Source organism: Pantherophis guttatus, chromosome 3, assembly GCF_059756535.1.
Source record: "Pantherophis guttatus breed Tessera chromosome 3, ASM5975653v1, whole genome shotgun sequence".
Classification (NCBI taxonomy): domain Eukaryota; kingdom Metazoa; phylum Chordata; class Lepidosauria; order Squamata; family Colubridae; genus Pantherophis; species Pantherophis guttatus.
Genome location: NC_142065.1, coordinates 113,288,687 through 113,432,865, shown reverse-complemented (window position 1 = coordinate 113,432,865; position 144,179 = coordinate 113,288,687). Strand labels below are relative to the sequence as shown.

Genomic DNA, 144,179 nt, shown 5'->3' with positions numbered 1-144,179 from the left:
TCCCTCAGTAGAGTGAAGATTGCTTCTCTGGGCTGACCGTTTTGCAGATTATCCTTTCTGTAAGGATCGCCTCTCTTCCAACTTAAGAAAGCACGAACTCTTGAAACGTAGTTGTTCAAAAGGATTCTTTTATTAAGCAGAAGTGAAAGCCATCCAGCTAAAGCACAATCTGAATACCCTTAGGCAAAGCAGTAGGATTAAAGTGGTAGAGACCCCTCCCTTTAAGTCAGAATGCAGATTTTAGCCAATACACAAGTGTGAAGATGTTTTCTTTACTATTTCCTTTGAGAACCCGAACAAACATGCATTCCCACCACTACCCTTTAAAGTGAGACAACCCACATGGCTATCCTATAAATTCCTGCAGGTAAAAGGAATCTCAGGCTTCCTTGGCGCCAGGATATAGGTTGTAAAATATCTGATGACACAGGCCATGCTAGTAAATCAAATCCAAGTCCCCCCCCCTTCCTCCACTTGAATGGCAGTATCACTTTTAGGGATCTGACACATTTGTTGGTTGAGATTTGGAGTTGCCAATTGTTTGACCATTCTGACACAAAGTCAAGGTCTTTTTGAAGGGTAGCAGCATTGTCAGTTGTATTAAATATTTTTACATCATCAGCGAAGAGAATTTGCTTTTTCTGGATTTGGTGGTAATTAGTGGTACATATAGTTTAATAACTCTATTGATTTCGAGCAAGAAAATGTTATAATGGTCTTCGGCAGTGTTACATCCAGAGAATAGAATTTGCCAATCAAGAGATGAGAGGTCGGTGTCTATCAGATCATAGTTGGCTTTTTTGAAATTGTAGTTGGGTATTCCATTATTTTGGTGATTTTTGTAAGGGCGTATATTGAGACAAAAGTCAATCATGCTGTGGTCACTGTTGGAAAAGGGTTCTTATATTTGTAGTCCATAAATTGAATTTAAGCTGTTGCAGAAGATGAGGTCGAGGCAGTTGTTGAGTCTAGTGTTGTTAGTTACTAGTTGATATACAGAGTGTGTACAAGATATGCAATGAGAAACAATCTACCTAGAAAAATTCATGTGCGATTTATCAAGAAAACATTGAGAGCAGAGATACTGCAGTTGATGAGAAATACAACCATAAAGCACAAAGGTAGATAGTGGTTTTGAAGCAAATTCCAAGAAGAGTCAGAGACCTGAGAAGAGAATATCAATTTCTTACGAAATATTTGATCAAAAGAGGAGTGAATTTTAGATGGTTGGTACCATAGGCAAAGCAGAAAGATTTTATGAACAGTACATAGGATTTCAAGAGAAAGAGAGATTGAGTGAAGAAAGAGGGGATGGACGACAGGAGGGAAAAAAAACAACAACCAAAAGAGACAGCCAAAGAATAAGAAGAGTGATAAGAGGAGCAAGAGCAAAAGAAGTTAAAGAGCAAAGGGAGATAAGAATGACTAGATCTACAAAATGAGGAAATAAATAAGAAATCGAAGAAGAAATCAAAATAATATCAATGAATATAAATTGATTAAATTTGGCAATAAAAAGAAGAATATTTAATAAATTCGAGAAGTTAAAACTAGAAATTATATGCTTACAAGAAGTTCACATTAGAAAGCAACATAAAAATCTTTTGGAGCAAACAAAATTGGGAACATTATATACAACGTTGGCCTGCCAAAATAAAAGAGGAGTAGCATTTTATATTAAAAAAACAATTCAGTCTAAACAAATATTTGAAGATGAGGAAGGAAGTATTAATGGTAGAAATAGTAATGAACCACAAAAAATATTATTAGTGGGGATATATGTTCCAAATGAAAATCAAGAGGAATTTTATGCAAAATTACACAGGAAAATATTAGAATATGAATATGAAGATATTTGTATAACAGGAGATTTCTTTTTTTTTTTTCACGTGATAATGAGAGTTTAATAGTCTATAAACTAGAAGATGCTTAATAGACTTCACAGTTAGCTATACTGACAGCTTCTTCAATTAGTTATTAAGGAGTTGAACAATCCGACAATGATCCATGAAAGTTTATGAATTTATTTAACGTGCCAAAGAAGAATTTGAATGCACATGGCAGAATCATAGTCTGCTCTAATAATTTCTCATTGATTGCATACAAAGAAAGCCTAGAGGGGAAATAAGACTCAGTAGCCATACATTAGTCAATGCTCAGTTCTCAAATCTTGCTACTCTTTGTAGCACATAGACAGCAAACTATGATCTTGCAGATGTAGAATAGCAGGCAGAACTGGGGAGATGCATCTTTAGCTTAGAGTTGTTATGTTTCCACAAATGGTCCAACTTCTGCTGAATTCTGTTGATCCTTATCTGGCACCAATTTAATGTTGAACTTTAATTGACTAGATTCTTTCTATAGGCTTCAATAAATCTCCTGTGCTGCAATTTAACGGATGAGCCTGTTCCTTTGCACCTGACAGTATGGATTATTTCTACCCAAACTGTTTCTTTCAAGATGCCCACTTTTTAAATTACAAAATCTTTTTATTTTTATTTTTTGCTTGCAGATGTATTTGCTTTCTTGTCTATATATTTACATATTCTGATATTATTTTTCACAATTAAAAATAAATATAAATAGCACTATAAAATAAACACTAAGTAAGATTTCAGCAAATATTTTTCAGTGCTTTTTATAAATTAATTACAACTAATATGGCATTCCAAAAAAAAAAAAAACCCTATGAAAAGGGATAACTTGAATGTATCTGCCCCCTCCCTAGGGAATATGTGATGATAATATTACTTCTCCCACTCCCTTAATTATTAATTCCTGCTTTAATTGAAAATACAAAGAATCATAAAAATAGTATGCTTCATAAGGCAGACAAAATTTTCTTATTATCCCATAGGTTGACATTGCACTTAATAAACATTTATTTCAGTTTTGGTTTTTCCTACATAATAGGAGGTATATATGGTCCAATCATGATAAAGGTCATGATTACAGCAGTTTTTTAAACAGGAGAAATCTACCAAAAACCACCACCTTTTACAGAGCATTGAAGCATGCACGTTGGTGTGATTTCATCCTAAAACTGAGTTCTTTTTCATTGTTGACATTCAGAAAACATCTTCAGAAATAACTTGCAAGATACATTTGTCTTTTTTTTATTTAAAAAAAACAAACTTTATTAAATTTAAAAATATTTAAAAAAAAGAAAATACACAAATTTTCTCAATCATAAAATTACATTTTCAATCCACAATTACACTAACAAACTAAATACATGTGATTATATAAACACATATATACAAACAGTGACTTCTTTACCTATTCTATCTATCTGACGGTGCAATTTCTATTGTTTGAATTTCCCCTAATTCTTATCTTTACCCTTTTTTCCTTTGGTTTATCCACTTATACCATCTATTCCATACTATAAAATATTTTGAGTCTTCCTTGTCTTTTAATTCTAGAGTTAATTTATCCATTTCTGCGCATGTATAAATTTTTTGAATTACTTCCTGATCTGTTGGCATATGATCTGTTTTCCACAATTGTGCTAATGCCAGACTGGCCACCATAATTATATGTAATATTTAAATATTTTATGTCTTTTCTAATATTCCTTTTTATCATGCCTAATAAGAAAACTTCTGATTCTAATTCAATTTCTTGATCTATTATTTCTACTATCCATGTTTTTATTTTTTTCCAATATTTCTTTATTTCTGGGCAAAGCCACCAAACATGGAAGAAAGTACCCTGAGCTTGTTTACATTTCCAACAAACAGGATCTACATTCGGGTACATTTTCGCTAGCCTCGAGAGAGCTAGATACCATCTGTACCACATCTTTTTTTTTATTTAAAAAGTTTTAACAATCATTACATCAATTTTTCCCCCTCCCACCCCCTCATCCCCCTCTCCCTCCAACCCCCCTCCCCCCTGACACCCACCCCCCGGACTTCCCAGAGCAAAAACAGGGTATAGCATAACAAACATAAGCTAAAATAAGCTAACTTTCTGTGGTCTCCAAACTCCCCCTTGCTCTTTAACTCCCCTTTCAACTAACTAAACATATTCAAAAAGGAATATAGATTTCATTCATAAGCTATTTGAAACTTTTTAGTCCGATATTTGTTTTGAATATAGTCAATCCATCTTCTCCATTCCAATATATATCTTTCATTTGAATGGTCCTTCAAGTATGCTTAAATTTTAGCCATCTCTGCTAAATTCACTACTTTTAGTGTCCATTCTTCAATAGTAGGCAAGTCTTCCTTCTTCCAGTACTGGGCCACCAAGAGTCTGGCTGCTGTTATTAAATTTAAAATCAACTTAGTCTCTATAACAGAACAATCTGTAATTATGCCTAACAAAAAGAACTGTGGAGTAAATTTTATCTTCTTTTTGAGAATATTTTGAATAATCCACCATATTTTTATCCAAAATGCCTTAATTTTTTTACATGTCCACCATATATGATAATACGTGGCATCATCACATTCACATCCCCAACACTTAGGTTGCACACTTGGATACATACAAGCTAGCTTTTTAGGAGCCAGATGCCATCTATAAAACATTTTATAAAAATTCTCTCTTAAGTTTTGGGCTTGCGTGAACTTCACATTTCTAACCCATATTTTTTCCCATGTTTCCATCATTATTGGTTCTTCAATATTTTGTGCCCACTTTATCATACAGTCCTTAACTAACTCCGCATATGTACCACATCTTATAATGGTTCTCCTTATATGCTACTGATTTTGTCATACTATAATTGTTTTCCCATACCCTCTCCCATTCTTCTAACTGTATGTTATGCCCAATGTTCTTTGCCCATGCTATTATCTGTCCTTTAACCAGTTCTTCTGCCAAATCGAATTCTAATAAGTATTTGTAAATTTTTGAAATTAGTTTTCCTTCTTTGGATTCTAATAATTTATCTAATCTGTTTGGTTTTGGGTCTATTCCTCCCTCCTCTTGGTCTTTTCTGTATCTTATTTTTGTTTGTGAATAGGGCCACCAGTCTATTAATATTCCTTGTTCATTAAGTTCTTCCCTTGTTTTCAATATTCCTTGTGAATCTAATATTTCTCTGTATTTTAACAGTTTTTGTTTTACTAATAAATTGGGATGAGTTATTCTTTCTGTCGTTGATAACCAGCCGGGAACTTTCATATAATGTTTGCTTTTTATCTCTTGCCATACCTTGCCATTGCAGGATTTACCTGCAATCCTGAATCTTTTGCTAATTTCTCTACATGTTTTGCTGTTATATTTTTTGTTAGCATTTTAGTCTTTTCCTTATTAATTTTTAGACCGGCTACATTTCCAAATTCCTCAATTTCTTTTACTAATTTGGGTGTTATTTTTATTGGATCTTCTATGAAGAAGACAAGATCGTCCGCAAAGGCTTGGACCTTGAATTCTTCTTTTTTTACTTTTAATCCTTTTATTTCTTTATTTGACCTAATTCTGATTAGCAAGTTTTCCAGAATCATAATAAAAAGTAAGGGCGACAATGGGCAGCCCTGCCTTACTCCTTTATTTATTCCAAAGAATTTTGTTGGGTCCCCATTTACTAATACACTAGCCTTTTGATTCTTATATATTGACGATATCATTCTTGTAAATTTCTCTCCGAATTTCATATTTTTAATTTGGTGTGTCATAAACTGCCAATTAACTTGGTCAAATACTTTTTGTGCATCCAGAAATATCAGTGCTACCTGTCTTTCTGGATGCATCTCATAGTATTCTAAAACATTTATTACCATTCTTATATTATTTTTTATTTGTCTTGTAGGCAAGAAACCATTTTGATCCTGATGTATTCTATTATTTTCAATTTTATTTATTGATTAGCCCTTTGGGCCATATCAAGTGCAGAATTACAAAGACAAATCATTACAAAGGTTTGGTAAAACAAATTAAGTAAGATTAGAATAACTCACAATTAAAATACAATTAGAATAAAATACGATCTAAAATAAAATCAGGATAAAATACAATAATTTAAAGTACCATTTAAATATAATATAATATAATATAATTAAAATTATATTATAATGTCGCCCCTGGGTCTACCCAATCAGTGTTAACTGCTATTAAAATTACATTGTTAGATCAAGTGATCATTCTTACAATCTACCGCATTTTGCTGCACCAACTTTGTCCTCCTTCCATCAACTTTACCACAAATTTAGCAATCCATTTTACCAACTGCAAGTTGGAACCTAACAAACAATATCGCAAAAAGTGCTCTTTAGACTTAGGGGTGCTGGTATTAAAGATCCTGCCCAGTTGATGTTCCCTCAGGTCTGAATATAGGGGGCAATCAAAAATTATGTGGGACGTTGTTTCGACTTCCCCCGTCCCACATAGACAGACCCTTTCCCTTACAGGAATACCCTTATATCTACCCCAGAGCATATTTGTTCCAAGTTGGTCCAACCTCAATTTTGTAAAAAATCTTCTCAGGACAGGAAACAAAGGCACAGCTAAATATTTTTCTATTTTGAAAATTTGTTTATTGGCTGATAACCAGGGGCAAACTTTTACTGCTGTCACCTGTGCAATATCCAATTGGGCACTTATGTCCTTAAATCTCTGTGCAATCCAATTTCGGATCTGCCTATAGTCGTACTGCTGCCAATTTAAAGGGATACCAGAGCTAGATACCTGCTTCAGAACTCTTGATAACCAGTTATTTTTATTACTTGAGATAATCTGCTCCATTAGCGCTAATTTTGGTAACCTCCCTTCCTCCATCTCGATTATTCTCAACCAATAATAAAGTCTTCAACAAGGCCCTAGTGCCAGTCTCATGGACTCCTGTTTCTGCCCTTACTACACATGCTGGGGTTCCGGGGGACACTGCCAAAATTCTCCTCAGGAACTTATTTTGAGGGGTTTCCAGCCCAGGCAGCTTAACTGACCCCCATATTTCTGCCCCATAGGTAAGTACTGGTTCGATTTTCGCCTGGAAGACCTTTAGCACTGGGATTAATGAAGATGGAGTTTTCTCTAAAATAAGTTTGTTTAATTGAGCCATCCGAGCCATGGCCTTCCGAGCTCCAGCTTTTACCTGCTTATTCCATTTGCCATTTGTCTGAAATACTAGCCCTAAATAGGTAAATGACTGAACTTGTTCTATTCTTATGTCATTTAAAACCCATCTCCTTATATTTTGTTGCCTGCTAAATATCATTACCTTTGATTTCTCTATATTAATTGTCAGGTGATTTTTTATACAATATGCTGCCAACCTCCCAAATGACCTTCGTAGCCCCACCTGTGAGGCCGACAACAAAATTATATCATCGGCATATAACAAGCAATTTTTTTTATTTTTTTTAATTTATTTTCAATTTATATACCAATTTATAATTTCAATTTATAATTGACCTGTCTTGTTCCTATACTAGGCCCATGGAGTGATGTATCTTCCAGACGTTTTGGGATGTCATTTAAATATAAATTAAAAAGTGTTGGGGCTAAAGTGCAACCTTGTCTGATGCCCTTTTTTAATGGGATTGCATTTGTTACCGATCCTGATCTATTCACTCGAACTCTTACTTGGGTTTCCGTGTATAACAGTCAAATTAAATATAACAATTTCTTTTCTATTCCCATAGCCTCTAATTTATCCCATAAAATTTTTCTATCAATTGTATCAAAGGCTGCCTTCAAATCTATGAATGCCACATACAGAGGTTTTTTCCAAGACTTAAACTTTGTTATTAGATGGTCCAGCACAAAACAATTATCCATAGTAGATCTTCCGCTCCTGAAACCTGACTGCTCTTCAGCTAAAATGTTATTTCTCATTATCCAATCCTCTAATTTATGAAGCAAGTGCTTAGCATAAATTTTCGCTGAAATATCGATTAGACTAATTAATCGAAAATTATCTGGGTTATCTCTAGAGCCTTTTTTATGTAAGGGGATAATTATTGATGAATGCCAACTAGCAAGAATTTGCCCTGTTCTATTGATAAAAGTAAAGAGACCCGCCAGGACAGGCGCCCACCAGGCTATGTTGTCTTTAAATAATGAAGCCGGGAGCGCATCCTGTCCTGGAGCTTTGTTTGTCTTCAGGGAGGAGATTAAACTCCTCACCTCTGTGATTGACACTTCTTCCCACTGCGGTAGGGCTTCATATTCCTGTATCAAGCTCGGAGAGGATATAAGCTCATCGGAGCTATCTGCTGCTGCTGGCATGGCCAAATGCTTTCCCCATCTTTCTGCACTAATGTTTGGGTCACTTATTAGTTTTCTATCTCTAATAATTTTTGAAACCTCCAACCAGAATAGTGTGGGTGAGGCCAGCTTTGCTGCCTGTTCTAGACCAGCCCATAAACTGTTGATATAGGAGGCCTTTTTTCTCTTCAGTAGCTGCTTATATTTCTTCCTTATGGTAATATACTCCTTCTGTAGTTCCATGTTTGGGCTGCTTAAGTATCTCCTAAGTGATTTCCTAAGCTGTTTTTTCTTTTCCTTACAGTCATTGTCAAACCATGTTGAGTTACTAGAATCAGACTGGCCCATTGGCTTGGTAGTCATGGAAAAATGCTTCAATTTATAGCATATTTCCGCAAAACAAACTATAGGCTCTTGTTCACCCGTACTGTTTGCGCATATATGCGCTAAGGCTTCCATACATGGTGAAATCATGAATTCAGTCACTGCTTTGCTATCAACCCTCTTCCATGTTAATCTTCTTTCTTGGGCTATTTCTAAGTTGAGGCCTATTTGTTGGATTGTTTGATTCCTTTTCCTTAAATCGGAAGGGACTGCCAGGGACGTCACAATCGGAAGGTGATCACTTTCTGGCCTTAGTAACGTCAAGACCGAAGTTGCCCCTGCTACTAGGCTGTGAGCGACACAAAAATAATCAATAGAACTACATGCCTTGGGGCCAAAAAAAGTTATGGGGTACCTTCTGAGCTCCGAGTACTGGCCTACAATTTGGAGGTTACAGTTGTATACCATTGTTAGAAATTTCCCCCCATCTTTGTTCTTTTTCCTGTCTTGGGAGACCCATGATTGTTGGTTATGTAAAAATCCATCTGGAATTGTACCGTTTTCAATAAAAGGTTCCAACGAGGGACCCACACGCACATTAAAGTCTCCTGCCAAAATTAGAAGTGTTTTTGTGAATTTTTTCCGTATATCTAATATTTTTACCTCTAGAGCCTCCCACAAATCCCCCATTGTTGGGTTGACATACACATTTGCAAATATCATTGACTTCCCTTCATATGCCAAATGGATTGCTTGAAAAAATAGAGGGCCATCCTCCAAGCATATCTCATTTCCCTTCCATCCTAGTTTGGCTTTTACCAAGATGCCCAATCCTCCAGAGGCTCTTCCTTTTTTAGCTACTCTCTTTGCTGGCAATTGCCAAATATTAAACCTGGGGAGCTCAATTGGGGTCTCATCGCTGCTAACCCATGTCTCCTGCAAGGCAATTACATGGTACCTGTTTAAAAATTTAATACAGTCATCTGTGCACCAACGTCCTCTCCATCCTGCCACATTCCAAGAGAGGAAGTGCACTCTTGAAGGACGTGGTTGCTCGCTATTTCCTAGTCAGGCTTCTTGGATAATCTCTCCTACCCCTCCTCCCTCATTTACACACACACACCCATTTAATCGCCTGAGTTCAATAGAAGTCTGTTTGGGTGTCATTGCACTGCCTGTTACTTTCGGACTTGCAGGTCCATGGGCTCTATTAATCTCTGCCTCCACGGTAAATGATTTTGCATGAGGCACCGCGTTTGTGTCGTTTCTTGGTATCATCTTTGCCACTAAGGGGGATTGGGGGATTCCTTCCTGGGTGCCTTTCATCTCCGATGTTTGTCCCACAACACTTTGTGTTATCAAATCTACTGTCTCTGGTACCTTGTGCTGTATAGACGTGGGCATCAGGCTTCCTGGGTTTATAGGCTCTCCGGAGCTGCATCATGCCTTGAAGGGGGTAGAGCTATCGACGCTAAAGGAGCGGCAGAGGAAATAGTCTGCTTCAGCAGCTTCCTCGTCTCTTTAAATTTTTTAAGTACTTCTTGCTGCTCCATTTGTGAAAGTGAGGAAAAAGTTTCCAAACAGGCAGAATCGAATGTCTCATCTTGTACCAAGCCAATTGAAGGAAGTTTCACTTCAGCTGGGTCCAAAACCCTAACCAACATTTCCTCTATAACGCTAAATCTCCTCCCTACCTCGGCCAGCCTGCTTTCCCTATTCAGTCCACTTTCCCAAATAGCTGTCCCATGCACTGCCACATTCTCCCTAGGGGCTCTCTGAATTAGCGGGATGACCTCACCACTAGAAAAAACTCGGGTAGGTAAAATTTGATAATAAGCCAAGAATCCTCTCATTCGCATAAGCAGGCTTGGGAAGAGCTGTTGTTTGAACTTAAAAAGAATTCTGAAATAATTATCACATTGTGGAAGATGTTCATATGCTGCCAAATCTACTGCCCCCTTGTCACACCGAGTAAGCTGTGACAAAGAGGTCACTATCTGTCTTTTTGAAGACCATCTACCCGCATTTATCTCAGAATTATATATATTCAATACAATCTGCTCCTTCAATAATCGCCTGTCCCCCCCCCACTCCTGTACCGTGGGATTTCAGGTCCAACCAGCTCACCATCTCTTGCTTTTTTTCCATGCTTACAGTCAATATATTGTCCGCTTGTTCTTTCCCTCGGTTGCACCATCTGGCCAGGTCATTCTGTCTGACAGCCAGTTGAACATACCTGCGGCTTTTTCGTCTGTGCTGCAGCAATAAAATTGATCACAGAGTCCAACTTTAAACGCACCTCTGCAAATTGGTCAAAAATGGCCAAGACTGTCTGAGAAGTGAGCATACTGTGTCGGCTAATGAAATCCCTTGTACTAACATTTAGCTGGTTTTCAAGTCCTAAAGCTCATTCACTATGGTTGTAAAACTCCGACTCTAAGCCCTTGTCCCAGCCTGGAGCCGATTCACCCAAAGTTGCTGAGTCATTTGTCATCAAATTACGCAGAGGGGTTCGCAAGCTTCCCAGCTGACTTCCTGATTGATTCTCCTCTGCCTGCAATTCCCACTCCAGGGGGGAATCCCCAAACAATGCCAAAACATCACGGCTAACTGGCAGGGAAAGGGGGGAGGATGCACGACCCACTGTTGAGTGCAAAGGCTGGCAAAATCCGTCAATCTTCTGTTGCTTTTGAGGATTGGTTCCACCTTCCTTACTGTTTGGAGAGCAATATGCTGTCTTTCTTTTCTTCCCCTTGGGAGAGGCCATCCGGACTCCAGTCAAACACAGCTGCAAAGGTTCTTCCCTGGGGCAAATCAGTTGCTATATGAATAAGCCACAGTCAGGATCTTAGGTTGTCTGAGCATTGGATGGCTGCCATGGATAGCTGGTTTGCTTAGTAGGGAAGACTTACTTCCTCTCATTCACTAAATGCTTCACCAGCTGGAGTAAAAGCTGAGGTAAAAAGCCGGGATAAAAAGTGAACCTTTCAAATAGTAAAATTGATAGCTAAAAGTTAAAAAGTTAAAAATTAAAATTAAAATTGAGAATTAAAAATTAAAAATAAAAATAGAGAATAAAAAGTAAAAAGGGGAAATAAAGGTTAAAATTGATTTAAAAGTTAAAAGAGTATTTTAAAAGGATTTAAAAGGGATAAAAATAGAGAGTAAAAAGGAGAGCAGGCACAAAGCTGCTACTCACTCCCCAACTCCGATGTATTCTATTATTTAGTATTTTTTTCATCCTATTTGCAATTATGCCCATAAAAATTTTATAATCAGTATTTAGTAAGGAGATCGGTCTATAATTTTTTATTAATGTTGTATCTGCTCCCTCTTTCAATATCAGGGAAATATATGCTTCCCTCCACATATTTGGTAACTTTGCCTCCGTCAATGCCTCATTATATATTTCTAATAATATCTCATTTAGTGAGTCCCCTAAACTTTTATAAAACTCCATTGGTAGGCCATCGGTCCCCGGAGTTTTGTTATTTTTTTGTCTCTTCAATGCTTCTTTTAACTCCCCCATAGTAATTTCCTTGTCTAATAATTCTTTTTCTTCCTCTGTTAATATTGACATCCCTTCCCCACTTAAGTATTGTTCTATTTCCTCTGTTGTTACTTCATCTTTCTCATAAAGCTCTTGATAGTATTGAATTATTATCTCCTTTTTCTTCTCTAAACTCTGTTGGATTATACCCTTTTTGTCCTGTAATTTCTGAATTGTTCTTTTTTCCCTCTCTTTCCTCAACCTATACGCCAGCCACCTCCCCGGCTTGTTTGCTTGCTCAAAGTAATTCTGTCTTATGTATTTCAATGCCATTGCATATTTCCCCTGTTCTAATATGTTCAAATTGTGTTTCGCTGCCATCCAATTAACCCTAATTTGTTCATCTCCCGGATTCTCTTGTAATTTTCTTTCCCATTTTTGAATTTCTTCTAGCGCTTTATTGTAATCTTTTTCCCTCTCTTTTTTCCATTTTGCATTATAGGCTATCGTCAAGCCTCTTACAGATGCCTTAGTTGTGTCCCATAAATTTTGTAGGGAGGTGTGCTGTTTTGCGTTTTCCTTATAGAACAATTCTAATTCCTTCTCCATGTACTCCTTATATTCCTTTTCTTTCAAAAGCTGTGTATTCATTGTCCATCTACTTTTTTTTCTCCACCATCCCTTCCATGTTAACATTATTGGGTTATGATCCGCCCATTTATTAGACAATATTTCTACGGATTCTATTTCTGGCATCAACGTATTAGTAACCCATGCCATGTCTAACCTGGACCAGGACCTATGTGGGTTCGAATAGTATGTAAAATTTTTAATTTCTGGGTTATAAAATCTCCAACTGTCTACCATATTTAACTCTTCTACCAAGTCTTTAAATGTTCTGGACAATACATTTTTCTTACTTTTATTTTTCTGTCCACTTTTATAATCTTTTCTTACGTCCATAATCGCATTAAAATCACCAATCAAACATACGTTTTCCATTTTCTGTTCTATTATTTTCTCATGCACATTTTTATAAAATTCTAATTGTCGGCTGTTTGGAGCATATATAACCACCAATAAAATGTTTTTACCGTTGACCTTCAACTCTATCATCACTGTTCTCCTTATCATGTCAACATATTTTAAATTGCTATCTATTCCTTCTTTCACATATACTACAACCCCTCTTTTTTTCTCCTCCGCCAATGCTGCATATGCTTTGCCTAGTTTCTTATATTGTACATACTTTTCATCTTGTTTTCTTATGTGTACCTCCTGGAGGCACACAATATCTATTTTTTGTTTCACAATTTTTCTTAAAATTTTGTGTCTTTTAGATGGTGAATTGAGACCGTTTACATTCAAAGATAGAATTTTTAGATCTTGTTCCATTTCTTAGTGGTTTTACTGTTGTTTCTTTTTTGTTTCTTCCTGTTCCTTTTTTTCCCCTTGTTTGTACTCCTTCTTCCTCTTGAATCTTTCCTTCCTCCTCTTTTTCTCCTTCCTTTGACACTCTTTCACACTCTCATCTCTGTTTTCCTCTGGTGTTCCATCCCAACTCCTCTTTACTATTATTTGTTGTTTCATTACCCATCACTTGATCATGTAATTCCCTTGTTTTGCTTTGTGTGTCCACCCTTATTTTCTTTCCCTGCCACATTACCAGCATCCCTTCTGGTGTTATCCATCTAAAAGGTATGTATCTCTTGTTTAGTAACGTGGCTAAGAACCAATAATCTTTCCACATCTCTCTTATTCTTTTAGGGATTTGTTTCAGGGTAATTATTTCTTTATTCCTGTAAAACATGGGATTCATCCTTTGTTATTTTATATACAATGTCTCTGACTTTCCTTCTCACAAATCGTATATGTACCTCCTGGGGTAATTTGTTTTGTCGAGCGTAATTTGTATGGACTCTGTATACTTCATCCAATTCGTTTATTATTTCGTCCTTCTCTCTTTGGAGGGCATCTGCTATCATCTCCGCCATTATTAACGTTAGATCCTCCTCTCTGTCTTCAGCCACATTTTGGAAACGTAAATAGAATGCAGCTTTTTCCATCTCTAATTGCACCACAGTATTTTCTAATTCTTTATTTAGTCCCATCATTTTTAAGTCTAAAGATTCCAATTTGTCTTCAGTCAGTTCTGTTTTCTTTTCTATGGCTATTATCCTTTGGTCGTTTTTTGTTATAATTTCCTGTATCAAATCCATCTTTTCATCTATCTTCTGGATATCACTCTTTACCTCTCTCTTAACCTCGTCCATATCCTTCCTGGTTTCTTCCTGGTTCCTAGTCATGCACTCCTGCATTTTAACCATAGTCTCTTGTATTGTCATGAGTATGGCCTGCATTGTTGGCATACTTAATAAAGTCGGCTGCTTCTCTGATGAAAACATTCCCTCTAAGGTCCTCTGTGTCACTGGGGAGGCCGATGGTCCAGCTAGTATTGATGTGGTTTTCTTCCCTGATTTCAGCGTCGTTGTGGTGGTACTAGTCATCTCCTTAAGTATTCTGTATTGTTCCACCAATATCTTATCTACCTTCTCCCAAATCACCATCCAAATTCTATAAAGCTTCTTTCTTTCCCTACTTCCTTCCTTTTTTTTTTTTTTTGACCTCCAACTATATTGGGCTGCTTCACTCCTAATTTATTTTCATATATTCAATTCATTAATACTTTTACAATTTCTCCAAAATCAACACTCCTACCTATTAATCGATCAATTAATCAGTCAATCTATCTATTGTTCAGTCAATCAATTGAATAGTAAATACTTAATTACTACTATATAAATACTAAACTTGAAATGACAAAATAAGCACTTAAATAAAATCTAATACTTCAATAATTAATCAATACTTAATTATAAAACAGTTAGTAATAATTGCTATAAATAATTATATATATGAAATTTTGCAGTTATAAATAATTCTAAAAGATATTCTAAAGGATATTTATAGGTTATTTATAAGTTCTATATAGAATATGTACTGTTGATATTTCTATATTTCAATTAATTTACTACAAAGTCAATAAGAATAAATATGAAAGGACTAACAGGTTACTGTAGATGTATGATTATATCCAGAGGAAGAGGGAAAAAAGGAATAATAATATATTATCAAGAGTTCTATATGTCCAAATTGTTGTATATTTTTAGAAAAGTTCCTGATATATCTTCACTGTAGCCTTTTTTTTCCGTTTCTCATTTCCTTTCCGGCTTAGAATGTTTCAATATGGCGATCTGCAATCTGCACAGTCACACGTAAGTATTTCTTACTTTGCCAAACAACCTCTTTCTTTCCTAAAAAGCGGATTAATATAGTGTCCAATTCCTTTCTCAATCCAGCTATTCAAACAAGCCTCTCTCCACGTTCTATTTTTTCATATATTAGCGTTTCAGTCTTTTAATTTTTGCGTCTGGTTAAAGTTCGCCCTCTTCCTTTTAACTCTCCTCATCGTTTGCCACCCATTTAAATTCTGAGTTTTCTCTTGTCCGCTGCCCCTCCGAAAATCACCTCCTCCTCTTCGGTCTCCCACAGAATAAAAGTATTTAAATTATTCTCAGTCTGCTCACACCGCCGGTCTTTGCACCCTACTCACTGTTCTGCTTCCCGTTGCTCTCTCTCGGGGCGTCGGGCCTCTGAGTCAGCCGCACCGGCCAGCTTCTTCTAAGTTCAGAATGAGAGTCCTTCTTGGTGTGGCGTGAGACGCACCTCTCCTCGCCTCCTCCGAAGATTCCCCTCCTTACTGCCGATCCCTCCAGGACTGATCTTTGCCCAAAAGGGCTCAAAAAACTTAGAAATTCGGCACTGGGAACAGAGCGCTTCTTTTCCCATGCCACCATGACCCTACATCACTGCCAGAACAGGAGATTTCAATGCGATTGTTAACAATGAGTTAGATTATAAATCGACAAAAGTGAATAAAAAATTAAGACGCTCCCTAAAACATTTCATATAATGATACAGGAATTAAGTTTACAAGATGCATGCAGAAAAAGAAATCTAAAGGAGAAGCAGTATACATTCTACTCAAATAGGTACATGTCGTGGTCAAGAATAGATATGATGTGGATGTCAACAGATTTAATATCTAAGATAGACAAGATTGATATAGAAACAAATACATGAGCAGACTACAGCCCAATAACATTGACATGGAAGGGGCAGAGAAAAAGAATGAGATGGAGATTAAATCAAAATTTATTAAATGAAAAGGATTTTTTACAATATATGGAAAAAGAACTTACCTTTTTCTTTAAAGAAAACAGAAAAGAAGATACATCACTGGGATACCAGTAAGGCATACATAAGAGGATTGGCAATGACACACATAGGAAAAAGGAACAAACAGAATAGACAAACTCAAAAGAAGTTGGAGGAGGAGTATAAGAAATTAGAGAAAGATCTACAAAAAAACCCACAAGACAAAAAAATTAAAAATGTGATGGACTTGCAAAAACACTTTCACTGCCAATTAAAATAAAATCAACAAAGCAAAACTTCTTTGAAAATGCGAATAAGCCAGGAAGATGGCTGTCATACAAAATGAAGAACGAAAAAGAAAAAAAACTGATAAGCCAATTATTAGATCAAGATGGAAAGATATGTTATCAAAATGAGGAAAAGAAAAAAATAATTGAGAAATATTATAAGAGTTTATATCAACAAGAAAAGGAAAATAGAACAATACTTAGAAAAAGCAATGATCCCTAAAATTCCAGAAAAATTTAAAAAGGCATTAGAAGAAATAATATTGATGATGGAATTGATGGACGGAATTAAAAAACAGAAGAATGGCAAAACCCCAGGACCAGATGGATTACCAGCAGAACTATATAAAAGGTTGCAAGATGTATTAAGTAATACAATGTTACAAGTATTTAATGACTTATTAATAGAAGCTAAGGTCCCGAACTCATGGATGGAAGCATATATAACCCTTATACCAAAAGAAGAATCAGATTTGCAACATATAAAGAATTATAGACCAATTTCATTATTAAATGCAGACTATAAAATATTTGCATCTATGGCGGAAATATTGAAAAGATTGTTAAATGAGTTTATACATTCAGATCAGAATGGTTTACTGAAAAGACAGATTAGAGATAATATACGAATCATATTGGATACATTGGAATATTATGAAGCACATTCAGAGAAACAAATGACATTGTTAGATGCACAGAAAGTGTTTGATAATGTGAATTGGCAATTTATGACCATACAACTACAAAAGATGGACTTTGGGGATGAGTTTATTAATATGGTTAAAACCAGTGGTGGGATTCAGCCAGTTCGCACCACTTCAGGAGAACCGGTTGTTAACTTTCTGAGCAGTTTGGTGAACTGGTTGTTGGGAGAAATCATTAGGGCAGAGAACTGGCTGTTAAATTATTTGAATCCCACCACTGGTTAAAACTATATATAAAGATCAATCGGCAAAGGTAATGGTAAATGGTGAAATGACAGAAAAAGTGGACATTAGAAAAGGAACCAGACAAGGATGTCTGCTATCTCCATTATTATTTATTTTGACTCTAGAAATATTAAACAGAAAAATAAGACAATATAAAAAAATAAAAGGAATGAAAATCAAAAAAGAAGAATATAAATTACAAACATTTGCGGGTGATTTAATATTCATTATGGAAGAATCAACAGAAATGGGTCCAAAGTTAATTGAACAAATAGAGGAATATGGAGAAGTAGTGGGACTGAAAATCAATAAAGATAAGACAAAAATTATAGTTAAAAACATGAAAGAAAAATAAAAGAAGCAACTAATGGAGAAGTTAGATATTCAAAGTGAAAAAAGTGAAATATTTGGGCATCCAATTAACTTCAAGATGTATTACGGTGAAGGAAGATAATTACTATAAACTGAGAAATCAAATTGAGATAGATTTGGAAAAATGGAAAAAATTGCAATTATCACTAATGGGAAGAATAGCGTTAATTAAAATGAATATATTACCAAGAATTTTGCTTCTCTTTCAAATGATTCTGATAAAGTTGGAGAAAAAATATTTTGAAAATTTGAATAAAATGATGTGGAAATACATAAGGAAAAAAAGCAAGAATTAATCTTAAACTGCTCCAAGATTCTAGAACTAGAGGAGGGTTCGGCTTACTAAACTGGGAACTCTACTATCAAGCGGCGATGTTAACTTGGGTGAAAGAATGGATTTTATTAAGAAATGTAAGATTATTGACTTTGGAAGGACATGATTTGCAATTAGGTTAGCACGCTTTTCTATGGTACGGGAAAAACAGGGAGAAGGAGAGAAAGGAACAGAAGGAAGGGAAAAGGAGAGGAAGAAAGGGAGGGGGAAAAGAGTTGGAGAGGTTAGAAAGGGGGGGAGAAGGGAGAAGGGGGAAAGGAAGGGGAAGTAGAGAAGAGAAAGGAGAGGAGGAAAGAAGAAAGTAGAAAAGGTTAGAAGAAGGCAGGGAAGGGAAAGAGAGAAGAAGGAGAAGAAGGATTGTTGTAAAATAAGGGAAAAGAAAGAATAAAAGAGCAACCCTGAATATAATTTTAAAAAATGTTTTTTCTTTAGAAAATTTATGTATATGTGGGATTAATTATGGATAAGAGAATGTACATTTACAATATATTTATAAGAAATAAAATATAAAACTTTTTTTCAAAAAAAAAAAAGAATTAACACCAAAAAAATGATGTCCTTATCATCATGGGGGATTGGAATGCTAAAGTAGGAAGTTAAAAGATAACCGGAAAAATAGGCAAGTTTGGCCTTGGAGTACAAAATGAAGCTGATAGAATTTTGTCAAGAGAATACAATGGTCATAGCAAACACTCTTTTCAAACAACCCAAGAGATGACTCTATACATGGACATCACCAGACGGTCAACACAGAAATCCGACTGACTATGTGCTCTGCAGTCAAAGATAGAGAAGCTCTATATAGTCAGTTAAAACAAGATCAGGAGCTGACTGTGGCTCAGATCATGAGCTTTTCATTACATAATTTAGACTTAAATTGAAGAAAGTAGGGAAAAGCACTAGGCCACTCAGGTATGAGCTAAATCATATCCCTGATGAATATACAGTAGAGGTGACAAATAGATTTAAGGAATTAGATCTGATAGACAGAGTGCCTGAAGAACTATGGAAATCCTTAGGGCCTTAGGAAATCCGAGCAACAACAAAGCTAGTGGAGGAGACAGTATTCCAGCTGAGCTATTCAAAATCTTAAAAGACGATGCAATAAAAGTGCTACACTCAATCTGCCAGCGAATTTGGAAAACTCAACAGTGGCCACAGGATTGGAAAAGGTCAGTTTACATTCCAATTCCAAAGAAAGGCAATGTCAAAGAATGTTCAAACTATCACACCATTGCACTCATTTCAAATGCTAGTAAGGTTATGCTTAAAATCCTACAAGCTAGGTTCCAGCAGTATGTGGATCAAGAACTACCAGAAGTACAGGCAGGATTTTGAAGAGGCAGGAGAACTAGAGATCAAATTGCCAGCATACACTGGATCATGGAGAAAGCTAGGGAGTTCCAGAAAAACATCTAGTTCTGCTTCATTGACTATGCTAAAGCCTTTGATTGTGTGGATCACAACAAACTGTCGCAAGTTCTTAAAGAGATGGGAGTACCTGACCATCTTATTTGTCTCTTAAGAAACCTATATGTGAGTCAAGAAGCAACAGTGAGAACTAGACACGGAACCACTGATTGGTTCAAAATTGAGAAAGGAGTTTGGCAAGGCTGTATACTGTCACCCTGCCTATTTAACTTATATACAGAGCACATCATGAGAAAGGCGGGGCTAGATGAATCAAAAGCTGGAAATAAGATTGCCGGGAAAAATATCAACAACCTCAGATATGCAGATGATACCACTCTAATGGCAGAAAGCGAAGAGGAACTAAAGTGCCTCTTGATGCGGGTGAAGAAGGAGAGTGCAAAAGTTGGCTTGAAACTCAACATTAAAAAAACTAAGATCATGGCATCTGGCCCTCTTAATTCCTGGCAAATAGATGGGGAAGAAATGGAGGTAGTGACAGATTTTATTTTCCTGGGCTCCAAGATCACCGCAGATGGGGACTGCAGCCAAGAAATTAAAAGGCACTTGCTCTTGGGGAGGAAAGCTATGGCAAATATAGACAGCATACTAAAAAGCAGAGACATTACCCTGCCAACAAAAGGGTGTATAGTCAAGGCTATGGTTTTCCAGTTGCAATGTATGGCTGTGAAAGTTGGACCATTAGAAAGGCTGAGCGCCAAAGAATTGAGACCTTTGAACTATGGTGCTAGAGAAGACTCCTGCAAGTTCCTTGGACTGCAAGGCTGGTCAGTCCTAGAGGGGATCAACCCTGACTGCTCTTTAGAAGACCAGGTCCTGAAGATGAAACTCAAGTACTTTGGCCACCTAATGAGAAGGAAGGACTCACTAGAGAAGTGCCTAATGCTGGGAAAGATTGAGGGCAAAAGAAGAATGGGATGACAGAGACTGAGGCGGCTGGATGGAGTCATTGAAGCAGTAGGCATGAGTTTAAATGGACTCCAGAGGATGGTAGAGGACAGGAAAGCCTGGAGGAACGTTGTCCATGGGGTCGCGATGGGTCAGACATGACTTTGCAACTAACAACAACAATGCCCAGTCAAGGTTAACCATCCCGGAATACCAAGTGGACGAAAACACCTGAAGATGTTGCCCACATGACACCAATTGGGATGGGGATTGGTCATTTACCCTAGGTCTTTCGGGGAGGGATTTGGGGATATTTTCAATATGTAACTTTCATGCCTTTTGCTTCAGATCTTGCTTTTCTTTCGTTCAAACACCACTCCTGCTCAAAAAATTTAGTCCGGTTGCCCCAGCTTCAAAGCGGTCATTTTTCAATGGCCACCACCCCCGCTGCCGGTTCAAAAAGCAGCCTCCGACCTTTCGAGGAACATGCCTGTTTCTCTTGGTCGTCTGAGGCACCTCTCCTTCTTCACTGTCCCTACAGTTCTGGTCCAAAGACCCCCCGATAGTGGTTTGTCCAGCTGGATTTTCACAGGGCTCGTTATTTTTCCAGGCGGTCTCGCAGCAATGCTTCTGGTTTCTCCCATTTTCTTGTCGATTCTTAATCTGTCTTTTACAGTTCTGCTTTTGGTACTTGGGGAATTTTTTTCCTTTTCCATAAAGACAGATGTAAAGAATGAATTAAGGAGCTCTGCTTTCTCCCTGCTGCTCATCACTTCCTTGCCATCTACTCCCATTAGTGGCCCAATTGTTTCCTTGAGTTTTTTTGGGTTTTTTACTTGTTGAAATAATTTTTTAAATTTATTTTTGACATTTATTGCACATCTTACTTCATTCTGAGACTTAGCTTTCCTGACTTTTGTCAAGAATGACTCGCACTTTCACCTACATTTCCACTTCACCTGCAGGTTGACAATAAATGGGAGGGGGGTGGTTAGAATGCAAAGGAAGGAGAATGGTATTCAAGCATCCGTCAGCACAATGAGACGTTGCAGATGTCCCGATGTTGCACTATTTCTCATAACAAAATGAGCATGTATGATTGGTGGACGTTTTGGATTGTAGGTGGCCCATAGGAAAAAGGGGGAATTAACTACACTTGCTTTTACACGGGAAACACAGAGCTGGTTTCGCTTCTTCTGTGCCAATGTGGTTTATTCAGTAAAGTTTTATACTCTTGGTAAAACAATGTCCCAGGAATTTCTTGTTCTAGAAACTGGACAGTTTCGCTAACTGGACAGTTGATATCTTTGCAGATTCAGCCTCTATGCTGGCTTTGTGCCTTAGTTATGTGTCTTTTCTTTCCAGTTTTTATACTTCTCTTTTGTTTCAATTTATCAGAGAGTTCTTTATACAACTGTGCTGGCTTCTACTTGGATCTCTTAATTTTCTTTTTCAGTGGTATTGTGCTGGATTGGACTTTCATAATTGCATTTTTCAGAGTTTCCGAAGCTTCTTACATTGTTTTTCACTTTAAGATTTTCATCCATGGAATCCTGAGCTCTTAGTTTAAGTTAGCTCTTTTAGAAACTAAGCCACTAGTCTGATTTTTCTTGTGTCTGCATTGTATTGAGAATTCCAGTATGACACCTCACTTTCCCCCAAGGTTCCTGCAACTTCAAACCCCTCTATTATTTCATCTCTGTTAGTAAGAATTAAGTCCAGTATAGCTGACCCTCTGGTTCCCTCCTCTACCTTTTGGATGAGAGAAAGTCTTTCAGAAGGTCCAACTTTCTGAAAGAAATTTTAATAGATCTTTTTGCATTTTATTATTAAGGACTTTTCATCATGAATCTCTATCTTCTCTCTCTGCCACAGATCCTGATACAATCCCTTTGTATTTGGCACAGCTTTGGCCAGGACTAGCTGAGAACAGGTACTACATTTTGGACTGACAGATGAATGGGCACTTCCATATTTCTAGCTGTGAAATCCCTATGCATTCTGCATGTGCCTCCAAAATGGCAGAATAGAACCTGCTTCTCTCAGGCTTTTTTCTTATCCAACTTGCAATACTTAAATGAGATTCCACTGCCAATTCCATTTGTTTCAATATGTAACAGTGAGAAAAGCAATGTTTACTGCTTTGTCTTAGGCAGCAAAAGGTTTTGGAGCAGCATGATACACTGGATATAAGATCAATCAAGCAAACAAACAAGCTCAACAAGTAATCGATTGGCGTTGTAATTAGGAGCAAAATACTACTGAACTCTTTCAGCTTCTGTTTAACCAAATATGCCTTTGATTCAACAGCAGCATGTCTCCGACTTCACAACTATATTAAAACCACAGAATATGGTTTTCAATGGAAACTACTGTAAATTTTAGCCTAGGGACTTGTCAGCTTAGAAACTAAATTAGTAATTGAATCAGAAATCTCATTACCTTTATTTTAACTTTATTCTTTATTTTAACTTCTTTATTTTAAATACGTATGCCCTGGCGTCAACCTCGACTTTTCTCAACTACACCGTGCTTTATCAATGTATAGAAGTGTTTTTCGACTTCCCCGGAAAATCGGCTACAAACTGCAAAACAATTTCAAGGGTTTTATTAAGAGCCTAAGTGAACGAAGCTGTTCAGACCCAGCGGTAGGAGAGAATACAAAACGAGAGGAGAGGGCATGGTCTGAAAATGGAACACTCTATGTTGTTATTTTCCCCCCATCTGCTACCATCGATCATATCCTGCTTATGAGTGAAAAACAGACGCCGAAGGAGAAAAGTCCAACTTCAGAGTACCAAATGACAACTCTACCGTTTAGATCTACCAGCTTTCAGAGAAACTACGCGTCCCTACATTCCTCATTAAATAAAAGCCATCCCGAGATGCCTTGCGCGCGGAAGTGAACGTGAGGTCGGAGCGCGCTTCTGGGATATCGGGTCGGTGATGGACACGGCAGGGTTACTGAAGGGGGCCACAGCCATGGGATCGCGAGCTCGGCGGAAACTTCTTACGGCGGAAGAAGCGGAACTATTTGAACTTGCGCAGGCTGCGGGGAGCGGCGTTGATCCGGAAGTGTTTAAGTGAGTGGTCGGAGGCTGAGGACTTGGAAGCTTGTGGACATTACTTTATTAGGAATTATAGGAGCATTATTTCACCCGCTTTTCTTCCCCTCCAGAAGGAGGTAGATGGAAGATAGCAACGGGAGATCTTTTCATCCAATTAAATTGTAGTTGCTAAAGTATTTAATTTGTGGTGTTCTCGATAGATAACATTGAATCCTCAAGAGGTGTGACAACCGTTCAGTCTGAACATTTAAGTTTTGCCTGCAATTATAACCCTAGCCTGTATAATAAAATGCCTTGGAGTTCCTATTTCTTAGACTACAATTTAATATATAGTTTGGAGATAATAAAAACTGATAAGAGTTGTATAGGGCCCAGCTAGTAATATTATGGTGTTATCAGTGAACTGAAGGTGAGGATCAGGTTAACAGAATAACAGAGTTAGAAGAGACCTTGGAGGTCTTCTAGTCCAACCTGCTCAAATAGGAGACCCTATAGTATAGGGCAGTGATGGCGAACCTTTTCGGCATCGAGTGTCAAAAAGGTTGTGCAGAAACATTGTGCGGGTATATGCACGCTCATCAAGGCCGTGTTCCTGAAAAGCCAAACTTCCTTGTTCTGGTGTGCAATGGCACCTGACAATCAGCTGGCTGGTGCACATGTGCACACCGCTTTTCGCCACTGCCACACACATGGACAGCTGATCATCGTGTGCACATGCACGCCAAAAACCCGGAAGGCAAACCAGCAAGGCTGTGTGTGCTGGGCGACATGGCTTCGTGTGCCACTTTGGGCACATGTGCCATAGAGTCACCATCACGGGTATAGGGTCTGTACCATTGCAAACAAATGGTTGTCCTGTCTCTGATGGAGCACCTACAACTTCTGAAGGCAAGCCATTCCATTTGTTGATTGCTCTCACTGTTAGGAAATTTCTCCTTTGTTCTAGGTTGCTTTTCTCCTTGGTTAGTTTCTGATAAGTGTGCACCAATATGATGAATCTTCAAAGACAGTCAAATCTACTGTGCAGTGGAAACTTACTGAGTAGAAAATCAAACCTGCCAAAGAATCTACAATGTATATGAGCAAGAAATGGTAGTATAAAAGGCAGGATATAAGATAGGCAAAAATTAGCTGGGTCTTTAGAATGGAAAAAGGAAGAATACAAGCTGTAAAAATAGCTGCAATAGAAAATGGCTAGCCAGAGAAAATTAACTGAACGGGATAACAGGAAAGATAACTGAATTGGAAAACAGGAAAGGCAAAGCTAAAACTGAAAAACAGGAAAATCTATTGTTCTAAGAATCTATTAAAAAAAGGCCCCGAACTCAAAACAGGCAACTGAGCATGTCTAATTAGCTGATGAATATTATTTGACACACAATGCATAAATTATCTCCTAATTTTAATGGGCATGTGATGTATGATTTAGAATGTAGCAGGTAATATATAGGAGGTGATCGGGAAAAGTATAACCTTATAGTACCTCAGCCAATGGGGAGCGAGGAGGGATGTGGTGACCGGGACAGGGTTGTATAAAGAAGGAAGTATTTTGTGTTGAAACTTTGGGGAGAACCAGGCTTTGATAAGCTTCTCTCCCTATTTCATGCAATAAATGAAACAAAAGCCAACTGTGTCTTGGCTCTGGTTATTGGTCAGGCAACCTTGCCTCTGATTACAAAGGAGAGTAGCCAGAAGTACATAACAGCTTCTATTCAGTACTTCTTGTCTTGCCTTCACGTGCTTTGGAAAATAGGTTGAGTCTCTCTTCTTTGTGGCAGTCCCTCAAATATTGGAACACTGCTATCATGTCACCCCTTAGTTCTTCTTTTCAATGGACTGGATTGGACTAGACTGGATTTGACTTGACTTCTTTCTTGGCCAAGTGTGATTGGACACAAGGAATTTGTCTTTGGTGCATAAGCTCTCAGTGTACATGAAAAATACCTTCATCAAGAATCATAAGATACAAGACTTAGTGATAGTCATAGGATACTAAATAAGCAATCAAATCATACTAGGAAACTAAATAAAACAATATAAATCGTAAAGATACAAGCAACAAGGTTATAGTCATAAGTAGGAGGAGATAGGTAATGGGAAGGATGAGAAAAATAATAGTAATACAGTCTTAGTAAATAGTTTGACAGTATTGTGGGAATTAGTTGTTTAATTAGTTGAATGGCATGCGGGGAAAAACTGTCCTTGTGTCTAGTTGTTCAATGCTCTATAATGTTATTTTGAGGATAGAAGTTGAAACAATTTATTTCCAAGATGTGTAGATATTTTCACAGCTCACTTTTTGACTTGTGCAGTATATAGATCCTCAATGGAAGGCAGGTTGGTAGCAATTCTTTTTTCTGCAGTTCTAATTATCCATTGAAGTCAGTTACAGAGGTGCAGATGACAGGCTCAATAATTCCTCTGTAGAACTCAATCAGCAGCTCTTTAGACAACCTGAACTTTCTGAGTTGGCACAGAAAGAACATTATTTGTTGTGCTTTTTTGATGAAGTTTTTGATGTTAGGTGTCCATTTTAAGTCTTGAGATATGATAGAACCTAGAAACTTGAAGGTCTCTACCGTTGATACTGTGTTGTCTAGTATTGTAAGAGGTGGTAGTATAGGAGGGTTTCTCCTAAAATCTACCACCATTTCTATGGTTTTGAGTGTCTTTAGTTCAAGATTGTTCTGGTCGCACCACAAGGCTAGTTGTTCAACCTCCCGTCTGTATGCAGATTCATCATTGTCTCAAATGAGACCAATCAATGTTGTATCATCTGCAAATTTCATTACTTTAACAGTCTTTTAATACTTTTAACAATCTTTTGAGATGCAGTCATTGGTGTATAGAGAGAAGAGGAGTGGAGAGAGCACACAGCCCGGGGGGGGAGGGGGGCTCTGTGCTGATTGTATAGGTATCTGATGTGATTTTGCCTAGCTTCCCTAGAGTAGACTAGATATACCAAATTCCTGCAACTGTTCTTCATATGTTTTAGCCTCCAGTCCCCGAATCATCTTTGTTGCTCTTTTCTGCACTCTTTCCAGAGTCTCAACATCTTTTTTATATTGTGGGTTGGTTTCTCTCGCCTAAGTGTAAAATCTTATTTTTTTTCATCACTGAATTTCATTTTGTTTGATTGGACCCAGTGTTCTAGTCTGTCAAGATCCTTCTGGATATTCACCCTATCTTCTGCTTGGTGTTCTCCACAAATTTGATGAGTTCCCCTTCTATCTCCTCATCTACATTGTTTATAAAGATATTACAGAGTACTGGGCCTAAGACAGGTACCTTGAGGTACCCCACTGCATAATTACGTCCATGTAGGTATAGTTCCATTGAGGACTACATGTTGAGTGCAGTCAACTAATTGCAAATCCATCTGGTGGTGATGATGTCTAACCCATATTTTTCTATCTTATGAAGTAGTAGGTTGTTGTCTATTCTCTTTATTTTCCAATCTTTTTATAAAGAATCTGCCTGAAAATGTATATATAAATTGTAGAATGAAAAAATAATGGATACAATATATCACCTTGACACAAATACTGTGTTTCCTCAAAAATATGACCTCTCCTGAAAATAAGCTCCAGCCTGTTTTTTACGTGTACGCCTAAGATAAGCCATACCCAAAAAATAAACCCTAGTATAGAGTGGGCATGGCCAGCATAGGCGGCAAGTGTGTGGGGGCCGATGGCATCTGGCAGCTGCCCGCGTAGCACAGGTGAGTTTTATCTGTGCAAGCAGCAGGTGGAAACAGAGAAGGGGGAGAGGCAGGAGATCTGGATGTGCTGCACAGGCTGCGGGAAAGCCAAGCAGAGGTGGGCTGGAACAATAGGCAGCTGTGGGAGGCTCATATTTGCACAGCGATATCGGCAGCAGACAGAGCGGGGTGGAGGCATGCGATCCGGACATGCCGCAAGGGCTGCAGGAAAGCCAAACTATGGTGGGCTGGAGTGGCGGCCAGTTGTGGGATGCTCATTGCATCTCTCGGCTTGCCTGCAGCCCGCATGGCATGTTGGGATTGCCTGCCTTCCACTCCATGCCTTCTGCTGTGCGCAGCCCTAGAGTGCACCAACCAAGGGATTGGCAGACTGCAGCTGCTGCCAGATACTGTTGTTCCCCGGCTCATGTGTGTGCTGGGGGGGGAGCGCCCAGCCGGGCTGATCACCCTGAAATCATGTTTCCCCAAAAATAAGCCCAATTGCTTATTTTGGGGCCCAAAAGAACATGGTTGTCAGCCCTGGAGTCATCTTTACTTGGAGATTTCAGGACTGCCACAGTGGTGGATGGGCAAGCTGTGGGAAAGGGAAGGAGGGATGGAGACAGTGTGGGGTATATAGCCATAACAACATATTTTCCCTTGGGAGTCAAGGACATTCAGCCTGCACCTGGAGAGGCGTGACTGGGAGTCAATTACAATTGGGACAGCGACCTGATTGGACCATGTAATGCCCATGTGGATGCAGGGGAAGGAACTTTGACTTTACTTTGGGTGGAGAAAACCTGGGGGCTTCAGATTTGGGTTTTTCCAGATATGCCAATATGACATTTCTAATAAATTCAAGCTTTGAGGAAAATGCCAGCCTTGGAGTTTTGATTTTGTTGGGGGTGTTACTTGGAACCCTGCTATTAACCCGAATCTCTTCTTAAAACCTACCAAACAGCTCCCACGCCACGGGTTTGATGTCCAGAGCCCTGAGCCCTGAGTGCCTTCACGGTCTACCAGGTAGCGCAAAGACTCAGGGAAGATGGAAGAGAAAACAATGACCACGGAGGGAGCAAATGGGAGTAGCTTGGAGATCGTCTGTGGGACCATCTGCTACCCATCGGCAGCTGTGGTAGCTGAAGCGGAGGCTGTAGAGGCCGAGCATTGGCAGGGCGCTTGGCCCAAAGAGCTGGCACCCTGGCAGATCACACAGATGGATCCTTCCAAGTGGGGTGAAGCTACAGGACTCCCACCACCGCAGGAGTCGGTTGGCGTGCCGGCCTCCAAGAGCCCCAGATCGAATCGGGACAAGCCGAGCATATATCAGTCTTTGAGTGGAGAGCAACAAGACCCCATGAGCTTAGTGAGTCCAGAGAGTGGGGTCAGCAGCCACCATCTTGAAGCCAGTCACTAGTTGGGCTCCAGGAGAGGTTTGGTCAGCTCAGTGTGGGCAGCATCGCCCAACTCCCTCCAAGCAGCCAGCCTGGTTGGGGACTGACTCAGCCCACGTTCACCTTCCCAGGACAAGGTGGCATGACTATCCAGACTGGATCATCTACCTCGTTCCACTCAGCGCAAAGCGGACCATGTCAGAATTTTCCCCGCTGGACCTGCTCTACTGGGATGACACCTCCAACGGAACTGTAACAGTAACAGGCCCCTGGGTCAATCAAGCCCAGGATTGTGGAGGGAAACACCACTCCCGAGACTGGCTACTCCTCCAGCCACCCGCCCGACTGCCCCCAGACCAAATCCCCCTGGGTGGGGCTTCTACCCTGGCCAGGGATGGGTGCGGTACCAGTGGATGCCAGCCCCGGTCTTGCTGCCTGCCCTGGCTCTGCAGCCGCTCCTCCTCCGTGGTTCAGAGCGACTTTCGATGGGACCCCAGGAAACCTGGCTTATTTCTTGAATGGGATTTGGTCCTATCTTGACTGCTATGGGGATCAATACCAAACAGATCAGGACATAGTGTCAGCAATTGCTGACAATATGATGGAAGGAGAAGCAGCGGAATGGATAGCCCAATTGCACGACGAAGGAGCCCCGGAACTACAGGATGCAGATGAATTTGTGCAACTACTTCAGGTCCGATTTGAAGATACGGCCCACATGGAAGGAGCAGAGGCAGAAATCTAGAGCCTGAAGCAAAGGGGCAGACCCCCAAAGGAATTTGGGAATTCCGAAGATTGGGCGGAAAGTTGAGAGACTGGCCAGAACGTCTCTTCATTCACTACTTCGCCTCTTTGTTCACCACTTTAAAGAGATTCTAGATCAGGACCTCAGGCAAACTTGTGCCTTCCGAGGGGTTCCTGATTGGTATACAAGACTGGTATTGGATGGCAGTGGCCATGGACCTGGAGATCTATCCTAACTGGAAGCCCACCCCAGAAAAACCTACTAAGAGAGCCCCTGGGCCGCCGAGCCCCTGCAAAACTGGCTGACGAGCCAAAGCCGGCACCCACAGTCATAATCAAGTGCTTCAGCTGTAGCCAGCAAGGCCACCGAGCTTCTAAGTGCTTTGCACCAGCTCCCGTCCGTCAACTCCATATGCCAGCGGCCCCCAGGATGAAGAAAACCGTGCGGAGACCGCCAGAAAAAGGGAAGCTTGCCCAGCAAGCTGTTGAGGTTCCCTCCCAACCACTAAGCTGGGGAGAAACTCCAGCTCCGGAACCCTTTCCAGGCATCGGCAGTGAGAGTAGTGATGCCAGTGAAGAGAATCCGATGGTAAGTGAAGCCATCTTCCCCTTCTCCATTAAGTCCCGAATAGTGGTGCCCAGGACTGGGGCCCAAGGGGACATAGATGCATCATAGACACCGGCTGCACCCGGTGCCTAATCAGCCTCCCAGCCATCCCCCTCAAGCCGAAACTCAGCAAGTTCTGCCCCCTAGCAAGCCTGGCAGGGGAGAGGGCACCGCCACCACCATGGACGGCTTGTTGGGATGCTCCCAGGTGCCCAGAGATTATAGAGATTTGGCAGATGCTTTCAGCGAGCACAAATGTAACTTTCACCCCCCATACACCCCCACCAACTGGGCAATAGAATTCGTGCTGGGAGCCAAGCTGCCAAAGCTCAAGATGTATTCCATGACCCCTAAAAGAGATGGACAAATTGAGGAAGTACATCAATGCCAATTTGGCAAGAGGCTTCATCCAGCCCACCAAATCCAAAGTAGTGGCCCCGGTGCTATTCAATGAAAAGAAAGATGGGGGGATGAGGCTTTGCATGGATTTCTGTGGAATTAATGCTGTGTGTATTGAGAACACCTACCCCTACCCCTAATGAAAGACATGCTAAACCACCTTGCCAAGGGTAAAGTATTCACCAAACTAGACCTAAGAGAAGCATATTACTGGGTATGGATCAAAGAGGGAGATGAATGGAAGACCGCATTTAACTGCCTGTTAAGCAGCTTCCAGTTTAAAGTCATGCCGTTCGGGCTGCAGGGAGCCCCTGCTATGTTCATGCAGCTAATCAATGAAGTGCTACATGAGCACCTGTACAAGGGTGTCCTAGTTTACCTGGATGATATTCTTATATTTAGCAAGACACTAGAAGAACACATTAAACTAGTGCAGCAGATCCTGAAAAAACTCCTAGCCGGGAAGCTCTATGTGAAGCTGTCCAAATGTGAATTCAATAAGACTTCCCTAGACTACCTGGACTATGGAGTGTCAAATGAGGGAATTGAGATGGATCCGGGGAAAGTGAAAGCAGTGCTGGACTGGCAAGCTCCATGCACCCGCAAGCAACTCCAAAGCCTCCTGGGATTTGCAAACTTCTATAGAGAGCTCATCCCAGCATTTGCGGAAGTAGCCCTGCCCCTGACAGAACTGCTGAAAACAGGGCCCCCTGTTATGACCACTGGCCTGGTCCCTGGACTGTCAAAGTGCATTTGAGAAATTAAACTTTTTGCCAAAGAACCCATTCTTCAGCACCCCAACCCTGAACAGCAGTTTGTCATCCAAACCGACACTGTAGCAGTGATGTTCTTACAGAAAAAAACCCCAGGGTCAGCGCCAACCTGCCCCCTATGTGTCCAAAAAACTCACCAACATGGAAAGATGGCAATATGGGAAAAGGAAGCCTATGCAGTCCACTGGGGTCTCCTTTCTTAGAAGGGAGTAAAGTGTCTTTCTAGGTCTGTGCTGATCACAAAAACTTCGAAGGCCTTAAGACCTCCCCCAAGCAGGTCCGCTAGGCGCAATACTTCAAATGGTTCAATTTTGAACTCAAATACATCCCAGGGGGAAAGAACTTGCTAGTGGATGCCTTGTCAAGAAAGCCACAATTTAAGTCAGAGGGAGGAGGTCATCCAAGCAATCATTCCCCCTTCCCAACAGGCAGCTCAAGTCACCACAAAAGGCCTAGCCAAACGTCAGATCGACCCTAAGGGGGGGAATCAAATGACAGTTGCACTGAAGTCTGCATTCCCGGCTGACCAGTGGTTTGAAGAAAATCGAGAAACCCTGACCCTAGGAGAGGGGCTAGCTTGGAAAAGATCCAAGCTGTATATCCCTGCCAGTTTGAGGCTTCCAATCCTACAGCGCAGCCACAACTCCCGATTAGCTGGCCATTTCAGATTCCTAAAAACTCTCCACCTAGCCAGGAGGCAATTCTGGTGGCCCTAGGTGAAAGCAAATATGGAGGATTATGTCAGGAGCTGCGCTACATGTGCAACTATGAAACTGAGGCCAGGGAAACCCCCTGGTCTTCTCCAGCAAGTGGCTGACCATTGCCAGCCCTGGGAGAAGATTGCTATGGACTTTATAGTCGAACTCCCAGAAAGTGGAAGAAATACTGTCATTTGGACAGTGATTGACTTATTTTCAAAACAAGCCCACTTCACCACCTGCCCAGGATTTTCCTCTGCCAGAAAGTTGGCCAAGATGTTCATCAAGTAGATCTACCAGCTACATGGAGTGCCCCGGAGGGTCATCTCTGACAGGGGGGTCCAGTTCACTGCTAAATTTTGGAGGGAGTTTTTAAGGTCCATTAGATTGACCCAAGGACTTAGCTCGGCTTTTCATCCGAGTACTAACAGGGCCATGGAACAGACAAATACCATGGTGGAGGACTACCTGCGATACTATGTGGACTATCATCAAGAAAGCTGGGCCAATTTGCTGCCTTTTGCAGAGGTGGCTTACAACAACGCAGTACACAGTAGTACTTTCAGATCACTAGTGGCATGGACCATGACCCTGGCCGAATGGATACACTTGCTGAAGCAGGGTTGGGAGAACACAAAGAAATCACTAGCGGAGGCAGCAAAGGCATACAAGAAACAGGCGGACAAACGGCGATCTCTCCAGTCCCCCTTCCAGGTGGGAGATTGTGACATCTTGGACATCATTATTGCATACTCTTATGAAAGTTTGCTGTACTGCACTCCTTTACAGCTTTAACATACAATATACAATATTTTAAGGGCTCCTCATATGAAATAACAATCTTGCCCAACACCATGCCTTGTATGAAAAGCTTCCTCCAATTGGCATCTACAATGCTCTTGTTACTTTATGTGTTGCATTTTTTTCTTCTTTTTCATTCATCATACTATCATCTGATAAGATTTCTTTCTTTAATTTCTTATTTAGTGGGTTAGTTGTTCAATCTATCAATTTCTAGGTGGCAGCAAAGGGTTATCATTTTGTACATATGCAGAACAGGCACTGAGCCCATGGATTGCATTAAAGGGAGCAGACCCACAACAAATTGCCAAAACAATTGACGCTGAACTTTGTTATTTTCATTACTGTTAATAATTTGTATTTATTTTTATACAGTTGCCCATCAAATTACTATTTTATCCTGCCCTTTATATATTTTGGTCAACTAAGGCAGCAAACATATATAATACTCCTGCCTTCTATTTTCCCTATAACAACAACTCTGTAGGAAAGATTTTAGACTGAAAGCAATCCAGCCCAAACCATCCAGCTGGATTTCAAACCTAAGGGAGGGCTAGAATTCCCAGTCTCCTAGTTTCTTGGCCAGCATCTTAACAAGGACACAAAAGTGGCATCAAACATATCCATGCCCACAACATACCTCAGCCCCTGATCCTGTCACTTCAAGCTTCCTCCTCCATGTACTATGTCTGCAAGGAAGCTCTTGAGAGGAATAAGAGTAAAGCACCATTTCCGAAAAAGAGCATTTAAAATCATACTTGGATTGATAACAGAAAGCAAATACTGGCAAGATGATATATACTCTGGAAATGTTAGTGTGGGTAAGGAGACTATGTGGATGTGGTCTAAGAAATACAAACCTTCATATTCTCTATATCTATTCCTTGGCAAATTACTGTGTTTCCCCCCAAAATAAGACCCTGTCTTATATTTTTTTGCCACCAAAGAAGGCACCAGGTCTTATTTTCGGGGGGTATGTCATCCACTGACTCACCTCATTTCCACGCATCACCCCCGGCCTCTTTTTCGCTATCAGAGGCGTTCAGGAACTTCTTCGATCCAGAGCTCTGTTATCGACTACAGAGGCCTTCAGGAAAGCCTTGCCGGCTACAGAAGAAATGGGCTGAGGTGTGCGAGGCCTGGCTGCAACTGTCCAAAGGTAAGTAGTGGGGCAGTTCCACCCCTCATCCCCACCCTAGCTTAATTTTTACCTGTGCACCCTGGAATGGGCAAGGTCTTAATTAGGGCTTATTTTGGGAGTAGGGCTTATATTGGGCGCAAAATCAAGCTAGGACTTACTTTCTGAGTAGGTCGTATTTTCAGGGAAACACGGTACCACTGAGCAAGTTTTATAACAGTAGCAAAAATAATCAGTTCTGTGATGGTTAGGTTTTGTCAGGAACAGGTATGATTTATGTTTTAAGAACTGTTTCAGAATGAACTCTGGTATGCCTAAATCTAGATTTTTATGCCATAGAACCAACAGGAATAATCAGATTTGTTGGTCATTCCAGTCAGATAAAAGGTGTGGTTTTATAGCGATTTCAGATAAATCAGATCTAAATATTGAAATGATTTTTTAATGTAATTTTTTATTTTCTTATAATACAAACATTCCAACTTGCGTTAAACAGTGTGTCATCTGAGTATAAAATTCTTTGTGTTTTAACAATTAAACTTACCGTATATTCATTTCTTACATTCATTCTTATATTAATACTAAATAATAATAATAATACTGATAAAATAACATAAACCTAACATTTCTCTTCTTTACTTATCTATTTTTACAATACATTGCTTTCATATTTATTCTCTAACCATTGATAAAATAACTCCCATATATTATAATCTGATTCTTCTTTTTCTTGAATTGCAAGTGTTAATCTATTCATTTCTGCACATTCTAATATTTTCTTAAATCACTTTTTCATCTATAGGATCTCTTCGCTTTTCCAATTTTGTGCAGATACAATTCTAGCTGTGGTTATTACATGAATAATCAAATATACAGTTTCTTTACTATAAATTCCCGGTAAAATCCTCAACAGGAACAATTCCGGTTTTAAATCAATATGTTGTTGGGTCATCTTCTCCAGCCACATACGAATTTTTGCCCAGTATCTTTTTGCTTCCCCACATGTCCACCACATATGATAATATGACCCCGGTGTCTGTTGGCATTTCCAACATTTAGTTGCTTTATCTTTAAACATTTTTGCCAGTCTTTCTGGTGCTAAGTGCCATCTGTAAAACATCTTATATAGGTTTTCTTTGTATGCAGTTGACAATGTTAATTTGTAATTCCTATCCCATAGTTGCTGCCATTTATCTAGCTCTATCGTGTGACCAAAGTTTTTCACCCATGCTATCATTGTTTCTTTGACTTGTTGTTCTTCTAATTTAACGCTCAATAAGTAACTGTACAATTTTAAAAAATCATTCTCTCTTCTATTCCTGTCAATATCTTATCTAATTCTGTCACTTCCATATAAAAACAAGAAGTTTAGCATCCTTTTCATATCTAGATTGTATTTGCAACTGTGTGTACCAATCCATATCAATCCCCTGCTTTTCCAATTCGCGTTTCATTTTAAGTTCCTCCTTATCTGACAAAATATCTTTGTATCTAACAATATTTCCCATATTAATAATATTTGGATGTATAAGTGCTTCCATTGTCGAAAGTCAGACTGGTATCTTCAAGTAGTGTTGATCTTTAATTTTTTCCCATACTAATAACAAAGCATTTCTTATATAGTGTCTTTAGAAGTAACCATGTATCTTATTTTTCCCATACCATACAAAAACATGCCAATCTAATTGCAGGTCATGTCCCTCCAATGTCAATAATCTTGTATTTCTCGGACTTCCGGTTTGGTCTTCGTCGTCGCCACACGGTCTTTTTTTAGACCACCAGCCTGGTCATCTGTAAAGAGCCGCTTCGAGAAAGAAGAAGCGGCTTGGAAAACTCCAAATCCGAAAGGAATTGCGAGGAGAGCCGGCGAGATTAAGTTGAGCCCCTGAGAAGCCCCCAGATTGCTTTTTTTGCTTCTGGGGGAGGATACAGGCGAGGCTCCCTCTCCAGCTCACCGAAGCTCCAGACTTCAGGGACGATTCTACTTAGTAGAACAAGACGGCGTGACCATCCTTACAAGCAAAAATAAAGAGAATCTCCTAATCGAGCAGGGTGAAATTGGGACTTGAACCTCAAAACTGCAAGTATTTCTGCTGCGCTGAGCTAGCCCTGCGACTAAACTTAAGTGGGAGATTGAAAGCTCTTTGAAAATGGCGCCCGGCTTCAGCGCTAGGGAAAGCTGAAAGAGAAAGTGGATTTGCATAGTTATTCTAACATGCTACAAAGTATCACTGCTTGTAACAAGTGAAGAGAAAAGGGAAATTCTTTTAAAGTAAGCTGATTCTGACTTAATTTTATCTCTAATCTGACTAAACCTGGGGGAATTTTTTAGAGGATTCTGTGGAGGAAGAAAGGGAAAAAAGACCTCCTTTCTTGAAAAAGTTAGACTATGTGGCAGAATGGCTTCTAAGCAGCCTAAGCAAGATACGAAGGCAGCAGGGGGGGGGATCCCCCACGCATAAGCCGCAACAACAGCCTTCTAGCCAGCAGAGCCAGAGAAAGGAGATTGATCTTGAAAGCTTGAAAGAGTTTATTGCTCAGGCTTTGATGAGGCAAGAAGAAAATATAGATGAGAAGTTTAAAAAATCTCAACAGGAAATTAAGCAGGAGATCAAAAAAATCAAAGAGGTGGTTCAAGAAAAATATGACAAGGTGACTAAAAAGTTAATGACTGTGGTGACTGGTCTCTCAGCTGCAGTTGTGCAAACTGATAAAAAGGTGGAGGAATATAAATCTGAAGTGGATGCTAAAATGAAGGAGGCTGATCATAAAATCTTTAATGTTGATAATAAAATGCAAAGGATTGAAAATGAGGTGACAATGATGCAATTCAGAACTATGGAATTTACTATAAGACTTAGAGGTATAAGAGAGAATACTAGAGAAGACCTGAGAAGGATCTGTGCTTATTATATCCCCCTTATACTATACATTTCAAAGCAACATTCAGCTGTAAAATTATATAATAAATCCTAATTTGGCAATTTCAACTCATAATCTGTCCATTTCCTCCTCCCCCATACATATATCTCTTAATTCAAATCTTTTACGTATATTAATATAACATAACATCCCTTTTCCTAAACTAAACAATCAGTAAGCTAGCCTATCTCCACCCACTTTCCTGCAGGTCTACCATACATAATATTTTCAATATCTTTGTTCTTCTGCCCACACCACTAAAAATTATTTCCATATATAGATAAAATCCTCAAATGACTTTAAGCTTGTAATCCATATGGTATCTTCTGTAATGCCTTTCAACTGGATTGTTAATTCCATCACCCATGTTAGGTAACATCAAATTCTAGTTCCAACAGTATATTCAGTATCTTCAATTACCATCTGCCCCCATCAATAATAAATGTTTTCGTATATAAAAAACCACCCGAGTGACTTTATATTTATATTCCATATAGTGTCTTCTGTAATGTCTTTCATCTAGATTATTAATTCCAACCACCGTATTAGGGTAACAACCAGATCTTCTGCATGCCCCAGTCCCATAGTTCTCTTGCCTTATAGCTCAGCATAAACGTAATCCATTTGTCAAAGAGTCCAAAATAGAAAGTTCCAATCCACTCAATTAAAGGCCATCTTCCACATCCCAAAAGCACAGCACTGCAGAGATCTGTCACTCTCCTCAAAATAGTAAAAACCAATACTTTGCCTCAGCTATATTTTCGTGTTTTTAATAGTCTCTTAAGTAACTGGCATTACACTGTTGTTTAATCTAAATTTTTTTATTTTTGTAGGACCTGCTTCTTCTTTTCTTAACTTTTTGTGGCTTAGATCTCCATCCTGGTTGCCTTTCTAGGAGTTGTATATCAACTGATTGATTTCCATGTTGGTCTGTAACTTGATAAGTCATCACATTAGAATCCAAAGCCGCCTCTCTTGTATTTATAGGTAATCCAACTATAACCTCTGAAGGAGAATCCATAAGCGGCTCGTCCACAAAAGCCTCTGTAACTTGTTGTTTTTCCATTTTCAACAGTATTTAGTTGATATCTTTCTCCTTGATATCTCAATATTATTCCAACTGGAGCATCCCACCTAAATGGGATGTTTTGTTTCTTTAGCTCAGTCACCAAAAAACCAAAATCCTTTCTATCTTTTAACATCTTGGGCGGCAGCTCTTTAAATATCCAAATCTTCCTTCCATACATTTCAAGAGTGGAGTTAAAAGATTTTTGTACAATATCATTTCTTATTCCTTTATCGATAAAGTAAATCACCACATCTCTAGGCAACTGCCTTTGCTTTGCCACCCAAGAATTTGCTCTGTAGGCCTTATCAATCTTACAGGATACCTCTTCAGGACTAACCTTTAAAATCCCAGCCAGAACTTCAGCAGACATCTTTCTTAAATCTTCTCTTTTATCTTCCTGTATTCCCCTAATTCTGACCACAAATTCCATAAATCTGAATTGCATCATTATAACTTCATTTTCAATCCTTTGTTTTATATTATCTGCGTTGTAAGTCTTGTAGTCAGCTTCCTTTATTTTTGACTCTACTTCTGAGCTATTTTCTTGAATCATTGTTAAATCATTTTCAATTCTTTGTATTTTATTATCCAAATTATGGATCTTATAATCAACTTCCTTCATATTAGACTCTATTTCTGAATTAAACTTTTCATCCATCTTTATCATTGCGTCTAAGAAACTTATCATATGTTGCTTGAATTTATCATACTTTTGTTGAACCAACTCTTTAATTTCCTAAATTTCCTAAATTTTTCAAGGTTCTGGTTCACAATTTCATCATGTCTTGCCATCTCCTCCAATACAAATTGTGTTAGATCTTTAAAGCCATTCCTCTGCAAACTCAAAACTTGTTCATGTGGTTTATAAATGGGGGAGCCCCCCCCCACACAGCTTGGTTGTCTGGCTTTGTGAGTTTTAATGCCATCCTGCCACACAAGCAGATTTTTTTCCCCTTTAAAGAAGAAAACTTCTCTCCAAACAATATCAATATCAAGTCTCTAAGAAGGAAGAAGCATGAAATAAGAATTTTTCTCTTCACTTCTAGCCAGCGCTGTTATCTCAGTTACTTTGTAACATATTAAACTAGTCAAACGGAAGGACTTTCGCTTTCAGCTCTTCTCAAGCCTCAGCCAGTCGCCATTTTAAACTTTCTTTTTTCCCCCCTTCCACTCTTCTTTACTTTTAAAGTCAGTCTTAGGGTTGTTAGAAGTACTTGCAATTTAGGGTCCCAGATCCGGATTTCATCCTACTTATTCAGAAAGTCTGTTAGTTTTCTTTAGTTGGTCTGGTCCCGTCGCCTGGCTCTGCAAAGCGCAGAGTTCTCCTGAAGCCCGGAGCAGTGGCGAGGAAAATAGGGAGCCTCATCCTGCTTCCTCCCCAGAGGTAAAAAAGAACTCTAGGGACTTCGCAGAGGGCTCTACCTGCCCTCGCCGGCTCTGTCTCACGTTTCCTTACGGAAACGGAGTTTTTCGAGCCGCCTTACAGCTGTAAAGGCGGCTCTTTACGGGCGACGGGGCTGGCGGTCTCAAAGGACCGTCTGGCGGCAACGGAAGCCAAACCGGAAGCCCCCAGCCCTGTCTTGTTGAATACAATACGGGACTCAAACTCATTATATGGCATAGCTATTAGGCATGAGGATTATAGGACCAGGGCATTTGCAGATGATCTGGTTGTTACCCTAACACAGCCGATGGAATCAATAATTCAGATGAAAGACATTATAAAAGAATATGGTATGATATCAGGATTTAGACTGAACCAGAAAAAGACTATTGATGATTGTTAAAAACATGACACAAGATCGTAAGCAGGAACTTGAAAGCAAGGCAGGCTTTGAAATTGTATCAAAAGTTAAATATTTAGGAGTTCAAGTTGCAGACTCAAATATAAAATTATATCAAAATAATTATGAGGTGTTGTGGCGAGAGATACAAAAGGAGATGGAGACTTGGAAAAAACTGCAGCTGTCGTTGCTTGGAAGAATAGCAGCAGTTAAGATGAACGTTTTACCTAGATTTCTCTTTTTGTTTCAAATGATTCCGGTGCTCAAAAGTGGTAAGCAATTGAGAGAATGGCAAAAAGGACTGAATAAGTTTGTCTGGAATGAGAAAAAGCCGAGAGTTAAACTGAAAATTATGCAAGATGTCCCAGAAAGGGGAGGCCTTAAACTCCCAAACCTACAATTGTATTATGAAGCAGCAGCTTTGACACAAGCAAGTGACTGGTTTGGAAGGATAAAGACTGGAATATTGAATATAGAAAGTCATGATCTTGAATTTGGTTGGCATGCATATCTATTCTATGAGAACAAAGCGGGTAAAGTATTCAAAAGCCACATACTTAGGAACTCTTTGATGAGAGTTTGGAAGAAGCACCGATTCAAATGGGATTACAAAATACCATTATGGCTTGATCTTGGTCATACCATGTGGAATACAAATATAATGTATTTATATTTGGGGGGGGTTTATATAAAGAAGTTCTTTTTATGGATGGGGGCAGATGGCAACTAAAGACATTAGAAACACTGTTGGAAGAAGGGATTAATTTAACTTGGCTACAGTATAATCAACTTCAACTGAGATGGAAAGAAGATCAAAAAACTGGTATAATGATGTATGAAGAAGAATTGGTTAGACATATAAAAGAGAAAGGTCCAATGCATATTAAGAGGGTTTATAATGTTTTGTTAGAAAGAGATTCGGAAACTGAACTGGTTAAAGATTGTATGATAAAGTGGGCACAAAATTTTGCAGAACCAGTGATGTTGGAAACATGGGAAAAAATATGGGTCCAGAATGTTAAATTTACACAGTCGCAGAATTTGAGGGAAAATTTTTATAAAATGTTTTATAGGTGGCATTTAGATTCTAAGAAATTATCGTGTATGTATCCTAATGTTCAACCAAAATGCTGGAGATGTGATTGCTTAGATGCCACATATTATCATATGTGGTGGACTTGTAAGAAAGTGAAGGCTTTTTGGATAAAAATCTGGTGGGTTATGCAAAATGTTTTGAAGAAAAAACTTCAGTTTTCTCCACAACTGTTTTTATTGGGTATAGTTAAGGGTTTTACATTGGGTGAAACAAAGCTGATACTGTATATGGTGACAGCAGCGAGATTATTGATAGGTCAATATTGGAAAAATGATGCTTTGCCCACTATTGAAGAATGGACTTTGAAGATGGCCAGTTTTGCAGAGATGGCGAAGATTTCAGCATATTTAAAAGACCGAACTCAAGAGACTTATGTATGGGAGTGGAAAAAGTGGATAGACTATGTGCAGAATAAATATCAAACTAGGAAATATCAGATAGCTTTTAGCTGAATGAATGTATTATGTAGGGATAGATTAACTGAGTTTTAAGAAGGTATAAATGGTATATAGGGGGTGGAGGGGTTTAAGTTTCATAAAATGTATTTTTGATTAGGATTTTATTTTGTGGAAGTCCTGGGGGGAAAAGGGGAGGGTCAGGGAGGGTTTGGGGGGGGGGAATTGGGGAGAAAATGTATTTGTAAAACTTTTCAAATAATAAAAAAAAAATAATAATCTTGTATTTCTCAATACAATCCATTCCTTCATCCAAATTAGCACTGCTGCCTGGTAATATAATTCCCAATTCGGTAGTCCAAACCCTCCCCTAACTCATACGTCTTGTAACATTTTTAGATTAATTCTCGCTTTTTTCCCCTGCCATATATATTTCATTATTATCTTATTGAGCTCTTCAAAATATTTTTTCTCCAATTTTATCGGGATAGTTTGGAATAAAAACAATACTCTTGGTAATATGTTCATTTTAATCATAGCTATTCTTCCTATTAACGATAATTGCAGGTTTATCCATCCATCCAAATCTACCTCAATTTGCTTTGTTAGCTTATAGTAGTTGTGTTCCTTAATCATTACACATCTTGCTGTTAATTGTATCCCTAAATATTTTACTTTCTTTGTAATCTGGATATCTAATCTCTTCATTAAGTCCCTTTTCTGTTTTTCTGTAATATTTTTCACTAAGATTTTCGTTTTGTCCTTATTAATTTTCAGTCCTGTCACCTCACCATATTCTTCTATTCTTTTTAATAACTTTGGTCCTGTTTCTTGCGGATCTTCTAAAATAAATACCAAGTCATCTGCGAATGCCTGCAATTTATATTCCTCCTTTTTTATTTCCATACCCTTTATCTCCTTATCCTGTCTTATATTTCTGTTTAGTACCTCCAGTGTCAATACAAATAACAATGGGGATAAAGGACATCCCTGTCTAGTACCCTTCATAATCTTAACCTTTCCAGTCATATCTCCATTTACCGTCACCCTTGCTGATTGCTTATGGTATATTGTCTTAATTATATTAATAAAGTTTTCTCCAAAATCTATAATTTTTAGTTGCATCAACATAAATTGCCAGTCCACATTGTCAAAGGCCTTCTGAGGATCTAGGTACATCAAGGCCATTTGTTTACCTGGGTGTGCTTCATAATATTCCAAATATTCTCATATTTGTCTCTTAGGTAAGAATCCATTTTGATCTGTATGTATAAACTCATTTAAGAATCTCTTTAGTCTTTCTGCTATGATTGAAGAAAATATTTTATAATCCACATTAAACAGAGAGATCAGCCTGTAATTTTTTATCTGTTGCAAGTTTGCATCTTTTTTCAGTATAAGAGTAATATACGCCTCCATCCACGAAGTTGGTATTTTCGCCTCTCTAAGTATATTTAATACTTCCAACATCATATTACTTATAATATTTTGAAGTGTTTTTATATAGTTCTGCTGGTAGCCCATCTGGACCCGGTGTTTTGCCATTCTTTTGTCTTTTGATAGCTTCTGTGAGTTCCATCGTTATTCTTTCCTCTGGTGCCTTTTTAAATATCTCTAGTATTGTTGGTAATTCAGCTTTTTCCAAATATTGTTTTGTTTTTTCTTCTGAGATTACCTTTTGCTTATATAATTTTTTTATAGTAATCATGGATCATTCCCTTTTTTTCTTCATTTCTATAATGTAAAGTCCCTTTCTCATCCATTAATTGGGAAATTAGCTTTTTCTCCTGCTCTTTTTTCAGTCTATATGCCAATCATCGTCCTGGTTTATTTGCATTTTCAAAAAAGTTTTGTTTGGCTCTCTTAATCTTTTGTGCTAAATCTTCTTTTTCTATTAAGTTCAGTTTATGTTTTTTCAAATCCATTTCATTTTTGATGTTCTTTTTTCGTGGGTCTTTTTGTAGTTCCATCTCTAGCTTCTTATATTCCTCTTCTAATTTCTTTTAAGTTTGTCTTTTCTTTTTATTCCTCTTTCCCACATATGTTATTGTCAGTCCTCTGCTTTTGCTGTATCCCATACATTTTGTAATGATGTTTCTTCTTTTCTATTCTCTTTGAAGAAGGCCAGCTCTCTTTCCATGAATTGTATAAAGTCTTCTTCTTTTAAAATTGTTTGATTCATTGTCCATCTTAACTTTTTTTTTGTCCTCTCCATATAATTTTCATTAGATTATGATCCGCCCATGTGCTTGCTTCTATACTTACTTCTTGTATATTGGGTAGTAACTCAGTTGACATCCACATCATGTCTATTCTAGACTAAGACATATGTCTATTAGAGTAAAATGTATATTGATTTTTGTCCGGATGCATCCCTCACCAAATCTAATTCTTCTGCCATTTTAAAAAGGATTTTTGGAAGTGTCTTCCTAGCTCTTTTATTTCTTTTTTCAGTTTTATAGTCCAATTCTGAATCCACAATTGCATTGAAGTCACCTACAATACATATATTCTCATATTCCAGTTCTATTATTTTTCTATATAGTGTACTATAGAAATCTTCTTGGTTCTCATTTGGTGCATATATTGCCACTAACAATATTTGCTTGTTATTCAACGTTATCTCCACCATCAAAATTCTTCCTTCCTCATCCAGAAATATTTGTTTAGCTTTAATCGTCTCTTTTATATATAGTGCTACACCTTTCTTACTTTGCTGTGCAAGCGAGGTGTATAATTTCCCCATTTTTGGGTATTTAAAATTTTCCCATGTTGTTTTCTAATGTGGACTTCTTGTAAGCAAATTATGTTCTGTTTTAGTCTCTTTAATTAGTTAAAAATTATTTTCCTTTTTACTGCCGAATTCAATCCATTTATGTTGATTGACATTAACTTTATTTCTCCTTCCATAGTTTTACTTGTATATAGGATTTGCTGCTCTAGTCATTCTTGTTTCTCTTGGTTCTTTCACTCTTGCTCCTTCTCTTATTGTTATCTCCTCCTTGTCTCTTGCATCTTTTTTTCTGTTGTTTGTCTCTCTCTTCCACAAATTCTTCCTGGTGTCTAGTCTCTCTCTCTTCTCTTAATCTCTCTTCTTCTTTTTTTTTTTTTGAAAAAAGTTTTTTTTATTTTTTAAAACACAAACATAAAACACATTTTTCCAAAATGAAGCATTGATCCAGTCACAAGTTAGTACAAATCACTAACAATTCTTAACTTCCACTTAACACAACTTAATATTTTACTCAGTTATTTCTCTAAATTCTATCAATTTAACTATGCCATTATCCCAAAAACCTGTTACTTAATTCTTAGATTCTAACCAAATATCATTCCATTTTTCTCTTCCTTTTTGCTTAGATGGATATATTTTAACAATATAAATCATTAGTTATTGTAAACATTTTAAAAAATATTTTAACTATTGCTCCCATAATAATCATCATCATTACTTTACTATTAATCCCAACACAATCATTTCATTTTTACTGTTCCCAACATAATCATTTTTATTTTTGGCTGTTAATTCCAACATAATCATTTTATTTTACTGTTGAACTCATCATTATTGTCTTTATTTCTGTTGTTAAATCCAATGTATACATTTCATTTTTACTGTTAATCTCAACATACTCCTCCCTATTTTTGCTGTCCTACCCAGCATAATAATTTTTATTTTTGGTTGTTAATCCCAGCATAGTCATTTCATTTTTACTATTAAACCTAACATCTTTATCTTTGTCTTTGTTGTTAAACCCAACATAATCATTTCATTTTTGCTGTTACTCCCAGCAAAATCCTCTTTGTTATGTTGTCCTACCCAACATAATCATTTTTGTTTTTTGGCTGTTAAATACAGCATAATTATTTTTGTTTTTTGGCTGTTAAACACAGCATAGCATTTTTATTTTTTTGGCTGTTAAACACAGCATATTCTTTTTTGTTTTTTGGCTGTTAATCACAGCATAATCATAGTTAGGTTTACTATTAATCCCAGCATCCTCCTCTTTTTTGTTGTTTCCATCCATCTATACATTGCTTATTTCAGTTAATTATATTTATCATTATCCTTTTTTATGACAATTTAACATTGAGACATGGTTCTTGCTTAAAACATAACTTTGTATATATTTAAAAAACTCTTTTAACATGCTTAATTTCTCTTATATTCTAATTTCCATCAATATTTCAATTTTATATATCTATGTCATATTCTTCTCATCTTCTTATACATCCATAAGTATCTTATAAGAACCTCCTTTTTATTATTACGGCCACCTATGCATTATTTCATTTTTAATCATATTGTTTTAATTCTTCTTTTTTCTTTTTCCAGCCGTGTCTACCTCATTTCTTCACTTTCTCGCCTGCTAGCATATATTTCCTTCCATTTTCAAAGTCTTCAAATTTTGTCCTCCATATGTCATATTAAGTCTTTTTCTTATTTTTAATCCGGATAAAATGCATCAAGTTCCCTTCTCTTGAGCCTGCGCTAAGTCCTTTTTTTGTTCCTGCGCCAGTTTTTTAAATTGTTATTATTCCAATTATAGGAGTTCCATTGTAGTTTCCTTTTCTTTTCATCAAAGTCAAGCTGCCGGCAGATGAGAAAAACAAAAAAAAAACCTCCTACACAAAATCCCACGTCTGTTATCTGTAAAGTTCAAAATTTTCCATAACAAAAACGAGTTACAATGTTCCTTTTTAGACCAGAAGGTGTCCTACAATCCACATTTTCCATTAGTCATGCAAATATCCATTTTGTTACAATTATATAACAGTCCAGTTTGATTACTCTTCTTCCTTTGATTTTAAAAGTATCAAATCTTCTTTTTTTTTTAAAAAAAAAAAATCCAATTCCAGTTTTAAAATATCCAGTCTTTTCACCATGTCTTGATATTTAATTCCATTAGTTCTGTTCTAGAGTTAGTTGTGTGTCGGGTCTTTGTCTCTTTAAGATTACATTTTAAACTTTCCATAGCCCCTTTGTTGTTCAGCCGCTGTTTTAAGGCTAGGGGTCTTATAGTTAATAATATTGCTCTAAGCGTTGTTGCAAGCCTGGGTTGGTTGTCACTCACCCGGCTTCAAAATGCTCCATTTCAATCCACTCTCCTCCTGCACATCTCTTAGCCTGGTTGTCCCAACTTCGAGGCAGCCGCCATGGCTGCCGCCCCCCGCCGCCAACTCACAGAGGGTTCCCTCTGACTTCCGAGAAACTTGCCTGTTCCTCTTGGTCGTCCGAGGCACCTCTCCTTTTCTCCCATCCCTGCAGGATGGTTCCGGTCCGAAGACCCATCGGCGGCAGTTCAGCAGCTGGGGTTTTTGTGGCGCTCATCAGAGCATGCTATTTCCCCGACTCTCTCGCTGCAACGCCAAACCGGAATCCCCTTAATCTCTCTTCTTCTTGTGGGCCCAAGTATTCATCATAAAATTGTTCTGCCTTCTCTACTGAATCTAACCTATGTCTTTGCTCCTGCCAAGTCACCAGTACTCCCTCTGGTATCAATCATCTAAAATTCACTCCTTTTTTAATCAAACACTTCATCAGAAATTGGTATTCTCTTCTTTAGTCTCTAAGTTTCCTCGGGATTTGTTTTAACACAACTATTTCTCTACCTTTATACTTAATCGGGTTGTCTCTTACTTTCTGTAGAATCTCATTTTTTATTGCTTTCTTGGTGAACCTAACATGGACCTCTCTAGGAAACGTATTTCTCATTGCGTACCTAGTGTGCACTCTAAATATCTCATCAATTTCATTCAATATTTTTTCCTTATTCCTCCATTGCTTCCACCAGCAAGTCAGCCATTATCTCTGCTAGGTTTTCTCCCTTCTTCCATGTTTTGGAATCTCAAGTAATAATCTGCCCTGCCCATTTCTAAAGAGATAATTGCTTTATCTTTATTTCTATCTGTTGCTGATAGTCTATAATCCAACTCTCCCACTCTTTTTTCTGTTGCTTCAGCTTTTTCTTCTACTTTTTGTGCTCTTCGTTCATGTTTTTCCATAATCTCTTGAATATTTTCTAGTTTGCCTTCTACTTTCTCCATTCTCTCATCTATCTTGCCTATTCTTTCCTTCAAATCCTCATGAAGAGCTTGTATCATGGTTTTCAATTCTAGTTGCATGGCATTAGATTTTTCTAATTTTTCTTGTTGTATCATGGCCTCCAATGTTCTCTGACTCGCAGGGCTAAAAGTTGCAAAGGAACTTGCTGAAGCCGGCACTGATTGTGTTTTCTTCATTTTGTCTTATATCTTGAAATCCACCAAGTGTAAAAAATATAATACAAATTCAATTTATAATCCAAATATAGGTCCTCCAGTAAGGAGACAGGGAGGAAAGGGGGGGGGAGAAGAGAGAAAAAGAAAAAAATGAGAAAAAAGAATAGTCCAATTCCAATCCCAGTCCAAAACCCAATCTTTGATGTCCTTCTCAGAATTTTTCCAACTTCTTTACTTCAGGTTCTTCTAACCTTAATCCAAATAGCCTCCGAAAGAGGAGTTTATAAAATAAAAATTTATAATCCAAATCAGCCCACCAAGCCCAAAAAATATTGTTATCCAGCGTATATATTCCAGTAAGCAAATTCACAATTCAACCCAAAACAATAGTAAAAAACAAAAAGAGACTCAAGAAAAGACCACTGATGTCAACCACAAGAACAACCGGGGGGGGGGGATGTTTTATAAATTTATTGCATGAGAGGACAAAAGCCTTATTCCAAAGTGCCAGTGTAGATTTCCTTAGTTTGCTTCTGTTGTTTTGTCTTTTTCCTTTTAGATTCCAAGAGCTGCACTGTTCTCAAAGAGAAAAAAAAAAATCTCCAGTGTCTCACTCTATATCTTGAATTGTTTAATCTAAACAGCTGCTTATCAATTTAGTTCACAAGCTTTCTCCCAAGACCACATTTCATCTTTGTTAGCTTTTGCCTGCAGGTGGCACTGTTGCTTTATTTCTCTCTCCTTCTTCCCCTCTTTACAGTACCCTCAGGGCAAGTTTAGATCCAATTTTTTTTAAATAAAAGTTCCAAGAAAGTTCATCTAATCAAGTATTCTTTAATGAATAGTCCCCAATTTAAAAATTGAAGTATTCAGCCCAGATTCAGACTTTACTCTCCAACCCAATTTTTATAAACCAATTTTTCTCTTATTCCTTTGTTTTCTTGGCCACAGCCACCTTCCTCACCGCCGTTCTTCTGGGGGTGAAATAGGTAAAACACCAATTCCCCTCCTCCTTTGCGGTAACATTCTCCTCTGCTATTCCAAGAAGGTTCTTTTTTAATCCAGTTTAATAGGTAGTAAAAAATATTCAAAATATCTCACCCAGACTGATCACACTTTCCTTTCGCTTCTACGTTCTGCAGTGGCTGCCCCAGCTTTGTAGCGACTCCCAATGGTTGCCTTCCCAGCTGTCTGTTTAGGAAGCTTCTCCGGCTCTATCAGGGAATTTGCGAGTTCCCTGAGATCCACAGAGTGTGCTCCCCTTGCTCGTTGTCCCTACAAAACAACTCAGGTCCAAAAGGACCACCTAATAGCTGGGATATTGATGGTCCCTCAGGAGCTCCCAAAAGATCTGCTGTTCTGCTGTGATGCTAGCCACGCCCCCTCAATATCGAAATGATTTTGAAGATCTTTGTCTCAGTCCCATTTTTGTACCGTAACAGCACCAATATTTTCTCAATTTGTGATTATTATAGCTCATTCTGTGTAGAACTGTGATTTAATGGTAATTTCAGATGGATTTTTATTAAAAATATGAAATCATAGATGTGTCTTTTACTTTTCATCACAAACTTGTAAATGCAACACCTGTTTTCAAATAATTTTAAAAATCAAGATCTATAGTCCTAGTGAAGGGCAAAATGAGCTCCCATTGATTTTATATTGTAACCATGTGGTTATAGCAATAGCACTTAGACTTATATACCACTTCACACTGCTTCACAGCCCTCTCTAAGCAGTTTACAGAGTCAGCATATTGCCTTCAACAATCTGGGTCTTCATGTTACTGACCTTGGAAGGATGGAAGGATGAGTCAACCTTGAGCCGATGAAACTCGAACTGCCAAACTGCAGTCAGCCGGCGGTCAGCAGAAGTAGCCTGCAGTAACATTCTAACTACTGTACTACCATGGCTCTTGTGTAAGAGTTCAATATACATATCCCTACTTCATGATGTTATATCAAAGATAAAGAACTACTACTTTAAAGAAATGACTGATGTTTTGCAAGGACATTATGACTGAACAGATAGCTTATGCTTTCACTGGAGAGAATTTTAATCATAAATTACATAAACCCAAATTCTATACTTATTAGCACATATATTACAAGTCTGAAAGGTAATGGAGATTTGCTACTATCTTGAGCATTGAAACCATTGAGCTATTTGATTTTATCAAGGTACAGTATATGTAAAATAAAATAGGAATAGTGGAAGCTTGTTCTATTTTTGTGAGAAAGGGATAAAGTGTGTGTATTCAGCAGCTCTGAGTAAAGGACCTTCAGTTCTTGGCAAGCAAACTCTAATCAGTTGATCTCTAGAAAGAGTAATTGCTGATTAATCAATGCTTCTCTGGGAGAACTAGAATCCAAGACTTATAGTATTCTGATTGAGCGGCAGATATAATCAAATAATAATCAAAACAGCATAAGTCAATCTCAGATACAGTTTAAACTAGATCAGAAAGATCAGTAGTTGAAAGGATGGTTACCTCTGAAAATCCTCAAATACATTATTGCATGAAATAAAAATTGAGCTGGAAAGAATACTCTTGTTTCTATATTCTTGGGGTGGGGTTACCAAACATGTATATATTTGAGTTATGGAGTATTCTCCATAGTGTAGAAATGGGAGGTGCCAGTCTGGGTTATTCCTTGCTCTAGCTCTATGTCCTGAGCTGAAAACTTCTGAAGATCTGCCTCCCTGGTGACGTCTCTTCAGTTTTTTTCAGCTCAGCACAGCTCTGGTTGCAATCTTAAACTCCTGAGCTTTGAGCTAGATATTAATAATAATAATAATTCCCTGGATTACCTATATTTTTTTCTCTTTGTTTGTTTATTTGTTTGTTTGCCTTTTATTTTCATCTGTTTGACTGGATTGCCAGGTACGACCAAAGGGGAGCTCTCCGATCTCTGGATTGAGCGTGGGGGGGGGTGGCTGTCGTTCTCCCCCCTTCCTCCCCTTCCTTGTGGGCAGCTGTGAGGGGCTAGCCGGCTGGCTTTCGCCCCAGTCCCTCCAAATCCTCTTCTGAAGCTTCTGAGCTTCACAGACAGCCGCGGGAGCCGCGTGCACCCTTTTGGCTTGCCGCGGCGTCCGTTTGATCACCGCTCATCAGCTGGGAAGCGGAGCGGCGTTTTTTTGTCTTTTTCGGCTAATTGAAGCTTGTTGCAGCCGTGCAAGCTGGAATTTGGCTGGAGGCTGGTAATTTGGAGTTTTAGCAGCTCCATTAAAGTGGTGATAGATGAGGGGTCTGTGCCTGACGTCAGGGCCACGCTACACCTTTGATAATGGCAATGGCCTGTAAGTCGTGGTGGCCTTCGTTCCCGCACATTTCTGGCGCCACTTAGTCCAGGCGGCTGTGCTCCCCTGGCATGCTTTGGGCACAGCGCTGGCGGCTTCTGCTTGGTAGAGGAGCGCGTGACTGACCAGCGCATTTTTTTTTCTGCGGGTTTGCCTGGCGGCCTGACCTGATATCGCCTTTAGCCATCAGAGATAGCCTTATTTAAAAGTGTGGCAGTTGAAGAGCGGCCATTTTGAGACCCGGGAGCCATTTTGTATTGCGTTTCAAGGCCAGTATATTTCTATTTATTTATTTATTTATTTTCCTCTTTCTCTCTCTTATTATTTACTTGCAGAGACTTTGGGCTTTGGTTACCCTGTGATTGCCATCTGACTTAATATCATGGGGGATGTTGACAGGCAATCATCCTTCTCTGCTGAGGGCTCCTGGTCTCCTCCCCCTGACAGGGGCAGAGCTGCTTCTAGGCCACGAACTGCCAGCATTGCTGCGGCTAATAAAATTAAGGCCAAGGCTAGAGCTCGCCCTGGGCGTTCCAAGGCTGAGGAAAAGTCAGCTCAAGTTAGACAACGTGCCTTGGACAGAGAATTTGCAAGGGCCGCTGCCATCAATACAGCTGCTGAACCCCCTCAAGCTACTGTGTCTGCGCCTCAGCCACCAGCCCAAACTGTGGAGACTTCTGTTCCTCAGACTGCCCATTCTCCCACCTTGGCTGGGCTGACCAGGACATGGTCTCCAGAGATGCAGGTCAAGCCCCAGCAGCTTCCTGGGCCTTCTGGGACTAACAGCCGCCCTGAAGCCACCTATACCCCCACTGCGGCTGGCCTTCGCCAGGGTGAAGCGGGGGAAATGAATGTTCAGAATTCCATGAAGTCCTGGGTGGAGTAGGCGATTAGGCAGGGCATTGCAGAAGGGATGCAGCTTCAGTCACAGATGTTTGCCCAAATGTATGCTTTTAGACCTGAGGTGGAAAGCCAGGGTTATGTTGCCCCTTCTGAGGATTACCAAGGGCAGGTTTCCCCTTCCCATTCTGAATTAGTTGACTATGCAGAAGACTACATGGAGGAGGGAGAGTTATCGGATGGGGATCTGGACCAACCACCTAGGCCCGCATTCAAAGGGCTATTTAATCCTGCCCTTTTGAAGCCCCTTCTGACAAAAGCCAGGGCCACCGCTCGATTGGGTCCTGACCCAACACTCTCTGGTACCGCTGGTACTGGAGAGCAGGATGATTACCTTTTCACAGAGCAGGCTGTGGAGGCAGATACTATTCCTATTCCAGGAATGTTTCTGGACATGATCCATAGACAGTGGGCGGCCCCGGCTCTACCCTCCAGGGCCTCAGGTCTGGACAACCAGTTGTTTACGGTTGATGCGGACATGCTTACTTTGTTGGAGGTTCCAAAGGTGGACGTTCCGGTGGCGGCTCTCACCTCTTCTTCTGTTTTACCACCTGATGCAGAGGACGCCTTAAAGGCAGAGGATAGGCGAGAAGAGACGGCACTTCGTCGCGCGCACCAGGCGGATGCCTGGGCTGTGAGAGCTTCTTCTGCTGCTTCCTTCCTCACTAGAGCATCGGTTAGATGGCTCCGCCAGCTACAGGGCCATTTGGCACCAGATGATGTTCGGGCCCATCAAGACCTGTCTAAGATTTTAGCTGCAGCTGAATACACGGCGGATGCTACCTTGGCCGCTGCCAGGTTCTCCGCCAGGGCCATGGCTTCGTCAGTCACCGCTAGACGTATGCTTTGGCTACGTCATTGGTGAATGGACGGGAAGAATAAGTGGAAGTTGGCTTCAGCTCCCTTTGAAGGGGGGTTCCTTTTTGGCCGAGCCTTAGAGCCCCTACTCATAGAGACGAGGGATAAGAGAAAGGTCCTCCCGTCCCAGGGCAGGCGAATGGATTTCCGTTCATCCCCTTACTATAGGCAGCCCTCCTTCCGCCAGGGGGGAGCTGGGCCAAGCTTTCCCCATCAGCAACGGCCCTTTCATTTCTCTAGACCTAACTACCAGGCAGATAGATCAGCCTTCCCCCGTAGTCGCCAACAGCAGTCCAATAAGCCCTTCAGGGGCTCGGGTGGCAGAGGAGCCAGGAGATCTAAGTGACTGTCCGTCTCTGAGTCCTCTTGGGGGCAGGCTCAGCTTGTTTGCGGACCGCTGGGATGACCTTACAACAGACAATTGGGTGAGGGAGACAGTAAGAGCAGGGCTATCCCTCGAATTCCTTTCACCTCCTCCGAGGCGTTTCCTCCCCTGCCCCGTTTCTGGAGACCCATCCAGGCGGGAACTCATGGAATTGGCTATCCAGCATTTGCTGGATATTCGGGCCATTCAGCCAGTTCCACTGGGGCAGAGGGGGCGCGGGTTCTATTCCATCCTATTTGTCGTCCCAAAGGCCTCGGGGGGGGGGGTGGAGGGCAATTCTAAATTTGAAGGGCCTCAACAAGTTTGTCGTTTACAGGAGGTTCAAAATGCACTCCCTGCATTCCATCTTAGCGGGAATCAGGGAGGGAGACTTCCTAGCCTCCATAGATTTGACCGAAGCCTACCTCCACGTCCCAATTCGACCGGAGCATCGTCAATACCTGAGGTTTTGCTATTCAGGCCGTCACTACCAATATCTTGCTCTGCCGTTCGGGCTGGCCTCCGCCCCCCAGACGTTTACCAAGATTCTCTCTGTCTTGGCGGCGTATCTCAGGTCTCTTCCCATCAGAGTTCAATGTTACCTCGACGATCTGCTCATACAAGGGTCCTCCCAACGGCGAGCGGAACAGGACTTGGCCACGACAATTCAGGTACTGAGAGATCATGGGTTCTTGGTGAATCTGGCAAAGTGTCATCTGGTACCTTCCACAAGATTAGTCCACCTAGGGGCCCTGATAGACACGTTAGCGGAGCAGGTCTTCTTGTCCCCGGACAGACAGGACAGTATAAGGATGCTGATTCAGTCTCTTCAGCGGTCCCAGCCGGCTCAGGTAGCCCAGCTATCCCAACTGTTGGGGAAAATGATATCTTGTTTGAACATAGTTCCCTGGGCCAGGTTCCATGCAAGACCACTACAGTGGTTATTGCTCCCCTTTCAGAAGGCAGGAACGAGCTCATCCAAGATCAGGGTTCAGGTTTCACCACGGGTTCTACGATCCCTGGACTGGTGGACGTCAGGGGCCATCCAGAAGGGGTGCTTCTTCAGGGAACCCCACAGGGTGGTAGTAACATCGGATGCCAGTCTGATGGGCTGGGGGGGGCATTGCAGATCGCAGGTGGCCCAGGGCCGCTGGTCCCACCTAGAACTATCCCATCAGATCAATTGGTTGGAGCTCAGAGCGGCGCGTCTGACTCTTCAGACCTTTCTTCCGCAGGTGAGGGGGCAGCATGTGCTCCTTCTCACAGACAATACAACGACAAAAGCCCATATCAACAGGCAAGGGGGGACTCGTTCCTGGCCTCTAATGTGAGAGGCGGAGACCCTTTGTCTTTGGTCAGAGACCCACCTTTTGTCCCTGACAGCGGACCACATCGCAGGGACGGACAACATAGAAGCTGACTGGCTGAGCCGAGCCACTGTGGACCCCTCGGAGTGGAGGCTCCATCCCAGCTTGTTTACGGAGGTAGTCGACCGGTTCAGTCGCCCGGTAGTGGACCTCTTCGCCTCTCCAGTGAACACACAACTTCCTCTTTTCTTCTCCCGGTTTCCTGCCCCGGGAGCTGCGGGGGTGGACGCTCTGCGGATCCCGTGGCCCAAGGACCTCCTATACGCCTTCCCTCCCCTACCCCTGATCCCAGCCGTCATTCGAAAGCTGCTGCTGGAGGGGGCGGAAATGGTGTTAGTGGCCCCTCACTGGCCCAGGCGGCCTTGGTTCGCTGACCTGGTCGACCTGTTGGTCGCCAAGCCCTGGCGGATTCCCCCGGACAGAGTCGCACTCAGCCAGGGCCCGGTACAGCACCCGGACCTGTAGAGACTGCAGTTAGCCGCTTGGAGGTTGAGCGGGGCCTCTTGAGGCGGGAGAACTTTCCGAACAGGGTCATCAGGACTATGCAGGCAGCCAGGCGGCCCTCCACCACACGAATTTATGAGGCAACGTGGAACAGGTTTGCAGGGTGGTGTACCTCCAGACAGTTGAGCCCAACTTCAGCATCGGTGGTGGAGGTCCTGGAGTTCTTACAGGACGGGTTGGACATGGGACTTTCCACTAACACTCTACGGCGACAGGTGGCTGCGCTAGGCACTGTCTTGACATTTGGGAAGCGGGGCTCCCTCGCTAACCATCCGAGGGTGAAGATCTTTCTGCGTGGAGTGACTAATCTAAAACCACTGCCTCTTCACCGTTACCCCACTTGGGACCTCGCTAAGGTTCTTCAGGCATTAACAAAGGCACCTTTCGAACCTTTGAGGGAGGCTAGCCTCTGGCTTCCATCGTGTAAAGTAGCTTTCCTTGTGGCCGTCACGTCGGCCCGACGGATATCGGAATTGGCGGCTTTATCAGTGCGGAAAGACCTGTGTATTTTTCACCCCAACAGGGTGGTCCTGCGGCTGGACCCTGCCTTCCTTCCTAAGGTCAACTCCTTGTTCCACCGAGCACAGGAGTTGGTCCTGCCAGACTTCTGCCCTCGGCCTAGGCACGCCTTGGAGCAGACCTGGCACACTTTGGATGTGAGGAGGGCCCTCCGTATTTACATTTTTAGGACCTCTTCTTTCCGAAAGATGGAGGCACTCTTTGTCTCCTTTCAGCCGTCGACTCTTGGCCACAGGGTGACCTCTTCCACGGTGGGGCGCTGGCTCAGGTCGTGCATCTCATCTGCATATGAGCTTCAGGCTCTCCCGGTGCCTCAAGGGATAACGGCCCACTCCACCCGCAGTGCTGCCACAACTGCGGCCTGGTCTACTCAGGCATCAGTGGAAGACATCTGTAGGGCGGCCACGTGGACTACTCCCACTCCCTTCATTCGTCACTATAGACTTGACTCTTTCGCATCGGCGGAGGCAGCTTTTGGGAGGAGAGTTCTGCAGCGGGTTCATGAAGATCCGGGGTCGTCGGCCCAGGACAGCTCCCACCCTTAGGGCTGGCCAGTCTTTGGTATATCCCAGACTGGCACCTCCCATTTCTACACTATGGAGAAGGGACGTTGGTCTTACCGTGATACATTCCTTCTCGTAGTGTGAAATGGGAGGTGCCAGCCCCACCCTGTCTGTGGCTGCCTGGACCGGCTCCCCTGGTGGAGCATGTTGTTTCTATCTTTCAGACTGCATACCATTTGCCTGGACTGTGTACCATTCACTTTGGCTTCGCTGGCAAAACTGAAGAGACGTCACCAGGGAGGCGGATCTTCAGAAGTTTTCAGCTCAGGACATAGAGCTAGAGCAAGGAATAACCCAGGCTGGCACCTCCCATTTCACACTACGAGAAGGAACGTATCACGATAAGACCAACGTCCCCTCCATCAGTTCTTTTAGACAGTTGTTAAGTTTACTTAACAAGCCAGAAACAATTGGTTTCAGATACTGTAATCAAGAAATCTTGTTTGCAAATAATGAATGAAAGTGTTAAATTCTTATTTTCTCTCCTTAGGATTTTGCTGGACCTTCTACGCATGAATGTGGCACCTTTGGCTGTCTTTCAGATGTTGCGTTCCATGTGTGCTGGGCAGAGATTAATTAGTACTGAGGCTCCTCCTGATGCAGCACGAGGTCAGTGGTGCCCCCGTTTGTTGAGAGGCATGTATTATACCTCAATCAGGGTTTGGTCTAAGGCAAGGAACAGCAGCAGTGACATGAGTACTTTGAATCTTTGGAAGGTTACCTATGTAATAGTTTGATAATTTTCTACTTGACAAAACATTCTGAAGACACAATAGAGTTATGCTAATTTTTTTAATGTCCTCATATTCTTGATCTGAGACAACATTCTAGCATTACTAAGTGTTGGACTGTTAATGTCTTTGTTTTTCGAACAATCCACTTTGTGTTTAAAATTTCAAAAAAAAAATTGTTCCTTTTGTTTTATTTGATTTTTCAATCTCATCTACCAACAATATAAATTGCTATCATTTCTTGAAAAATCATACATCAAAAATTATGCTTTTTAAAACAGGTTAAATCCCAGTCTCAGTTTACTGCATTTCTAAGTTCCAGATAGTGTTCTTTTTCCAGGTAGCTTATCACTAAAAACATGTAGAACATCCATATGTTGTATCAGATCATTGAACTATCCCTCTGATTGCTTCAACTGTGCCAGTGTTTGGACCCAATATTTGCTGGGCCAAATCTGGGGTTGTTCCTTCTAACAGCATGTACAAAGTATATATTACTAAGCTATCATTGACCTGGCATGTTTTCAATTAAATATAACAACAGAAGTAGTGCAATGTTATAGTTTTATGTTGCTTTCACTCTAAAAACTGATCAGACTTTCTGAAGTAAGCCTTTCCAATTTAAATGCTGTGTTTCTCCAAAAAGAAGGCTGGGTCTTATTTTCTTTTTACCCCTGAAAAGATGGCTAGGCCTTCTTTTTGGAGGGTTCTAATTATTGACTCACCTTGTGGCAGTGGCACTGACAGCCCTGCCCAGCAGGAGCCTGCTGCTGGCCCACTTCTGCGGGCCAGCAGCCACTCAAACGCACCGCCCCGGCCTCCATTTTGCCTTCAGATGCCTGCCAGAAAGCATCTGCAGCCAATAGCAGAGTTCCAGATCGATCCGAAGGCGAAACGGAGGCCAGGGCGATGCGTGCAAGTTGCGGCAAGCGGCCGCAGAAGAAGGTGAGGCAGGTGTCAGGGTGCGCAAGGTCTGGTAAGTATGGCAGCTCCACCACCCCCATCCCCACCCTAGCTTATTTTTTACCTGTGCCTCACCCCACCCCCTGCACCCCGGGGTGAGCAGAGTCTTAATTAGAGCTAATTTTGTGGGTGGGGCTTAATTTGATCTCGTGCTTAAAAATGTGATAGGGCTTGTTTTCAAGGTGGGTCGTCTTTTTGGAGAAACATGGTAATAGTTATTTCATTGATATACAGCCACAGACTACAGTTGCATTATAGACTGTTCTTTGTGAACAGGGCAACTCAGGGCAACAACTGAAATTATTGTAAGAAACAAATATTTATTATTCTTGATACTTAAATCAAATTTTTATTGCATAATCCTCTTTGTTACACCGCCTAAAAAGTAACAACATAATCTTGCTACTGTTTCTCTGCAGTTCACTCTGTTCTGTTCAGCAATGAAAAATACTGCCTGTTTCATTTTAGAATGGTAGTTGCTAACTATCATGAGTGTAAATAAAAAAACACATTTGAATTGTTAATTAATAACAAGGTTATCTTGGTTGTTAACCTAAACTCCTTCAGAGCATTTGTAACAATAATCGCACTTGACACTGCATATATCATCCAATACTTCTGTAGTTTCTGACTTAGTGCCATTCACTAGAAGAGCAGCAATGCAACTTGATCAAATGGGAGTAGGGTGCTGATGTGAGGTTTTAAACAGCAAAAACCTAACCTAATGCTAGAAACTGTATGGTTCTAGGGTGAATTTTTTTTTTGAAAAAGTTTTTATTTTATTTTATAATCAAACAAATATACAATATAAGCAATCATTCAATCTATCATCAACCTTCAACCCCCACTCCCCACCCCCCACCCCCGACTTCCCAGAACAAAAACAGGGCATAGACTTCAACAAACATTCACTAACATATGCTAACTTACTGCAAGATTTAAAACTCCCTGGACCCCTTAACTCCCCTTCTACAAAATCATCAACCTCCCCTTTCATTAACTCTAAGGGTTTTAAAAACATTAACAAACATTGATCATTCAAACCCTAAAAACTCTCTTAGTATATATGTAAAGTATTCTTAATTCATTTACATAAACATTTTACTCTTCCTCCACTTTTCTCAAAATTCAGACATTTTAGAAAATCTTATAGCAAAAAGTAAACCTTAATTAGTCAATAATTGAGTTTCTGCATTTTCCCCTCAATCTTTCTTCCTCCCACTATCATTTAAATTTTAAAACATAATCATTTTAATTAGCCATTAATACATCAACTGCAAAACCAAAAAAAAAGTTAATCTTACTTTCATGCTTTCAGATATTTTAAAAGTCTTATAACAAAAAGTCTTCCTCCCTCCAACTTTTAAATCTTAAAACATAATCCTTTTAATTAGCCATTAAAACATCAACTGCAAATCCAAAAAAGGTTAATCTTCCATTCTTGCTTTTTTTTTATATTTTTTCCAATCTTTCTTCATCCCTCCTAGTTCTGTTTTGAGGAGGTTTTTAATTTTAATTTGAGGTTGATGTATCTGTAAAAATTGTCCCCTTTTTGAAAGTGTTTCCTCTGATTTAGAGCCACCATATCGCCTCTTCTTGCTTATATAGTCAGTCACTTCATTCCTTGTTCTGTAAAACCAAAGATTATCATCAGTTCGCAAAGAAAAATTCAGTTGTTTCTTTTCAGTTAGTTGTGTGAAAGCCGCTGACAAATCTCCTTCTTCCTCCAAAACCTCGCAAGGCTGGTTATTTTCTACTTTTTTCCTCTCCAAATCATCACAAAGAGCAGGAAGTAAGCTTGAAAGTTCTTGAGAACCAGCCGATTCCACCTTCTCTGCTTTAATCAAAATGTCTCCTGCATTGTCATTGTGCTCTGTATTTGCTTTTGTGTCCTCCAACAAATCTTTTAATTTCCATTCGAAGATTGCTATTTGGTTAATCATAGCTACAGTATGATTATTCATGGCTTCCTTTACAAATTCTGTAAATTCTTTAATAGAATCCTTGTATCTCTGTGAATCAGTCGACTGTGTCATTTCTGACACCACTGGAGAGCTTCCAGCACTTTCAAAAACTCCTTTCTTGGAAGCCATCTTATTTTAAGAAAAAATTTCTTTTCACCACCATAAAGTCATAAAGTCACAGCCATAAAGTCTCTTGAACAGCTTTCAGCAATTTGTTTGTAAATCACCAAGCAAAATGATCTTTTCTCCAAGCAGCTCTTTAAAATCAAATCCAGCAACTTAAAGCCAGTCTCTGAGCACAAATCTGTTAACAAGCACTTTCCTTTCTAACTTTCACTTTTAGACTCGCAACAAAGACGCCATCTTCACCTCCAGCTCAGAAAATTCAAATAGAAACATTGTATCCCCGGAGTTAAGCATTATACTTGCAAAAGCTTGTTCTCCTGCTTCCGTTCAGTCTGCTTTTTGGATTCAATCAATCTTCTTTTTGACAGCAGAGTTGGACGTGACGCCTAGCTCTGTTAATACAGAGTCGCACCGGATCCGGAGCTTCAGTGGGCTGGCCAGGGGGCTCTCACCCTCCAAGCCCCTGGAGTTATTCCAGGGGCTTCCGGGGAGCTCTACCCTCGCCCACCGGCTCTCCTCCCCTTCTTCTCCCCTTCTTCTAGCGCTGTCAGGACAGCTCCAACGGAATCACGATGCCGGCGGTCTGAAAAGACCGTCCGCGGTGCTGGCAGTGCCAACCGGAAGGTCTAGGGTGAATTTTTGATACATTGACCAATTTGATCAATGGGGAATTAGCTTGCAAGAATGAAAGTTGATGAAAAAATAGGCTATACTGTTTGTTGTGTTCTCTTTCAGTGGCTCTTAGTTACATTATGAACATTTGTTAGTCCTTGTGTGGAATTCTCGGTGGTCTAGGAGCTTGGTTGTTTGCAGTTGTTTCATTATCCAACAAGCACTAGTTGACTAATTAAATATTTGCAAGCAAACAACCCAGCTCAGAGAGCACTAAGAATTCCACAGTTCAACCCTGAGCTACAAATATTATCTTCTATTAGTCTTTGTGTCTTAATTTTTCTGGCATTTATCGCTATAAACTGCAACATGAAATTATCTCCCTGAATGTCATAATTCCTAGTAAGATTTTACATAACACTGTTGAGTTTATTCTGAGAGGAATTTTTCCCTAATACCATGAAATCTCTGATGTCACAAGTATGAGACTAACTATATAATATTAAAATTGAATTTTAACCATATGTCATACTGTTCACCTACTCCCCATTCCTATAGAACCCTCCTCACTCCCCACTCCAGTCCTATTTTTTCCAAGTCGTAAAAACACAATAGGTCTAAAAAGATGGACTGAATTGTAATCATGTTGAATTCATACATCAAAAATGACTGTGCTTCAAGAAACCTTGGTTAAACGAAGTATGGCTAAGGATAATATATAAATTCAGAGTGTCCTTTCTGATAGTGGAGTATACTGCTGCTGCTCTTACTACCGTAGGTTGTTCCTTGCTGTAAGAAACCTCTGAATTAAATTAAAGGACATCAGTACATCTAAGAATGCAAACATTTTATTCATGAAAAATCTTTTGAGGGAGGAAAGAATTTGAAAAGCAAGTGTAAGAGAAGTCTTAACCCTTTTCTTGCTATTTCTCCATTCTGCCGTCCATCCCAGACAGCCCTATCGCATGTATACATAAGATACAAAGAAAATCACTTTCCAGTTTAGTTTTTATTGGTGACTTGCAGAAATACACACATTCAGTTTTCTGGGTATGATAGAAAGGCTTGGCATTACATTTTTTAAAAAAATTCCCAGTCAAGATAGTTCATGTATTACCCCTTAAAAGTGTATCTGGAGACTTGAGTAGAAAATAATTAAGTATCTCCTTAACTGTCCCAAAGGTGCTTTTTTCAAGAGGCAACTGAACTTTGTTTGTCCTTGAAGACATTTTGCTTCTCATACTTAACTGATGAATTAACTTATCCTTCTTATCCTTAACTCATCCTTCTATCTCTTAACTGATTATCCACTCTAAGCTGTGGCCCCACACTTACAGTAACATTCAGTATTCAGTTGCATTCTTCTTGTAAATCATTTTTTCTTCCAATCCACTACCTACATAAGCTACTCTGCTGGGTTTAGTACATAGGTATTGGATTGTGATTTTTATCATCCTTAGCTAGTGGTACAGAACATAGAATAATAGGGTTGGAAGGGACCTTGAAAGTCTTCTAGTCCAACTCCCTGCTCAAACAGGAGATTCTGGATAAATGGCTGCCAGTCTGTTCATGAAAACCTCCAGTGATGGAGCATCCACAATTTCCAGAGGCAAGCTATAAGATTGCAGCAATGGAGTCAGGGCCTTTCCTTTCCCTGAGCTGTAGCCTAAATTCTAGCTTCATTGCATATATTTTAGAGCAGAGCTTTACAGATAATGCTCTTATTGTATAATATACCATTAAAGATAACTTTGAAATACATACATTGCAGATATGTTTTACAAAAATTAATATCATGCAGTGTTTTATTTGTGGCATTCCAAAATTATTTCAAAAATGAAACAAATAAACCTGATAGAGCAGCTACCTAGCTAGCTCCCATTTTTCCTAAATACTTCAAGTTGTTTAAAATATCATATTCTTGTATATGGATCTATAGTTTTTCACTATAGGAACTGCATGTATGTAAAACAACAAACCCCAAAAAACAGTAGTACTACCTGATGTAATAGCATTTAAAATATGTAAATATATTCATTAGTTTATTTTTGTGTCTATAGCTATGTGGTGTTTCTAATTTGTTTCTGTGTCTCTCTTTGAATTAGAGCCCCCAATTGTGTCTGCCAAGGCCAGTAAAATCCCTGCACCACTCTCATTTTCCTCTGTCCTTCGACCTACACGAATAAGAGTCCCTAAGGCTGTGGTCTACAGTCCTGCTGCAGCTTGCTCGCCTCTCTCTCAAGGTCCCCCTGGCTCTTTCCAGTTTTCTTGCTGCCTGTTCTCTCCTTTTGCAGGTTGTTATCTACTGGGTTTTAGGGCAGTCTTGAGAAAGGAAAGTGATTCTCTTGCCTTCAGATTTGATGAGTTCTTACTTGGACTAAGAACTCTTGATTTCAGTAGAATTTGCTTCCAAATAAATGTACTCATTATTTTAAATTACACATTCTGAACACCGTGCAAATATTATTCATTTCATTCTAGTGATTTTTTAATGCTGGATATTATGGTTGAATTAAAAGGTTGGGGAACCCATTATATTTTTATGAAGTGTACAGTACATTATGAATATACATAACATTTCAAATTTGAAATAGCTTTTTAGAGTTTAAAGCAGGTTATTTTGTATTTATGAATTCAGAATAGTACCAAACTTCTGGTAAGATTGGAACAGTCTTGGAATGCTTTTGGGTAAATTGGAAATAGCTGTTGAGAATTTTCAGTTCCAAGATGAGGATTCTTTTAGCTCAAAACATTTTAAATTTAAAATGTTTGTACATCACTAGTACATGCCTCTAAGTATAGCATATTTGCAGCACTGCAACCTTGAGAATTATGACTGAATTTCCTTGTGTTTTCTGAAAGGAGTTTTACAACCACCCATATTTATAGCACCAAATAGGAAATAGCATGCAGATTGAGCATTGCTAATTTGGATCATGCTGTTGCTATTGCATCATTTAGGTCAAGTACAGAATGTTTTTATCTATCTGGCACTGTAAATCCCTCCAGTCATTTGAAAATGTTTACATACATATTATATTAATTTTTTTGTTAAAGAATCTATTTCACCTAGTAAGTTAGGTTGCAAGATACTATGTTTATGTGGCTGGTTTATTTTTCTGAGATATTTTTACTATGTCTCTTCTATCAATGTTGAACCTTCATAAAGTTTTTTGCATTAAGATATTATGTGGAGCCTTAGCATTCAGAATTCTGACTTGTAGGCTTTGTGGTCCCTGAATGGGATGTTCTTGATCAATTGGGGCACATTTTACAACACACATTTTGTGGAATACCATATTTTAAATATAAATATATGGTGTTGACTTTATTCTCAAAATATTAGTTTATACTTTTCTGAGAAACATTCTCTACCCTATCTCATTCTGTCATTGTTCCACCAACTACTACAGTTAGCAAATTGCGGGAGCTTCTAAGTTTCTTCTGCATGCAGAAGACAATGCAGCAACTTCTACAAATGATAAATATCTGGGATAGAAAATGCTTTTTGAGGAATCAGATCAGTATGGACTATCCTTTCCAAAACTCCATGGAGAATACTGATTTAAATACTTGTACTATGATTATTGTATCTGAGGAAAGTTTTGTTTGCATCTGAGGACAGTGAAAAGTTTCCTTCAGCTTTTACTTCATTCATTTTTGGTAAGGTATGTGGCAATTTTGTATGTGTACAGAAGAGAATGGTGGTAAGAGGCCTAAATCCAATGTAATTTCTCTGATTTAATGGATCATATAAAAAGTGTGAGATATCTGGAAGAAGTCTGAAAAGAAATATTTCTTCAAAATGTTGATTCTTGCTTGGAAAGGATCAGTTCTTGTTGTGAGACTTAGATTTGTGGGACTGGATTTTAACAAATTTAACAGAAGAGGTTCAAATAGCATGTCCAAGATTATTAAAATTCTTGGTGAAATTGAACATTTTCCTGTCATACATGACAGAAGTGACCTCGAAAGCGCTAACTTCCATTAGAGAAAGTGTGTGAAGAAAGGTATTATTTCTGTCCATATCCTGACTTTCAAACCTGGAAGCTAGAATTGGCTTGTAAAACTCTGCTATTTTCTGTTATATTCTTCCATTTTCTGGTGTTAGTGCTGGTAACCACCTATGGTCTTAGTTACATAGCTACACAAGACATACATCAAGGACAGATATTTACAAAGATGCATTGAACAATATTAATCAAGTTTAAAATTAATTAATGGAATAATTCAAATATATTTGGATGCCAACAAGCTCTGTGATACTATTTAAGAATATCATTTTTGTTAGAGTGCTTTGGGTACAGATTCATTATATATTATAAAAGCCAAGGGCTTTGAACATCTCTGTCACTGACAGAAAGAAACACCATCTTTTTTTCTTTTACTGTTAATTCTTACTTTGGAGATGAATGGGTTTCTACCAGGTCGCCCCGGTTCGGGTGAACCAGTAATGGTGGCAATGGGAGGCTCTGCCCACCCACCTAGATATCATCACGGACGCTCTGCGCATGTGCAGGAGCTTCTGCGCATGCGCAGAAGCGCCACATGCGAGCCTCTGGTTCCAAACCAGTGGCAAAAGTAAGAGGAACCCACTACTGGTCTAAACCATGATCTATTGCAACAGTGTGAACAATCCAAACCATTATTAGAACAACATTTGAGCTTAACAAAATATTAGTTTTGTGACTTGTATGGACAAACATTAATTAAAGTTGGACCTACAAGGAGAAATTGGCACATTTATCAAAAGGGAACTAAAACTGGTACTCATTAATAATTAAAATGTACCTTAAAGTTTTTGATTAAAGATGTTCTGATTATAAACTTATTTAAATGGATTAAAGTTAGAGTCTTCTTTACATCAACTAGAGGATTTTGGAATGTGGGTAGCAGAATTATTTTACAAACTAAAAAAACAACTTCTGTTGTGCAATTGTACTACATGCTGCTCTTATCAAAATAGTTTGGTTGTGGAGCAGTCGTGTGATGTTACACTGCTGAAATACATAATTCATTTTTATTTCAAGAATGAAAAGCAAATTTTATGAGTGGAGAAAAATTCATTAGAGGTCTTCAAAGAGAGAGTGAATTATCATCTGGCAGAGATGCTTTAGTGGAGCCTGCACTGAGTAGGTGATTGGACTGCAGCCGTGATGGCGAACCTATGGCACACGTGCCACAGGTGGCACGTGTAGCCATATCAATGGGCACGCGAGCTCAGCTCTGGCACACATGCGCGCAGCGGCCAGCTGATTTTTGGGCCTTCCGGGCCCCCTGGAAGTTGGCAAACAGGCCATTTCCAGCTTCCACAGGGCCTCCAGGGAGGTGGAGAAGGCCATTTTCGCCCTCCCCAGGCTCCTAGAAAGGCTCTGGAGCCTGAGGAGGGCGAAAAATGGGCCTACTGGGCCCGCCATGCCATCACATGCCAAAAATGAGGGAAGCGCAGGGGGAATCACACACACATGCGCGGGGGCAGGGCGCATAGAATTATGGGTCTGGGCACAGCCGCGCACAACCCCCCTGTGCTCTCCCCGCTTTTGGCACATGATGGAAAAAAGGTTAGCCATCACTGGACTACAGTAATGATTTCTGTGGTCTCTTCCAACTCTGTGATTCTGCAGATTTATAAGAGAATAGAATTTGGAAAAGGCTGAAAGAACTTCTGTTCATTTTCATGTTGCTCAACAGTTTCAGGGAATATTGATAATCTAAGGATACAGAAAAATAAATTTATGATATTAGCTATTTCTTATTTTCAGCAGTGAATCTCAGGAAGACAGATCTCATAATCAGTGATTTGGATAATTCAGTTACTGTTAAGAGTCTGGTTTAGCATGTTTTTAATGTTATATATTATGATCTTATAGCTTGTTAGATTTATATCCCTAGATACATTTCAAAATTGTTTAAAATATTCCAGCAATCCTAACAGTTGATAGGTTGGTCATAATAAACATCTGAACTTAGCCTTTCTTTTCCTCCAGGGAGAGCCAGAACCATTTCTACAGCAGCTGGGAATCAACCTGTGTCAGATCATAGCAACCGAGAAGGATCTGGTCAACGAGTACCATGGCAGCCAAGTGCCAGCAGGCTGCCGAAGACTGGGTGTCCTGTGAAAAATACATAGATACTTAAAAAATGGCTAAAAAATTATTCTGACGTTTGAAAATGTCAAACACTGCTCATTCCAGGAAAGCCAATGACTAGAATGCTATGTAAAGTTCTAACTATTAAATAACATAATGAACCTGTCCGAATTAATTTGTTGTTCAGTTTAAATATCAGGCAGTACAGAATATATTGTTTCTGTATTTCTTGTATTCCTGTTCATTACTTCAACAAGTAACATGTAGTTTACTTGTTGATTTCTATTGGGGAAAATTTCATTTTTGAAATTAAGTTTAAAAAATCTTTTAACTTGTCTCCTATGAAATCCATGTGCTTATTCACAGAACATTTTTGGCAGTACAGGTAGTCCTTGACTTACAACCACAATTAGGCCCAAAATTTCTGTTGCTAAACAAAACATTTGTTAAGTAAATTTTACTCCATTTTATGACCTTTCTTGCCACAGTTGTTAAGTGAATTACTGCAGTTGTGAAGTTAGTAACATGGTTGTTAAGTGAATCTGGCTTCCCCATTGACTTTGCTTGTCAGAAGGTTGCAAAAGGTGGTCACGTGACCTCAGGTAACTGCAACCATCATAAATATGAACCAGTTGCCAAACATCCGAATTTGGGTCATGTGACCATGGGGATGCTGCAACAGTCATAAGTGTGAAAAAGAGTCATAAGTCCCTTTTTCCAGTGCCGTTGTAACTTTCAACAGTCACTACATGAACTGTTGTAAATCAACGACAACCTGTAGTACAGAAGTGATTTGCCATTGCCTTCTTCCATAAATGAATGAATGAAAATCTCTTTCTTTCTTCAGTCAAGCCTAGGGCTCTGGGATTTTCTAATGGTCTTTCATGCAAATGCTAATCAAATCTGACCTTGCATGATCTTGTTTTTCCAAGATCAGCCAAAGCTGGGTGGATACTGCTACTCAACTTCGCTTTAAAACATGCATGCCATCTTTCACCCAATAGGCAGCCAACCCTGAATCCTGAATTCTATGCAAATGTTTTTGGGAATAAATTCAGTAAGAATTAGGATTACAGTATTTCAGTCTGCTACTGCATTCCTGAAACAAATTTATTAACAAATTCAGAACAAAGATGCAAATGCAATTCTAAGCTCATTTAGCCTCTTAAACATGCTAAAGGACCATTTTTGAAGCACTAATTAGAGAGAAAATAACTTTGTGGTTAAAGTATTCTTCAAGAAATGTAGTGATTGCAGATTCAGAACAAAATAAGACTGGCAATGAGTTTATGCTATCCTTAATATAGACCTGCATGAATTTGAACTGCATTTGCTGAGGAACAACAGCAAGAGAGTCCTATACTATACATGCTTAACATAGTTGTACAACTGGTGTGATTTCTCTAGTATTATGTCTGTCCCAACAATTAGTTTTCTATTTTTGATCTAAGTGTGCAGTTCTTAAATAATTTTTATATTCCATGAAAAAGCTTTCCCTTCAGATCTTCCCTCTGATGTTTAATGTGACCAGGGAAAGTTTAAGTTTGCCTACATTATGATAGGCATTTGAAGAACTAAGATGATTATGAAGGTTAGATAAAACAGAGCAAGGAGTTAAAAAAACAAAACAAAGGATTGCAGAGAAAGGTATAAGACAGCGGTTCTCAACCTGGGGGTCGTGACCCCTTTGGGGGTCGAACGGCCATTTCACAGGGGTCGCCAAAGCCCTCTCTGCCCCCCCCCATGCCTTCACTCACCCTCACTCTGCTCTGTTGGATTGCCGGCCGTTCGCTTACCCCGCCCACACTATTGCTGCCTCCTGAGTCCCAGCTGATGGCTAGAGGAAAAAAAACTGTTTAAATTCTTGCCGTGGGGCTTCAAAGGGCCGCCCTATAGCCAGTGGTGCAGCCGAACCGTTTGTTAAATTGCTGGCTTGCCCCGCCCCTCCGCACCACTATTTATTGCCAATAAATAGTGGTGGGCGAGGGCCGGGGGAGCCAGCAATTTAACAAATGGTTCGGTGTTTTTTTGTAATTTTATTGGCCCACGGAGCTTCAGCATAGGCTAATTAGCCCTTGATTAGATCGGCTCCCGACTCTCAGCTGATTTGCTCTCAGCTGTTTTGCTCAGGGCTCTGCTGCTTGCTGGAGCAGATTTTTTTTCCCCTAGCTATGCTGAAAAACAAAACTGAAAGTAAAGCAGGCTGTTGGCTTTGCTGTTGCTGCAACGTTGGAAAATTAGGCAGGCAGATTTCTTTTCTTTTTCCTCACCAAAAAAGGTAGGTGCAAACAATGGGAAATTTAGGGAAAAAGAGGAGAGTTCAAGATTTTAAAACACAAAAGAAAAAAAGCTCTATTTAACTAGGGAATTGTAATAATTGCGATACTATTAATTGTATATTGTGTTGAAAGCAGAAATGGTTAAGTTGTGGTTTGGAGGAATATATGGGGGAAATTATTTGGTTTATTATTATTGGTAAATATAATTAATTGATTTGTAAGAAATTGGATTGCATGAAAATAATTGGAATATTCATGTTCATATTGATTAATATACAAAAAAAGTAGTTATATAACTAATTGATTTATATTAAAATGTTGAATTTATATTAAACAACTGTAATATTACATAATTAACCAATGTGAGGATGGATATAAAAATAGATGACAATGAGAAGGGGTATAATATAGAATAGAAGGGAAAAATTGAATTTGATTAAGATTAGAGATGAGGATGAAGGGTAATATTGTTTTTTTACAAAAATAGATGAGGAATAAATATGGCAAAAAGGAAATATAGAAATTGTAAATTTAATTGAAATGACTAAACACTGTTTAAATTTGTGAACCGGCCAAATACTCTGTTCAAAGTGTTGGAAGAAATCTCCTTCTAGGTTCTGCTCCAAGTGGGGAAAAAGACACTGGAAACATGGAGACTGCTTGGAAAGATGGTTTAATGGTGGACAGGATCACATGGCTTGAGTTCCTGAACAGAAAAGGGCAGATACAGTAAATCCTTGGGTTTTTATGCTCTCTCTGACTCTGCATTTCTTGGGGCCCTGAAAGAGTATCCTGATTGGTTGTCAGACTCCCAGGGGGTGGGGGGTCTTAGCTAGCCTTGCTGGCTGATGGTCACATGTGCTTCCCAGGTCACATGTGGTGAGTTTCTGCTGCTGCTGTGTAGAGGGCTAATCCTATCTTTATTGGATCTTGGGCAATTCCTACTATGGCTCTGCCTGAAGGAGGTAGATCTTTGTTATGTAGAATAGACTGGCCCAGGCCTTAATGGCCCATTGACAAAGGGTGGGGGCAGGAAGATGGGAGCTGCTTCAAAACATGCTTATCCCAGGGAAATATAATATTTTGCCTTTTTCATATTTCCTAAAATATTTCACTCTTCCAGGAAAAGGGTGGGTGCTAACTTCCTACAAAAGAAAATACATTGTATGTTTGTATGTGTATTTCTAATTATTGTTATTTATTCATATTTATTCTCTTTTATTCTTTAAAGTTTAACAATTCATTCTTTATCTTAATATCTTTATATTTGTTTGGGGTTGGCTTTCTTCCCTTTCATCTTTTTTATTGTACAGCTATCTTTCTCCTCAAACCTACCACCTCTCTCTTTTCTTTCCTTCTTACTTTCTCTTCCTCCCCCTCTTCTTCTCCTCCCTACTTCCTCTTCCTTTCTCCTTCTCCTCCTCTCTTCCTCCCTCTCTTACCCTCACTCCTACTCTAATTTCCCTTCCCTTCCTTCATCCCTCTCTATTGCTGTATCCTTTTATGCATATGGACTACTCAGAGGGCTGAAAAAGTTATTTCTGTCTGGTCCTCGCACTTTTGACCAGTCCTCGAACTTACGACTGTCCTCACATTTTACGTTTTTGCCCTATCTTGTCACCATGGTGAAAAGAAGCAGTTGTGAAATGAGTGACATGGTTGTTAAGAAAGCTGCACGGGCATAAATGTGAGGATGGTTATAAGTGTGAGGACCAGTCAAAAGTGCGAGGACCTGGCAGAAATGACTTTTTTCAGCCCTCTGAGTAGTCCCTATACACATAGCCATGGCCACCCGGTCACATGACCAGCTAGCCACGCCCACCCAGTCACATTACCTCCAAGCCACGTCCACAAAATAAGCCACGCCCACAGAACCGGTAGTAAAAAAATTTAGAACCCATCCCTGGTTGGGAGTCACCACAACATGAGGAACTGTATTAAAGGGTTGCGGCATTAGGAAGGTTGAGAACCACTGGTATAAGAGATAATGTAACAAAATTAATCAATTTGTGTCATATTTTGAACTAGTGCCTACATTCCTTATCATCATCTGTGGGAAGAACTGCTTCCCTGTATTTTTCAGTAATATGTAACCCTATTTCTAATACAGGTAGTCCTTGACTTATGACATTAATGGAGCCTGCTCATTCATGTCAGAAATCGAGGACTATGTTAAATGAAGACCTAACAATATCCCTGTCCCTGCTTTCCCCAGTGCATTTCTTAAATGAATGTGCAGGTCATTAGGTAGAGCATGGATTGACTCAGGCATGGGAGAAACTGAGGGAGGCCTAGTGCAGGCACAGGTATTCCCAGAAGGCCTCTCCCACCCTCTAAGGTATTCCATGCTCTGCCTCCTGCCTCTTGGTTTCCCCAAAGCCCTGTGGGCCTCCTTAATATCCCACTCCATCACCATTTGTTTACTTACATTTTGACAAGCTCAGAAAGTCAGAGTAGAGAAGGCCGCTCCCTCACTGGGCCATGTGGCACAATCAAGAAGAAAAAATCCAGTCACTTTTGCTTCTGTTGCAATCCTTGACTCTCCAGCCAGCATAAACTACTACGATTTCTTCTTAGCTCCACCAGCACTAGTTTTACGTTAGTGGTGCTAAGACAAAATCATGCCTATTTTGGTTCTTTGCAAGCCTTTCCTCCTCAGCCAGCATAAATCAATTTACCCTGACTGAGGAGGAAAGGATTGCTATGGAAACAAAAGAGATGGGATTTCTTCTTTGCTTGACCAATGTAAGAGTAGCATAAAGCTAGTGATGGTAGAGCAAAGAAGAAATCCAGTCTTTTCTTTCCATGACAATCCTTTCTCCCCAGCCAGGGTAAACCTCTACAATATCTTCTTACTGCCATCACCATATGACTAAAGTAAAGCTAAAGTTGGTGGTGCTAAGAAGCTATTGCTTGCAAGGTATCAAAATAGGCATAATTTCTTCTTAGTGCTGCCAGTTCTAGCTTTGCACTAGTTTTACACTGGTGGCGCTAAGAAGAAATTATAGTGATTTATGCTCACTGGAGAGGAATCAAAATAGGCATGATTCCTTTGTTGCGCCACAAGCGCTAGCTTTACACTAGTCTTGCGGTGGTAGAGCAAAGAAGAACAGCTGCCTGCAATTTGCAGGTTCGAATCTCGCCAGGCTCAAGGTTGACTCAGCCTTCCATCCTTTCTAAGGTAGGTAAATTGAGGACCCAGTTGTGGGGGCAATAAGCTGACTTTGTATAAATATACAAAAGGATGAAGGCTATTGCTTAGCGCATTGTAAGCCGCCCTGAGTCTCTGGAGAAGGGCGGCATATAAATGAAATTTAAAAAAAAGAAAAGAAGAAATCCTATCTCTTGCTTCCATGGCAATTATTTTCTCCCCAGCCAGGGTAAATCACTACCTATTTATGCTAGCTGGGGGGAAAGGATTGTCATAGAAACGAAAGAGAATTTCTTCTTGATTATGCCATGTGGCCCAGTGAGGGAGCAGCCTTTTCTACATTGACTTCCTGAGCTCGTCAAAAAGTAAGTAAGTGAATTGTGACGGGGGAGTGGGGGGGGGGAGGAATGCAAAGAACCCAGTATCTTGGCAAAGCAGGCCAACTTACTGGGTTCTAAGGGCTTCTGAGGACCTGGCCAGGCAAAATGGGAGGGAAATGGGTGGGTGATCTGTCCCCGTCCCCACACACACACAACACAGCCAGCCGAGGGTTAAGGAAACACTTTGGAACGCACCCAGTTCTTATCTCCCTCTTGGCAGCGATAGACACACCGTCTGCCAAGGGACTTTATTTTCACAAACAGACAGATAAGATACGAACGTTCAAGAAAGTCCAAACAGAAATAATATTCCTCCCAGCAGTTCCGGACGAGGCTTTAGTGACTGTCCAAGGTTTACTTTGTTCGTCACAAAAGATCCTTGACCACTACCCTCTATTATATAGTCTCTGGGGTGTGGTCCAGTGACTCAGTTCTAATCCCTAGCACGCCTCCCAAGCTGCTGCAAACGTTTATCACGCCTTCGGAGGCGTGCGTCCAGGAATGATGTTTCATTATCACTTTGATTCGAATCAGCTGTCTCTTCTCCCTCTTCTCCCTCTTCTCCCTCGGCCGACAATGCCAGAGGGGAGGGGCCTGGAGAGGGAGGCCTGGCTGACTCCTCTTCCTCATGCTCGGAGCTTTCTTCCTCCGATGGGACAGGCTCAGAGGGCGGGGCCACAACAGTGGGTGTGCTGCAAAGTCTCTGCAGTCAGTCATAAGGGCGAATGATTGTGGGGGCGCTGCAAAATTTGTAACTTTGAAACAGATTTGTATTTAGCTTTTGGGGTATGCATTGTAATTTCAAACATTTGTTGAATGGCCTGTCATACCTCAAGGATTACCTGTATCTTGAACCATCTTGTTTCCCCAGCAGCTTTAGCTGTATTTTATCTGCTACTCTGACCTCTCCCCTGCATTTCTTCTGTAGCCTTTCACCTGAATTTAAAGTAGTATCTGTTGGCACATTAAATCTGGGAGGCAGTTCCTTACCGCAATTGTCCCCTCTTGCACTGCTATTTTGTAAGTTTATATTATACACTTAAAGTAATAAAATGAACTATTTTTTGACTTTGGATGTCTCTTTACACTAGCTGACAGCTGTACTAAATCAGTGTTTTCTTTGCCTGGAGGTACAAGCTATTTAAATAATAATAACTGTTTGCTCATAGAAATAACAGAAATAATTTTATGTTAGACTTTTGCATGCATACAGGACAGTATTTCAGTTCACTTTGTGGCAGCCTTAGATATTATTTTGGTGCCCAGAATTTTGTTTGTCATTTTATCAACATAAATGATTATCAACTAAAGTTGAAGGCAATCGATTGAGAAATGTACAACTTGCTTATTTAATTATGATAGTATAGATAGACCTCAAGTTATAACCATTTGTTTAGTAACCGTTCAATGTAACAATGGCACTGAAGATGACTTATGACCAGTTTTCACAGGTATGTCCGTTGGAGCATCCCCATGGTCACATGATCAAAATTTAGACACTTGGCAACAACTGGCATATATTCATGACAGTTGCAATGTCCTGGGGTCATGTGATCACCATTTGTAATCTTCCCAATTGGCTTCCAGCAAACAAAGTCCGTATGGGAAGCCAGATTCACTTAACAACTGCAGTGATTTGCTTAACTGTGGCAAAGAGGTAATACAATGGTGCATAACTCATTTAACAACTGCCTAGAAACAGAAATTTTGGGTTCAATTGTGGCCATAAATTGCTAAATACATAGTTGAGAGGCTGATGGCAATATTAATGTTATGGTTATTATTTTTGCCTCCTTCAAGTAGGCATAAATAATAAATTATTGTTACTGCAGTAGGTGGTTATCCAGAAATCTTGTGTTGGAACATACAGAAAATACAATATTAAGATGATCAGCATTAGAAGAGGAAATGCTAGGGTTTTAATTTGGATGTATTATAAAATGTTTTAGGAAGATTTGACTTAGAAGGATGGCATGTTCTTTCAAAAATAAAATATTAAGCACATTAAATAAAAGGAAGAACATTATAATTTTGTATATATATGCCTATATGAATGCCAAAACTATACCAACTCCTAAATACTAAACATGGGAAATTTTTTGTTTGTTTTTCAGTTCAAGCCACTTTTGTGAACAAGGAAGGGTTTTTTCCAGGATTTAGTCTGGAAAAAGAGCACACCTCCAGGTGCTCTTTGCTTTACAGGGCAATACAGGAAAATACAGACTTAATATTAGAACTCGGATGTGGAAGAGGCGAGGGTCCAAAAAACCCCCTACCATTCATGGATAGAAATGTTTAGACTGATTCTAGTCAGGACAAAATAGGAAGATACCCTGATTAAAGGTGGCCAGGAATTTAGGAACCCCCAGGACTGAAACTTGATGCTACAAAAAATTACAAAAGCCTAGTTAGATCAGCTTGTATATTGTTACCTGTACTGAGTATACTATTGGCTGTCATGATAAGAGCAGGGAGGGACTTACTCTGTAAGTAGCCTTGGGATGTCTTTTAAAAAGCTGGGGAGGCAGTTAGTTCGAAGTTTAGTTGGACTGTTCAACCAAATTGGAAAATGTTCCGGCTTTTCAGACACGCTAAGCAGTTGTGCTGCTTTCAGATGAAACGAACATTGCAGAAAACACTTTGGCCTCTCACTTTTTCAGCACTGGTGAAACAGAACAGGTAAGTGAAGAAAAAATAGCACTAAAATGTTGACATCTTCAGGCTCTGTAATCAGACTTTTACTTTTACACAAACTTTTCTAATGGTAATCTACTAGAAAATTTGATAAGAAAATTCTGCTTTAATCATAATGAGTATTAGAAAAATAGAAGTCAGGGTGTTTTAAAATATTAGGATCACCAGCTGCAAATCTGCAAGTGAAAAAAAATGCTTCTTAAAACTCTTTTCTCTATGAAAAGCACGCACAAGTGTTTTCAACTTTCATCCTCTATCTTGCCTTTAATTCCAATATAACTGGCTATTTCTTACAATTTCTTCTCTTTGTGAAAGATCATTTGTGAATGTTTACATCTGAATCCTATAAGAACAGTGGGTTAAATTAACTAATGGAACCCAGAGAATCTGATCCATAAAAATGCATGTGAGAAAAACCTTTTTCCAAATTATGTAGTTTTTGAATAGCAAGCCGTTTAATTAACTGGTAATGCAGAAGCAGTTCGGTCCAATGTGAACTTTGATGGCATAAAGGGCCACAATTAGCTCAGGTGTCGTACAATTTATTAAAAAAATACAAGAAAGTCTGCAGTTATCTATTTACCAGTTTTCACAGCAAGGATAGTTTCTATTCCAGTTCATTAAATGTATACTTTTATTTTTTTCCTACTTAACATAAATATTTTCACTGTGTTGTACTTTCCATTTTTCAGATCTCAATTAGAACTATCTAATTCTAATAGTCTCACATAATATTTTTCATGAATGCACAATGAAATATTAAACCCAAAAGTCAACTGTCAATGTAAAATTCAAAACTGGGATTCAAAATCCTGCCCACACTTAATAGTATACTGATGTAGACTTTGTTGCTTGTAGCCCTGATAAACTATTCCTTTAAATAAGAAAATACTCTTATTTCCTTTGATATCTCACCTTTTTTTTAAAAAAAGAGCTAATTTACATTAGAATGGTTATTAGAAATATTTAATGAAGCACTTGAAGAGGCCAAATTACCAACAAGGACAGAAGCGTTTAATTCCAAAGGAAGTTACAGACCGTCAAGAAATAAAAACTACAGACCCATTTCATTATTAAACACCGACTACAAAATATTCGCCACAATAATATCAGAAAGAGTAAAAAGAATCTTAAATGAATGCATCCATTCAGATCAAAATGGTTTCTTTTCAAATAGACAGATAAAAAATAAAATGAGAACCATTATAAACACTTTAGAGGATTTATAGAGGCACATCCAGAAAAACAGGCTGCACTGGTTTTCCTAGATGCCCAAAAAACATTTGACAATTTAAATTGGAAATTTATCGGTACACAATTAAAAAATATGAAATTTGGGGGGAAATTTATAAAAATGGTAGAAAAAATTTATACAATTCAAACAACAAAAGTGATAATGAATGGTGAGACTACAGAAAAAAATTGATATAACAAAAGGGGTAAGACAAGGATGCCCGCTTTCACCTCTTCTATTTATCTTAACTTTAGAAACACTCTTAATAAAAATTAGGATCAGGACATAAAAGGCTTAAAAATTTAAAAAATACAAATTCCAAGCATTTGCCGACAATCTAGTATTCATATTAGAAGAACCATTAGAATCTGGACCTAAATTAATTCAAAGAGTAGAATATGGTGAGGTAGCAGGATTTAAAATTAATAAAAGTAAAAAATAATAACAAAAAATCTTACTAAAAAACAAGAGAATTAGAAGAAAAAACATGCAAGTAGTTAGAAAAGTAAACTTTAGGAATTTGGCTATCGGCTAACTGTTCTTCAATTAAGGAAGATAATTACAACAAAATACTACAACAAATAAAAAAAAGATTTAGAAATTTGGGGAAATCTTCAATTGTCACTTACTGGAAGGATAGCCTCCATCAAAATGAACATACTACCGAGAGTACTATTTCTATTTCAAGTCAAACTGATAAAACTAGGGAAAACTTTTTTTTTGAAGATCTAAATAAATTAACCACAAAATATATTTGGCAAGGGAAAAAACCAAGGATTAAATTAAAACTACTGCAGGATAGTAGAGAAAAAGGAGGCTTTGCACTCCCAGATTGGGAATTATACTATCAGGCAACAGCGTTAACATGGATAAAAGATTGGACTGAACTAAAAAATAAGAGGATCTTGACACTAGAAGGGCACGACCTACAAGCAGGATGGCATGCATTCATTTGGGATGGGAAAAATAAAGCCCACAGTTATTTTCAAAGACATCTAATCAGAAATGCCTTGCTTCAGGTCTGGCAAAAAATAAAAAGAAACCATTACACCAAAATAGAAAACTGGTTATCCACAATGGAGGTGTTGAAATGCTTGAATTTAACAGACATAGATAAACTGATAAGGTATAAGGATCTGATAAATGAACAAGGGAATTTGAAATCTAAACAAGAACTAAAAGACCAGGGTATAGCTATAGATTGGTGGACATATATGCAAATTCAGACCAGGTATAATAGTGACATAAAATTATATGAATTTCAAAAAGAACAGCAGGAATTAGATAGGATTTTACTAGGGCCGGAAGAAAAATTGATTAGGAAAATATATAAATATATATTGAGATATAGAATGGAAGAGGAAGTGGTTAAAGAAACAATGATAAGCTGGGCAAAAAATTTTGGATATAGCATAGATTTGGAGAAATGGGAAAAACTTTGGGAAATAAATTTGAAATTGACTGTCTGCAGCTTATAAGGGAAACCAGTATAAGATGTTTTATAGATGGCACCTTCTGCCAGCAAGACTCGCTAAGATGTTCCCAAACATATCACTGATTTGTTGGAAATGTAAAAAATCATACGGGACATATTCATGGTGGACATGTGCAACAGCAAAAATGTATTGGACTAAAATTAAAAAATGGCTCAAAGAGATAACTAAACATCATATAGACTGGAAACCAGAATTATTTTTATTGGGCATACTGTACATACAAGAAATTACAATAAAGAAATACAATATCTAATTCTACATATTATAACTGCAGCTAGGATAACCTATGCACAAAATTGGAAAAATAACAGGAAAATTTTGGACTGTGCGGAGATGGATAAATTGATGAAAGAAATAAAAGAAAAAGATGAAACAGAATGCTACTTAATATGGAATAAATGGTATAAATGGTTGGAGGACAGGAATAATAAGTAAGAAAATATACAATAGAAATGAGCTAGAGATAAGGTAGTATTAAATGGTATGAAATACACAATGTATGTAAAATAATATATAGATATAATAGAAATGTATACATAAGTAGTATAAATAATACGTAAGAAATAAGAGAACCACAACTACAAATATGTGAATATGAAGGGGGAAAATACAAATTGTGATTATAAACTGATACGGAATTGTTGTAAAATGGAAACTTTTTTCCTTTTCCTTTTGTTTTGTTTTTGTGTTTTTGAAAGAAAAAAACAATAAAAATATATTTTTAAAAAAGCTAATTTTATATTTATAATAAAGCAATCAAAATTAAAATTAGTATTACAGGTAGTCCTTCACTTACAACAGTTCATTTTGTGACCATTCAAAGTTACAACAGCACTGAAAAAAGTGACATGAACGTTTTTCACAGTTACAACCTTTGAAACATCTGCATGATCATCTGATCAAAATTCAGATACTTGGCAACTGGTTCATACTTATGACTTGCTGTGTCCCAGGGTCACATGATCACCTTTTGCAACCTTCTGACAAGTAAAGTCAATGGGAAAGCCAGATTCATTTAACAACCAGGTTACTAACTTCACAACTGCAGTGATTCACTTAACAACTGTGGCAAGAAAGGTTGTAAAATGAAAAACTCATTTAACATTTGTTAAATCTCACTTAGCAAGAGAAACTTTGCTTTCTTTGTAAGTTGAGGACTACCTGTATCTCTATGACAATAGGAAGAAAAGCTCAGAATAAAAGCAAGGAGACTGAATTTTTAGAATACTCTTTTTGTAGGGTCTTTAAGGGGCAATAACTTAAGTAATATATGCACACACCCTTTGGACCTGACCCCTAATGCTGTCCAGCAATGTTGATCTTGTGCAAATGTAATCAAAGATCTTTGTATTAAACATTAACCTCTTGGATAACAATATGTTACGGTTAGGATGAGCAAGTATCGTTTATGCTATTGGAATGCATCTGTTTTTAAGATGCTGTAGACCTAAACCCAGTAAAAGTCTTAATTCCATAGCTCACCCAAATGCTAAAGTGCAAAGAAAACTTAGATACTATTCAAATCATATATATCAGGTGTTTATCCAATTTAAAATAAATGTTTCTATTTTGCTCTTCATACAAGCTTGCAAAATATTAAAATCTATAAAGCCAAATCTATAAAAAGTATTGCTACAACAATACGATCAGTGACAATATAAAAAAACAGAAATTATAGAAATTGTTCTCACCAGTTCTCTTTTAAAAGGATGAAAATATAACATTAGAAAATAAAAAGAGACTATTTCAAGAATCTATCTCAAAAGGCAGCACCTGAATATCAGGGTACCACAGTGAATACAAAATGTTTGTTTTTTGGCAGAGACTTACCTAATTTCTTTCAGTGACAGAAAAATTGAAACAAGATTCCTTGGAACTCAAGTATAGAAGCAACTCTTCACTACCATAAATAGGACTTTTTTATTTATTTGTTTATACAAAACAAATTTGTTTATACAGATCTCAAAGATCTATATAAACTGGGGATGCCTGCAATATTTCTGTCATTGAATGAGTCCTCTTTAGCACTAGGAATTTCCACATTCATTTAAAAAGCAGCCTTGAATGCAGCAGTAGTCTTATCTGAAGGCTGCCACTGGAGCTCGAAGCACCTTTGTGTCATTGTTGATTGTAAGGTACTTCACTTTTCCATAAGCTTCACAGGGATATTGGAGATGGAGTGAGAAAATGAGCACTGAAGTAACTTGCGCCTCAGATTGTACAGTAATGCCTAAATGTGAAGCAACAGTTATTTACACAATGGGGTTTAATTATAGTACATTTACCTAGCAAACAAAATTGTGAATATTCCTTTCCTTTAATCCCTAAGTATAAATACACCTGCTTTTGTTATTTGCTTGTGGGATAATCATGAGGCAAGCAAGATCCTTGCCAGCATCAGTCCAAAATATGTTTGTTTTGTAAGGTATTCCTCCTAATAACGTAGAAGCCAGATTTATATCTAAATGTGTATTGTGAAAAACCTTCCCTCTTTACTTGTCTTGCAGTTTCTCCACAGATTCTATACAATCATCCCAAACAACCTCTCCATGGCCTAAGGATGTGGGTATCCTTGCTCTGGAGGTATATTTCCCATTCCAATATGTAGAACAAAGTGAGCTAGAGAAATATGATGGGGTAGAATCTGGGAAATACACCATAGGCCTAGGCCAGAAGCAGATGGGTTTCTGTGCTGCACACGAAGACATCAATTCCTTGTGCCTGACTGTGGTACAACATCTGGTAGAGCGAAACAATCTCTGCTGGGATTCTATTGGCCGCCTGGAAGTTGGAACAGAAACTATTATTGACAAATCCAAAGCTGTTAAGACTGTTCTGATGCAGCTCTTTCAGGATTCAGGGAACACAGACATTGAGGGCATTGACACAACCAATGCTTGCTATGGAGGTACAGCTTCTCTATTCAACTCTGCTGATTGGGTGGAATCCAGCTCCTGGGATGGTAAGTGTTGGCAGACTTTAGTTCAGTTCTTTTAGTGGTAGAACCCAAGGTTTCTCAACTTCAGCAACTTTAAGATGGGTGGAGTCCAACTCCCAGAACTCTGGGAATTGGAGTCCACCCATCTTAAAGGCACTGAGGTTGAAAAACAATGGTATAATGTGCCTTAAATGCTCATTCTGAAAAAAGAGTAACTATTCAAATTGTTAATTGGTTAAATTTCAAAGGTAAGGAAGCTAAGCCTTTGATTCTACAAAGCTGTTGACTATTAATACTATATATTCAGCATAATGTAGTCACAACATTATACCCTTTCAGCAGAAGATAGAAAGTGGAATGTTTTTTAAGAATTTTCTCTATAAATCATTACTATGTAGTACTGGAGTTGCAGTAGCAGTAATACTGGAGACAAAATGTCTCTTGCTACAGAAGCAACTTTGCTTTAATGTTTCTAATATTCTCCACTTTTCTGATTTTCCTTTTCCATTTAATCTATTATCAACTCTTAATCTATCAAGCTTTAAAATCCAGTTCAGTTTTTTTCAAGTATTTACTCTAAATTCTCTCCTTTTCCCATTCAGCTTAGTTTTCTGAACTTTTCAGTTCTTCCTTATACTGCATTAATGATTTGATTTTACCCAGACACAATGCTTTTTTTTTTTGATCCAGTTTGTTAATATATGTTGACATACACCTGGGACTGACAGAGACAGAAAATAACCCTGGGGTTGTGAAGAATTACTTTCATTGTAGAGAAAAAAGAGGAAGAGATAGGGGATTCATCAGATATACCTTCCACTATCCCCCCATTTCTACTTATGAAAAACAGTCAATTCAAAGTCCATGCACAAATTCTAGGATACCAAAGAAAAAAATAGCAAAAAAGAGGCAAAAGAGCATGGTGATGGGCCATTTGGTCATCATCAACCTTGTCTCAAGAGCAAGAATAATGTAACAAAGCAGAAAGTACATGAAGACTCCCTGTCAGTTACTTCTGCAAAGAAGCAGAGCTCACTCTGGAGGAAATGAAATGGAGCAAATAGAAGATTACAGTATGAGATGCATTCCTTGTGTCACTGTCCTTTATTATTATGTCAGTAAACAAGAAAGCAGTCCTAATATTGTCTACTAATTAATTAATTAATGCTGCCCATTAACTGAACCACCAATGTGGGATGACCCCAATATTGCTATTTGCCCCATGGGAGAAAATATAGAGGCTTCAGAAGTTCTCTACAATTTAGCTAATAGTTTACAGCCCCCAAAAAGAAATCCCATAGAGTTTTCCAAGTCTGACCTTTGAATAAACATATTATGGATTAGATTTTAAGACAGTTGACCACTCCCTTTAAAAAAAAGTGTAGGTAATTAAACCCTGCTTTTCTCAGTTGCAGTACAATTATTGTTGTCAAGAAGGTTCCACATGGAAGCTCCTTTCAAAACCCATACTGATTGCAATGTAATTTCCAGATTTCAAAAGTGCACATTAGTAGTTTTCCATTAATCTTAAAATCATGATATAATAATATCTGACCTTTGGTTCTAGAGCTCAGCCTGTTTAGGATATGCCTGACTGCTTACTGAAAGAAGTATAAAACATTAAAAAAAAAAAAGCCTGGGCTTTTGTCTCTGTTTAGAAACTAATTTTGTGGCTTTTGGAAAACCAGGATCCTCAATTTCAACCAACTTGGGAAGAATAGTTCTAACATTGCTGTGATAGAGTTCAGAGAGTAGGCTGGGGAGGTTTGGGATTCTCCAGTGATTTTAAAGTAGTCATTTTGCCCTTGCATAGACACTTGGCCTCCACCCAGAATTCTGTGATGGAACCATCGGACAGTAGATGGCGAAAGAGGGAAGTAAAGGATATGGCTGCCTTCCACAGGGCTGTCAGGAATATTACTAGGAAATGGCTACTTTTTGTTAAAGGAGCCACAATTTCAGAATATGTCATTTTGTGCCACCATAATATTGAGTTGGGGGATGCCCCTTGAGGTCATTTTTAAAGCACAAAATGACAAAATATAGCTATACAAGCTATATCTACCTTGACAGAACTATGTGATTTTTCTTTTTTCCACCCTTGTTATGAGTTTTATGGCTGATGCTGCTGTGTTTTCCTCCATAGCTCTTTTTACCAACAGGGAATGGTTGAAAAGTCTTCCTTCCCCACCAAGGTTTCTCAAATCAGACAATTTTGAGGGGTGGGGGACCCCTAATATATTATCACATGTATTTTTGATCTAGGTCCTTCCTTTCAAACCTCTCTACTGTGTATCCATTCATTAAATCTTAATTCTCACCATATGTAAACTGAATAAAACTATCATGTTTCATCTGTCTTGTAACTTTTTCCTTACCTTTTCTGTGCTTCTGTTGGCTCTTTGATGTCAAAAGGGAAGTCCTTGGGGTAGGGGCCTCTCTTTTTTGGCTTAGTCCAGTGTTTCAGCAAATTTCAGATAGGTGGACTTCAATTCCCAAAATCCCAGAGCTGAACACAGCTTAAAGTCAGTACTATTCAAAAGCATTGGCTTAGGTAAAGTGTCATGTTCTTGAATAGATAACAGCTACTGGATCAGGAGTTGAAGCTACAAAAGAACTTTGGCCCATTTTATGAAGAAAATAAGAAAGAGATTGTTTTTCTCTTCATCAGTGTTGACGCTTTGGTGATGCTCTTGTCATGCCAGGACGCTATGCCTTAGTGGTTTGTGGTGATATTGCTGTGTATGCTACTGGAAATGCAAGACCAACAGGTGGAGCTGGAGCTGTAGCTATGCTGGTTGGACCAAATGCTCCTCTGACTTTAGAGAGAGGTCAGTAAAAACATTTACAGTACTTAGATTATGGATTTCAGCTAAAACCAGTTTGAAGGGGGGGGTATTTACTGCAGAAGAACAATATGGGTGTATGATGAAAACAATTCCTTTAAAGGGAAGCTGATAATGAGTCTTGTTGCAACAGGACTTAAGCATTACAACAGCCACATTAATAGTTTCACTGCCCTGACAGGGGCACTGCAGCACAGACACTTGTATGATAGAACAAGTCCAGAGCTATGAATTTATTCCGCTGCAAGTGAAAAAGATGAATAGGACAAAGATGGGTATCTGTCAGACTCCATGGTGCTTGCTAATTACTCAGCAGTTAGATACAATGATGTATGCTGAACCAGAAATTCAAAAGAACTTGCAGGTGAAAAAGATTGGTGATGGTAAAAATATGTCTATTTCAGGGACATAGAAGCTGCTCTTTATAATAAGCTTCTCATCTGCAAGAAAGAGTCCTTTGTGTCTGAGACATTAGTATGGCTCAGAGGGTATTCTTAAAGTAGCTGCTTGTATTTTATGAGCAAACCACATTTACTTTACCTCTCCTTCCACCTCTACCCCAACAACGAGGAATTGTGTTTGCATTATCTGGAAACTGAGCAACTTCTGAATAAAGCTAATCAGAGCTCATCTAGGGAAGATTAGAGGAACAGTCTACTTTTACCACATGTCATATCAAGAGTCCTTTTTAGGTATTTTCCCACTGTATGATTATCTGCTGTGGGGATAGGTTGGGGAGGTACATTTAGAAGATGGAGAATATTTTCTACTCAAGGAACTTCCAGTGCATTTCAAAATTTTGATAGTCTGAGTTAGTTTTAAAATGATGTATGAAAGGCCATATTCTAATGTGGAAGAAATTCATAGTCAGCAAGGAGATTATTTACCAATTCTCTTTTCCTGATCATCTTTGGATGGTCATTCTGACTTGTTTCTACTTTACTACTCTCATAAAATGCAAAAGTATTTTGTGTATTCAAGATACAAATTTGTAATGACCTTCAGATCTTCACCAATGTTCAATTTATATTTTTCATACTGAATCTTTCCCAAAAGTAGTTTCATGTTCTGATACAATTCTTTCACCTTAGCTTTGGCACTGCCTTTACCTGTCATTTACTTGTCATACAACATTACCTGTCAGTAATTTATTTCCATTATTACATTTAATTGTACACCACCCATAGTCGCCTATATGGGTGAGATGGGCAATCTCTAAATTTGATATTAAAATAAAAAATTATGAAGAACATTTTTTTCATGAACTAACTTTTGTGAAGTTACTGAACAAGTGCCACTCATTTACATTGTGTTCATGACCAAGAACATATAACTGAACAAACTTCTTTACAAAACACTAGTCCATGTTCTTGTTAAATTCATCATGGCAGCTGCAGAAACAACAACAAAAACCCTTTCATATCATAACAGCAAAGATTTTATCCCTTTACTCTTGAACCTAAAAGTTCACCCTTCTTCTTTGACAAGTTCAAATCACACAAGATCATTAAAATCCCTTTGGATCAACAAATGTGGTTCAATTGAAAGGTTGGATTTTTGAATTAATATTTTCCCTTCTATACCCTGTGTATGCATTATCATCATCAGTAGATTCATTGCACTAAACAGGCAACTGCTTACTATATAGGACTTATTGCACATGGTAAATCAGAGTATTTCATAATGTGTTTACTTTTAGAGTGATTCCTATTATACTTGTCAGGCAGAAATTACGATCTAATGAATTGTCTTTTGACTCTCTCCAAAACATAGGAAAGGCAAATGGCTTATAGCATGAACCATTTAACCATCTTGTTAGAAATCTAACACATCATACAGCAATTGTGTGGGCCCAAGTCTTATCTTAATCAGCCACTTTACAATCAAAATAAAGTTCATAGCATTTTTGACAAGTAGGCTATAGTTTAGTTTCTGAGTTTTAACTGTTAGCTCACCACATGCATAGCTGAAAGTATCAGGGTGATTTGCATAGTTTTATGGCAGGATAGCATTATGTAGATAATCTACATAAACATAAGGTTTGTTATTTGTTATAACACCATAGTATAATAATTAAACTAATATTTAATTGAATACAGGAACTATAGACTTAAACTTTATACTCTGATGAGGAGTACTGCTTTTCAGGCAGAGATTAGATTCATGTGCAAACACCCTGCACCCTTTGGTGCTAGCTATCATGTCTACTACTTTTCTCTTGAGGTTATTTACATAAGGAACAATAATAACTAACTTTTGCGCAATGATTGTTAGAAGTATGTTACTCTAGTCAAAATATAGTATTATACTGGACCTAGTTAAAAATAAAATGAACATGAAGCCACAACAAAACTAAGCCTGATGGGAAAAAAATATTGATTTCATTTTTTAATTCTGCATGGAAAAGTCTGCTTTGAACAACCATTATATCCTTGTGATAAAATTGTTATGATCAGTGTTACCAGGATAGATTCTAAACCCAGATAGAGCTTTAAAGGGAAGAATCATCATATTCAGAAACTGATCATTTTTAAAAAACTGGTGACATATGTAATTAATAATCAGAGCATACTATATTCAATTATAGTAACTTAATTCAGTTCTTGTTTTAATCAGCTGAAGTTTTTACCTATCTTTAATAGTATGGGCAACTCATTATAGCAGATGATCCTAGAATATTCCAGAGCAAGGGTGGCTTATTCAGGACAGGTTATAACTCTTCCCCACTACAAGTAGCAATTCACTATAGGAACTTTATAAGGCCATCAATTAATTACAGTAATACATCCAGGGTGTACCCCAGATTATGAACTTTAGAGGGGACACAACCCCTTTCAGAAGTTATAAAATATTTCTCCAAACAGGTAACCCACCTGACTACTGACCTTCTCTCTTATCAGGATGATGCTGTTGTTTTAATTCACCATCAGTCAGGCCCCAAACCAAGAAAGACATGTGGTAATTCTTCCCAGCTGAATTCTTTATTGTTTCATATCTATAGACAAAATCTTGCCAGACTAAGCATTCCACTATCTCCATCTACAATACACTCTGTCAACTATTAGGGATGGGCTGTTTTCACCCTCTTTCTCTCACACAAAATGTCTGGGGTGAGCTGTTTCTGACTTCTCTGTAATGCACCCTCTCCCTCTGTGAATCCACTTCCTTAGTACATTCTATCAGACTCTCACTGAGATCATTATTTATTCCAGATGGTGGAATGAACTGATTCAATAGAAGACAGGTTTATATGGAGGAGATAGCAGCAGATATTCTCTATGTGTCAGTTTGTGGGAATGGATAAAACTTCCTGGGAACCTGGACCTTGGAAAGGGAAGCATCTGGGAAATGATATAGCACACCCCTCACCAGGACCTTAGAGAAGGAGTCTTCTGAAATTAAGTGAGATTGAGATATAAAACTCTCAGTGTGGGCTATTTATTGCATTAATTGTTATAAATATTCACATTGAAAATATCATTCATATTGGAAGGGCTCTCCAATTTTATAAGCAGGAGAAATCAGAATCTTCTTGGAAGAATCATATGCTTAGTGGAAATTGCTTGGTGAGATGACTGGCCATATAAATCACTCAATAAATTATTGAATGTCTGTCACAACTTCAATTGTAATAGTGCAGGGGTGTCAAACTCAAGGCCCGTGGGGTGCTTAAATCTGGCCCACAGGGCTGGCCTGGAAATATCAAAGGACCAGCCCACGTGGCCTGCTTCTGTCGGCCAAAAGCAGGCCTCTGCGCAGCCCATTTTTGGCCGGCAGAGTGCTGCAGGAGGGCTGGATTGGACATAATTACAATTATGTGGCCTCAAGTAAGTGCCTGATCTGGATAGAAAACAAGCAACATCCTCTGTTAATACTACAGTTTAACATACTGTGGGTCCATTTAATTTACAATCAACAATCTATAATTGACAGCCATTTCTATTTACTATCCTGGAAATTTACCTCTGCTGTTAGATCTTGTATTATCATGTTATTTATGTTATTGTATTTTTATTATTAGTTGAATAATAAAAATACAATAGTATAAATAGCTTTTCTGCCTGAAAAAGCAATTTGCTATTAAACAATGGTGTATTAAAAAGTTTAGTGGAGTATGAAAAATGAAGAATAAGTAATAAATGTTTGCCAGTAATATCTGGTAGAGGAGATAGGAAAATGGTTATAGTAAAGAACTGTGAAAAGAAGGAAGATAAGGGGAAAAATGCATCTTGAGCCTGTGTCAAATGCCCACTATGGCCACGCCCACCCCGGCCACACACCACCACACACACACACCGGCCCTCCGAGGTGAAACACAACCCTGATGCGGCCCTCAATGAAATAGAGTTTGACACCCCTGTCATAGTGTAAAGAAGATCATGTTTTTATGACAGATTATCAAGTCTATGTCATCATCTTCCTATTCAGGTCTCCGAGGAACCCATATGGAGCATGTCTATGACTTCTATAAGCCAGACCTGGCTTCAGAGTATCCTATGGTAGATGGACAGCTTTCCATTCAGTGCTATTTCCAGGCTCTTGATCAGTGCTATGCCACATATCGAAAGAAAATTGAAAGTCAATGGCAGAAAGGTTTGTATGTCTGGAAAGCTAAGCTTTCCCATGTTTTTTTCTTATCCTCTGATATGCTGATCTATTTATGCAAGTATAGCTTGGTACAGAGCTCCACCCATGGAAAGTTGTATTTAAGATGTGAAAAGGAAATAGTAAATACAGTAATAGGAAATAAGAGAGAAATAGTCCTCATCTTGTGCAACGCTATTGAAAGGGGCCATGATCTTAAAATTAACTAATCTGTGTTTTAGATTAATGCTTTGGGCAGTGGAAAAGGAGAAGGAAGAATCTTGAACCTATAGCTCTGCTCAACAATGGAATCTGAAGTAAGGAATATATTCCTTCTTCTTATTTCAGGGCCTTTCCTCATGACTGAATTACTGAGTATTGCCTTGACTTGGTAGAAAGCAATATTTACATGAACATTCACTGTCCCCATTGTCAATTCTTTTCTGACCTCAGTTGTCTTTGTTCCAAGGTGATTTCCATTATAAGATAATACAAGTGATTCATCCAGAGATTTTATTTATCTCAATAAAGGCATAGATTTAGAATAACAGAGTTGGAAGGGACCTTGTAGGATATATAATACAACTGCCTGCTCAAGCAGGAGACCCAAACCATTTCTGACAAGTAGCTATCTAGTCTCTTCTTGAAAGCCTCCAGTGATGAAGCACTCACAACTTTTGAAAGCAAGCTGCTCCATTGGTTCATTGTTCTCACTGTTAGAAAAAAATTTCCTTATTTCTAGGTTAAATCACTCCTTGATCAGTTTCCATCCATTATTCCTTGTCTGGCCTTCAGGTGCTTTGGAAAATAGGTTGTCCCCCTCTTCTCTGTGACAGCCCCTCAAATATTGGAACACTGCTATCATGTCACCCCAGGTCCTTCTCTTCACTAGACTAGCCATTCCCAGTTCTTGTAACCGTTCTTCATGTTTTAGTCTTCAGGCCTCTAATCATCTTTGTTGCTCTTCTCTGCACCCTTTCTAGAGTCTCAACATCTTTTTTATAGCATGGTGACAAAAACTGAATGCAGTATTCCAGGTGTGGCCTTACTAAGGCTTTACTACTTACTAGTACCTCACTTGATCTTGATTCAATCCCTCTGTTAATGCTCTTTAGGATTACATTGGCTTTTTTGGCTGCTGCTGCACACTTCTGGCTCATATTTACTTGATTGTCCACTAGGACTCTAAGATTCCTCGCACAGTTACTGCTATTAAGCCAGGTTCTACCTAATCTATACGTGTACTTTTGGTTTCTCTTGCCTAAGTGTAAGACTTTACTTTTCTCTACATTGAATTTCATTTTGTTAGAAAGGGCCCAATGTTCAAATCTGTTGAAATCCAGCTGGATCTTGGTGCCTATCATCTAGAGTGTTGGCTATTCCTGCCAGCTTAGTGTCATCTGAAAATTTGGTCAGTTCCCCTTCTATTCCCTCATCTAAGTCATTTATGAAGATATTGAAGACTACTGGGCCTAGGACAGAACCTTGTGGTACCCCACTGCTTACTTCCCGTCGTGTAGATGTAGTACCATTAAGGACTACTATTTGAGAATGGTTTGTTAGCCAGTTATAAATCCATCTGGTGGTGATGCTATCTATCCCACTTTTTTCTACCTTACCAAGAAATAGGTTGTGGTCTACTTTGTTGAATGCCTTACAGAAGTCTAAGTATACTATGTCTACAACATTTCACTGGTCTACTAGTTTAGTCACTTTGTCCAAGAATGAAATAAGATTAGTTTGGAATGATCTGTTTTTAACCAACCTGTGCTAGCTTCTAGTTATAACTCTATTTGTTTCTAGAAGTTTGCAGATCTATTTTTTTTATTATCTTTTCCAGTATCTTCCCAAGTATTCATGTTAGGCTGATTGGCCTGCAGTTTCCTTGGTCTTTATTTTTTTCCCTTTTTTCAAGATGGGAACCACATCACATCTTTTCCAATCCTCAGGTAGTTCCCCGGTGCACCAGGATTTTTGAAAGATATGGTGCAATTGTTCTGAGATAACATCTGCCAGCTCCTTCAGAACTCTGGGATGTAATCTGTCCCATGATTTATATTCATTAAGGTCAGACAGGTGTTCTCTTACCATTTTCTTACTTATTTTAATTTTTAGTCTGTCCTTTACAGTTATGTTTTTGGTAGATTAGGCAATAGTTTCTTTTTGCATGAAGACTGATGCATATAATGAGTTAAGCAGTTCTGCTTTCTCTCCACTGCCTATTACTTGATTGCCATCTTCTCTCTTTAGTGAACCATTTGTTTCCTTGACTTTTTTTTTTTTTTGGTTATTTATATGTTTGAAAGTAACTTTTTAAAATTATCTTTGACTTTTGTTGCAAATCTTCATTCATTTTGAGCCTTTGATTTCCTGATTTCATCTTTGCATGTTCTGGCTATTTGCTGATAATCAGCTTTAGTTGTGTGTCCCTCTTTCCATTTTTTGTACCTGTCCTTTTTGTCTTTCAGTGTGTCAGAGAGATCTTTGTGCAGCCATACTGGTTTCTTCTTGAATTTCTTGTTTTTCTTTTTCAGTAGTATTGTGTTGGACTGGGCTTTTATGATCATATTTTTTAGTGTCTCCCAGACACTGCAGAATTTCCCAAACTTCTTGAGTTGTTTTGCCCTTTAGGATTTTCATCCAAGGAACTTTCCCAAACTCTGAGTTTGTTAAAACCAAGCCTTTTAAAATCCAAGTATGATTATGTTCTATTATGTATATTATGTTCTGGCATGATTATGTTCTATTATGTTGAATTCCAATATGACATGGTCACTCTCACCCAAGGTTCCTGTAATTTCACCTCATTCTATCACTTCTTCTGTGTTAGTAAGAATTATGGCCGTCTTTCTAGTTCCCTCCTCTACCTTTTGGACAACAAAGTTGTCAGTTAGGTTGGTCAGGAACATGTTCAATCTCTCAGTTGATGCAGAATTAGTCTTCCTGTTGATGTCAGGGTAATTAAAAAGCCCCATTACTATTGTAGTGTGTCTCCTACATATATTTGTTAGTTGGTTAGCAAAAAGTACATCTACTTTTTCTGCTTGGTTGGGTAGCAGAAGCATTAATTTATTTCTCTTACAAACAATGAAGTAAACCTGTCTTAAGAAATGGGAACTATCACAGAATTACAGAACTATACAATTGGTGGAGATCCCAAGTACAATTGTCTTAGTTAGACTAGAGATGCTAAGTTGCCATGTAATTCAGTTGCTTTATTGCAATAAGCTGATATTTCCAGAATTAAGACTGTTTGGCCTTATTTATACTTTACTTATGTTTTCTTTCAAAAGCAATTCTCTCTCTTCATTTCTTTTATCTTCTCTTATGACTCTCATTTTCTTTTCTCTTCCCCAAACTCTAAATACTTTGTACATAAGTTTCAGCTCTCAGAAATAAAACCCAAAATGCTAGTGAAATGATTTGGATTTATGTAATTAATGAATTTGCTACAGTCTTATGTCTAGAAAACTTAAATATTTTAGAAGTGAGAAGGAGACAATTTGGAGAATTGTCTCAAAGTTGCAGGCCCTATCACCCCATCTCAATTAGTGGCTCCAGAAGAAGGGCAAAGGATTTATTTATACTAAATAAATCAATTTTTGTATTATGCATAATTGCAGGAGATGGCGGTTGTGCAGCAGGGATGAGCTATAGAAGTAATGGTTTCTTACGGAGTGGAGCATGTTTACTGAAGTTTGAAGTCCTGATGGGGAGGATCCAGAAAACAGAGATTATCTCTATCTGTTTTTATAAAACACCCTTCTCTTTGGGTGAATTTGCCAAATTATTTCTATTCTTCTTCTTCTTTAAATTATTTTACTTGAGCAGCTGGGATAAGCAAACTCTGTACTCTGGAAGATTTCCAGTTCATGATCTTCCACACACCATTCTGTAAGCTGGTGCAGAAGTCTTTTGCACGGATCTTGTTGAATGACTTCCTTGCATCCCACAAACCAGACACAGGCAGTGGAATCTACAAAGGGCTCAAGGATTTCAGGTCAGTGAAAGCTATAAGAATTCCTTCTCCAATTCTATATATTAAAAAAAGAAATGCACAAGCTTTTTAATGAGAGGTGCTTTTTAATGTGAGGTCTTTTTGTTATTGGGGGGGGGACAGTGAACTACAACTGAGAATTTAATAGCAACTTTAGGATTCAGGGATGCGGTGGCTCAGTTGCTAAGATGCTGAGCTTGTCAATCAAAAGGTTGGCAGTTCAGCAGCTCGAATCCCTAATGCTGCTTAACGGAGTGAGCTCCTGTTACTTGTCCCAGCTTCTGCCAACCTAACAGTTTGAAAGCACGTAAAACATGCAAGTAGAAAAATAGGGACCATCTTTGGTGGGAAGGTAACAGCGTTCCATGCACCTTTGGCGTTTAGTCATGCTGGCCACATGATCACGGAGACATCTTCGGACAACGCTGGCTCTTCGGTTTTGAAACGGAGATGAGCACCACCACCCCCCAGAGTCGGGAATGACTAGCACATATGTGCGAGGGGAACCTTTACTTTTATCTTTACCTTAGGATTCAGACAGCAGATTTATGGGAAAGGATCACTACCTGGGTGATTCCCTACAGAAAAATATATTATTAGATAAGCATAAATTTGTGGAATCTTAAAATAATCAACTACACTTATTCCTTACCCTGGCTCCAAAAATGGAACCCCCATGTGAATTGGAGGAAGGGGCTTTTATGAATTTGTTCCACCCAGCCAGGAAGAGGGGGAGGTAAAACCACCCCCAGAGCCAAGGCCGCGAGGGAGCTAGGAGCTGTAGTGAGTGAGCGCCTAAACGGCAAGGAGAAAATCCCAAAAGAATACTGGAACCTCAAGGAGGCATTCAGTGAGAGGGGCTTGGATGTGCTCCCACCCCATTGCCCCATGGGCTGCAGCATAGAAATCCTCCCTGGGGTGAAACTCCCTAAGCCTATTTGATGACCCCGCGAGAGCTGGAGGAACTCTGAGCCTTTATTGACAAAAATCTAAAGCGGGGCTTCATCCAACCAGCTAAGCCGTGGGTGGTGTTTTTTTGTGAGGCTTTCTTTGCTTATGTGTCTCAACGCAGTGTGTGTGGAGAATGTTTATCTGCTACAGCTAATGAAGGACATGTTGGCTCATCTGGCCAAAGGAAAAATCTTTACTAAACTGGACTTGAGAGAAGCTTATTACAGAGTCCACATTAAGGAGGAAGATGAGTGGAAAACCACTTTCAATTGCCCTTTGGGTTGCTTCCAGTTCAAGGTGCTCCCATTTGGATTACAAGGGGCACCTGCTGTGTTCATGCAATTGATCAATGAGATGCTTCATGATAATTTGTACAAGGGGATCCTGGTTTACATATATGACATTCTTATTGACACCGAAACTATGGAGGAACATGTGAAGCTAGTGCGCTCAGTCCTGAAACAACTCAGGGCTGCTGAACTGTATGCCAAATTGTGAAAGTGTGAATTTCACCAGGATAAAATTGACTATTTGGGTTACCGCATATCATATGAGGGGATAGAAATGGACCCTGAGAAGGTGCAGACGGTCATAGAGTGGGCGGCCCCTTGCACCAGAAAACAATTGCAAAGCTTTCTGGGTTTTGCGAACTTTTATCAACAATTCATCCCCACCTTTGCTAAAATTGTATTACCCATTATCAACCTTCTAAAGACAAAGGGAGAGGTTAAGCCAAAGCCTAGCCATCCCCTCGAGTGGACAATGGAATGCCAAGCAGCCTTTGAGAAACTTAAGCAGCTGTTTGCAGCCAAACCAGTCATTAAACATCTTGATATGGATGTCCTCTTGGTAGTTCAGGCTGACGCCAGTGACATGACTGTAGGGGCCATGCTATTGCTAGGGCCTTACAACCCTGCACTTACACCTCCAGGAAATTAACTGAAACTGAAAGGAGATGGGCAATGTGGAAGAAGGAAGCATTTGCTGTCCGATGGGCCCTTTTAACTTGGAGGCATTTCCTTGAAGAGGCAAAGCACCCTTTTGAGGTGTGGACTGACCTTAAAAACCTGGAAGCCTTAAAAACACCCCGAAAACTGTCACCAAAGTAAATTCATTGGGCACAACACTTTAACCATTTTAATTTTTCATTGAGCTACCTTCCTGGGGGGAAGAACTTTATGGGGGATGCTTTATCTAGATTGCCCTGGTACAATAGTGCTCGGCCAGAAGTAATCCACCCAGTTATCCCCTCCAAGCAATTTGCTGCTCTGGTGGTCACCAGAACCCAGGAGAAAGTGGACTTCGATCTTCCCAGTGACTTAAGTGAGGAGCTGAAAGGAGAGCTGAAAAGTGATGACTGGTTCCTTCCCACTCAAATGAGTGTACAATGCGAGGTGGCCTAGCATGGATTGGCACTAAACTATACGTCCCCACCGATCTTAGGGGAACTGTGCTGCAATAGGCCCATGATTTGAAAGCTGCTGGACACTTTGGCTTCGTGAAAACTTTACACCTAGTCAAATGGCAGTTCTTGTGGCCCTTGTTGAAAAAGGATATAGAAACCTACGTGGCCAGTTGTCCTGTGTGTGCTTCTGCTAAGAGGCCCCCTGGGAAGCCTGGTGGATTCCTCCAGAGTGTTGCCAGTCCTGATGCCCCTGGGAAGGAAATATCCATGGACTTCATTGTTGAACTACCTGAGAGCGGGGAGAACACAGTCATTCGGATGATCATAGACCTATTTTTCAAGCAGGTGCAATTTGAACCCTGCTCCAAGATCCCTTCCGCAAAAATGCTTGCCAAACTGTTTATCCAACATAGATTACATGGGGTTCCTGACCACATCATTTCGGATAGGGGGGTACAATTTACCTCCCACTTCTGGAGGGAGTTCCTGAAGTTGTTAGGCTCCGCCCAGGGTTTAAGCTCTGCCCACCACTCTCAAACTAATGGGGCCTGTGAACATACAAACTTGGTTATGGAACAGTACCTCAGGTGCTATGTAAACTACCAGCATGACAATTGGGCCAACTTGCTGCCTTTTGCAGAGTTCGCTTACAATAACTCGATCCACAGTAGCACCGGTTTTACCCCATTTAAAGTTACTTCTGGTCAGGATTTCGTACCCATTTCAGAACTGCCCCAGGGGAAACCCCAGATCCCTTCCTTAGTGAACTGGATTGAACAGATTCAATGTATTTGGCCCATCACCTGTAAGGTGCTGACGGAAAAAAGATGGAAGAAATAAAAGAAGAAAACCAAAGATTGGCACAAGCAAATAAAAATCTGGAAGATGCAGTGGCAACATTGGACATGGAGAAAGCCTCATATGTATTAAGACTTCAGAATATACCCGAAGACAGTGAGAAAGTTTTAATGGGACTGGTTTCAAACCTGCTAGTGGAAGCACTGCAAACTGAGAAAGACGTAATAGAAGAAGAGATTGATCAAATTTACAGACTCAACTGAAGCTAAGCAAGAAGACACAAAGTGCTCAGGGAGGTCCATGTTAGATTTGTGAAGAGAACAATAAGAATTGAAATATTGAAAAGAGTGAGAGAAGAACCACTGCAATACAGAAACAAGGAGATCATGGTGCTGAAACAGATCCCTTAGAAGATAAGAGATCTAAGAAAACAATATCAATTCTTGACTCCAAAACTAAATGAAAAAGGAATACATCTAAGATGGCTGGCTCCAGGGGGGAGCCTAATTTATTGGAACTCCAGAAGATATAGATTGGACTTTACATTTAAGGCACAGACTTTTATGAGAGACATGCAAGCATTTTAAAAGGGAAAACACAAGACCCACAAGAAGATAGGGAATTTTAAAAAGAACATGGAGAAGCTGGCAGGAATAGCCAACACTCCAGAAGATAGGCTCAAGATTCGGAAGGATCTTGACATACTTGAACATTGGGTGCTATCTAACAAAATGAAATTCAACAGTGAAAAAAGTAAGGTTTTACATTTAGGGAAGAAAAACAAAATGCACAGGTACAGTATATATGGTACCTTGCTCAATATAGTAACTGTGAGAGGGATCTTGGAGTCCTAGTGGACAACCATTTAGATATGTGCCAGCAGTGTGCAGCAGCTGCCAAAAAAGCCAAAACAGGTCTGGGCTGCATAAACAGAGGGATAGAATCAAGATCATGTGAAGTGTTAATACCACTTTATAATGCCTTGGTAAGGCCACACTTGGAATATTGCATTCAGTTTTGGTCACCACAATATAAAAAAGATGTTGAGACTCTAGAAAGAGTGCAGAGAAGAGCAACAAAGATGATTAGGGGACTGGAGGCTAAAACATATGAAGAACGGTTGCAGGAACTGGGTATGTCTAGTTTAATGAAAAAAAGGACTAGGGGAGACATAATAGCAGTGTTCCAATATCTCAGGGATTGCCACAAAGAAGAGGGAGTCAACTATTCTCCAAAGCACCTGAGGGTAGAACAAGAAGCAATGGGTGGAAACTAATCAAGGAGAGAAGCAATTTAGAACTAAGGAGAAATTTCCTGACAGTTAAAACAATTAATATGTGGAACAACTTGCCTGCAGAAGTTGTGAATACTCCAACACTGGAAATTTTTAAGAAGATATTGGATAACCATTTGTCTGAAGTGGTATAGAGTTTCCTGCCTGGGCAGGGGGTTGGACTAGAAGACCTCCAAGGTCCCTTCCAACTCTGTTATTCTATTCTATTCTAAATAATGACAGAAGAGACAGTGATACAAAGTGAAGAAGAAGACAAAGAGAAAGAAAATACAGACCAATAAGAAGAGGGACCAATAAAAGAACAAAAACAGAAAAGAACCACTAGGAAACCAAACCCTAAATATAATTATGCAAGATGGAGAAAGGAAAGGGGATCCTCTCAATGAATATAAGTGGACTAAACTCTTCTTCTAAAAGATTTTTTTTTTACAAAATTATGAAAATTGGACACAGAAATAATTTGCCTGCAAAAAACACACATAAAGAAACAACACAATAAACTCTTAGAACGCTCCCAAAATGGGAAACTATATTAAGGAACAAGACAAGGATGCCCCCTGTTGCCTTTACTATTTATATTGACTTTGGAAGTCTTGAACATATTAGACAAAATCCAGAAATTAAAGGAATGGAGATAAGAGAGGAAAGATATAAATTACAAGCATTTGCAGATGATTTGGTATTCATTGTATAAGAACCATTAGAGACAATTCCTAAACTATTAAAAAAAAAGAGGAATATGGAAAGGTAGCAGGGCTAAAAATAAATAGAGAAAAAACTAAAATTATAGTCAAAAACCTTACACAAAAACAAAAAGAAAAATTGGCAAAAAAAGTGGACTTACAAATAGTAAAAGTTAAATACTTGGGAATATGTTTAACAGCAAGATATGCAATGATAAAAGAAGACAATTATATAAAACTAATTAAGCAAATAAAAGTAGATTTGGAAAAATGGAAAAATCTCCATCAATCAATGTTGGGAAGGATTGCTACTGTAAAAATGAATATCCTACCAAAATTGCTTTTCCTGTTCCAAACAATAAAAATTGAAAAGAAATTCTTTGATGATTTGAATAAACTGGTCTTGAAATTTATCTGGCAAGGAAAAAAAGCGATAATTAAATTGAAAACAGTACAAGATTCTAAAGAAAATGGAGGGTTTGGGTTACCAGACTGGTACCTATACTACCAAGCATGTGTGATAACATGGCTAAAAGAATGGATAACCTCAGGCACAAGAGACTGCTATATTTAGAAGGATATGATTTACAACTGGGATGGCACAGTTCTTTCTTCTTATGGTATGAGAAGAATAAAATTCACAGATACTTTCAAAATCACTACATAAGAAACTCACTATTATCTGTATGGGGAAAAATAAAATCTAAGATATATTTGAAAATCCCAGAATGGCTCTCAGTGATGGAAGCCTCAAATTTACATACCCAAATCTGGTGAAGTTTGAAAAAAATTGTGATATATAAAGACATTGGACATTGAAGGGAAATTAAAATGTAAGCAAGAGCTTGAAGACCAGGGTATTATACTATCATGGTGGCCTCAATTGCAAATACAATCTTAGATATGAGAAAGATATGAGAAAGTATGGCTTCTATAAAGGACAAACACCCTTTGATCAGATACTGTTGAACTCTGATGAAAAACACATAAGATCTATAATTTCTTACTAAACTGGAAAATGGAGGATGAACAAGTAAAAGACACAATGGTACAATGCAGGGGTGAAATGCTCCCGGTTCGGACCGGATCGCCTGATCCGGTAGCGATGGAGGCAGGTGGTTCGGAGAACCGGTAGCAAAAATCCCTGCCCCCCCTCATGCCCAGCTGAGCTAGATAATCATCAGAGGCTTTTTTTTTAATTTTTAAAAGCATTTTTTCTACAATCTTTTTGGCAGAAAAAATGCTTTTAAAAGTAAAAAAAAAAAGCCTTTGCCGATCAGGCAACTCAGCTGGGATCGTCAGAGGCTTTTAAAAGCATTTTTTTTACAATCTCTTCGGCTGAAGAGGTTGTAGAAAAAATGGTTTTAAAAGAAAAAAAAAGTTGGCCATGCCCACTCAGTCACATTACCCCCACACACACACCAAGCCACGCCCACAGAACCGGTAGTAACAAATTTTAGATTTCACCACTGGTACAATGGGAAAAAAATTTTTGGATAACATCCAGTAGTGGCCAAAATGGTTGAAATCTTTTGGGAAAAGTGTATTTTCTAAAACTAGCTAATAACACCAGGTTTTTTTGGAGTGGTATTTATTTTATTTTTATTTTATTTTATTTTGAATTTGTATACTGCCCTTCTCCCTGAGGACTCAGGGCGGTGAACAGCCAAGTAAAAACATCAAATACAAATATTAAAATACAATTAAAAGATATATATAAATTTGGCCCCATTAATTAAAAACGATAAACAAAACAATTAAAAACACTTAAAAAATTAGGCCAGCCCGGCTTGCTGGAAAAAGAAGGTTTTAAGGACACGGCGGAAGGCACTGAGGTATTGGATTCTCCTTATCTCTGGGGGCAACTGATTCCAGAGGGTAGGTGCCTCCACAGAGAAGGCCCTCCCCCTGGGGGTCACCAGCCTGCACTGTTTGGTTGATGGCACCCCGAGGAGGCCCTCTCTGTGGGAGCGCACGGGTCGATGGGAGGTCATCGGTGGCAGCAGGCAGTCTCGAAGATAGCTAGGCCCTATGCCATGGAGCGCTTTAAAGGTGATAACCAACACCTTGAAGTGCACCCGGAAGACCACCGGGAGCCAGTGCAGCTCACGCAGGAGCGGTGTTACATGGGAGCGCCATGCTGCTCCCGTCACTACCCACGCTGCTGCGTTCTGGACCAGTTGGAGCCTCTGACTGCTCTTCAAGGGGAGCCCAATGTAGAGAGCATTGCAGTAGTCAAGGCGAGAGGTGACGAGGGCATGAGTGACTGTGCACAGGGAATCCCGATCAAGAAAGGGCCGCAACTGGCGAATCAGGCGAACCTGACAAAAGGTCCCCCTGGTTACAGCCATCAGATGTTCCTTCAAGGACAGCTGCGTATCCAGGAGGACTCCCAGATTGCAAGCCCTCTCTGTGGGGGCGAACGACTCGCCCCCAATAGTCAGTGATGGAGTCAACTGACTATATCGGGATGCCGGGAACCACAGCCACTCAGTCTTGGAAGGGTTGAGCCTGAGCCTGTTCCTCCCCATCCAGATCCACACAGCCTCCAAGCACTGGGACATCACTTCAAGGGCATCGTTGGGGTGGCCTGGGGTGGAGATGTACAGCTGGGTGTCATCAGCGTACTGGTGGTATCTCACCCCAAAGCCACGGATGATCTCGCCCAGCGGCTTCACATAAATGTTGAACAGGAGGGGTGAGAGGACCGATCCCTGAGGCACTCCACATATAAGAGGCCTCGAGGTCGACCTCTGCCCCCCTGCCAACATGAACTGCGACCAGTCGGAGAGAAAGGAGAACCACCGTAACACGGTGCCCCCCATCCCCAACTCTTCCAACCAGTGCAGCATGATACCATGGTCGATGGTATCAAAAGCCGCTGAGAGATCTAACAGGACCAGAACAGAGGAGCAACCCCTGTCCCGAGCCCTCCAGAGATCATCAACCAATGCGACCAATGCCGTTTCTGTGCTGTGCCCAGGCCTGAAACCCGACTGGAATGGATCTAGATAGGAAATTGCGGAAATTGTCACGCGACCACACTCTCAACAACCTTCGCCATGAAGCGAAGGTTGGAGACAGGACTATAGTTAGCCAATATTGCCGGATCCAGGGGCGGCTTCTTGAGGAGAGGCCTCACCACCACCTCTTTCAAGGTGGCGGGGAAGTGACCCTCACTCAACGAAGCGTTGATAACACCCTGGAGCCAGCCTCGTGTAACCTCCCGGGAGGCCAGTACCAACCAGGAGGGACACGGGTCCAGTAAACATGTGGCCGCATTAAGTCTCCCCAAAATCCTGTCCACATCATCGGGAGTCACAGCATCAAACTCCTCCCAGGTAACATTCTCAAATATATATATATAAAATTATATATCAATCAAAAGATAATTTAATCAAGAATGTAATGCTAGGGACGATTGGCATTGGTTCGCTGAACTGGTAGCAATCACCCCTGGTTACTAGCCTCGCCAGTCGCCTTGCCTGCTCAGCTCACCAAAGGTAAGCAATGCATGCCGCCCACTCACCCCTCACCTTGGGTTGGGGGCTGGAGCCCAGGGATGCGCCATTCCTCAAGGCCCCAGAGCCACTGCCCACTCGCTTCAACCAGGTCAGGGAATGCACCATTCCCCAGCTCCAGCCTTACCCCAGAGCTATCACCCGCTCACCACCCAATGCCCACTCTCCCTTTGCCACGCGGCACGTCCTTATCTTCCTCCTGTGGCTGGCTGCCAGGGAAGGCAAGCCAGGGCTGAGCTGTCGCCGCTGAGCTCCAGCACCTGGAGGTGCTTTTTTGGTGCGCCTGGTGGCACTTCTTATGCCAAAAGATGCAGTGGCTGCAGGCTTCTTGCAAGTGAAAGTTACTGGAGCTGCTCCCCTTCTTGAAAGTGCCACCACCATCGCCGCCCTCTTCCATGCGCCGGCCGTGCATGCATACCCCGTTTATTCAGTCATCATTCATCAGTGGCAGATTGGGTGTGCGCATGCAGGCATCTCGCGGCAAGGGCAGAATAGAAATTTTTAAAAAATTCCTACTGGGTTCTGTGGGTTTGGCTTGGTGGGGGGAGTCAATGTGACTGAGTGGGCATGGCCAACTTGATGTCACTCACAGCCACGCCCACTCAGTCACAGGAGTGGCCGCCCACCAAGCCACAGAACCGGTAGGGAAAAAATTTAATTTCACCACTGAGTTACAGTATAAAGAAGAAAAGTAAAACACAGAGAAAAAACAAGATATACAAAAATTATGATGTCAGTTAATACTTACTTGGGTAACCTTTAGCATGAATTACAGCCTTACAACGTCTTCCCATGGAGTGAACCAAGTCTTTTAGTTCTGCAGCTGTTATAATGTGAAACCAAGATTGAATGTTTGGGTCTATTAACTGGGTTGCTTCTCACTAACAAGTTTCTTTAGTCGGTTCCATAGATTTTCAGTTGGGTTAAGGTCTGGGCTATTCCCAGGCCATTCTAGCAGTGGAATATGATTATCTTAAACACACACAAAAAAGTGTTATTAACAGTGGTGGGATTCAATTTTTTTAACAACCGGTTCTGTGGGCGTGGCTTATTTGGGTTAGCGTGGCTTGGAAGTCATGTGACTGGGTGGGCGTGGCTAGCTGATCATGTGACCAGGTGGCCATGGCTATGTGTATAGGGACTACTCAGAGGCTGAAAGAAGTCATTTCTGACGGGTCCTCGCACTTTTGACTGGTCCTCACATTTATGACCATCCTCACATTTATGCCTGTTGCAGCATTCTTAACAACCATGTCACTCATTTCACAACTGCTTCTCTTCACCATGGTGACAAGATAAGGCGCAAAACGTAAATTTGAGGACAGTCGTAAGTGTGAGGACCAGTCAAAAGTGCGAGGACTGGTCAAAAATAACTTTTTCAGCCCTCTGAATAGTCCATATGCACAAAAGGACTACCCAGAGGGCTGAAAAAAGTGATTTCTGACAGGTCTTTGCACTTTTGACCAGTCCTCGCACTTATGACTGGTCATTATTTATGTCCGTTGCAGCATTCTTAACAACTGTGTCACTCATTTCACAACGGTGCTTCATGTGACCGGGTGGCCGTGGCCAGGTGGTCATGTGGCATCGCTTCTTTGCCCTAATGACAGTTTGCTGCAATGGTCATAAGTGTGAAAAACGGTCATAAATCACTTTTTCCAGTGCCATTGTAACTGTTGTAAGTCAAGGATTACCTGTACAAAAATACAAAAAGCTTCTTTGCTTGCAAAAAGCTGCCCTAAATACCAATCATCAGATTAGAAATACCTGCAAACTGGAGTTACAAATCAGGGACGGTGCCAGAGCACCTTGAGGAATTAAAATAGTTAAAATGCAATGATAATAACTATCAGCAGCCAACTCTTGCTCATAAAGTGAAACCCTTTAGCAGAGAGGTCATTTAAGATCTCCAGAATGAAGCAAAGGAGCAAACAGAGTATCTGTTGCTTGTTAAACCAATTACCAGAACAAATAGACACAGAACTAGTCAGATTTCCAAAATTGCTTCTTTTCAGGAACAGAGATTAACATTTTTCCTTCCCAAAAAGCTGAATAGGGAAAATTATCTCATCACTATTTATTTTATTTCGAATTTATATACCTCACCTTCTCCCAAGGGACTCAGGGCGGTGTACAGCCAGATAAAAAACATATTATTATTATTATTCAGAGAGGAAATATATTCTCATTTGGATATCACTTCTGGATTTTGTGCTTCTGATGAAAAAAAATGAAACTTCGACTTTGGTTTTGTTGACCAAAAATATTTCTTATTATAGAATATTAATGTGTAAAAGCAAAAAGTTGAGGGAATGTTTTTATCTTGTACTGTGTTAAGAAGAGTCATAAATCAATGCCTTTCTTTTCTTTTTTTCCCACCCCTTTTTCCCCATTCCTTTTTCTTCCCTTAATTTCCTATTTTGTTTTATATAATAAAACAAATAAAAAATTGTAAAAAAAAAAAAAAAAGAATCATGGCACATAATTCTTTATTGGGATAAAATATTTTTCCTTTTTTAACAAAAAATTTCAGTATCTGATATAATGGGAAGTTTTGTTCATTGTAATTCATGTTAGAAAATATTTTTTAAAAACACCATATATATATATATACCTATATAGTCCAATTTACCTGTAAGGAACTAGATGTCCTTTCTTTCTTTCAGTAATGTGAAATTGGAAGAAACCTATTCCAGTAGGGAGGTGGACAAAGCTTTTCAGAAGGCCAGCCAGGAGCTGTTCAAGCAGAAAACGCAGCCCTCACTTTTCCTTTCTGCCCGCAATGGCAACATGTATACTCCATCAGTCTATGGCTGCCTGGCATCTCTCTTGGCCCAGTAAGTTATAGGCCTGATCTCACACTACAGGAGTCAATGGGAACGTTCGATTCCCTTCTATTCTTCAATATACTGCATTAAGAGTAGTATATTAAAGTTTTATAAATGTTATGTAACAATTAAATGGCTTCGTTGCTTATTAAAATCTGTAGAAATGAATTCTTCTAAATGCATCCAGATATATTGGTGGTCCCTAATATTGTTACAAAATGAACTAATTTTTATCCAAACAATACATTTTATATTTTTATATATTTTATATGCAACATTTATTTTTTCCTTTTTAATAAAAATCACATCAATGTTAGATATTTAGATTTACCGTATTTTCCGGTCTATAAGACGACTGGGCATATAAGACGACCCCCGACTTTTCCTGTTAAAATATAGGGTTTGGCTATACTCGCTGTATAAGATTACCCCTCTTCCAATGCACACCAAATAAAAATTAAAAAACATCAGATTTGATTTCAATATTGTAATTTTAATTCAAATGCTTATGACATGCAGGAACTTAGCAGGAAAACTGTCACTTATAAACATAAGGCTGTTTGTCATCAAACATGTAAACATAAAACCGTGCAATTGGATTAAACTTTTCCTAATTCACTCTAAAGCTGAAAGGAAGGATAAAACAATAAACCCATGGGAGCTGCCATGCTGTTTGTTTTCTAAGCTGTCAACCACACTGGAACTGATGATGATAGGAGGAAGATAACAAACAATAGAGAGAGAGCAAGTGCCGGGCAAGTCCCTGGCACTTTACACACACCCAACACAACACAACTGGCTCACCCACAATGTAAAAGCAGCTGTGTTAGACTCAAAATGGCCCCTGCAACAAGCAGGAACCTCACATAGCCACAAAAAACCCAAAAACTCAACCTTCACACTTTACACACACAAAATTCCACATACAGTTTTATGAGATTTTGTGTGTTTGTGTAGTTAGAGTGAAACACTACAGAAACACACTAAATCTCAGAAAGCTGCACAAATATTATTTTATTTTAATTTATTTTTATTTTTATATGAAAGCAGCTAAATTTAAAACTTCCTAAACTTTAAATGGCTAGGTCTAAAAAAAAAAAAACTAAAAAAAACCCCAATTAACTATTTTTTTTCAAGCTCCCAAAGGGGAAAAAAACTTACCCAATAGAACAGGGGTCTCCAACCTTGGCAACTTTAAGACTTGTAGACTTCAACTCCCAGAATTCCTCAGCCAGCTTTGCTTTGCTGGCTGAAGAATTCTGGGAGTTGAAGTCCACAATGCCCTGCCTGCTTGATTGCAGCCAGGGAGATTCAGTTGCTTGCTGATGCAATGGATTGCAGGCAAGCAAAGCTAGACAAACGTTGCGACTAGCAGCTAAAGTAAGCAAGCTGGAGGGGGGGGATTTTAAATGGCTTTTTTAAAAAAATGATTTTTAAATGGCTCTGACGATCCAAGCTGAGTTGCCTGATTAGCAGGCAACTCAGCTGGGATGGTCAGAGCTTGGCTCGTCAGAGCCTTTCGGGCTGGTCTGCCTGGTATAGGGGAATGACACCCGGCATATAAAATGACCCCCGACTTTTGAGAAGATTTTCATGTGTTAAAAAGTCATCTTATACGCCGGAAAATACGGTAACTGTTTATTGCTCTGTTTAGAAGTGGGTAGCTTAATTTTTTGCTTGAAATTGAGTTATAGTAATCATTTATCCTTTCGATATTGACATTCTATGTGTATTTTATGCATTATTTTGTTCTTTCTAGAGAAACAAATACATTTAAGTGTTAATTAGAAGGTCAATAACCCTACCATGGTCTCAAGATTTCTAGACATTTTTGCATCCCATCCATGTCAGCATAAATTAGCACAATTTATAATTTTCATCTTCAGAAAGGAATAGTGACACAATATGCAGATTCAACAAGCTATCGGAGAAAAAAATATGGTCTTTCCACTGAGATTTTATTTATTCTACATTTTTGCAGGTATTCTGCCAAGCAGCTGGCTGGATCCAGAATTGGGGTTTTCTCCTATGGCTCAGGATTGGCTGCCAGCATGTTTTCCCTGAAAGTATCCCAGAACTCTGCTCCAGGTAAGTCTTTTAGAGCAGATTAGGAAATCTTTTTTATTTCTTCCCACACAGAAACCGGAAGAGCAGCCACCCAGTGCACATGTGCGTGCCGGGAAGATGATCTTCTGATTTCTGCCACGTGCATGTGCACCGGCCACCTTGTCTTCCGGTTTCTGGTGTGCATACGCACATGAAGATCAGCTGCCCGGTGCACGTGTGTGCACCGGAAACTGGAAGATCATCTTCCTGGTGCATGCATGCGCACTGGGCAGCAGCTCTTCCGGTTTCTAGCACTCCCACGCATGTGAAGGCCAGCTGGCCAGCGCGCATGCAATGCGTGCACCAGAACCTGGAAGGGCAACGGGCAACAGCTCGCATGCCCGGAGAGATGGCTCTGCATGCCACTTCTGGCATGCATGCCATAGGTTCGCCATCACGGCTTTAGAGGTCCTCAAACATTGATCTGCCCTAAAGTCTCTCATTAATGAAATATAGTATGGCAGGAGTGAATTAGCAGTCTTTGCATGACCAAGGACTGTACTTTACTGAAAAAGGGCCGAAGGCACAAAATGGGCTGGAGCACACATATCAGCAGGGCTGAAAATAGAGGAAAATTTGCATTTGTCTAAGGCAAATGGGATAAGCCTAGGAAATCCAACACAGTGATATTTTGCATACTTTCTTTATTTGTAGGGCAATCTAAATCTGAACTGAATGTTTGTACTAGTATTGGATAAGAGTTTGGAAGCAGGTTCATGGCATAGAGGAGAAACAGCCAGGCATATGGATGTTAAACAAGTGATCATACATATTGCACTTAGCAGAATAAGAATTGAAGCTTGCTTCAAGCAATGATAAGTGAGGGGGGAGAGAACAATGCTTTCCCAAGAGGAGTTGTCAGATCCCTAAAAGTGATACTACCATTCAATTGGGAGAGGGGCTTGGATTCGATTTATTAGCATTGCCTGTGTCAACAGATATTTTACAACCTATATTCTGGTGCAGAAGCGCCTTGAGAACTCCTTACCTTTGGGGAATGTTTGTTTATTTATATATTTATTTATTTATTTATTTATTTATTTATTTATTTATTTATTAAATTTATATACCGCCCTATTCCTGAGGGACTCAGGGCGGTGAACAGCGAACGATAAAAATACATGTAATACAAACGTTAAAAAAAACCAATTAAAATATACTAAACACTCTGGTCCTAGATAATTCAAGACATCCCAGTTTAAAATAAAATCAAAAGCAATATAAAGGGAAAGTTAGGCCAGGCCGGCCTGCTGAAACAGGAATATTTTGAGGGCATGGCGGAAAGTGCGCAGATCCGGAATCTTCTGTATCTCTGGGGGGAGCTCGTTCCAGATGGTGGGTGCCCTCACAGAAAAGGCTCTCCCCCTGGGGGCCGCCAGTCGACACTGTTTGGCTGACGGCACCCTGAGAAGCCCCTCTCTATGGGAGCGTACTGGGCGGTGAGAGGCTATTGGTGGCAGAAGGCGATCTCGTAAGTACCCCGGTCCTAAGCCATGGAGCGCTCTAAAGGTGGTAACTAAGACCTTGAAGCGCACCCGGAAGACCACAGGGAGCCAGTGCAGCTCGCGCAGGAGGGGAGCCACATGGGAGCGCCATGCTGCTCCCATAACTACCCGCGCGGCCGCATTCTGGACCAGCTGGAGCCTCCGGGTGCTCCTCAAGGGGAGCCCCATGTAGAGAGCATTACAGTAGTCCAGGCATGAAGTGACGAGGGCATGAGTGACCGTATTTAATGAGTCCCGATCCAGAAAGGGACGCAACTGGCGAATCAGGCGAACCTGATAAAAAGACCTCCCGGCCACAGCTGTCAAGTGTTCTTCTAAAGACAGCCGTGAGTCCAAGAGGACGCCTAAGTTGCGAACCCTCTCCGTGGGGGGCAATGACTCATCCCCAATAGTCAGTGATGGCACCAACTGACTATATCGGGACGTCGGAAACCACAGCCACTCGGTCTTGGATGGATTGAGCCTGAGTCTGTTCCTCCCCATCCAGATCCGTACAGCCTCCAGGCACCGGGACATCACTTTAAGGGCATCATTGGGGTGGTCCGGGGTGGAGATGTATAGCTGAGTATCATCAGCATACTGATGATACTTCACCCCAAAACCACGGATGATCTCACCCAGCGGCTTCACATAAATGTTGAACAGAAGGGGTGAGAGAACTGACCCCTGTGGCACCCCACATACAAGGGGCCTCGGGGTCGACCTCTGCCCCCCTGTCAACACAGACTGCGACCGATCAGAGAGAAAGGAGGAGAACCACCGCAACACGGTGCCCCCCACCCCTAACTCTTCCAACCGGTGCAGCATGATACCATGGTCAATGGTATCAAAAGCTGCTGAGAGGTCTAATAGGACCAGGACAGAAGAGCAACCCCTGTCCCGGGCCCTCCAGAGATCATCTACCAATGCGACCAATGCCGTTTCTGTGCTGTATCCAGGCCTGAAGCCCGACTGGAACGGATCTAGATAAGCCGATTCATCCAAGTACTGAGGAAGCTGTCGCACTACCACACTCAACAACCTTCGCAACAAAGCAAGGTTGGAGACTGGATGGTAATTAGCCAACACTGCTGGGTCCAGGGAAGGCTTCTTGAGGAGAGGCTTCACCACCGCCTCTTTCAAGGTGGCGGGGAAGGCACCCTCTCTCAAGGAAGCATTTATAATCCCCTGGAGCCAGCCTCGTGTAACCTCCCGAGAGGCCAGCACCAGCCAGGAGGGACACGGGTCCAATAAACATGTGGCCGCGCTCAGTCTGCCCAGTATCTTGTCCACGTTTTCCGGAGTCACAGAATCAAACTCTTCCCAGGTAATATTCTCAAGACTTGCCTCCATCCTCCCTCCCGAATCTACCCAGTCAGAGTCCAAATTTCCCGAATCTGAGCGATTTTGTCATACAGATATTGTACAAAGTCCTCGGCTCTACCCTCCAAGGGGTCCTCCCATGCTTCCTGGTGGAGCAGGGAGCGGGTCACCCTAAACAGGGCGGCCGGGCGATTATCTGATGACACAATAAGAGCGGAAAAATAGTTACACTTTGCCGCTTTTATTGCCACCAGGTAGGTCTTAATATGAGACCTTACCAGTGTTCGGTCAGATTCAGAACGGCTGGCCCTCCAACTGCTCTCCAGGCGTCTTTTCCGGCGTTTCATCTCCCTCAGCTCCTCGGTGAACCAGGGAGCCAGGTGAGATCGACGCCAGGTTAGAGGCCGCAAAGGCACGACCTGGTCCAAAGCTCCAGCGGCCGCCCTATCCCAGGCAGCCACTAGGTCTTCAGTCGAGCCGTGTGCCAGAGCCTCAGGAAATGGCCCAAGCTCCGTCTGGAACCTATCCGGGTCCATCAGGTGCCTGGGGCGGAGCCACCTCATCGGTTCCGCCTCCCTGCGGCGGGGTGTGGCGGTTCAAAGGTCAAAGCGAAGGAGGGAGTGATCTGACCATGACAAGGGCTCGATCACTATATCCCCTATCTTGAGACCACTCAGCCACCGACCAGAGACAAAAACCAGGTCCAGCGTGTTTCCCCCCGTGTGAGTAGGACCATGAACTAATTGGGTCAGGTCCATGGCCGTCATGGAAGCCATGAACTCCTGAGCCACCTCAGACGCCTCACCGACGGATGGCAGGTTGAAGTCCCCCATGACCATAAGCCTAGGGGTATCAATCGCCACCGCGGCTATAACGTTGAGTAGTTCAGGCAAGGCCGCTGCCACGTGGCAGGGAGCCAGGTATGTAACCAGCAGGCCCATCTGCACCCCATGACCCCACTTCACAAGGAGGGACTCACATCCGGCCGTCTGAGGAACAGTGGCCTCCCTTGGACCAAGACCCTCTTTAATGATAACTGCCACCACCACCCCGCCCCTTCCCTGTGACCTTGGCTGATGAAATGCCCGGAAACCGGGTGGGCACATCTCTACGAGAGGTACTCCCCCCTCCTGGCCCAACCAGGTCTCCGTAATACCCACCAGGTCCGCTCCCCCCTCCTGAACAAGATCACAAATGAGGGGGGCTTTATTTACCACGGACCTGGCATTGCATAGCATCAGCCGAAGGCCCAGGGCCTGAGGGTCTGTGCCACCTGGGGAACGAGAAGAGCATTGGGGGCTGGAGCGTGCCACCGCTTGAAGACAGTGAGCGTGCACTCCCGCAACTTGATGTGGCCCCCTACTCCTGCCATATCTGCCCCTCCCACCTACAGTACTGATGTAATGTCTATCAACAGCACAAGCTCTAACCCTCTCTTTGGCCCCGGATTCTGCATCTCCTCCGCCGTGCTCTTCAGATGGACTAGATCCCGTCCCTCACGGGTTAATCCCTGAACCCATACAACCCACCCCCCTCCCGGAAGGCCCCCCAGCCTCATTATTTACATTGGAAACCACCCTCCTCCCAGATCCCCTTAAAATAGAATTTGAAAAACTATCTAAAAAACCCCAAAGCTTCCGGTTCTTAGCATACCACCTCTCGGGGTTCCAAAACCCGTCCTCGAGGGCGGCCTTAGATAACTGGGAGGGCCAAACTTGCGAGAGGGGGGAATCTCGCAGTGCTAGGAGCTCTGTTATTGAATACATCGGAGGTGAGATAGAATTGGAGGCGATGAAAGGCCATTTTCTTCTTAAGGTGTTAAAGATGGTTTAAAACAGATGGTTAAGACATGTTTATGATGGCCATGTGGGTTATTTCACTTTAAAGGATAACAGAGGATAGCAATGGGAATGCATGCTTATCTGGTTCTCAGGGCAGCTGGTAAAGAAAACATCTTCACACGTATATTGGCTAAAATCTGCATTCTGGCTAAAGGGAGGGGTCTCTATTGCTTTAATCCTACTTTTCTTGCCTAAGGATATTCAGACATTGCTTTGATTCCTTTGCTATCACTTCTACTTAATAAAAGGTTCCTTTTGAAATACTCTGTTTCAAGAGTTTTCACTTTCTTAAGTTAGAGGTAGAGGCAATCCTTACAGAAAGCAACGTCTGCAAAACGGTCAACCCAGAGAAGCATTCTTCGTTTTACTGAGGGGACCTTGCAAACCATGTCCGATCGAAGCAGGGACCTGGGAGAAGCCAAATGCTGGGGGAAGACATCAACCACCACCCAGCCGGATGCCTGTTTCGTACACCCCATCGGAGAGGATGAGGTAACCCTGGAGAATCCTGAAAAGCCCAGCTGGTCAATTGGCATCGGGAAGAAAGCTGGGATGAGAGAATCAGAGGAGTCACCCTCAGCTGTAGTAACCGAAAACCGGGGTGGAAACTGGAACTAGAAGCCCTCGCTGACCAGGGGGAACTAATCGAAGCACCACTGAGGGAGGATCGTCTGAAGAGGCATATAACCCAATTGGTGATGGAAACTTTGGAAAATCTCAATATCCAAGGGGAGCCAGGATGACAGCCAAGGAGCATGGAAAGGGCACCAGCCACGGATGAGGCCAGGGGAGGCATCCCCCTCTGGAGCCTACCTATCGAGCAGATGGCACAGCAGCAGTGGCAGAAGATCTAGCAAACCCTCCCCTCCAGGCAGCACACACACTGGCGCCCATTCCCAACCAGCCCCGAGTCCAACAACTGGAAAGAGAAATTCCTTCCCTTGTGGTGAAGTTTGATGGGGATCCACAACAATTAGGATTCTTTGTGGCACACGTGCTCACCTAAATGCAAGAATACGGGCATGATTTCCAAATCCAAGGATCCCAAGTGTGAAATATGACCCTAGCCCTAGAGGGAGCCACTGCCAGATGGATGGTGACCCTGCATAACGCCGATGCACCAGAACTGTGGGATTTTGACCATTTCTTTTTTTGGGGGGGGGGGAATTTTTTTTATTTTTAAACAAAACTTAAAATATAAAACAATTATCATCCATTACAATTACAGAAAGTGTATTGATCAGTTATGAATCTTTTGTGATTAATCCTCTATCCCACATTTTCTTATTTAACAATTTATTACATTATTGTTCTCATTTACCAATTATTTAACAGTAAATTGTCCTCTATAGGGGGGGGAAAAACCCTTTATATATTTTATTATCTTATCCATTTCATATTTCATATTTCATTTCCATTCTTTCTTGTCTAACCATTGATAAAATAAATCCCATATCAAATAATATTGTTTATCTTCTTGTTCCCTAATTTCAAATGTCAATTTACTCATTTCAGCACACTCCAAAATTTTCTTGATAACGTCGTCATCCGTGGGTATCTTCTCACCTTTCCAGTTTCTAGCAAATACAATTCTAGCCGCAGTTAAAACATTCACAATTAAATATCTCATTTCTCTATTGTATATTTCTGGTAAAATCCCCAATAAAAATATCTCTAGTTTAAAGTCAATATGTTTCTTTGTCATTTTTTCCAACCATTTGTGGATTTTAGTCCAATATTTTTTAGCTTCTGCACATGTCCACCACATATGGTAATATGAGCCTGGAGTCTGATGACACTTCCAATATTTCTCCGATTTATTCTTGTACATTCTGGCTATTCTCGCCGGGGGTAAATGCCACCTGTAAAACATCTTATACAAATTTTCCTTATATGCTGTTGACATTGTCATTTTATAATTCTGCAACCATAATTTTTCCCATTTCTCTAAGTCAATCCCATGACCCACATTTTTCCCCCATGCAATCATTGTTTCTTTAACTTGTTCTTCTGCCAATTTTACTTCTAATAAATGACTGGACAATTTTTTAATTACATGGTCAGCAGAACCTGTTAAGATTTTGTTTAAGTTTGTCAAGTTACTATAAAAACCCTCCTTTTTAAAATCTTCATTATATCTAGACTGTATTTGCATATATGAAAACCAATCCATTTCAAGCTCTTGTTCTTCTAATTCTTGCTTCGACTTAAGTTCACCCCTTTCATTTAATAATTCACCATACCTAACAATTTGTTCCTTCCTAAATGTTATTGCGTGTGAGACTCCTTCAATAGGTGATAACCAGACTGGAATTTTTAAATAGTAACATTGTTTGATCTTCTCCCAGTTTAATAGCAAAAACTCTCGTATCATATGTCTTCTGAAATAACCCTGTACTTTTGTACTTTTATACCACATAAAAGCGTGCCAACCCAACAGTAAATCATGTCGTTCTAAGGTCAACAATCTAATATTCCTTAGTGTTATCCATTCTTTAATCCACATCAAGTTACAAGCTTGATAATACAATTCCCAATCCGGCAAACCAAAACCTCCTCTTGATCTAACATCTTGCATCAATTTTAGTTTTATCCTTGCCTTTTTGCCCTGCCATATATATTTTAACACCATTTTATTTAAATCTTCAAAAGATTTTTTCCCCAACTTAATTGGAATTGTCTGAAACAAGTATAAAAGTCTGGGCAGTATATTCATTTTAATAGTTGATATTCTCCCTATCAATGATAGCTGCAAATTCTCCCATTTTGTTAGGTCTGTCGCTATCTGTTGTTTAAGCTTATCATAATTATTCTCCTTAAGAGTACCACATCTTGCTGTCAAATGTATTCCCAGATATTTAACCTTATTCGTGACCTGCATCCTTGATATTTCCGCCAATTCTTCTTTGTTTTTTTAACATATTTTTTGTCAACATCTTCGTTTTGTCTTTATTTATTTTCAAACCAGCCACTTTCCCAAAGTCTCCTATTTTGTCTATCAATTTGTTTACAGATTGAAGTGGTTCTTCCAAGATAAACACCAGGTCATCAGCAAATGCTTGCAATTTATATTCTTGATTTTGAATTTTCATTCCTTTTATTCCTTTTTCTTCTCTGATATTTCTGTTTAGTACTTCTAATGTTAACACAAACAACTATGGTGACAATGGGCATCCTTGTCTCGTTCCTTTTTGTATTTCAATAGATTCTGTCATCTCTCCATCATTATTTTTGCTGTTTGTTTATAATATATAGCTTCTATAGCTTGAACAAATTTTTCTCCAAAGCCCATCTGTTTCAATTGTAGTATCATAAATCGCCAGTTCACATTGTCAAAGGCTTTCTGTGCATCTAAAAACATCAAAGTCATTTGCTTTTCTGGGTGTTGCATCATAATATTACAATGTATCCAAAATTATCCTCCAATTATCTCTAATCTGCCTTTTTGGCAGAAATCCATTTTGGTCCGGGTATATAAAATTATTTAAATATCTTTTAAGTCTTTCTGCTAGTATTGTAGCGAAGATTTTATAGTCTGAGTTTAGCAAGGATATTGGCCTATAGTTTTTGACTTGTTGTAGATCAGTATCTTCTTTTGGAATAAGTGTAATATATGCTTCTAACCATGAGTTGAGTATTTCCTTCTGTAACATTACTTCATTCTTCATTCATAATTTCTAGTAATGGGAGACTCAGTGATTCCTGCAAAGTCTTATAATATTCCGCCGGTAATCCATCTGGACCTGGTGCTTTCCTACTTTTTTCTTTTTTAATTGCTTCTGTCAACTCCATCATTGTTATATTCCCTTCTAACATCATCTCAACATCTTTTGGAATCTGAGGTAAATTCGCCTTATGTAAATATTGTTTAATATTTTCCTCTTCTATCTTTTCTTTTTCATATAGTTTTTTATAATAGTCTTGTACAATGTTCTTCTTCTCCTCATTTCCAAATCTAATTTGTCCTTGATCATCTATTAACTGTGTTATTTTCCTTGAGTTTCTTTCTTTTTTCAATTTATATGCTAGCCATCTGCCTGGTTTATTAGCATCTTCAAAATATTTCTGTTCAGCGTTCCTGATTTTTTGTGCTAGCTCTTCTTTCTCTAATAATCCCATTTTATGTTTAATCATGTCCATTTTCATTTTAATGTCTTTTTTTTGTGGGAACTTCTGCAGTTCTTTTTCCAATGTCTTATAGTCATCCTCTAAAGTTTTATATGCTTGCCTTTTCTTAATATTTCTTTTCCTTGTATAGTCAATAATCAGGCCTCTGGCATAGGCTTTCATGGTATCCCATCGATTCTGCAGTGATGTATCCTCTTTTCTATTTTCGTTAAAAAAAAAAAGCTAATTCTTTCTCCATATTCTGTAGGAAGTCCTTTTCTTTTAATATTGTAGTGTTTAAAGTCCATCTGGACCTTCTCCTTTGCCCTTTCCATCTCATCATCATTGGATTATGATCTGTCCAAGTATTAGCCTCTATGGCTATTTCTTCTATGTTCGAGGTCAAGTCCATTGTCAACCATATCATATCTATTCTGGACCATGATAAATGTCTATTGGAATAAAAAGTATATTGTCTATTTTTTGCATTTCTTTCTCTCCATATATCTTTTAAATTTATTTCCTTTATCATCTTAAAAAAAGATTTTGGCAAAGTTTTCCTACTTTGTTTTGTTGTCTTTTGTGTATTATAGTCCATTTTCTCATCTACTATTCCATTGAAGTCTCCCATCATACAGATGTTGTCGTAGTCCAGCTCTATTAATTTCAAATGTAATTTTCTATAAAAGTTTTCTTGGTTGTCACTAGGAGCATATATCGCTGTTAGCAATATTTTCCTGTTATTGTCTGTCATTTCCACCATCAGAATTCGTCCTTCTCCATCTTCATAAATTTTTTTCGCTAATATTGTATCTTTGATGTACAAAACCACTCCTCTTTTCTTACATTGTGGCAGTGAAGCAAATAATCTCCCTAGTTTGGGCTGTACCAAAAGTAATTCATGCTGCTTTTTAATATGCACTTCTTGTAAACAGATTATATCCATTTTCAATTTCTCCAATTTGTGAAATATTTTTCTTCTTTTAGTTGCTATATTAAGTCCATTTATATTTATTGTAATTAATTTTTTCTCCTCCATGTTTATACTTTATGTGTTGGTTTTGTTGATCTATTAGGTCTCAATTCACGTTGTTCTTTGTATTCTATAGCACCTCCTATTGCGCCTTCTAATGTACTCTCCTCCTTTCCCATCATCAGGAGATCCTCTTCTTCTAGTTGGAGCAGTGTCTCTTCCCTTCTTGGCTCAACATCTTTTTCTCTTATATATTCCACAAGGAATACTTTAGCTTTGTCAATTGAATCTATTTTAAATCTTTGCGTTTGCCATGTAAACACCAATCCTTCTGGTATCAGCCATCGGTAGTTCACTCCTTCCTGGAGCAATATTTTTGTCAAAAATTGATACTCTCTTCTCAGCTCTCTTACTCTTCTTGGTATTTGCTTCGGCACCGTAATTTCCTTGCCCTTGTATTGTAACGCCTTCTCTTTTGCTATCTGCAATATTTGTGTTTTGATTGATTTTTTGGTAAATCTTATGTGGACTTCTCTTGGTAGTTTATTTCTCATTGCATATCTAGTATATACTCGGTATATTTCGTCAACGCCATCAAACATTTTTTCTTTAGAAATTTCTAGAGCTCCTGCAAGAATTTCTTATCATTTTTTCCGCCAAATTTTCTCCTTTTTCTTCCTCCACATTTTGGAATCTTAAGTAAAATTCTGATTTATCCATCTCCCATCCTAAGCCGCTTCTATCACGTTCAACTTCTTCTAATCTATTATCCATATCTCTGATTTTTTTATCTCTTTGTTCCTCTTTTTCTTCATTTTTTTCAAGTCTGTCTTCATATTTCTTCATCATCTGTTGTATAATCTCCACTTTTTCATCTGTTTTCTCTATTTTGGATTTTATATCTTGTATTCCTTGCAAAATCATCTGCATTGTCGCATCTTTTTCTTTCTCACGTTCTTTCTCTTTTTCCTGCTGAATCATTGTCTGTATTGATTGTTGTCCTCCCACTGGTGATGAAGAGGGGGTCGATCCAGCAGAACTAATAACTGCTTTTTTGCTCATTTCTATAAGTAATCCAACTCGACACAGTAAGATAATATATCTTCAGGTTCTTCTCAACCCTAATCCGTTTTGTAGATGGCAGGAGATTACAAAAGGATAAAAACAAAAAACAAAAAAGAGACCAAAAAAGGGAAAAAAGGAAAAAGAAGCAAAGCAAAGAAAAAAAAAGTACCCCCCAAAAAACCAACACTCTTCAGGCTCTTGTGTGCCCTAATCCAATCATCTGAGATAGCCAAAAACAAATTCAGGTAAGAATCTCCAATCAGCAAGTAAAAAAGAAAAAGAAAAAAAAAGGACCAAAGGAGAAAAAGGAAAAGTTTCTTCAGACTCTTGTATGTCTTAATCCAATTGTGTAAAGTAGCCAAAAACAAATTCAAATAACAATCTCCAATCAGTAAATTAAAAAGATAAAAAAAAAAATTCTTCAGGCTCTTATGTGCCTTAATCCAATTAAGTAAACATTTATTGTGAAGGAATAAAAGAATAAAAGAAAAAGGGAAAAAAAGGAGAAAAAAATATATGTATATATCTGTTCCAATGTTTTAAAAATAAAAATATTAGTGAAGTGGAAAGGTAGAGCTAGAGAGGGAAAGAATTTCCATCTTATATAAAAGTCCACAACTGTGTAACATTCAAAATCTCTTTCTTGTGCACACTTAATCTAACAGCTCTCTTTTTCAGAACCGCTGTTATTTTCTTCTTTCCAGTTTTAATCGCCTTTCAACAATGCTTTTCTCAGCAAGACACCTTTATAAACAGACTTGTAGACACTCTTTGATGTCCTTTTTAAATTTTATCTGTAAATTAGCCAATTGACCTTGGAAAATAACACAGTTGCTACTTTTTTTCCCTTTCCCCTCAGTTAAAAAAAAACAAAAGGAAAGTACAATGTTTCAATCCACTAGATGGCAATGTCTCTTATTTCTTCCACTTTCACTTCTCCTTTCAATTAGCAATATAGCAGAAAGAATATTAAAAAATAAAAGTCTGCCAAAAACAAAAATGACAAATCTAATTCCAAAATTAATAATCTCAGTCAACATCAAAAATTTAATATTTAAGCAGATAAAAAAGTAAGCCTCCTTTCCAGTCCAGTCCAGTCAAGTTTAAAGTAAAACTTTCCACTGATATCCACACATAGGAATAGTTTATATTTTAGGAAAATGAACTTAAATTCAGGCTTAATTCCACCGCTGAGTTACTTCTATATTAAATCCTAGTTGCATTTGCTCTTCAGGGTGTTTTTAAAATCAAATTAGAAAAAACTCTCACCAGATCATAATACTTTCACTCATTTTCTTCCGTTCGGGGCTGTCCTAACTTCAGCAGCTTAATGGCTGCCTCTTCAGCGCCGGAAAAAAGAGCTTCTCCTGGATCAACCAGGGACTTTGCGATGTCCCTGGGATCAACAGAATGTGCCCTCCTCTATCACTGTCTCAACAGGACAGTGAGATCCAATTTGGATCGTCCCGCGGTGGAGATATCGGCAGTAGTTCCGGAGCCCCAAAAACTTCACCAGCCCCGCCCCCAGGATTTTGACCATTTCATGGTGGCCCTGCAACGACGGTTTGAGGATCCCCTCGCAGATCGCAAAGCACGCAACCACATTAAGGTGGTAAAGCAGGGGCGACGGCCAGTAGCAGAGTATACTGAAGAATTCCTGGACCTCGCAAGTCATGTGACCTGGCCAGAGGATATTTTGGTGAGCTGTTTCAAGGATGGGCTGAGTGATGATCTATACAATGCCTGTATGGCCTGAGGCACACTGAATCACTGAACTCCTGCCGGGGGGAAACTTGCAAAACCTGGCCAGCATGGGAAGGTGACTGCCCTGAGGAGCAGGGAGATCACAGAATTTCCACTACCACCCCTTTGGGGAGGAAACTCTGGCATCTCAGCAGGAGGAATCACACTTATTCGGAAGCAATCCAGAAGATGAACCACTGGTAAGCAAACCAATTAAACCGTTTACCCTCCCCTTAAAGACTATTTATCCCAAACTGGGACAGGGAGATAAATATCTCTGTGTTAGTGGACTCAGGGAACACCCGCTGCTTGATCAGCCCAACCCTAGTAGGGAAATTGAGGATTAACGTAAGAAAGCTGAAAAACCCCATTGCTTTCTGCCAACTAGATGGGTCAACAGCCAGCTTCTTTTGCCACCGAGCCTCTACAAATAGGCATTGGGAGCCATGAGGAAATACTTACATTTATAGTGGCACCTGGCATGGAATGGCCGTTAGTTTTGGGCCTTGCATGGCTGAAAAAATGGAACCCCAAAATTGGAAACAAGGCATCATAAAATTTCAGATGCACGTGACTTTTGCCGAGAATCCACATAAAGAAACTCAGGGGGCAGAGCACTGAGAAACAGCCATGCCTGGTCATGCTATGCCAACCGAGGGCATACCCAAAGGACTTGGCTCTGAAGTTTTTAACGAAAAAGCCTCAGATGAGCTCCACCACCACCACCGCGCCACTGTCTGTGTGATAGAAATCTTACCTGGCGCTAAACTGCCTAAACCCAAGATGTACAGCATGTCCCTGAGGGAGCTGGAAGAACTGAGAGCATTTATTGAGAAAAACCTAGCAACGGGTTTCATTGAATCAGTCCGACCAAAAATTGCAGCTCCAGTGTTAGAGAAAAAAAAAGATTGCTCAGAACATCTCTGTGTTGATTTTAGAAAATTAAATGCAATCAGTGTGAAGAACATGTACCACCTCCCCCTTATGAAAGATATGCTAGCACACCTCATTAAAGGGAAATTTTTTTCAAAGCTGGACTGTTGTTTCGATGAAGAAAGATGCATAGGCAGGAAGATAGTTCATGGGAAGGCCTCTCGGTGGGAAGGCACCTTGTTGACGCACCCTGACCCCATCCAAAAGGCTCCCTTTTATTGTCATTTTACAACTACCATGGCAAAACATTAATCAACGTTTACTTGTACTGATTGGCTAAAGAAGGCTCGTGAATTCCATGTGGACCCCTTGTGTTTCCCTCATGTTCTTCCTGTGACAAACAATGTCTACGTGCCAGGTGCCCATGCCTTGCATATTTGAGATAGGATCTCTGCCAGACATCCTGTCTTTACATTCCTGATGAGATTAGGACCTTGTGCTGACGTTGTTTACTCAGCGTGGTTTGCCAACCACTGAGATAACACCATCCCCACATGTCCTCCTCTTTTATTTTATTTTTTATTTTTTAATATTTTGCAAGCATACATAACTTCAGATTTGGAGGGCCGAATTCTTGGACAAAATATCGCTAATAATCCAGGCAAACATTGTATGCAACACAACAACAAATCAAAGCAATGATGACTAATATAATGATGGATACTATTTGTCACACCCATCCAAAATCTGGGAGCCAGGACCATAACCACTCCCATGGGGATTGTGGAATAGTGGAGCTAATTGGATTATCTGCAATCAAGTTTTCCATATGCTCAATTGTAGCTGAAATATTTGCTTTATGATCAGTAATATACATACAACAATGCGAATGAATCAAAGCACATACACCACCCTTGGCTGCTAAAATAATATCTAAAGCATAACAATTTTGCAACACTATATCTCTAATTTGTGACATCTCTTCATTGATCAATTTTAGGGAGTGAACAGTAGCCTTAAACAATGCAGTTGTCCAATTTGATAAAATATGCAAATCTCTATAATTCATCATTACTCCTAAAGGAGGAAGAACACCCCTTGCTAACATGGTCGCAGTGTAATGATTAATGGGATTTTGAACATCTATGTTTCGACGATTCCTTAACCGTCCTTTAGGTAAATGATCAGATATCACTACAGAGGGGGCAATGTATCCCAGAGTACAACGACCAGACCACCATACAGGAATATGTTGATATGCCCTTCTACCACATAGCATCCAAATATTATTTAAAAGCGGAATTGCTAAGTTATTTGATGACTGGGTCTGCTGGACCATAGACTCAACCGCATTACAAAGGAACAACCCACCACACTTTAAAACATCTGCTGGTCCTGGACATATGCATGTTGTAGGACACCCTAATATCTGGTATGTACACCCATAGTGAGTGAAATTATGTAAATGTTCATATAGGGTAACATTTTAAAAAGTATTGTTTCTCTTCATAGTGGTGCTAAGAACAAATGTTGTGTTACAATAAGGATACTTTCCAACGTCCACAGATGCACGCCTAGTATTATTGATGAATTCCCAACAGTATGTCACTATTTCCTGAAACCTGCTTCCAATGGCTAGGATATTGTTCTTGCCAGTCATCTTAGTGCCTCTAATGCCTCCATTCTTCCAAGTGAAAGTCTTCCATCTTGTGTTATTAAAGGGAACAGCATGTATTAAAAGTCCTCCTTTGACATGTGGGGGAACGTGCATACAGATCCAGCAATCAGTTTTACCTATTAATCGAGAGATATTCTGCACATCCCATATATAGGAATTTTGATCCCAAAGACCTTGTTCTGGAATTCCATGTTGCAAAGTCATCATAGCCACGCAAGGAGGGAAAATACACATAAAAAGAATACACATTATAATGGTTACAGAATTAGCATTTAAACAAGCAAAAGCCGCTACTAAAAAGTTCTCCGGTGTCTGCAGCACGTTCTTTTCCTGTAGCAATTTTGTGGATTGAACAGAAAGGGCTTTAATCTGTCCCCAGGTCACTTGATGAGCCTGGCAAGGTGCTTGGTCCCGATCCTGCTTGGTCCCGATTCTGCAGGCTGAGTGAGAAGTTCGGGATTGGGTTTTTCAGTCCTTTGTGCCACGCCATCCTTCCACAGTTTTACGCACCTAGCAGGAATCCACACCAGACCTGTAGGAGCAAGCACAGCGGTGTAGCCCCATCCCCACGTCAATAAGGGAACAGGTCCAGGCCATTCAGGGTTAGGCAATAATCTATACATTACCTGTGGCTGGGATGACTTATTCTATTTCCAAAATGATCATCTACTGGAGTTGATAAATTTGAGATATTAAGATGATTCAGAGTAAACAGAACTTTATTTAACCATTCCTGTTTACCAGGGAGACCTATAGGAATCCCTCCTGTTTGTTTGTGTTTATCCAAAGCAGACGTTAATGTAAAATTTGTGCGCTGCACTATGGCTTGTCCTGTAGAGTTAAAAGGTATGCCAAAAAGATGTTTAATTTGCCATGTGTCACAAAATTCAGCAAAGGAGTGACTACAATATGCAGGGCCATTGTCTGTTTTTAACGTAGAAGGCAGACCCATGACAGCAAATGTTCAAATACAATGATTAACAACATGTTTAGTGACTTCTCCTTTCTGAGGAGTGGCCCAAATAAAATGAGAAAAAGTATCAATGGTTACATGAAGATATTTCCAAGGAGCAAAAGAGGGATATTGAGTTACATCCATTTGCCAAAGTTCATTTGCTTTAAGCCCTCTCGGATTCACCCCAATGGAAGGAGATGGGGTGATTTGAGAACATTGAGGACATTGTTGTATAATCGCTCTAGCATGATCGAAAGGAATGTGAAATTGTTTCGCTAAAGCCTTGGCATTTTGATGAAACATAGAATGACTTTCCCGTGGTGTAACAGATAAAACATGCTGCTTCGTTGCAGCGTCTGCAACAGCATTTCCTTCTGATAACATACCTGGGAAAGACTGATGACTCCTAATATGTGCAATATAAATTTGATTCTTTCTGAAGTGCAAAAGCTGTTGCAACATTAAAAAGAGGGACAAGAGATCCTCATCCAAAGATGGTGTAACATATGCACCAGGGAGGGAGGTGACAATTTGACAAACATACTGGCTATCTGAAATAATATTAAGATCTTTAATTTAATTTAATTTCCAATTTATATACCGCCCTTCTCCCTGAGGACTCAGGGCGGTGTACAGCCAAGATAAAAAAACATAGAATACAAATATTAAAACATTTAAAAATATATATAAATTTTGGCCCGAAAGTTAAAAAATCACAGACTAATTAAAAGAATTTAAAAATTTCTTCTTAAGCCAACCCGGCTTGCTGGAAAAGATGGGTTTTCAGGGAACGACGGAAGTCATTGAGATCATGGATTCTCCTTATCTCCGGGGGCAACTGATTCCAGAGGGTGGGAGCCCCCACAGAGAAGGCCCTCCCCCTGGGGGTCACCAGCCTACATTGTTTGGCTGATGGCACCCTGAGGAGGCCCTCTCTGTGGGAGCGCACAGGTCGATGGGAGGTTGTCGGTAGCAGCAGGCGGTCTCGCAGATAGCTAGGCCCTATGCCATGGAGCGCTTTAAAGGTGATAACCAACACCTTGAAGCGCACCCGGAAGACCACCGGGAGCCAGTGCAGCTCGCGCAGGAGCGGTGTTACATGGGAGCACCATGTTGCTCCCATCACTACCCGCACTGCTGCATTCTGGACCAGCTGGAGCCTCCGGGTGCTCTTTAAGGGGAGCCCCATGTAGAGAGCATTGCAGTAGTCAAGGCGAGAGGTGACGAGGGCGTGAGTGACTGTGCACAGGGAATCCCGATCGAGAAAGGGCCGCAACTGGCGAATCAGGCGAACCTGATAAAAGGTCCCCCTGGTAATAGCCATCAGATGTTCCTCCAAAGACAGCTGCCTATCCAGGAGGACTCCCAGATTGCGAGCCCTTTCAGTGGGGGCCAAAGACTCGCCCCCAATAGTCAGTGATGGAGTCAACTGACTATATCGGGATGCCGGGAGCCACAGCCACTCAGTCTTGGAAGGGTTGAGCTTGAGCCTGTTCCTCCCCATCCAGATCCCACAGTCTCCAAGCACTGGGACATCACTTCAAGGGCATCGTTGGGGTGGCCTTGGTGGAGATGTACAGCTGGGTGTCATCAGCGTACTGATGGTATCTCACCCCAAAGCCACGGATGATCTCACCCAGCGGCTTCACATAAATGTTGAACAGAAGGGGCGTGAGGACCGGTCCCTGCGGCACTCCACAAATGAGAGGCCTCGAGGTCGACCTCTGCCCCCCTGCCAACACAAACTGCGACCGGTCGGAGAGAAAGGAGGAGAACCACTGCAACACAGTGCCTCCCACCCCCAACTCTTCCAGCCGGTGCAGCATGATACCATGGTCGATGGTATCAAAAGCCGCTGAGAGATCTAATAGGACCAGAACAGAGGAACAACCCCTGTCCCGAGCCCTCCAGAGATCATCCACCAACGCGACCAATGCCGTTTCCGTGCTGTGCCCAGACCTGAAACCCGATGAACGGATCTAGATAGGATGTTTCCTTCAGGAATTGCGGAAACTGTTGCGCGACCACACTCTCAACAACCTTCGCAATGAAGCGAAGGTTGGAGACAGGACGATAGTTAGCCATATTGCCGGATCCAGGGATGGCTTCTTGAGGAGAGGCCTCACCACCGCCTCTTTCAGGGCAGCGGGGAAGTGACCCTCACTCAACAAAGCATTAATGACGCCCTGGAGCCAGCCTCGTGTAACCTCCCGGGAAGCCAGTACCAACCAGGAGGGACACGGGTCCAGTAAACATGTGGCCGCACTAAGTCTCCCCAAAATCCTGTCCACATCATCGGGAGTCACAGCATCAAACTCCTCCCAGGTAACATTCTCAAGACTGTTCCTGCCCTGATCACCCTGCCCTGTCACCCTGCCCTGATCTACCCAGTCAGAGTCCAAATTCCCCCGGATCTGAGCGATTTTGTCATACAGGTATTGTCCGAAATCCTCCGCCCTGCCTTCTAAGGGATCCTCCTGCACTCCCGGATGGAGCAGGGAGCAGGTCACCCTAAACAGGGTGGCCGGACGATTCCCTGATGACGCAACAGAGGCGGAAAAGTAGTTAGACTTTGCCGTCTTTATCACCACTAGGTAGGCCTTAATATGCGACCTTACCAGTGTTCGATCAGATTCAGCGAGACTGGCCCTCCAACCGCTCTCCAGGCGTCTTTTCCAGAGCTTCATTTCCCTCAGCTCCTCAGTAAACCAAGGAGCCGCACGGGATCGGCATCGGGTCAGAGGCCGCAAAGGCACGACTCGGTCCAAGGCCCCACCAGCCGCCCGATCCCAGGCGGCTACCAGGTCCTCGGCCGAGTCATGTGCTAGATCCTCAGGAAATGGCCCAAGCTCCGTCTGGAACCTATCAGGATCCATCAGGCGCCTGGGGCGGATCCATCTAATTGGGTCCGCCTCCCTGCAGCGAGGGGGTCGCGGTTCGAAGATCTAGGCGAAGGAATGAGTGGTCAGTCCATGACAAGGGTTCCATGTCTATATTCCCTATAACAAGACCACTCAACCACTGGTCAGAGACAAAAATCAGGTCCAGAGTGTGACCTCCCCTGTGAGTAGGGCCATGAACTAACTGGGTCAGGTCCATGGCCGTCATGGAAGCCATGAACTCCCAAGCCACCTCAGACGTTTCACCAACGGATGGCAAGTTGAAATCACCCATGACTAAAAGCCTGGGTGTATCTACTGCCACCGTGGCTATCACGTTGAGTAGCTCAGGTAGGGCTGTTGCCACGCAGCAGGGAGCCAGGTACGTAAGCAACAAGCCCATCTGGACCCCACGGCCCCACCTCACAAGGAGGGACTCACATCCGGCTATCTGAGGCACAGTGGTCTCCCTCGGACCCAGATCCTCATTAATAATAACCGCCACCCCCCTCCCCTCCCCTGGGCCCTCGGCTGATGGAATGCTCTGAAGCCTGGTGGGCACATTTCAACCAGAGGGACGCCACCCTCCGGGCCCAACAAGGTCTCCGTAATACCCGCCAGGTCCGCTCCTCCCTCTTGTATAAGATCGTGAATGAGGGGGGCCTTATTGACCACGGACCTGGCATTGCACAGCATCAGCTGAAGGCCCAGCTCCTGAGTATCTAAGCCACCTAGTATCCGAGCGGAGCCTTGGGGACCGGGGCAAGCAATTGCTCTCAGACAGCAAGTGCGAGCCCCCAACACCTGATGTCCCCTGCTCCCGCCATATCTGCCCCTCCCATCTACCGTGCCGATGGTACAGCCCTCATAGATATCGTCCCCCATCCCTTTCCCAATCCCTCGTCCGGTGCCCCCCAAATCGTTACCCTGTGCCGGGCACGGCTCTGACCCTGGTGGATTTCCCCCCCCCATCCGCCATAGTCGTCTTCCCAGTATCTTTAAAAGAATAATTACAACCCCCCCCCAGAACCCCTTAAAATCTTAAAAAATTTCCCTAAAAAGCCCCATAAATTCTTCCTTGCTCCATGCCATCTCTCCGGACTCCAAAGTCCGTCATCGAGATAGGCCCTTGATAATGTGGGGGGCCAAACCTGCGAGAGGGGAGAATCTCGCAGGGCGAGGAGTTCCGACACCGAATACATATAGTCATCAGGGGAAACAGTCCAAGGGTGGGGGACCGCTGATGTTACAGACATAGGGAAAATTCCAGTCCATGGTCAGGCCGCCAAGCTCCACTGTCCTCTCACAACAGTGGCTAAGGAGGTGCATATCATTCGACCCCGAAAGTTTCCAGGGCGGCCGTCTCTCATCAAGGCCAACCCATGGAGATTTTGATAGAAAGCTCAGGGGTGAGGATAGCCATATTCCGCCTCCTCGGGCCTTATGTCCATAGAACCAGTATCCCGCCTGGGATTAGCGGCATCAGGGAATCCAATATCCAGCTCAAAGGAGGTTTAAGTTCGTAAATGTTCGTCAAAGCAGTTCTACATGGTAGGGAATCCAGACAGGCCAGATGGAAGTGGGGAAAAATTAGGAGTAGTTCAGCAGGCCAAGATGGATGGGAAGCTATGATCGTAATAGGCCAATAGGCCAAAACTCAGTCCGAAGGAAGGAGGAGGGGGGGGATTCAAACCGCATAAGTTTGTAGTCATTTTCCGGCCCCAGTAACCCTCAACCTTCCATTCTAGTGGGTAAAGCTCCCCTATTTCGTCCCCCCCTATCCAGCTCACCCTGGGGGGGTCTCTGGGTCTCCCTGGAGGTAACCCTTCCCCCAAGGGTCACATACTCTCCAGTCACCCCGAAATCAGATCTAAATCCACTGCTGAAGGGTCCTGTGCCGTCTGTTTGGAAGTCTGTAGGCCCTTGGGAGCCGCCCCAACCTCAGGCGCCATCGCCACGGTCACCGCCGCGGCCGCCGCAGTCCCCATCGTCATCGTCGCCATCGGCCCCCCCACAGACGTCCCCAGCCGCCCCCTGCCTTCAAAGATCCACCTTGAGGCATCCAGGGGCGTGGGGAACCTCCGTAGGGGCCTCACAACGCCGACGTCATCCAGGAGCTGCCGCCACCGCCGCCATGATCGCCCGCGGCCGCCGCTGCTGGCGCCGCTCCCCTGCAGGCCGCAGACCGCCGTCACCCACCGCCGTCCCGACGTCATCCGCCTCAGAGCTGGGATGATCCGGGGAGCCAACAAAGCTCCCAACGGGCTCCTCAGATGTTGCTTCGCCCGGGCGGGGGGTCATAGATGTTCGAAATGATCCCCCTGAGCCCCCCCAAGCTGAGGCATCGCCCCCAAGAAGCCGAGACTCAGCATCGGAGCGCCATCTTGGGCATGCGCAGAAGAAAAATCTCAAGAAAAATCTTGAGTTGGAAAGGTTTGCAAAGCCAAAATTACCGCTGCAACCTCTGCACGCTGAGCGGATTTTTGTGGGGTTGTGATTTTAGTAACCCATTTTCCATGCTCAAGCCAGGCAGCTGCACCCCATTTTGGCCCCCCATCAGTGAAGACTGTGAGGGCATTCACCAAAGGTTTTAATGAGATACCATTCTGAACTATGATTTCTATCTGATTAAAGGCAAGCAGGCGCGGATCTGCAGGAATATGATAAGAGATTTTCCCAACGTAATCAGTCAGTGCTGCTTGCAAAGGAGAGGAGAGGCTAACCATGCGCTCCCAATCTTTCAATGGCAAGGGAACTATGATATTAACAAGAACGAGACCTAGAAGGACCTTGCAGCGTTCCCTTCCCTTAAAAATTAACTCTGCATGCATTTGTGCTGGCACACTAATAGTATGACTAGGGCTGTGTGAAAGATATAGCCATTCAATTATTAACAAAGAAGGCTTAGGCTTACTTTGTTGTTGGAATTCCTGAGCTAATACTGCTGTAGGTTGTTTTGCGGTTGGAATGATAATCATTAACAAGGGAAGATTTTCCTGACATCTATCTACCGAAACCAATTTCAATGCTTCATTAAGTTTTGTGAAGACTGCTTTATGAGCTTGGGTAAGTGTGATCACCTCAGATGGATCTTTCTTATTCCTTAATGCATCAAACAAAGGACTAAGCATATTAGTAGGAAGACCCACATATGGTCGCAACCAATTAATTGAACCCAAAAGTTGCTGTAATTGAACATAGGAAACTTTATCCTCTACCTTTAGCTGAGGAATTTGTGGATGTGAATATGTTTGCAATAACTTGTGACCTAGATAAAGAAATGGCTCTTGTAGCTGTACCTTCTCTGGTGCTATCTGCAAACCATACGCAGCTAGATCTTGTGTTAAATGTTCCAGCCAGTAGGGAGGAATTTGTGGCCCAGCAATTAAAATATCATCCATATAATGATATACCAGAGCTTGAGGATATCGTTGCCTAAAGGGTTTTAAAGCTCTCGCAACAAATTGCTGACACAGTGTAGGACTATTTAACATGCCTTGAAGTAAGACAGTCCATTGATATCTTTCCGTGGGTTGCTCAGCATTTAAGACTGGAACCGTGAAAGCAAACAATGGCTTATCCTTTTTACATAATGGAATGGTAAAGAAACAATCCTTTAAATCTATGATCATAACCTGAAAGTCTCTGGGAATCATGTTTGGATTTGGGGTGCCACATTGTAGAGATCCCATTGGCTGTAAAATGGCATTCACAGCCCGAAGGTCGTGAAGAAGCCTCCATTTACCAGATTTCTTTTTTATTACAAACACTGGTGTATTGAATGGACTTGTAGTGGGTTCAATATGGTTAGCGGCTAGCTGTTCTTTCACTAGCTCATGTAACGCTTTTCTTGTGTTAAAGGCCATTGCTCAATCCACACAGGCGTAGTAGATTGCCATACTAAAGGGAGAGCAGTAGGTGGCGACATAGCAGGGTGGATAAAAATCAATGATTTTTTTAAAAAAATAAAAAAAACGAATTTTTTTAATTTAAATCGGATTTTTTTATTTAAATCAGATTTTTTTGATTTTTATTGAATTTATTTTAATAAAAAACTTTTGGGGTAAAAATCTATCGTAAGATACTTTTCTATTTAGGATACATAAATAATTTAGTTTATTCAGCATGAAATGGAGCTTAGTTATGTAGCACAAGGCTGTATATTCTGCAACACTGGGACTATCGGTGAGTCAACAGCGGGTCAAAGGAGTAGCAGAGATGACAGTTGCTCTTTAAAAATTATGATTTAAATCGAGTTGATTTAAATCAAGTCTTTTTACTAGTGATTTAAATCATGATTTAAATCTACTCGATTTAAATCAAATCCACCCTGCGACATAGTACCTATTAATCATCAATAATTAACTTTGCTTGAAACTGCAACATCAAATCTCTCCCCCACAGATTTACATGAATGGGGAGAATAACAGGCTTTAATTGGGCTGTGCGTTTGCCGTCAAGAGCTGTTACCGTAAGCCATTTGGTGCTGCGTTGACCTGCTTGGGGTCCTCCAACTCCCCACACAGAAGGCGATTCCGTAGTAGGCCAATCTGTGGGCCAATTGTCAGTGGCTATGACAGAGACATCTGCGCCAGAATCAAGGACTCCTTCAAAAGATCTGCCATTTAACAAATATATGCGCTTTGGTTTTTCTTCTTGAATTGATTGTGTTACTGCCAGAATGCTAGGATGCAGGGAGCGGATAGGATTAGTAGAACCAAAGCCTCCACTTCCTCTGTTAATTTGCTCACCCCCTGCTGGCACTACATACGGAACAATCACCAATTGTGCCCAAGAATCTCCTTTTAAAGTCATGGGCACATTTGTTTCAAATTGTATCATAATTATGCCTTCATAACCTGAATCAATGACTCAAACATTGGGACGACAAAAATCCCGTTTTTCCCTGTGGAAGACCGAGGGAGGACCAATCCCACAGTGTTAATAGGTAATGGTCCTTTCAATTGTTTTTTTTTTTTTTTTTTTATTGAAAAGGTTTTCAAATACAAATTTTTCCCCCTTTTTCCCCCCCCTCCCCCCCCTCCCTAACCCCCCCTCCCCACCCTTCCCCCCCTGTGACTTCTTCGTAACAAAAAAAAACCCTAATTCATAACAGATTACTTACTCCCTCCTCAAAATACTGACCTTTACTTACTAAAAGTATTATAAATCCCCCTTTATCCATACATTTCAGAAAAGAAGAAGAGAAAAAAAACAAAAAAAAAACAAACACATTATACTATAACTATTATAAAATAACTTCTAATTTAGCATAATAGTGTTTTATATCTATACATTATTGCAACAATTCAAAACCACCTTCCACTTTAAAACTATACGATAAGTCCTACTTTAATAACATTTCAAAGCGGGCTCCCCATAAAATCTAATTTAACATTTATTCCACTCTATCCATTTCCTCCACTCCCCTAAATGTATCACTTAAAAATCCCTTTTCTTAAACTAATCAGTCTGTAGCTAGCTTATTCACCCACTGTCTTACAAATTTACCATACACAACAATTCTTGATATCTTTAATTCACTGCCCACACTACTTAAAAATATATATATATATATATTCCATTATATCTAAATAAAAAAAGAAAAGACAATAACTTTAAATTTATAGTCCATATAATATCTTCTTGAAGTCTTTCCACTGGATTGTTAAAACCAACATCCATAATAGGGTAACATAGCTTGCTGATGCAACAGTTTGTTCAAGATCTCCAATCATATCTGCCCCCATCAGTAGTAAACATCTTCTTATATATATAAAAGTAAAAACAACCACCCGAGTGACATTATAATTATATTCCATATAATAATAATTGTGGGTTTCATCAGGATTATTAATTTCCATCATCGTATTGGGTAACAACCCGATCTTCTGCATGTCCCAATGTGATTCTCTTGCCTTATAATTCAAGATAATTATAATATATTTATCAACACAAAAAGAAGTTTCAAAGTAGATAATTCAAAACCATCAATTTGAGGCTCTTTCCATGTCCCAAAATTACGGCAATGCAGAGATCTGCCACTATCCTCAGGATGATATTGACCAATATGTCGCCTCCTCTATGTTTTCACATAATCATTCATATTTTAAAATCACTGGCTTCACTGTTGCTTGGGTTAGAAATTTCTATTTTTGTACAACCTATTTCTTTTTTTGTTTTCTTTTTGTGGGTTTGACTTCCATCCTAATTTTTTGTGTCTCGCGTTTCTTTTTTATCCCTTGTATATCCTCTAATTGGTTTCCATGCTTGTCCTTGCCTTGATAAGTCATCACATTAAAATCAGATGGCACTTCTCTCAAATTTGTAGATAATCCAGCTGGGGTATCCGATAAATCCAAAGGCAATTTATCTGGTACAGTCTCTGTCTTTAATTCCAGCTCCTTCTGCTTATCCTGTATTATATCTGAAGACGTTAAATTCATTTTCAACCTATTTTGATAAAATTCTTCCGCTCTTTCAACAGTATTTAACTGGTATCTTTCTCCTTGATATCTCAATATAATACCAACTGGGACGTCCCACCGGAATTGAATATTTCTCCTTTTTAACTCAGACACCAGAAAGCCAAATTTCTTCCTTTCCATTAATATCTTAGGTGGGAGTTCCTTGTAAATCCAAATCTTTCTTCCATACAATTGCAAATTAGAATTGAAGGAATTTTGCACAATTTTATTCCTAATTTCTTTATCTGAAAAATAGATTACCACATCTCTAGGCAATTGCCTTTGCTTGGCAGTCCAGGAGTTTATTCGATAAGCTCTGTCAATCCTACAAAACACTTCCTCAGGTTGAATCTTTAAAATCCCAGCTAGAAATTCAGAAGATATTTTCCTTAAGTCATCTCTGTTATTTTCCTGCAAACCTCTAAGTCTTATTGCATATTCTGTGAAATTATATTGTATCTTTAGAACCTCTTTATCAATCCTCTGTTGCAGATTTTCTACATTACCAGACTTTTGGTCAGCATCCATTTTAAATTTTTCTTCTGAACTATAATCCTGAATATTTAACAAATCATTTTCAATTTTTTGAATTCTATTGTCCAATTTATCTTGAATTTCATCCATTTTTGACTCTAGTAAATTAGTATTTGTATCCAACCGAATCATGAATTCTGACACTTTTAAAATTTTTTGCTGCAAAAAGTCAAACTTGGATTTCACCAATTCCTTAGTTTCCTGCTTAAATTTTTCAAGTTGCTGATTCACAATCTCATCCCTTCTTTCAATCTCCTCTAAGAGAAATTCTATTATATTAAAATCAGGTTTCTGGGACTGAAGAGTTAAAACTTGTTCCTTTAAATTCTTAGTGGGGGAATCCCCCCCACCTATTTGCTTGTCTGACTTCACAAGCCTCAGTGCCATGTTTCCGCCTAAGCAGGCTTTGTTAGAAGAAAAAAAAAAAAAAAAAAACAAGACAAAAGACTTCCAGCCAGCAACAAGGGAAAAAGAGAAAAACAAAAACAGGAGCGGAGTTTTATCTACAAATGTAGCCAGTGGTATTTATTCCGCTACATTGTAATAATAAAAAACGGAAGAACTTTCCCTCTCAAACTCTTCTCCAGCCGCGGCAGACGCCATTTTAAAAAGAAACTTTTTTCCTCTTTCTCTTCCTCTATTCTCTTAAGTAATTTTTAAAAGATAAGTAAAATACTTGCGCTTCAGTATTACAGGTCCAGCTCACATTTTCTTTGAGTAATCTGTCAAATTCGCAGGCTTGCTTTTGACGCCTGGCTCTGCATTAGCAGAGATCTCCCAAAGCCCGGAGCAGCGGCTGGGGATATGGGGCATCTCATCCGCTCCATCCCAAAAGTAAAAGAAAAACTTTTGGGACTCTGCAGAGAGTTCTACCCACCCCTGCCGGCTCTATCTCCGTTTCCTCATGGGAACGGAGTTTTTTCGAGCCGCCGTTCCGTTGTGAAGGCGGCTCTGACAGGCAGTGGAAGCTGACGATCCCAAAGGAACGTCTGGCGGCGGCCAGCAGCAAACAGGAAGTCAATGGTCCTTTCAATTGTGATGACATTAAAGTAACAACTCCAGGGAAAGGAATGAATTTTTCTTCTTGATTAATCAAATCAATACCCGCGCTACCTTTCGTAGCTGCTTTAGCATTTTTAACAGGAGTTGTGGCAATTGGGCCGGGGCTTGCCGTGAGCCCGAAATCTAGTTTCCCTGACTTTCCCTGCACTGATTTGCCCAGTGAAACCCTTTCTTACATTTAGGGCAAACAGTTTTTGGTCTGGATGTTTGACCTCCTCCTGGCCCGCCGCCTTTATGGGCTCCGCCACCAGGGGCTCTGCATTGCTGTTTGAAATGGCCAGGTTTATTACAATTAAAACAATTGCCTTTGAGCTTGCCAAACTTTCCTTTTTGTAAGGCAGCTGTTAAAGCTTCCATCTGATGGACATTTGTGCCTATGTCAGCGCATGCTTTTAACATAACAGCCAAGGTGTAATCTCCTCTATTAACAATAGACTGCAATGCGCGGCGGCAATCCACATTGGCATGTTCATAAGCTAGACTTTTCATTAACTCTCTGCTAGCTTCCTCATTATCTACTTGCTGCTGAATAGCTTCTTGCAATCTATCAATGAAATCAGAGTATGTTTCACCAGCCCCCTGTCAAATCGCTGCAAAAGATTTACTAGGATTGCCTGAGATTGGCACTTTCTTAAATGCTTTAATCATGCAGCGCCCTATCACAGAGTAAGCTGGTGGGGGTGTGCCATTGGTTTGTTGCTATATTGTAGAAAAAGCACCCACCCCATATAATTCATCTGGTATATACAAACCTCCTGAATTGTTCCCTGCATGAATAGCTTCCCTCTGGTATTCTGAATCCCAAACAACATACTGTGCTGGTGTGAGAAGCATGCGAAACAAATCCTTCCAATCTTGTGGAATCAAATTATAGCCATTAGATATGCCCTCCACCATCCCAGTAGTATAGGTGGAATGCAAACCTGTCTCTGTGATGCCTTTCCTCAGCTCTCTCAAAACTTGATATGGCAAAGGATTCCACTGATATTGGGCTTGTCCCTGGGGATTAACTGTCTGTATGACAGGAAAAGCTTGGAGACCCTCTGCAATTTCTACCCCAGTGAGAGTCCCTTTTTGTTGCTCTTCCTGAAACCCTGCTCTGACAGCTGAAAACGTCTCCTGTAAAGGAGAAATCGATAAGGGAGCTGTCGGGGAGCTACTTTCTTCTGGCTGCAGCGCAGTTGCAGCTGAAAATAAGGCGGAGGGGGAGCAGACCCCTGATCAGAAAACAGAGAGAGAGTTGGCGACGGTGCCTTGAGTTTAGGACCTTGTGCTGACGTTGTTTACTCAGCGTGGTTTGCCAACCACTGAGATAACACCATCCCCACACTGGACTTAAGGGAAGCTTACTACCGTGTCAGAATTAAGGAGAGGGACGAGTGGAAAACTGCATTTAACACCCCCTTTGCGTGTTACTAATTCAAAGTGCTCCCCTTTGGGTTACAAGGAGCCCCACAGTGTTTATGCAATTAATAAATGAAGTGCTACATGAGCATTTGTATAAAGGGGTCCTGGTCTACTTGGACAACATTTTAATATATACCAAGACCAAAGTAAAACATGTAAAACTAGTCAGGGCTGTCTTAAACAAACTCCGCTCTGCCAAACTTTATGCTAAATTTTCTTAATGTGAATTCCACCAAGAAAAAATTGACTATTTGGGGTACCACGTTTCACACCAGGGCGTAGTAATGGACCCTCAAAAAGTGCAGGCTGTACTTGATTGGGAACCACCCCGCACGCATAAACAGTTACAAAGCTTCCTGGGGTTCACCAACTTTTACCACCAGTTTATCACCGCTTTCGCCCTCCCCATTACCAAGCTCTTAAAAACGAAGGGGGAGGGCAACCCTAAACTGAAGCAGCCTTTGAACTGGACAATGGAATTGTATTCAGACATTGCTTTGAATCCACTGCTGTCACTTCTACTTAATAAAAGGTTTCTTTTGAAATACTCCATTTCAAGAGTTTTCACTTTCTTAAGTTAGAGGGAGAGACAATCCTTACAGTTGTTGAGCTATAATCAGCCCTAACAGATCAGGCCCAAAAAATCAACTCCATAGGATAATTAAAACTACTTTTATTCTGATTGGCTACACTAATGGAATCATGTAAGTCTGATATTGTTGTACCTCCTGCCCTTTCTTATATTTTAATGAATTATGGAGTTGTCTGTCTGAGTTGCTTACAAATAATATTGGTTTGTTGTAGACTTAAAATATTTTTCACCTTCCTGCACCTTAATACTAAAATGCATCTTGCATATCTCCATCAAGATCAACTTTCTTATTTGCTACAGTTACAATTCCCAACAATCCCCCTATGCATCCCTGAACTAGAAATTGAATTCATCAGTAGGAGCATGCAAATGATTTCATGAAGATGGAAATGATAAGCATGCATCAGCAATTCCTATAGCCCACCCCTTCACAATTTAATAAAAGTAAGGAAGATTTGCCTGCCACAGCTTAAACACCTCTCTTCCATGCTTGGCCTCAAGGAAAGCATCTTAGAGCTAGCCTAAAATTAGATGAAAACAAAAATGTGGGGGCCTCAAGCAAGCAAGAGGGTACTGCCATCCTCTAATGGATCCAGCAATCTATTCTATTTGCAAGTATTAAGGCAGCCACAAATTTCACTGTATTTGTATCGATTTTTCAGTCCCAAGAGTGACCTTTTAGGTAATTTTACAGTTCTTAAAAATATTACCTCACATTAACACAAACTTGTCAATTCATACTCTGTGCAAAAGGGTTACATCAGCATTTCTCAGCCTTAGCAATTTTAAGATGAGTGAACTTCAATTCCAGCTGAGGAATTCTGGGAGCTGAAATTCAACCATCTTAAAGTTGACAAAGTTGAAAAACACTGAGAGGGTGTAACACTGTCCTACCAGAGCATGAAGCTGCTGTGTCTCAAGATACCACCAGCTTTCTTACTGAAAGGTATCTGACTTTTTATTTCAGGCTCTCCCCTGGAGAAACTGGTATCCAGTCTTTCAGATTTAGAGACTCGCTTAGGCTCCCGGAAATGTGTTTCTCCTGAAAAGTTCAATGAGATCCTGAAAGTCAGGGAGGATACTCATAATTCAGGTGAGCTCAAGAAAATATAGTCTTAGTTTTGCCTTGTGTAACCAATGTCATCTGTCCACTCTCAAAATATTCATGAAAAAAGTGGCAATCTGTGGAGACTGCGTCCCTCCCCCAATGGTTGGCTTTCAAAATATGGGGCCAATTTTGAAATTGAGGAGAGTGAAGGAGCAAAATGGTATCTTAATAGTCAAAGAAGCTTAAGGAATTCATTCAATCATTATCATTCTTGTAATAGCATCACAAAAATGGTTCTTGACCTCCCTACTTTCAGAAGGTGTGGCTGAAATGTTAAATAAACTATTGACCCTTTGAGGTAGACCAGTCCTGAAAGAGACTGGAACTCAGCAGAATCTTGAAAGCCTGAGGGAGATTCTTTCTGCCCTTCAGAAATCAGGAAAGGAAGGAAGGAAGGAAGGAAGGAAGGAAGGAAGGAAGGAAGGAAGGAAGGAAGGAAGGAAGGAAGGAAGGAAGGAAATCAGGGTGGGGGAATCTTGGAGATATTTTTTTTTACATCCTTGTCTATTCAAGTTGATGCTGACATAATAGTTACTGAAATTCTTTTTGGAGGACATCTTTGCTCTACAAGAACCCTATACTGTATGTTAATTTGGGGATTGCTCTGATCTTGTTGATTTACCATGTAATAACATCCTATGCCCATGCTCATGCCATGCCATGAGGTGCAAACATTTCTACTCTTCCTTGTTTCTTAGCCGCTGACCCCTACTATCGTGTTTCCCTGAAAATAAGACTGTCTTATATTTTTTTTTAACCCTGAAATAAGCGCTTGGCCTTATTGCCATGCATCAAAAGCCCAATTGGGCTTATTATTAGGGTATGTCTTATTTTGGGGGAAACAGGGTATTGCTAAGTAGGCCCAGAATAAAGACTACACATCCCTGAGCTGAATACATAGGAATCTCTTCTGGACGTTTGAAGGGAAATCATAATTTTGATAATGTTCTCCTGTCTCTTCAATGCATTGTAAATGCACATAGGAAGACAAGTGAGCATTGCTTTGAGAAAAAGTGTAGGTATCAATGCTAATTCTTCATATTGATTCTTACTGATTCGTATTGACTCATGTTGCTCTATCTTCCCATAGTTGATCACATTCCCCATGGATCCAAGGATGACCTGTTCCCAGGAACCTGGTACTTGGAGCAAGTGGATGAGAAAAACCGCAGGAAATATGCACGAAAACTAGTTTAGGAATATAGTTATCATTAATGAGTTTTTTTTCTGGTAAGTCAGAACCCTAGATATAAGAACTCTTCATAGAAAGGAGATGTGCAGATGGAAGGCTCGGTTACCATTTATTAGGCAAAAAGGAAAAAGGAAAATACTTATGGAAATAAGAATTTTGTTAGTTTGGTAACTGCCTGTCTACCTATCCTGCTGTGCAGAAACATTTAAAATAAAGCACATAATTATTAGACTTTTATAGCTGGAAGAGGAATATGCCAATACTGTTCTTTCAAGCTGTTATATGTGTGTGTTGTTCAGTTGGGCAGCAAAATAGGCTGATAAACAAAGGTTGAATGGTTCGTTATTCATAGATATGTGCAATAAAGAATAATATCAAATCAGAAAATTCCCACATGGCCTGTATTTAAATCCCTTCTATCCTGCCTGATATCAAAACAAAAGGTGAAGAAAAATCTTGCAAATGCAGGTAGTCCTCGATTTATGACCACAGTTGAGCCCAAAATTTCTGTGGCTAAGCAGGACATTTGTTAAGTGAGTTTTGCCCCATTTTACCACCTTTCTTGGCACAGTTAAATGAATCACTGCAGTTGTTAAATTAAGTGAATCTGACTTCATTGACTTTGCTTGTCAAGTTGCAAAAAGTGATCACATGACCTTGGGACACTGCAATTGTCATAAATGCATGCCAATTCCAAGCATTTGAATTTTGATCACGTGACCATGGGGATGCTGCAATGATCATGTGGAAAATGGTAATAAGTTACTATTTTCAGGGTTGTTATAACTTTGAACAATCACTAAATGAATGGTTGTCAGTTGAGGACTAACTGTAGTTGAGTATCTTTGAAAGTGTTTCTACAAATAGCCTGGTTATACACAAAAATTGCCATTATAGGGTAGGAGGAATTAAATATTGAGAAAAATAGATTGCATCAGCTATCCCAAGAATTTAAGAATGACTCCCTAATGCTGGGGTGTCAAACTCGATTTCATTGAGGGCCGCATCAGGGCTGTGTTTGACCTTGGGGGGGGGCATGGCCGGGGGGGCGTGGCCAGCTTGACGTCACTTGTGTCAGGGGCACCTGAAGTTGGAGGAGATCCATTGTCTCCAGCGGAGGGCAAGACCAAGGAGAGGGTCAAACCCTTGTCCTCCAGAGGAGCCTCGCCGTTCCTCATAGGTCACATAGAGGACCCCCGGATAGTGGCACAGGCAGTGGAAGGTAAGCATCTAGCCCAGTCCTCGAGCTCCAGGGCACCGGGACCTCACAGCCCAGCCTAGCCCCACTTCCCCAAGGCTTTGCCTAGCTGCGCTTACCTCCTCAAGGCTGCTGCTGCTGTTCTCGCTCTCCTTGGCCAGGTTGCTCATGGTGTCTGCAGGAGGGCAAAGGTCAGAGGGAGGCCACTCTCTCTCCATGCAAGGTAACCCGGCTTTGTAACAAAAGCATCCTCAGCGATAGAATGGGAGACCGTCAGGAGGAGACAAGGGGATGGCGAAAGGCAGCAGGGTTGCAGGTGGCCAAGTGCTAAGGCAGGACTTCCATCAGACCCGCCCTCCCTCTCATTATAATCTCCATTCCTTCCTTCTCCTTTCTTCTTCCTTCTCCTTTCCTTCTTTTTCCTTCCTTGCTCTCCTCGCCTGGCCCCCCAAGCTCTGTTTTCAACGGTGACGGCCTCCTGAAGCCCTCTGCCAACAAAAACGGAGCTCAGGACTTGCAGAGAGTTACAGGAGGCTGTCACGGCCCCTGAGCTCCATTTTTGCTGGCTGCAGGAGGGCATCATGGCTGAAAACGTTTTCACTGACAGAGGCATCGGAGGCCGGACCTTCACTGTTTCCAGGGTGGCCCCGCAGGCTAGGTCTAAGCACCCCATGGGCTGAATCTGAGCTGCGGGCCTTGAGTTTGACACCCCTGCCCTAAAATATCTGCAGTCGTCTTTGCTTCTCAGACTACCCTCCAGCTCATTCATACTAATAGAAAATATATTGTACACATGTTGATTTAAAGCAGGGTTCTCCAACCTTTTGGACCTCAGGGACCACCAAACTCATAATTTAAATCCCGTGGACCAGCGGTCTGCAGAGAAATCGTTGCATTTCTCTCGAGGAGCCCAGCCAAGGTTTCCCTCACTGCTCGTGCTTCAGTGCTTTGACTCCCAGAGACAGGATGGGGTCCTTCAGGCAGTTAGCTTGGCCGCCTGTTAGCAGAGAGAAGCAGCCAGAGTCAACCCTGGCTTTGCTGTCCATTGCAGATGCTAGATCAGCCCCCTGCAAACTCTCGTCTCTCAAGGAGCACTTGTTGAAGTGGCACGGGAGAGTTTGGCCAGGCTCCTCGAGAGATTTATTTATTTTTATTAAATTTATATGCCGCCCTCTTCCCGTAAGACTTGGGGCGTCATACAGAATTAAAACATATAACAATAGAAACCCTAAAAGCAGCCAATATAAACCCCAAACAAAATAAAATCTCATAGCAGATCACGGAATTCGCTGAAACAGACATGTCTTTAGGTCGGTGCGGAAAGTGCGGAGGTCAGGGGCCGTCCGGAGCCCGATGGGTAACTCATTCCAGAGTCGGTGCGGCCACTGAGAATGCCCTCATCCTGGGGGCCACCAGCCAACATTGTCTGGCCGATGGTACCCGGAGGAGGGCAGCCCTATGTGACCGCACGGGGCGGTGGGAGGCCGGTAGGTGGTGGTCCTGCAAGTATCTCGGACCCATGCCATGAAGGGCTTTATAGGTAAGAACCAGCACCTTGAAGCGGATCCGAAGAACAACCGGCAGCCAGTGCAGCTCGCGCAGGAGGTGTCACACGGGAATAATGAGAAGCTCCTGTAACAACCCACGCGGCCGCATTCTGGACCAGCTGGAGCCTCCGGGTGCACCCCAAGGGCAGCCCCATGTAGAGGGCATTGCAGTAATCCAGGCGAGAAATAATGAGAGCATGAGTGACTGTACGGAGGGCATCCCTGTCTAGGAAAGGGTGTAACTGGCGCACCAGGCGAACCTGTGCAAAAGCCCCCCCTTGTCACGGCCATCAGATGTTCCACCAAGGACAGCCGAGAATCAAGGAGGGCGCCAAGATTACGAACCATTTCAGAGGGAGCGAGAGACTCCCCTCCCATCTGAAGTGATGGGGCAGCTAGATCAGGAGATGCCGGCATCCACAGCCACTCAGTCTTGGAGGGGTTGAGTCTGAGCCTGTTTCTACCCATCCAGACCCGTACTGCCTCCAGGCACTGGGACATCACAGAAAGGGCATCCCCGGGTTGGTCTGGGATGGAGATGTAGAGCTGGGTATCATCACTGATGATACCCCACCCCAAAACTATGAATAATCTCACCCAGCGGCTTCATGTAGATGTTAAAGAGCAGAGGGGAGAGAACCGACTCCTGCGGCACCCCACAGGTGAGGGGCCTCGGGGAGGATCTCTGACCCCCCGCCCAAGCAAACTGCGTACGGCCTGAGAGATAGGAGGAGAACCACCGTAAAACAGTGCCTCCCACCCCCAACCCCTGGAACCGTTGCAGCAGGATACCATGGTCGATGGTATCAAAAGCCGCTGAGAGGTCAAGTAGCACCAGAATGGAGGAAAAAACTCCATCCCAGGCCCACCAGAGATCATTCACCAGGGCGACCAATGGCATTTCTATGCTGTGCCCACACCTGAAGCCCGATTGGTATGGGTCCAGATAATCAGTTTCCTCCAGGAATTGTGGAAGTTGGTATGCCACCACAGATTCAACAACCTTCGCTATAAAGCAAAGGTTTGAGACGGGACAAAAGTTGTTCAAGGAGGCCGGATCCAGAGCAGGCTTCTTGAGGAGGGGTCGAACCACCGCCTCCTTAAGTACGGCGGGGAAGACCCCATCCCTCAAAGAACCGTTGATAATTGCCTGGATCCAGTCTCCAGTCAATTCTCTGGTTGCCGTAACAAGCCAGGAGGGACAAGGGTCCAACAAACATGTGGAGGCCCACAGTCTACCCACAATTCTGTCCACTTCATCAATGGAAACAGGGTCAAAGTCAACCCAGATGTTGCCTTCAAGACTAGCTCCCACTTCCTCGTCGGATCCTCCCCAGTCAGTGTTTAATCCCGTCCAGATCTGAGCGACTTTGTCTTGCAGAAACTGTACAAAGTCCTCAGCACTGCCTTGTAAGGGGTCCTCCCTCGCTCCCTGATTGAGGAGGGAGCAGGTCACTCGGAACAAGGCCACCGGGCGATTTTCTGCAGAAGCAATGAGAGCAGCGAAATAATCCCGTTTCGCCGCTTCCATTGCCACATGATAAGACCTAATATGGGTTCTTAACTGTGCTCAATCGGATTTGGAATGGGACGATCTCCAACAGCCCTCCAGGCGTCTCTTCCAACGCTTCATCTCCTGTAGCTCCGTGGAAAACCGGATCATGGAGCTGTCCGGGATCCCTGTCGGCGGAGAGGCCGCAAAGGGGCGATTCGATCCAGTGTCCCGGTGGCAGCCCGTTCCCAGGCATCCACCAGGGCCTCTGGCAAATCGCCGGCTAGGTCAGTGGGAAATGTCCCAAGCTCCGTCAGGAACCTATCAGGGTCCATCAGGCGCCTGGGGCGGAACCAACAAGTTGGTTCCACCTCCCAGCGGTGGGGGTTGACAGACGGAAAGTCTAGTTTAAGGAGGGAATGGTCAGTCCATGAGAGGGGTTGGATGGAAAGTTCACCCCTACCCCCAGCATTTATCCACTACCCAGAGACAAAAATCAGGTTGAGTGTGTGCCCACCACTGTGAGTAGGGTCCTGCACAACTTGAGTCAGGTCCATGGCCGTCATGGAGGCCATGAACTCCCTAACCAGCTCAGATGTCTCACCAGTTGATGGGAGATTAAAATCTCCCACAACCATCAGGTTGGGGAACTCAACCGTCAGTTTGGCTAAGACTTCGAGCAGTGCGGGCAGGACTGAGGATACGTAGCTGGGAGACAGGTACGTAATCAACAGAGCCGACTGCACTCCATGATCCCATTTCAACAGAAGTGATTCACATCCGCCTATCTGAGGGACAGTGATCTCCCTAGGTCTAAGACCTTCCCTAATAACAACCGCCACTCCCCCACCCCTTGTGGCTGGTACAGTACACAGAAGCCTGATGGACACAAATCAGAGAGGGGGACCCCCCCTCCGGGCCTAACCAGGTCTCAGTGATACAAGCCAGGTCCGCACCCCCTTCGTCAATCAGATCTCGTACAAGGGGAGCCTTATTAACAACGTACCTGGCATTAACATACACCAGCCGGAGTCCTGGGTTCCACACTCCTAGCCCCCTAGGGACACAAGCAGAACCATGAGGGTCAGAGCGCTGAACCCGCTCTGAGATGAGTTTGCAGGGGGCCGATCTAGCGTCTGCAATGGATAGCAAAGCCAGGGTAGACTCCAGCTGCTTCTCTCTGCTGTAGTGCTTCCTGGACACAGTTTACTGCTCCGAGCCCCAAGGGCTCCGAGCCTCAAGTGCCCCATCAGTCCCCTGCAGCAGCTCCTCTCCAGCCGGCAGGTTGAGCCCAGTGCTGGCTCTCGTATGCCAAGCCGAGCCCTTCATCTACTTCACGCCATCCCCCATCAGAGGGACTCCACAAAGCCCTCACCACCCCTTCCATCCTTCTGCCCCCAGCCAGCCTTTTGGATGAAAATACTGGATTTTCAGAGGTTGGGTGGCTAAGGCCGGGAAGAAAAGGAAGAAGAGCAGCAGCGGTTCCAGGAGGAGGAGGAGGAGATATCTTTGAGGTATCTTTGCCCGACTTTTCCACACAAAGCCGACTGGCTCTTTCCCCTTCTTTCCCTGTGGCTCTTTCTGGGGGGGGGGAACCCTTCCTCTTTTTTTAACCCAGTTGGCGCTTTCCAAAGTTGGCTTTTCCAGTGTTAGCTGCCCAAATCCCCTTTGATTGTGATTTTTGAAAATTATTATTTACATCAACCGTCCCTTTCCGGACATCTCTGTTTTTCTCATTGATTCCCTCCCCCAACCATTACTTTCCCAAAGTCCTCCATTTGCTTCCAACCTGCTTTTTTTTGCCTGTGCAATTTAAAAACAAAGATTTAGAAATATTGGGCTTTAAAGACTTCTCTTTGTATTGGATTGAGAGATGAGAGTTTGCAGGGGGCCGATCTAGCATCTGCAATGGACAGCAAAGCCAGGGTTGACTCCAGCTGCTTCTCTCTGCTAACAGGTGGCCAAGCTAACTGCCTGAAGGACCCCATTCTGTCTCTGGGAGTAAAAGCGCTGAAGCACGAGCGGCGCAGGAAACCCTGGGTAGGCTCCTCGAGAGAAATGCAATGATTTCTCTGCGAACCACCAAAATTTTCTCATGGACCACCACTGGTCCACGGACCACTGGTTGGTGACCACTGATTTAAAGAAAATGTATAATAAATAGGCTTGAAATGGAGAATGATTTGTATGAATATGAAATCAAAGTATTTATTTTATTTTATTTTATTTATTTTATTCAATTTGTATACCACCCTTCTCCTAGTGGACTCAGGGCGGTGCACAGCCAGAACTAAAACACATACCAATACAAAATTTAAAATTATTAAAAGAATTACATAACTTTGGCCCAAATTTAAAACAATTCGAATTAAAACCCATTGACAATTTAAAAGCTAAAAAACTAAAAAAGACTAAACAGACTAAAAAAGGGGGGGTTTCACGCCAGCCCTGCTTGATGGAAAAGAAGTTTTCAGGGCACAACGAAAGACCCGGAGATCCGATATCCTTCGTATCTCCGGGGGCAAATCATTCCAGAGGGCAGGAGCTGCCACAGAGAAGGCCCTCCCCCTGGGGGTCGCCAGCCGACATTGCCTGGCTGACGGCACCGAGGAGTCCCTCTCTGTTTGAGCGTACTGGTCGGTGGGAGGCTATCGGCGGCAGAAGGCGGTCCCGTAAATACCCAGGTCCTATGCCATGGAGCGCTTTAAAGGTGGCAACCAACACCTTGAAGCGCACCCGGAAGACCACTGGAAGCCAATGCAGCTCACACAGGAGAGGTGTCACATGGAAGCGCCCCCTCGACCCCATAATCCCCCGCGCGGCTGCATTCTGCACCAGTTGGAGCCTCCGGGTGCTCCTCAAGGGGAGCCCCATGTAGAGCATTGCAGTAGTCCAGGCGGGAAGTGACGAGTGCCTGAGCGACTGTGCGTAAGGAGTACCGATCCAGAAAGGGACGCAACTGGCGAATCAGGCGGACCTGATAAAAAGCCCCCCTGGCCACGGCCGTCATATGCTCTTCTAAAGACAGCCGTGCATCCAGGAGGACGCCCAAGTTGCGAGCCCTGTCTGTGGGGGCCAATAACTCGCGATGGCACCAGCTGGCTATATTGGGACGCCGGAAGCCACAGCCACTCGGTCTTGGAAGAGTTGAGTCGAAGCCTGTTACTCCCCATCCAGATCCTCATGGCCTCCAGGCACCAGGACATCACTTCAAGGGCATCGTTGGGATGGCCTGGGGTGGAGATGTACAGCTGAGTATCATCAGCGTACTGATGGAACTCCACCCCAAAGCCACGGATGATCTCACCCAGCGGCTTCACATAAATGTTGAACGGAAGGGGCGAGAGGACCGACCCCTGAGGCACCCA

General features: G+C 40.8%; 2 protein-coding genes across 3 annotated transcripts; both read left to right on the top strand.

Moving 5' to 3' along the window:
• The first annotated feature begins 23,304 nt into the window (after nt 1-23,304).
• On the top strand, nt 23,305-66,277 carry LOC117661265 (mitotic-spindle organizing protein 2A-like). Of its 2 annotated transcripts, XM_034409930.3 has the most exons (4): nt 23,318-23,516; nt 56,112-56,230; nt 62,123-62,311; nt 66,005-66,277. In XM_034409930.3, exons 1-4 carry the CDS (start codon nt 23,380-23,382, stop codon nt 66,145-66,147), a joined length of 588 nt encoding a protein of 195 aa, XP_034265821.1. In that variant the 5' UTR covers nt 23,318-23,379; the 3' UTR covers nt 66,148-66,277. The 2 variants fall into 2 exon arrangements, with proteins under 2 accessions (XP_060546187.1, XP_034265821.1); XM_060690204.2 differs by lacking the exon at nt 62,123-62,311 and having other exon boundaries at nt 23,305-23,516.
• A 5,631-nt stretch (nt 66,278-71,908) lies between these two features.
• HMGCS2 (3-hydroxy-3-methylglutaryl-CoA synthase 2) lies at nt 71,909-136,961 on the top strand. Its single transcript, XM_034409927.3, has 9 exons — nt 71,909-74,595; nt 79,848-80,302; nt 82,984-83,109; nt 87,553-87,717; nt 91,540-91,708; nt 103,024-103,194; nt 105,167-105,273; nt 135,242-135,367; nt 136,473-136,961. Exons 1-9 carry the CDS (start codon nt 74,486-74,488, stop codon nt 136,577-136,579), a joined length of 1,536 nt encoding a protein of 511 aa, XP_034265818.1. The 5' UTR covers nt 71,909-74,485; the 3' UTR covers nt 136,580-136,961.
• The last annotated feature ends 7,218 nt before the right edge of the window (nt 136,962-144,179 follow it).

Bases quoted from the DNA above. Each gene is read 5' to 3' on its own strand.
- LOC117661265 (XM_034409930.3), top strand. From the start codon at position 23,380: ATGGACACGGCAGGGTTACTGAAGGGGGCCACAGCCATGGGATCGCGA. The intron at 23,517-56,111 runs GTGAGTGGTCGG...TTCTCTCCTTAG, and splicing joins GTTGATCCGGAAGTGTTTAA to GATTTTGCTGGACCTTCTAC. The intron at 62,312-66,004 runs GTTGTTATCTAC...CTTTTCCTCCAG, and splicing joins CCTGTTCTCTCCTTTTGCAG to GGAGAGCCAGAACCATTTCT.
- HMGCS2 (XM_034409927.3), top strand. From the start codon at position 74,486: ATGTTCCGGCTTTTCAGACACGCTAAGCAGTTGTGCTGCTTTCAGATG. The intron at 103,195-105,166 runs GTAAGTTATAGG...ACATTTTTGCAG, and splicing joins CTGGCATCTCTCTTGGCCCA to GTATTCTGCCAAGCAGCTGG. The intron at 135,368-136,472 runs GTGAGCTCAAGA...ATCTTCCCATAG, and splicing joins GGAGGATACTCATAATTCAG to TTGATCACATTCCCCATGGA.